At 42.9% G+C, this 144179-nt stretch overlaps 4 protein-coding genes across 4 annotated transcripts in view; all 4 read left to right on the top strand.

The window, feature by feature from the left end:
* The window catches only part of LOC311111367 (mucin-5B-like), a gene marked incomplete at both ends in the record, with an annotated part of 16134 nt that extends 9466 nt beyond the window's left edge, over nucleotides 1–6668 (top strand). Inside the window, 4 exons of the mRNA XM_084154084.1 lie at nucleotides 1–45; nucleotides 176–332; nucleotides 6192–6320; nucleotides 6511–6668. The exon at nucleotides 1–45 is cut by the window's left edge and continues 195 nt beyond it. Coding sequence (XP_084010210.1) covers nucleotides 1–45; nucleotides 176–332; nucleotides 6192–6320; nucleotides 6511–6668 — 489 coding nt within the window. The remainder of the gene's footprint in view (nucleotides 46–175; nucleotides 333–6191; nucleotides 6321–6510) is intronic.
* Nucleotides 6669–34795: 28127 nt separating this feature from the next.
* LOC311111459 (intestinal mucin-like protein) lies at nucleotides 34796–42229 on the top strand. Its single transcript, XM_084154193.1, has 18 exons — nucleotides 34796–36264; nucleotides 36381–36586; nucleotides 37029–37200; nucleotides 37301–37548; nucleotides 37755–37938; nucleotides 38098–38299; nucleotides 38516–38688; nucleotides 38833–38902; nucleotides 39166–39197; nucleotides 39567–39735; nucleotides 39903–40007; nucleotides 40160–40200; nucleotides 40411–40533; nucleotides 40662–40760; nucleotides 40856–40984; nucleotides 41197–41236; nucleotides 41443–41566; nucleotides 41769–42229. The coding sequence occupies exons 7-18, from the start codon at nucleotides 38578–38580 to the stop codon at nucleotides 41980–41982; spliced, it is 1257 nt and encodes a 418-aa protein (XP_084010319.1). The 5' UTR covers nucleotides 34796–36264; nucleotides 36381–36586; nucleotides 37029–37200; nucleotides 37301–37548; nucleotides 37755–37938; nucleotides 38098–38299; nucleotides 38516–38577; the 3' UTR covers nucleotides 41983–42229.
* An 8701-nt stretch (nucleotides 42230–50930) lies between these two features.
* On the top strand, nucleotides 50931–132228 carry LOC311111366 (mucin-5B-like; the record flags this gene model as incomplete). The annotated part of the gene is made up of 29 exons (XM_084154083.1): nucleotides 50931–51123; nucleotides 51272–51294; nucleotides 51438–51652; nucleotides 51781–51884; nucleotides 51967–52521; nucleotides 102663–102924; nucleotides 103209–103290; nucleotides 105397–105613; nucleotides 105715–105840; nucleotides 106266–106383; nucleotides 106482–106620; nucleotides 107170–107280; nucleotides 107424–107493; nucleotides 107711–107848; nucleotides 107952–108116; nucleotides 108233–108327; nucleotides 108558–108684; nucleotides 108795–109050; nucleotides 110538–110684; nucleotides 110763–110901; nucleotides 111247–111357; nucleotides 111593–111772; nucleotides 111905–112144; nucleotides 112225–112381; nucleotides 112498–112626; nucleotides 113469–113619; nucleotides 115359–115551; nucleotides 131684–131762; nucleotides 132071–132228. Coding segments are annotated over 29 exons (4680 nt in total), but the record flags the coding sequence as incomplete, so codon positions are not given.
* A 51-nt stretch (nucleotides 132229–132279) lies between these two features.
* On the top strand, nucleotides 132280–137640 carry LOC311111457 (intestinal mucin-like protein; the record flags this gene model as incomplete). The annotated part of the gene is made up of 16 exons (XM_084154191.1): nucleotides 132280–132318; nucleotides 132524–132707; nucleotides 132795–132987; nucleotides 133180–133358; nucleotides 133449–133518; nucleotides 133608–133738; nucleotides 134097–134131; nucleotides 134434–134602; nucleotides 134751–134849; nucleotides 134948–134988; nucleotides 135274–135396; nucleotides 135638–135736; nucleotides 135941–136069; nucleotides 136366–136405; nucleotides 136556–136679; nucleotides 137433–137640. 16 exons carry the CDS (start codon nucleotides 132280–132282, stop codon nucleotides 137638–137640), a joined length of 1863 nt encoding a protein of 620 aa, XP_084010317.1.
* Nucleotides 137641–144179: the final 6539 nt, after the last annotated feature.

Here is a 144179-nt window from a genome sequence, read left to right as displayed (position 1 = left end):
TGCAGCATCATTAACAGTGATGTCTTCGCAGCCTGCCAGAACCAGGTATGGATATATTCAATTAGGATATATTTCTAGTAAGATATGTGGATTTGTCTTTTGTGGACAAAGAAATGTACTTCACCATGTACCATGAACTACTGTATATCTTACAACACATTGCTGTGCTTTTAAGGTGGACCCCTCTCCTTACTACGATGCTTGTGTGAGAGACTCATGTGCTTGTGACAGTGGTGGAGACTGTGAGTGCTTCTGTACCGCAGTGGCAGCTTATGCAAAGGCCTGCAATGAAGCTGGAGCATGCATAGCCTGGAGAAGCCCCCGAATTTGCCGTAAGTTTCTTCACAATCAATCAATCAATCAATCAATTTTATTTTATATAGCCCTTCTTACATCAGCTAATATCTCGAAGTGCTGTACAGAAACCCAGCCTAAAACCCCAAACAGCTAGTAATGCAGGTGTAGAAGCACGGTGGCTAGGAAAAACTCCCTAGAAAGGCGAAAACCTAGGAAGAAACCTAGAGAGGAACCAGGCTATGAAGGGTGGCCAGTCCTCTTCTGGCTGTGCCGGGTGGAGATTATAACAGAACCATGCCAAGATGTTCAAAAATGTTCATAAGTGACAAGCATGGTCAAATAATAATCAGGAATAAATCTCAGTTGGCTTTTCATAGCCGATCATTAAGAGTTGAAAACAGCAGGTCTGGGACAGGTAGGGGTTCCATAACCGCAGGCAGAACAGTTGAAACTGGAATAGCAGCAAGGCCAGGCGGACTGGGGACAGCAAGGAGTCACCACGGCCGGTAGTCCTGACGTATGGTCCTAGGGCTCAGGTCTCTCAGTTGGCTTTTCATAGCCGATCATTAAGAGTTGAAAACAGCAGGTCTGGGACAGGTAGGGGTTTCGTAGCCGCAGGCAGAACAGTTGAAACTGGAATAGCAGCAAGGCCAGGCGGACTGGGGACAGCAAGGTGTCATCATGCCCGGTAGTCCTGACGTATGGTCCTAGGGCTCAGGTTCTCAGAGAGAAAGAGAGAACGAGAGAATTAGAGAGAGCATACTTAAATTCACACAGGGCACTGGATAAGACAGGAGAAGTACTCCAGGTATAACCAACTAACCCCAGCCCCCCGACACATAAACTACTGCAGCATAAATACTGGAGGCTGAGACAGGAGCGGTCCGGAGACACTGTGGCCCCATCCGAAGAAACCCCCGGACAGGGCCAAACAGGAAGGATATAACCCCACCCACTCCGCCAAAGCACAGCCCCCGCACCACTAGAGGGATATCCCCAACCACCAACTTACAATCCTGAGACAAGGCCGAGTATAGCCCACAGAGGTCTCCACCACAGCACAAACCAAGGGGGGGGCGCCAACCCAGACAGGAAGATCACGTCAGTAACTCAACCCACTCAAGTGACGCACCCCTCCCAGGGACGGCATGAAAGAGCACCAGCAAGCCAGTGACTCAGCCCCTGCAACAGGGTTAGAGGCAGAGAACCCCAGTGGAGAGGGGAACCGGCCTGGCAGAGACAGCAAGGGCTGTTCGTTGCTCCAGCCTTTCCGTTCACCTTCACACTCCTGGGCCAGACTACACTCAATCATATGACCTACTGAAGAGATAAGTCTTCAGTAAAGACTTAAAGGTTGAGACCGAGTCTGCGTCTCTCACATGGGTAGGCAGACTGTTCCATAAAAATGGAGATCTATAGGAGAAAGCCCTGCCTCCCGCTGTTTGCTTAGAAATTCTAGGGACAATTAGGAGGCCTGCGTCTTGTGACCGTAGCGTACGTATTGGTATGTACGGCAGGACCAACTCGGAAAGATAGGTAGGAGCAAGCCCATGTAACGCTTTATAGGTTAACAGTAAAACCTTGAAATCAGCCCTTGCCTTAACAGGAAGCCAGTGTAGGGAAGCTAGCACTGGAGTAATATGTTCTAGTCAGGATTCTAGCAGCCGTATTTAGCACTAACTGAAGTTTATTTAGTGCTTTATCCGGGTAGCCGGAAAATAGAGCATTGCAGTAGTCTAACCTAGAAGTAACAAATGCATGGATTAATTTTTCTGCATCATTTTTGGACAGAAAATTTCTGATTTTTGCAATGTTACGTAGATGGAAAAAAGCTGTCCTTGAAACAGTCTTGATATGTTCGTCAAAAGAGAGATCAGGGTCAAGAGTAACGCCGAGGTCCTTCACAGTTTTATTTGAGACGACTTTACAACCATCAAGATGAATTGTCAGATTTAACAGAAGATCTCTTTGTTTCTTGGGACCTAGAACAAGCATCTCTGTTTTGTCCGAGTTTAAAAGTAAAAAGTTTTCAGCCATCCACTTCCTTATGTCTGAAACACAGGCTTCTAGCGAGGGCAATTTTGGGGCTTCACCATGTTTCATTGAAATGTACAGCTGTGTGTCATCCGCATAGCAGTGAAAGTTAACATTATGTTTTCGAATAACATCCCCAAGAGGTAAAATATATAGTGAAAACAATAGTGGTCCTAAAACGGAACCTTGAGGAACACCGAAATGTACAGTTGATTTGTCGGAGGACAGACCATTCACAGAGACAAACTGATATCTTTCCGACAGGTAGGATCTAAACCAGGCCAGAACTTGTCCGTGTAGACCAATTTGGGTTTCCAGTCTCTCCAAAAGAATGTGGTGATCGATGGTGTCAAAGGCAGCACTAAGGTCTAGTAGCACGAGGACAGATGCAGAGCCTCGGTCTGACGCCATTAAAAGGTCATTTACCACCTTCACAAGTGCAGTCTCAGTGCTATGATGGGGTCTAAAACCAGACTGAAGCATTTCGTATACATTGTTTGTCTTCAGAAAGGCAGTGAGTTGCTGCGCAACAGCTTTTTCTAAAATTTTTGAGAGGAATGGAAGATTCGATATAGGCCGATAGTTTTTTATATTTTCCGGGTCAAGGTTTGGCTTTTTCAAGAGAGGCTTTATCACTGCCACTTTTAGTGAGTTTGGTACACATCCGGTGGATAGAGAGCTGTTTATTATGTTCAACATAGGAGGGCCAAGCACAGGAAGCAGCTCCTTCAGCAGTTTAGTAGGAATAGGATCCAGTATGCAGCTTGAAGGTTTAGAGGCCATGATTATTTTCATCATTGTGTCAAGAGATATAGTACTAAAACACTTAAGTGTCTCTCCCGATCCCAGGCCCTCGCAGAGCTGTGCAGATCCAGGACAGCTAAGCCCTGGAGGAATACGCAGATTCAAAGAGGAGTCCGTAATTTGCTTTCTAATGGTCATGATCTTTTCCTCAAAAAAGTTCATGAATTTATCACTGCTGAAGTGAAAGCCATCCTCTCTTGGGGAATGCTGCTTTTTAGTTAGCTTTGCAACAGTATCAAAAAGAAATTTTGGATTGTTCTTATTTTCCTCGATTAAGTTGGAAAAGTAGGATGATCGAGCAGCAGTGAGGGCTCTTCGGTACTGCACGGTACTGTCTTTCCAAGCTAGTCGGAAGACTTCCAGTTTGGTGTGGCGCCATTTCCGTTCCAATTTCCTGGAAGCTTGCTTCAAAGCTCGGGTATTTTCTGTATACCAGGGAGCTAGTTTCTTATGACAAATGTTTTTCGTTTTTAGGGGTGCAACTGCATCTAGGGTATTGCGCAAGGTTAAATTGAGTTCCTCAGTTAAGTGGTTAACTGATTTTTGTCCTCTGACGTCCTTGGGTAGGCAGAAGGAGTCTGGAAGGGCATCAATGAATTTTTGTGTTGTCTGAGAATTTATAGCACGACTTTTGATGCTCCTTGGTTGGGGTCTGAGCAGATTATTTGTTGCGATTGCAAACGTAATAAAATGGTGGTCCGATAGTCCAGGATTTTGTGGAAAAACATTAAGATCTACAACATTTATTCCATGGGACAAAACTAGGTCCAGAGTATGACTGTGGCAGTGAGTAGGTCCAGAGACATGTTGGACAAAACCCACTGAGTCGATAATGGCTCCGAAAGACTTTTGGAGTGGGTCTGTGGACTTCTCCATGTGAATATTAAAATCACCAAAAATTAGAATATGATCTGCTATGACTACAAGGTCTGATAGGAATTCAGGAAACTCAGAGAGGAACGCTGTATATGGCCCAGGAGGCCTGTAAACAGTAGCTATAAAAAGTGATTGAGTAGGCTGCATAGATTTCATGACTAGAAGCTCAAAAGATGAAAACGCCATTTTTTTTTTTGTAAATTGAAATTTGCTATCGTAAATGTTAGCAACACCTCCGCCTTTGCGGGATGCACGGGGAATATGGTCACTAGTGTAACCAGGAGGTGAGGCCTCATTTAACACAGCAAATTCATCAGGCTTAAGCCATGTTTCAGTCAGGCCAATCACATCAAGATTATGATCAGTGATTAGTTCATTGACTATGACTGCCTTTGAAGTGAGGGATCTAACATTAAGTAACCCTATTTTGAGATGTGAGGTATCACGATCTCTTTCAATAATGGCAGGAATGGAGGAGGTCTTTATCCTAATAAGATTGCTAGGGTGAACACCGCCATGTTTAGTTTTGCCCAACCTAGGTCGAGGCACAGACACAGTCTCAATGGGTATGGCTGAGCTGACTACACTGACTGTGCTATTGGCAGACTCCACTAAGCTGGCAGGTTGGCTAACAGCCTGCTGCCTGGCCTGCACCCTATTTCACTGTGGGGCTAGAGGAGTTAGAGCCCTATCTATGTTGGTAGATAAGAGGAGAGCACCCCTCCAGCTAGGATGGAGTCCGTCACTCCTCAGCAGGTCAGGCTTGGTCCTGTTTGTGGGTGAGTCCCAGAAAGAGGGCCAATTATCCACAAATGTTATCTTTTGGGAGGGGCAGAAAACAGTTTTCAACCAGCGATTAAGTGCTGAGACTCTGCTGTAGAGCTCGTCACTTCCCCTAACTGGGAGGGGGCCAGAGACAATTACTCGATGCCGACACATCTTTCTAGCTGATTTACACGCTGAAGCTATGTTGCACTTGGTGACCTCTGACTGTTTCATCCTAACATCGTTGGTGCCGACGTGGATAACAATATCTCTATACTCTCTACACTCGCCAGTTTTAGCTTTAGCCAGCACCATCTTTAGATTAGCCTTAACGTCGGTAGCCCTGCCCCCTGGTAAACAGTGTATGATCGCTGGGTGATTCGTTTTAAGTCTAATACTGCGGGTAATGGAGTCGCCAATGACTAGGGTTTTCAATTTGTCAGAGCTACTGGTGGGAGCCTTCGGCGTCTCAGACCCCGTAACGGGAGGAGTAGAGACAAGAGAAGACTCAGACTCAGACTCCGACTCGCTACATAATGGGGAAAACCGGTTGAAGGTTTCTGTCGGCTGAATGAGCGACACCGGTTGAGCATTCCAACAGTATTTCCCTCCAGAAGCCATGAGAAAGTTGTCCGGCTGCGGGGACTGTGCGGGGGGATTTATACTAACGTTACTGTCTGTACTTACTGGTGGCACAGACGCTGTTTCTTCCTTTCCTACACTGAAATTACCCTTGCCTAACGATTGCGTCTGAAGCTGGGCTTGTAGCACAGCTATTCTCGCCGTAAGGCGATCGTTCTCCTGTATATTATGAGTACAGCGACTGCAATTAGAAGACATCATGTTAATGTTACTACTTAGCTTCGGCTGTTGAAGATGTTGACGAACCATGTCCAGATAAAGCGTCCGGAGTGAAAAAGTTGAATAAGGGAAAAAAGTTGCGATGGAAAAAAGGAAAATAACGTAAAGTTGGCAGCTAAAACGCACAGGAAAATGACTCTTCTGTCTCGGGATAAACGTCCGGGGTGAAAAAGTTTAACGAAAAAAGATGAGTGAGGACAAAACTAAAAAGTTGGTAAATTTGTTGAACACAGAGATTGATTAAACGTTTATTAAAAGTAAAACGTGAATAGTTTGGCAGGTAGCCAAGTAGCAACAAACAGCACAGCAGCACGGAGACAATGCGGAAGCGAAATGATGTCAATCAACAGTGAAGTCTGAGCTGAGTAAAATCAAGAAGGTTGAACTGAATTTTTTTGGGTTCTGGTTCAACTACATTAAGGCGCTTGTCAATTCAGTACTGGACCAGGTTGACACATTATCATATAGGACAGTTGATCATGGAAAGGTATCATTATTCTAGTTCAAATAATGAAAACATTTTTTGTCCACCATATTTTGTCCTCCACATACAGCACTGTTCTGTGATTACTACAACCCCCCTGGAGAATGTGAGTGGCACTACAAGGCATGTGGAGCTCAGTGTATGAAGACCTGCAGAAACCCTTCCGGAAACTGTTCTAGTTTAATTCCAGCATTGGAAGGTAGGGATATGACTCATATTTTGTCTCATTTTGGGTATGATTTCTGAATAACAATTTAAATTGGATCTGACCCCGACAATGGTTATAAAACAACATGTCTGAACAGCCTCAGGATACATTTACAGTGACTCCTGTTATCCTTAACAAGACTTGACCTTTTGTAACCTCTTGGCTATTGTGCTTATTACAGGCTGCTATCCTAACTGTCCTGCGGCACAACCTTACTTCAATGAGGAGACAATGAAGTGTGTGGAGAGGGAACAATGTGGCTGCTATGACTATGAAGGAAACCAGTACACCAATGGACAGAATGTTCCGGCACAAAACTGTGAAACATGGTATGTTTAAATCATTCAATTCACAGTACCTGTGCTATTTCAGAGCATATTCTGAATGTTCCAACTGTGAAAGTACTATGTATTCCGTGTTATATTAATTCTGGGGAAGAGGGTAGGGGATTGGCAAAGACTGGAAGGGTCATGCTAGTTTTTCCATAGTGATGCCAATAATGGCTGTATGACAATCTGAAAACTTGCCCTGCTCCCCATGGATTTCACAACATACTTTATTACCAAGTCCTGACTAGTCTTAGCTCTTTACTAATATTTTGAACAAAATATTTATATCTATATAATTTGAACCTGTGAATAATTTCAATGTTTAAATTATTTAAATTTTTTAATTAAATTTAAATTGATTTTTCTTCTTTTAAAGCACCTGCACAATGACTGGAGTGAGCTGTAGTTATAATGTAAATGGTAAGGATGACATCCCCAAATTAAAGTAAAATATTTAGCAATGACCAAAGCAACATTGATTGAATCTAATTGTAAAATATTTTTTCCCCTGTAGATTGTACATGCTTGCATAATGGTAAACAACACCAATATGGAGAAACCATCTACAATACAACAGATGGGATTAGTAACTGCATAGTTGCTGTTTGTGCCGCGAATGGAACCATTACCAGGAACATTTACCCTTGTCAAGTGATCACAACTCCAGTACCAACCACAACATCCCCTCTGACCACAACAACTGTCCATGCAACTACAACACAGGCCTCTACAACAACACTAAAGCCCACAACTGTCTTCCATTTCTCAACACCTGGTAAGCAGAGAAACTCTAAAATGATTAAAGTACAATTTTTTTTTTGCTAAGTACCATACTGATAAATGGCAATCTTGATAACAATTAATAGCAATTTATATGTAAAAGTTGGACCCAAGAACGGACCCAAGAACAATTATACCCAAACCCGACGACAAGCAAACCTAGAACCATACCCTATAGGGTCCGGGTCTAGACCAGACCCGATAGGACCCGAGTGTCAGAAAAATAATGTTTATCAGCCAAGTTTCTTCACTGGTTAACATATAGGACTTTATATTTTGCCTTCTATAAGTCAGTATATTAACCTTATTTGCAAAAATTAAATATGCTATAGGCTATGCAGAGCTTTGATTGGGTCATTTCGGGTCCACTCGGGTTCATCAGCTGTACTTACATAGACCCAAGGGCTGATGACAATCAAACAGCAATCAACCCGAACCCGGGAAAAAGTTAGCCCTTTGGACCAAGACCCGCTCGGGTCACGGGTGGGTCTCGAGTATTTGGGTTTGGGTGGACCCGTGAAGACCTGTAGGTGTTAATGATACGTTTAATTCATATTAACGATATGTTAAAATGTAGTATTGTAAATACGAGCTATTTGGTAAATGAAAATGTTATTTTTCTGGCCTAGTTAACTGAAGATATATATTTTTCAAAAACAGAACCTACATCTACTTCAACTTGGTCATCCACAACAATGGAGACCACACCTGAAATCAATATTGGCACCACAACTACATCATTAAATCCTACAACTACAACATCAGGAGCAAGTACAGTCACAATTCCGAAACCGACAACTGTAACTACAACAACTATGGTACCCTCAACAAGTGGACAAGTAGCTACATCGACCACAGCTGAAATTTCAACAAAGGAAGAAACCACAACTGAGACCATTACATCTACAAAGCCATCTAAAGTAGTCACCACCGGCCCAACAACCACTTCCACCACTGTAATTGTTGAAACCTCTACCTCAACATCACAGCCCACAACAACAGGTGAAGAAACAACAGGGCCAGTTGTCATAACTTCCAAACCCACTACATTAACAACAACTACAATTGCACCCACAACAACTGCAGAGGTAACTACACCTACCACTGGTGGAACAACCACAATTGAAGAAACCACAACTGAGACAATTCCATCTACATCAACAAAGCCACCTAAAGTAGTCACCACCAGCCCAACAACCACTTCCACCACTGTAATAATTGGAACCTCTACCTCAACATCACAGCCTACAACAACAGGTGAAGAAACAACAGGACCAGTTGTCATAACTTCCAAACCCTCTACTTTAACAACAACTACAATTGCACCCATAACAACTGCAGAGGTAACTACACCTACCACTGGTGGAACAACCACAATTGAAGAAACCACAACTGAGACAATTCCATCTACATCCACAAAGCCACCTAAAGTAGTCACCACCGGCCCAACAACCACTTCCACCACTGTAATTGTTGAAACCTCTACCTCAACATCACAGCCCACAACAACAGGTGAAGAAACAACAGGGCCAGTTGTCATAACTTCCAAACCCACTACTTTAACAACAACTACAATTGCACCCACAACAACTGCAGAGGTAACTACACCTACCACTGGTGGAACAACCACAATTGAAGAAACCACAACTGAGATAATTCCATCTACATCAACAAAGCCACCTAAAGTAGTCACCACCGGCCCAACAACCACTTCCACCACTGTAATTGTTGAAACCTCTACCTCAACATCACAACCCACAACAACAGGTGAAGAAACAACAGGGCCAGTTGTCATAACATCCAAACCCACTACATTAACAACAACTACAATTGCACCCACAACAACTGCAGAGGTAACTACACCTACCACTGGTGGAACAACAACCATTGAAGAAACCACAACTGAGACAATTCCATCTACATCCACAAAGCCACCTAAAGTAGTCACCACCGGCCCAACAACCACTTCCACCACTGTAATAATTGGAACCTCTACCTCAACATCACAGCCTACAACAACAGGTGAAGAAACAACAGGGCCAGTTGTCATAACTTCCAAACCCACTACATTAACAACAACTACAATTGCACCCACAACAACTGCAGAGGTAACTACACCTACCACTGGTGGAACAACCACAATTGAAGAAACCACAACTGAGACAATTCCATCTACATCCACAAAGCCACCTAAAGTAGTCACCACCGGCCCAACAACCACTTCCACCACTGTAATTGTTGAAACCTCTACCTCAACTTCACAACCCACAACAACAGGTGAAGAAACAACAGGGCCAGTTGTCATAACTTCCAAACCCACTACATTAACAACAACTACAATTGCACCCACAACAACTGCAGAGGTAACTACACCTACCACTGGTGGAAATACAACAATTGAAGAAACCACAACTGAGACAATTCCATCTACATCCACAAAGCCACCTAAAGTAGTCACCACCGGCCCAACAACCACTTCCACCACTGTAATTGTTGAAACCTCTACCTCAACTTCACAACCCACAACAACAGGTGAAGAAACAACAGGGCCAGTTGTCATAACTTCCAAACCCACTACATTAACAACAACTACAATTGCACCCACAACAACTGCAGAGGTAACTACACCTACCACTGGTGGAACTACAACAATTGAAGAAACCACAACTGAGACAATTCCATCTACATCCACAAAGCCACCTAAAGTAGTCACCACCGGCCAAACAACCACTTCCACCACTGTAATTGTTGAAACCTCTACCTCAACATTCAAGCCCACAACAACAGGTGACGAAACAACAGGGCCAGTTGTCATAACATCCAAACCCACTAAATTAACAACAACTACAATTGCACCCACAACAACTGCAGAGGTAACTACACCTACCACTGGTGGAACAACCACAATTGAAGAAACCACAACTGAGACAATTCCATCTACATCCACAAAGCCACCTAAAGTAGTCACCACCGGCCCAACAACCACTTCCACCACTGTAATTGTTGAAACCTCTACCTCAACATCACAGCCCACAACAACAGGTGAAGAAACAACAGGGCCAGTTGTCATAACATCCAAACCCACTACTTTAACAACAACTACAATTGCACCCACAACAACTGCAGAGGTAACTACACCTACCACTGGTGGAACAACAACCATTGAAGAAACCACAACTGAGACAATTCCATCTACTTCAACAAAGCCACCTAAAGTAGTCACCACCGGCCCAACAACCACTTCCACCACTGTAATAATTGGAACCTCTACCTCAACATCACAGCCTACAACAACAGGTGAAGAAACAACAGGGCCAGTTGTCATAACTTCCAAACCCTCTACTTTAACAACAACTACAATTGCACCCATAACAACTGCAGAGGTAACTACACCTACCACTGGTGGAACAACCACAATTGAAGAAACCACAACTGAGACAATTCCATCTACATCAACAAAGCCACCTAAAGTAGTCACCACCGGCCCAACAACCACTTCCACCACTGTAATTGTTGAAACCTCTACCTCAACATCACAACCCACAACAACAGGTGAAGAAACAACAGGGCCAGTTGTCATAACTTCCAAACCCACTACATTAACAACAACTACAATTGCACCCACAACAACTGCAGAGGTAACTACACCTACCACTGGTGGAACAACCACAATTGAAGAAACCACAACTGAGACAATTCCATCTACATCAACAAAGCCACCTAAAGTAGTCACCACCGGCCCAACAACCACTTCCACCACTGTAATTGTTGAAACCTCTACCTCAACATCACAGCCCACAACAACAGGTGAAGAAACAACAGGGCCAGTTGTCATAACTTCCAAACCCACTACATTAACAACAACTACAATTGCACCCACAACAACTACAGAGGTAACTACACCTACCACTGGTGGAACTACAACAATTGAACAAACCACAACTGAGACAATTCCATCTACATCCACAAAGCCACCTAAAGTAGTCACCACTGGCCCAACCTTCACTTCCACCACTGTAATTGTTGAAACCTCTACCGCAACATCACAGCCCACAACAACAGGTGAAGAAACAACAGGGCCAGTTGTCATAACTTCCAAACCCAATACTTTAACAACAACTACAATTGCACCCACAACAACTGCAGAGGTAACTACACCTACCACTGTTGGAACAACAACCATTGAAGAAACCACAACTGAGACAATTCCATCTACATCCACAAACCCACCTAAAGTAGTCACCACCGGCCCAACAACCACTTCCACCACTGCAATTGTTGAAACCTCTACCTCAACATCACAGCCCACAACAACAGGTGAAGAAACAACAGGGCCAGTTGTCATAACTTCCAAACCAACTACTTTAACAACAACTACAATTGCACCCACAACAACTGCAGAGGTAACTACACCTACCACTGGTAGAACAACCACAATTGAAGAAACCACAACTGAGACAATTCCATCTACATCAACAAAGCCACCTAAAGTAGTCACCACCGGCCCAACAACCACTTCCACCACTGTAATTGTTGAAACCTCTACCTCAACATCACAGCCCACAACAATAGGTGAAGAAACAACAGGGCCAGTTGTCATAACATCCAAACCCACTACATTAACAACAACTACAATTGCACCCACAACAACTGCAGAGGTAACTACACCTACAACAGGTGGAACTACAACAATTGAACAAACCACAACTGAGACAATTCCATCTACATCCACAAAGCCACCTAAAGTAGTCACCACCGGACCAACAACCACTTCCACCACTGTAATTATTGAAACCTCTACATCAACATCACAACCCACAACAACAGGTGAAGAAACAACAGGGCCAGTTGTCATAACTTCCAAACCCATTACTTTAACAACAACTACAATTGCACCCACAACAACTGCAGAGGTAACTACACCTACCACTGTTGGATTAACCACAATTGAAGAAACCACAACTGAGACAATTCCATCTACATCCACAAAGCCACTTAAAGTAGTCACCACCGGCCCAACAACCACTTCCACCACTGTAATTGTTGAAACCTCTACCTCAATGTCACGGTTTCGGCCGAGGCTGCTCCTCTTCCTTGTTCGGGCGGACTTCGGCGGTCGTCGTCTCCGGAGTACTAGCTGCCACCGTTCGATGTTTTTTGTTCTTTTGGTTTTGTCTGTGCATAACACCTGTCCCTTATTTGTGTCTTGATTATTCTCCTTATTTAGTTGGTTTGTTTGGGGCAGGTGTTATGCGTGATTGTTATTGTCAGTTTGCCTCCGAGTAGTTCTCTCTCTCGTTTATTTAGTATTTTCGAGAGTTCGCACTGCGTGCGCCTTTTCTTGTTTTTCCGCACTGTGTGTTGTGCGTAATTGTTCGTGCCGCCCGGTTGGGTTGGCGACTCATTTCCCGTGTTGGGATACATATATATACTAAAGTCCGTTGAAGAACCTCCTTGTCCCTGCGCTTGATTCCTGCACTACATCCACACTCAACACTCTGACAGAATCACGCATCATCATGGAATCAGCAGGAGCGACCGCGCCGACCGCCGATCTGGACGAACGGCTTCGTGGTCAGGAGGACCGTATGAACCAGGTGTGTCACGCCCTGGATAGGGTGATGACCACCCTACACCGATGGGAGACCAGCGGGGTGCCCACACCTCCAACCACCGACCCAGCTCCAGCGGTCAGCCCTCAGGGTACATCTCCGGAACCCAGTGGGATTCGGCTCTCGCTCCCGAGGGCGTACGACGGCTCCACCGCCGGGTGTCAAGGGTTCCTGCTGCAGGTGGAGCTCTACCTCGCCACCGTCCACCCGGCGCCCTCGGGACACGAGAGCGTCTCAGCCCTCATCTCCTGTCTCACCGGCAAGGCGTTGGAGTGGGCCAACGCCGAGTGGAGGAGAATGGACGCCGCAACCACGAACTATGCGGAGTTCTCCCGCCGCTTCCGTGCTGTATTCGACCATCCACCAGAGGGGAGGGCGGCGGGGGAGCGTCTGTTCTACCTCCGACAGGGGATGAGGAGCGCACAGGACTTTGCCTTGGAGTTCCGGACCCTAGCGGCTGACGCAGGGTGGAATGAGCGGGCCCATATCGACCATTTCCGCTGCAGCCTCCGGGAGGACGTCCAGCGAGAGTTGGCGTGCAGGGACACGTCGTTGACGTTCGACCAGCTGGTCGACATGGCCATCCGGCTGGATACCCTGCTCGCCACCCGTGGGCGTCCCGGAGGGGGGGGTCTGCCCATTCCACTCTCCAGCACCTCCGAGCCTAGCCCTATGGAGCTCGGAGGTGCTGGCGCTAGGGAACGCAGGAGGAGGAGCCCGAGGGGGCCCGGCCCTTGCACCAACTGTGGTCGTGGAGGGCACACTGCGGCTAGGTGCTGGGGCGGGTCCTCCAGGGGAGGAGATGGCAGGTCTAGCATTGGGGGGTCCCCCCAGGTGAGTAGGCGCCCTGCTTACCCAGAGCTTTCTGTCGTGCACCTAACCTTGCCTGTTTGTTTCCCACAGGTTGCACCTCGTTCCCAGCATAAGGCGCTGGTAGATTCAGGCGCAGCTGGGAATTTTATAGATCGCCAGTTCTGTTTAGAGTTAGGGATTCCCCTCCTTCCTGTTGATAAGCCTTTCCCCGTCCATGCCCTAGATAGCCGTCCGTTAGGGTCTGGGTTGATTAGGGAGGTCACAGCACCACTTCAGATGATGGCGCAGGAGGGTCATGAGGAGAGAATTCAGCTTTATCTGATTGACTCTCCTGCGTATCCGGTGGTGCTGGGTCTTCCCTGGTTGATGACTCATGACCCTATTATTGGGTGGCGAGAGAAAGCTCTTAAAGGGTGGTCTGCTCGATGTGAGGGGCGGTGTCTGGGTGTTTCCATAGGGGCGACCTCGGTGGAGAGTCCGAATCTAATGCCAGCACTGCAGATTCCCCCCGAGTATGAGGATTTGGTACTGGCGTTCAGTAAGACTAGGGCTGCGCAGCTGCCGCCTCATAGACGGGGGGATTGTGCGATAGATCTCCAGTCAGGCGCAGCTCTCCCGCGGAGCCATGTGTATCCCTTGTCTCAAGAGGAGAAAAAATCGATGGAGACGTACATCTCTGAGTCTCTTAGACAGGGGTACATACGGCCCTCCGTTTCACCCGTTTCCTCAAGTTTCTTTTTTGTGAAGAAGAAGGATGGAGGTCTGCGGCCGTGTATTGATTACCGCGGTCTCAATCAGATCACAGTGAAGTACAGCTATCCACTTCCTCTGATTGCGACTATGACGGAGTCACTGCACGGCGCGCGGTTCTTTACAAAATTGGATCTTAGGAGCGCATATAACTTGGTGCGCATCCGTAAGGGCGATGAATGGAAGACAGCGTTTAGCACGACTTCCGGGCACTACGAGTATCTAGTCATGCCATATGGGTTGATGAATGCTCCCTCAGTCTTCCAATCCTTCGTTGATGAGATTTTCCGGGACATGCAGGGACAGGGAGTGGTTGTGTACATCGACGACATTCTGGTGTATAGTCCTACCCGTGCTGAGCATGTAGCCCTGGTGCGCCGAGTATTGCGGAGGCTGTTGGAGCATGACCTATATGTCAAGGCAGAGAAATGTCTGTTTTTTCAGAAGTCGGTCTCCTTTCTGGGTTACCAGTTATCTGCGTCAGGGGTGAAGATGGAGGTAGACCGGGTGTCAGCTGTGCGTAATTGGCAAACCCCAACCACTGTGAAGGAGGTGCAACGGTTCTTGGGTTTTGCGAATTACTACCGGAGGTTTATCCGGGGTTTTGGACAGGTGGCAGCTCCCATAACGTCTCTGTTAAAGGGGGGTCCGGTGCGCTTGCGGTGGTCAGCTGAGGCGGACAGGGCATTTGGGAGACTGAAGGACCTGTTTACCTCGGCGCCGGTGTTGGCGCATCCGGATCCCTCTTTACCGTTCCAAGTAGAGGTGGACGCGTCAGAGGCCGGAATAGGGGCCGTTCTTTCCCAGCGTTCTGGTACTCCACCTAAACTCCGTCCCTGTGCGTTCTACTCTAAGAAGCTCAGTCCGGCGGAGCGGAATTATGACGTAGGGGACAGGGAGCTGTTAGCCGTGGTACAGGCCCTAAAGGTGTGGCGGCATTGGCTCGAGGGGGCTCAACACCCTTTCCTCATTCAAACTGACCATCGTAACCTGGAGTACATCCGGGCAGCTAGGAGACTGAATCCTCGCCAGGCTCGTTGGACTATGTTCCTGGCCCGGTTTGTGTTTAAGATCACATACATCCCTGGGTCCCAGAACGGGAAGGCAGATGCTCTGTCCCGGCGGTATGACGCGGAGGAGAGGTCAGTTGAGTCCACGCCCATACTACCGGAGTCTTGTCTGGTTGCTCCGGTGGTGTGGGAGGTTGATGGTGAGATCGAGCGGGCGTTACGCACCGACCCGAGTCCTCCTCAGTGTCCTGTGGGTCGGACGTACGTTCCGCTCGAGATACGCGATCGCCTCATTTGTTGGGCTCACACGTCTCCCTCCTCTGGTCATCCGGGTATCGGCCGGACAGTGCACTGCCTTAGCACGAAGTACTGGTGGCCAACGTTAGCTAGGGATGTGAGGATTTATGTTTCCTCCTGTTCGGTGTGTGCCCAGTGTAAGGCGCCCAGACATTTGCCCAGGGGTAAGTTACAACCCCTGCCTATTCCACAACGACCCTGGTCCCACCTCTCGGTGGATTTTGTCACCGACCTTCCCCCCTCACAGGGAAACACTACCATCCTGGTCGTTGTGGATAGGTTCTCGAAGGCCTGTCGTCTCCTTCCCATGCCGGGTCTACCCACTGCCCTGCAGACCGCGGAGGCTCTGTTCACCCATGTCTTCCGGCATTACGGGGTACCCGAGGATATAGTGTCTGACCGAGGCCCCCAGTTCACCTCGAGAGTGTGGAGGGCATTTATGGAACGGTTGGGGGTGTCGGTAAGCCTTACCTCGGGTTACCACCCGGAAAGTAATGGGCAGGTTGAACGTGTCAACCAGGATGTGGGTAGGTTTCTGAGGTCATACTGTCAGGGCCGGCCGGAGGAGTGGGCGAGATATGTGCCCTGGGCGGAGATGGCACAGAACTCTCTTCGCCACTCCTCCACCCAACTAACCCCGTTTCAGTGTGTGTTGGGGTACCAGCCGGTGCTGGCACCATGGCATGAGAGCCAGATCGAGGCCCCCGCTGTGGATGAGTGGGTAAGGCGCTCGGAGGAGACGTGGGACGCTGCACACGTCCATCTGCAGCGTGCCATACGTCGACAGAAGACGAGCGCCGACCTACACCGCAGTGAGGGGCCAGTGTACGCACCTGGAGATCGAGTCTGGCTCTCAACCAGAAACCTGCCCCTCCGCCTGCCCTGCCGGAAGCTGGGTCGGCGGTTTGTGGGGCCGTTTAAAGTCCTGAGGAGATTGAACGAGGTGAGTTATAGGTTAGAACTACCTGTTGACTACAAAAATATTATCCCCTCGTTCCATGTGTCTCTCCTCAGGCCGGTGGTAGCTGGTCCACTCCAGGACTTTGAGATTGAGGAGACTCCTCCGCCCCCGTTGGACATCGAGGGGGCTCCGGCGTACACCGTGAGGTCCATTCTGGATTCTAGACGCCGGATGGGGGGTCTTCAATATCTCGTGGAGTGGGAGGGGTACGGTCCGGAGGAGCGGTGCTGGGTGCCAAGGAGGGACGTGCTAGACCAGTCCCTACTGACCGATTTCCATCGGGGTCATCCTGCGCGCCCTGCTCCGCGTCGTCCGGGTCGTCCTCGAGCTCCGGGTCGGCGCACGGCTGGAGCCGCGCGTCAAGGGGGGGGTACTGTCACGGTTTCGGCCGAGGCTGCTCCTCTTCCTTGTTCGGGCGGACTTCGGCGGTCGTCGTCTCCGGAGTACTAGCTGCCACCGTTCGATGTTTTTTGTTCTTTTGGTTTTGTCTGTGCATAACACCTGTCCCTTATTTGTGTCTTGATTATTCTCCTTATTTAGTTGGTTTGTTTGGGGCAGGTGTTATGCGTGATTGTTATTGTCAGTTTGCCTCCGAGTAGTTCTCTCTCTCGTTTATTTAGTATTTTCGAGAGTTCGCACTGCGTGCGCCTTTTCTTGTTTTTCCGCACTGTGTGTTGTGCGTAATTGTTCGTGCCGCCCGGTTGGGTTGGCGACTCATTTCCCGTGTTGGGATACATATATATACTAAAGTCCGTTGAAGAACCTCCTTGTCCCTGCGCTTGATTCCTGCACTACATCCACACTCAACACTCTGACACTCAACATCACAGCCCACAACAACAGGTGTAGAAACAACAGGGCCAGTTGTCATAACATCCAAACCCACTACTTTAACAACAACTACAATTGCACCCACAACAACTGCAGAGGTAACTACACCTACCACTGGTGGAACAACAACCATTGAAGAAACCACAACTGAGACAATTCCATCTACATCCACAAAGCCACCTAAAGTAGTCACCACCGGCCCAACAACCACTTCCACCACTGTAATTGTTGAAACCTCTACCTCAACATCACAGCCCACAACAACAGGTGAAGAAACAACAGGGCCAGTTGTCATAACTTCCAAACCCACTACCTTAACAACAACTACAATTGCACCCACAACAACTACAGAGGTAACTACACCTACCACTGGTGGAACTACAACAATTGAACAAACCACAACTGAGACAATTCCATCTACATCCACAAAGCCACCTAAAGTAGTCACCACTGGCCCAACCTTCACTTCCACCACTGTAATTGTTGAAACCTCTACCTCAACATCACAGCCCACAACAACAGGTGAAGAAACAACAGGGCAAGTTGTCATAACTTCCAAACCCACTACTTTAACAACAACTACAATTGCACCCACAACAACTGCAGAGGTAACTACACCTACCACTGGTGGAACAACCACAATTGAAGAAACCACAACTGAGACAATTCCATCTACATCAACAAAGCCACCTAAAGTAGTCACCACCGGCCCAACAACCAATTCCACCACTGTAATTGTTGAAACCTCTACCTCAACATCACAGCCCACAACAACAGGTGAAGAAACAACAGGGCCAGTTGTCATAACATCCAAACCCACTACTTTAACAACAACTACAATTGCACCCACAACAACTGCAGAGGTAACTACACCTACCACTGTTGGAACAACAACCATTGAAGAAACCACAACTGAGACAATTCCATCTACATCCACAAACCCACCTAAAGTAGTCACCACCGGCCCAACAACCACTTCCACCACTGCAATTGTTGAAACCTCTACCTCAACATCACAGCCCACAACAACAGGTGAAGAAACAACAGGGCCAGTTGTCATAATTTCCAAACCAACTACTTTAACAACAACTACAATTGCACCCACAACAATTTCAGAGGTAACTACACCCACCACTGGTAGAACAACCACAATTGAAGAAACCACAACTGAGACAATTCCATCTACATCAACAAAGCCACCTAAAGTAGTCACCACCGGCCCAACAACCACTTCCACCACTGTAATTGTTGAAACCTCTACCTCAACATCACAGCCCACAACAATAGGTGAAGAAACAACAGGGCCAGTTGTCATAACATCCAAACCCACTACATTAACAACAACTACAATTGCACCCACAACAACTGCAGAGGTAACTACACCTACAACAGGTGGAACTACAACAATTGAACAAACCACAACTGAGACAATTCCATCTACATCCACAAAGCCACCTAAAGTAGTCACCACCGGACCAACAACCACTTCCACCACTGTAATTATTGAAACCTCTACATCAACATCACAACCCACAACAACAGGTGTAGAAACAACAGGGCCAGTTGTCATAACTTCCAAACCCATTACTTTAACAACAACTACAATTGCACCCACAACAACTGCAGAGGTAACTACACCTACCACTGTTGGAACAACCACAATTGAAGAAACCACAACTGAGACAATTCCATCTACATCCACAAAGCCACCTAAAGTAGTCACCACCGGCCCAACAACCACTTCCACCACTGTAATTGTTGAAACCTCTACCTCAACATCACAGCCCACAACAACAGGTGAAGAAACAACAGGGCCAGTTGTCATAACTTCCAAACCCACTACCTTAACAACAACTACAATTGCACCCACAACAACTACAGAGGTAACTACACCTACCACTGGTGGAACTACAACAATTGAACAAACCACAACTGAGACAATTCCATCTACATCCACAAAGCCACCTAAAGTAGTCACCACTGGCCCAACCTTCACTTCCACCACTGTAATTGTTGAAACCTCTACCTCAACATCACAGCCCACAACAACAGGTGAAGAAACAACAGGGCAAGTTGTCATAACTTCCAAACCCACTACTTTAACAACAACTACAATTGCACCCACAACAACTGCAGAGGTAACTACACCTACCACTGGTGGAACAACCACAATTGAAGAAACCACAACTGAGACAATTCCATCTACATCAACAAAGCCACCTAAAGTAGTCACCACCGGCCCAACAACCAATTCCACCACTGTAATTGTTGAAACCTCTACCTCAACATCACAGCCCACAACAACAGGTGAAGAAACAACAGGGCCAGTTGTCATAACATCCAAACCCACTACTTTAACAACAACTACAATTGCACCCACAACAACTGCAGAGGTAACTACACCTACCACTGTTGGAACAACAACCATTGAAGAAACCACAACTGAGACAATTCCATCTACATCCACAAACCCACCTAAAGTAGTCACCACCGGCCCAACAACCACTTCCACCACTGCAATTGTTGAAACCTCTACCTCAACATCACAGCCCACAACAACAGGTGAAGAAACAACAGGGCCAGTTGTCATAATTTCCAAACCAACTACTTTAACAACAACTACAATTGCACCCACAACAATTTCAGAGGTAACTACACCCACCACTGGTAGAACAACCACAATTGAAGAAACCACAACTGAGACAATTCCATCTACATCAACAAAGCCACCTAAAGTAGTCACCACCGGCCCAACAACCACTTCCACCACTGTAATTGTTGAAACCTCTACCTCAACATCACAGCCCACAACAATAGGTGAAGAAACAACAGGGCCAGTTGTCATAACATCCAAACCCACTACATTAACAACAACTACAATTGCACCCACAACAACTGCAGAGGTAACTACACCTACAACAGGTGGAACTACAACAATTGAACAAACCACAACTGAGACAATTCCATCTACATCCACAAAGCCACCTAAAGTAGTCACCACCGGACCAACAACTACTTCCACCACTGTAATTATTGAAACCTCTACATCAACATCACAACCCACAACAACAGGTGTAGAAACAACAGGGCCAGTTGTCATAACTTCCAAACCCATTACTTTAACAACAACTACAATTGCACCCACAACAACTGCAGAGGTAACTACACCTACCACTGTTGGAACAACCACAATTGAAGAAACCACAACTGAGACAATTCCATCTACATCCACAAAGCCACCTAAAGTAGTCACCACCGGCCCAACAACCACTTCCACCACTGTAATTGTTGAAACCTCTACCTCAACATCACAGCCCACAACAACAGGTGTAGAAACAACAGGGCCAGTTGTCATAACATCCAAACCCACTACTTTAACAACAACTACAATTGCACCCACAACAACTGCAGAGGTAACTACACCTACCACTGGTGGAACAACAACCATTGAAGAAACCACAACTGAGACAATTCCATCTACATCCACAAAGCCACCTAAAGTAGTCACCACCGGCCCAACAACCACTTCCACCACTGTAATTGTTGAAACCTCTACCTCAACATCACAGCCCACAACAACAGGTGAAGAAACAACAGGGCCAGTTGTTATAACTTCCAAACCCTCTACTTTAACAACAACTACAATTGCACCCATAACAACTGCAGAGGTAACTACACCTACCACTGGTGGAACAACCACAATTGAAGAAACCACAACTGAGACTATTCCATCTACATCCACAAAGCCACCTAAAGTAGTCACCACAGGCCCAACAACCACTTCCACCACTGTAATAATTGAAACCTCTACCTCAACATCACAGCCCACAACAACAGGTGTAGAAACAACAGGGCCAGTTGTCATAACATCCAAACCCACTACATTAACAACAACTACAATTGCACCCACAACAACTGCAGAGGTAACTACACCTACCACTGGTGGAACAACCACAATTGAAGAAACCACAACTGAGACTATTCCATCTACATCCACAAAGCCACCTAAAGTAGTCACCACAGGCCCAACAACCACTTCCACCACTGTAATAATTGAAACCTCTACCTCAACATCACAGCCCACAACAACAGGTGAAGAAACAACAGGGCCAGTTGTCATAACTTCCAAACCCTCTACTTTAACAACAACTACAATTGCACCCATAACAACTGCAGAGGTAACTACACCTACCACTGGTGGAACAACCACCATTGAAGAAACCACAACTGAGACAATTCCATCTACATCCACAAAGCCACCTAAAGTAGTCACCACCGGCCCAACAACCACTTCCACCACTGTAATTGTTGAAACCTCTACCTCAACATCACAGCCCACAACAACAGGTGAAGAAACAACAGGGCCAGTTGTCATAACTTCCAAACCCTCTACTTTAACAACAACTACAATTGCACCCATAACAACTGCAGAGGTAACTACACCTACCACTGGTGGAACAACCACAATTGAAGAAACCACAACTGAGACTATTCCATCTACATCCACAAAGCCACCTAAAGTAGTCACCACAGGCCCAACAACCACTTCCACCACTGTAATAATTGAAACCTCTACCTCAACATCACAGCCCACAACAACAGGTGTAGAAACAACAGGGCCAGTTGTCATAACATCCAAACCCACTACATTAACAACAACTACAATTGCACCCACAACAACTGCAGAGGTAACTACACCTACCACTGGTGGAACAACCACAATTGAAGAAACCACAACTGAGACTATTCCATCTACATCCACAAAGCCACCTAAAGTAGTCACCACAGGCCCAACAACCACTTCCACCACTGTAATAATTGAAACCTCTACCTCAACATCACAGCCCACAACAACAGGTGTAGAAACAACAGGGCCAGTTGTCATAACATCCAAACCCACTACATTAACAACAACTACAATTGCACCCACAACAACTGCAGAGGTAACTACACCTACCACTGGTGGAACAACCAGCATTGAAGAAACCACAACTGAGACAATTCCATCTACATCCACAAAGCCACCTAAAGTAGTCACCACCGGCCCAACAACCACTTCCACCACTGTAATTGTTGAAACCTCTACCTCAACATCACAGCCCACAACAACAGGTGAAGAAACAACAGGGCCAGTTGTCATAACTTCCAAACCCACTACATTAACAACAACTACAATTGCACCGACAACAACTGGAGAGGTAACTACACCTACCACTGGTGGAACAACCACCATTGAAGAAACCACAACTGAGACAATTCCATCTACATCAACAAAGCCACCTAAAGTTGTCACCACCGGCCCAACAACCACTTCCACCACTGTAATTGTTGAAACCTCTACCTCAACATCACAGCCCACAACAACAGGTGAAGAAACAACAGGGCCAGTTGTCATAACTTCCAAACCCTCTACTTTAACAACAACTACAATTGCACCCATAACAACTGCAGAGGTAACTACACCTACCACTGGTGGAACAACCACCATTGAAGAAACCACAACTGAGACTATTCCATCTACATCCACAAAGCCACCTAAAGTAGTCACCACATGCCCAACAACCACTTCCACCATTGTAATAATTGAAACCTCTACCTCAACATCACAGCCCACAACAACAGGTGTAGAAACAACAGGGCCAGTTGTCATAACATCCAAACCCACTACATTAACAACAACTACAATTGCACCCACAACAACTGCAGAGGTAACTACACCTACCACTGGTGGAACAACCACCATTGAAGAAACCACAACTGAGACAATTCCATCTACATCCACAAAGCCACCTAAAGTAGTCACCACCGGCCCAACAACCACTTCCACCACTGTAATTGTTGAAACCTCTACCTCAACATCACAGCCCACAACAACAGGTGAAGAAACAACAGGGCCAGTTGTCATAACTTCCAAACCCACTACATTAACAACAACTACAATTGCACCCACAACAACTGCAGAGGTAACTACACCTACCACTGGTGGAACAACCACCATTGAAGAAACCACAACAGAGACAATTCCATCTACATCCACAAAGCCACCTAAAGTAGTCACCACTGGCCCAACCTTCACTTCCACCACTGTAATTGTTGAAACCTCTACCTCAACATCACAGCCCACAACAACAGGTGAAGAAACAACAGGGCAAGTTGTCATAACTTCCAAACCCACTACTTTAACAACAACTACAATTGCACCCACAACAACTGCAGAGGTAACTACACCTACCACTGGTGGAACAACCACAATTGAAGAAACCACAACTGAGACAATTCCATCTACATCAACAAAGCCACCTAAAGTAGTCACCACCGGCCCAACAACCAATTCCACCACTGTAATTGTTGAAACCTCTACCTCAACATCACAGCCCACAACAACAGGTGAAGAAACAACAGGGCCAGTTGTCATAACATCCAAACCCACTACTTTAACAACAACTACAATTGCACCCACAACAACTGCAGAGGTAACTACACCTACCACTGTTGGAACAACAACCATTGAAGAAACCACAACTGAGACAATTCCATCTACATCCACAAACCCACCTAAAGTAGTCACCACCGGCCCAACAACCACTTCCACCACTGTAATTGTTGAAACCTCTACCTCAACATCACAGCCCACAACAATAGGTGAAGAAACAACAGGGCCAGTTGTCATAACATCCAAACCCACTACATTAACAACAACTACAATTGCACCCACAACAACTGCAGAGGTAACTACACCTACAACAGGTGGAACTACAACAATTGAACAAACCACAACTGAGACAATTCCATCTACATCCACAAAGCCACCTAAAGTAGTCACCACCGGACCAACAACCACTTCCACCACTGTAATTATTGAAACCTCTACATCAACATCACAACCCACAACAACAGGTGTAGAAACAACAGGGCCAGTTGTCATAACTTCCAAACCCATTACTTTAACAACAACTACAATTGCACCCACAACAACTGCAGAGGTAACTACACCTACCACTGTTGGAACAACCACAATTGAAGAAACCACAACTGAGACAATTCCATCTACATCCACAAAGCCACCTAAAGTAGTCACCACCGGCCCAACAACCACTTCCACCACTGTAATTGTTGAAACCTCTACCTCAACATCACAGCCCACAACAACAGGTGTAGAAACAACAGGGCCAGTTGTCATAACATCCAAACCCAATACTTTAACAACAACTACAATTGCACCCACAACAACTGCAGAGGTAACTACACCTACCACTGGTGGAACAACAACCATTGAAGAAACCACAACTGAGACAATTCCATCTACATCCACAAAGCCACCTAAAGTAGTCACCACCGGCCCAACAACCACTTCCACCACTGTAATTGTTGAAACCTCTACCTCAACATCACAGCCCACAACAACAGGTGAAGAAACAACAGGGCCAGTTGTCATAACTTCCAAACCCTCTACTTTAACAACAACTACAATTGCACCCATAACAACTGCAGAGGTAACTACACCTACCACTGGTGGAACAACCACAATTGAAGAAACCACAACTGAGACTATTCCATCTACATCCACAAAGCCACCTAAAGTAGTCACCACAGGCCCAACAACCACTTCCACCACTGTAATAATTGAAACCTCTACCTCAACATCACAGCCCACAACAACAGGTGTAGAAACAACAGGGCCAGTTGTCATAACATCCAAACCCACTACATTAACAACAACTACAATTGCACCCACAACAACTGCAGAGGTAACTACACCTACCACTGGTGGAACAACCACAATTGAAGAAACCACAACTGAGACTATTCCATCTACATCCACAAAGCCACCTAAAGTAGTCACCACAGGCCCAACAACCACTTCCACCACTGTAATAATTGAAACCTCTACCTCAACATCACAGCCCACAACAACAGGTGAAGAAACAACAGGGCCAGTTGTCATAACTTCCAAACCCTCTACTTTAACAACAACTACAATTGCACCCATAACAACTGCAGAGGTAACTACACCTACCACTGGTGGAACAACCACCATTGAAGAAACCACAACTGAGACAATTCCATCTACATCCACAAAGCCACCTAAAGTAGTCACCACCGGCCCAACAACCACTTCCACCACTGTAATTGTTGAAACCTCTACCTCAACATCACAGCCCACAACAACAGGTGAAGAAACAACAGGGCCAGTTGTCATAACTTCCAAACCCTCTACTTTAACAACAACTACAATTGCACCCATAACAACTGCAGAGGTAACTACACCTACCACTGGTGGAACAACCACAATTGAAGAAACCACAACTGAGACTATTCCATCTACATCCACAAAGCCACCTAAAGTAGTCACCACAGGCCCAACAACCACTTCCACCACTGTAATAATTGAAACCTCTACCTCAACATCACAGCCCACAACAACAGGTGTAGAAACAACAGGGCCAGTTGTCATAACATCCAAACCCACTACATTAACAACAACTACAATTGCACCCACAACAACTGCAGAGGTAACTACACCTACCACTGGTGGAACAACCACAATTGAAGAAACCACAACTGAGACTATTCCATCTACATCCACAAAGCCACCTAAAGTAGTCACCACAGGCCCAACAACCACTTCCACCACTGTAATAATTGAAACCTCTACCTCAACATCACAGCCCACAACAACAGGTGTAGAAACAACAGGGCCAGTTGTCATAACATCCAAACCCACTACATTAACAACAACTACAATTGCACCCACAACAACTGCAGAGGTAACTACACCTACCACTGGTGGAACAACCAGCATTGAAGAAACCACAACTGAGACAATTCCATCTACATCCACAAAGCCACCTAAAGTAGTCACCACCGGCCCAACAACCACTTCCACCACTGTAATTGTTGAAACCTCTACCTCAACATCACAGCCCACAACAACAGGTGAAGAAACAACAGGGCCAGTTGTCATAACTTCCAAACCCACTACATTAACAACAACTACAATTGCACCGACAACAACTGGAGAGGTAACTACACCTACCACTGGTGGAACAACCACCATTGAAGAAACCACAACTGAGACAATTCCATCTACATCAACAAAGCCACCTAAAGTTGTCACCACCGGCCCAACAACCACTTCCACCACTGTAATTGTTGAAACGTCTACCTCAACATCACAGCCCACAACAACAGGTGAAGAAACAACAGGGCCAGTTGTCATAACTTCCAAACCCTCTACTTTAACAACAACTACAATTGCACCCATAACAACTGCAGAGGTAACTACACCTACCACTGGTGGAACAACCACCATTGAAGAAACCACAACTGAGACTATTCCATCTACATCCACAAAGCCACCTAAAGTAGTCACCACAGGCCCAACAACCACTTCCACCATTGTAATAATTGAAACCTCTACCTCAACATCACAGCCCACAACAACAGGTGTAGAAACAACAGGGCCAGTTGTCATAACATCCAAACCCACTACATTAACAACAACTACAATTGCACCCACAACAACTGCAGAGGTAACTACACCTACCACTGGTGGAACAACCACCATTGAAGAAACCACAACTGAGACAATTCCATCTACATCCACAAAGCCACCTAAAGTAGTCACCACCGGCCCAACAACCACTTCCACCACTGTAATTGTTGAAACCTCTACCTCAACATCACAGCCCACAACAACAGGTGAAGAAACAACAGGGCCAGTTGTCATAACTTCCAAACCCACTACATTAACAACAACTACAATTGCACCCACAACAACTGCAGAGGTAACTACACCTACCACTGGTGGAACAACCACCATTGAAGAAACCACAACAGAGACAATTCCATCTACATCCACAAAGCCACCTAAAGTAGTCACCACTGGCCCAACCTTCACTTCCACCACTGTAATTGTTGAAACCTCTACCTCAACATCACAGCCCACAACAACAGGTGAAGAAACAACAGGGCAAGTTGTCATAACTTCCAAACCCACTACTTTAACAACAACTACAATTGCACCCACAACAACTGCAGAGGTAACTACACCTACCACTGGTGGAACAACCACAATTGAAGAAACCACAACTGAGACAATTCCATCTACATCAACAAAGCCACCTAAAGTAGTCACCACCGGCCCAACAACCAATTCCACCACTGTAATTGTTGAAACCTCTACCTCAACATCACAGCCCACAACAACAGGTGAAGAAACAACAGGGCCAGTTGTCATAACATCCAAACCCACTACTTTAACAACAACTACAATTGCACCCACAACAACTGCAGAGGTAACTACACCTACCACTGTTGGAACAACAACCATTGAAGAAACCACAACTGAGACAATTCCATCTACATCCACAAACCCACCTAAAGTAGTCACCACCGGCCCAACAACCACTTCCACCACTGTAATTGTTGAAACCTCTACCTCAACATCACAGCCCACAACAATAGGTGAAGAAACAACAGGGCCAGTTGTCATAACATCCAAACCCACTACATTAACAACAACTACAATTGCACCCACAACAACTGCAGAGGTAACTACACCTACAACAGGTGGAACTACAACAATTGAACAAACCACAACTGAGACAATTCCATCTACATCCACAAAGCCACCTAAAGTAGTCACCACCGGACCAACAACCACTTCCACCACTGTAATTATTGAAACCTCTACATCAACATCACAACCCACAACAACAGGTGTAGAAACAACAGGGCCAGTTGTCATAACTTCCAAACCCATTACTTTAACAACAACTACAATTGCACCCACAACAACTGCAGAGGTAACTACACCTACCACTGTTGGAACAACCACAATTGAAGAAACCACAACTGAGACAATTCCATCTACATCCACAAAGCCACCTAAAGTAGTCACCACCGGCCCAACAACCACTTCCACCACTGTAATTGTTGAAACCTCTACCTCAACATCACAGCCCACAACAACAGGTGTAGAAACAACAGGGCCAGTTGTCATAACATCCAAACCCAATACTTTAACAACAACTACAATTGCACCCACAACAACTGCAGAGGTAACTACACCTACCACTGGTGGAACAACAACCATTGAAGAAACCACAACTGAGACAATTCCATCTACATCCACAAAGCCACCTAAAGTAGTCACCACCGGCCCAACAACCACTTCCACCACTGTAATTGTTGAAACCTCTACCTCAACATCACAGCCCACAACAACAGGTGAAGAAACAACAGGGCCAGTTGTCATAACTTCCAAACCCTCTACTTTAACAACAACTACAATTGCACCCATAACAACTGCAGAGGTAACTACACCTACCACTGGTGGAACAACCACAATTGAAGAAACCACAACTGAGACTATTCCATCTACATCCACAAAGCCACCTAAAGTAGTCACCACAGGCCCAACAACCACTTCCACCACTGTAATAATTGAAACCTCTACCTCAACATCACAGCCCACAACAACAGGTGTAGAAACAACAGGGCCAGTTGTCATAACATCCAAACCCACTACATTAACAACAACTACAATTGCACCCACAACAACTGCAGAGGTAACTACACCTACCACTGGTGGAACAACCACCATTGAAGAAACCACAACTGAGACTATTCCATCTACATCCACAAAGCCACCTAAAGTAGTCACCACAGGCCCAACAACCACTTCCACCACTGTAATAATTGAAACCTCTACCTCAACATCACAGCCCACAACAACAGGTGAAGAAACAACAGGGCCAGTTGTCATAACTTCCAAACCCTCTACTTTAACAACAACTACAATTGCACCCATAACAACTGCAGAGGTAACTACACCTACCACTGGTGGAACAACCACCATTGAAGAAACCACAACTGAGACAATTCCATCTACATCCACAAAGCCACCTAAAGTAGTCACCACCGGCCCAACAACCACTTCCACCACTGTAATTGTTGAAACCTCTACCTCAACATCACAGCCCACAACAACAGGTGAAGAAACAACAGGGCCAGTTGTCATAACTTCCAAACCCTCTACTTTAACAACAACTACAATTGCACCCATAACAACTGCAGAGGTAACTACACCTACCACTGGTGGAACAACCACAATTGAAGAAACCACAACTGAGACTATTCCATCTACATCCACAAAGCCACCTAAAGTAGTCACCACAGGCCCAACAACCACTTCCACCACTGTAATAATTGAAACCTCTACCTCAACATCACAGCCCACAACAACAGGTGAAGAAACAACAGGGCCAGTTGTCATAACTTCCAAACCCTCTACTTTAACAACAACTACAATTGCACCCATAACAACTGCAGAGGTAACTACACCTACCACTGGTGGAACAACCACAATTGAAGAAACCACAACTGAGACTATTCCATCTACATCCACAAAGCCACCTAAAGTAGTCACCACAGGCCCAACAACCACTTCCACCACTGTAATAATTGAAACCTCTACCTCAACATCACAGCCCACAACAACAGGTGTAGAAACAACAGGGCCAGTTGTCATAACATCCAAACCCACTACATTAACAACAACTACAATTGCACCCACAACAACTGCAGAGGTAACTACACCTACCACTGGTGGAACAACCAGCATTGAAGAAACCACAACTGAGACAATTCCATCTACATCCACAAAGCCACCTAAAGTAGTCACCACCGGCCCAACAACCACTTCCACCACTGTAATTGTTGAAACCTCTACCTCAACATCACAGCCCACAACAACAGGTGAAGAAACAACAGGGCCAGTTGTCAAAACTTCCAAACCCACTACATTAACAACAACTACAATTGCACCGACAACAACTGGAGAGGTAACTACACCTACCACTGGTGGAACAACCACCATTGAAGAAACCACAACTGAGACAATTCCATCTACATCAACAAAGCCACCTAAAGTTGTCACCACCGGCCCAACAACCACTTCCACCACTGTAATTGTTGAAACCTCTACCTCAACATCACAGCCCACAACAACAGGTGAAGAAACAACAGGGCCAGTTGTCATAACTTCCAAACCCTCTACTTTAACAACAACTACAATTGCACCCATAACAACTGCAGAGGTAACTACACCTACCACTGGTGGAACAACCACCATTGAAGAAACCACAACTGAGACTATTCCATCTACATCCACAAAGCCACCTAAAGTAGTCACCACAGGCCCAACAACCACTTCCACCATTGTAATAATTGAAACCTCTACCTCAACATCACAGCCCACAACAACAGGTGTAGAAACAACAGGGCCAGTTGTCATAACATCCAAACCCACTACATTAACAACAACTACAATTGCACCCACAACAACTGCAGAGGTAACTACACCTACCACTGGTGGAACAACCACAATTGAAGAAACCACAACTGAGACTATTCCATCTACATCCACAAAGCCACCTAAAGTAGTCACCACAGGCCCAACAACCACTTCCACCACTGTAATAATTGAAACCTCTACCTCAACATCACAGCCCACAACAACAGGTGAAGAAACAACAGGGCCAGTTGTCATAACTTCCAAACCCTCTACTTTAACAACAACTACAATTGCACCCATAACAACTGCAGAGGTAACTACACCTACCACTGGTGGAACAACCACAATTGAAGAAACCACAACTGAGACTATTCCATCTACATCCACAAAGCCACCTAAAGTAGTCACCACAGGCCCAACAACCACTTCCACCACTGTAATAATTGAAACCTCTACCTCAACATCACAGCCCACAACAACAGGTGTAGAAACAACAGGGCCAGTTGTCATAACATCCAAACCCACTACATTAACAACAACTACAATTGCACCCACAACAACTGCAGAGGTAACTACACCTACCACTGGTGGAACAACCACAATTGAAGAAACCACAACTGAGACTATTCCATCTACATCCACAAAGCCACCTAAAGTAGTCACCACAGGCCCAACAACCACTTCCACCACTGTAATAATTGAAACCTCTACCTCAACATCACAGCCCACAACAACAGGTGAAGAAACAACAGGGCCAGTTGTCATAACTTCCAAACCCTCTACTTTAACAACAACTACAATTGCACCCATAACAACTGCAGAGGTAACTACACCTACCACTGGTGGAACAACCACCATTGAAGAAACCACAACTGAGACAATTCCATCTACATCCACAAAGCCACCTAAAGTAGTCACCACCGGCCCAACAACCACTTCCACCACTGTAATTGTTGAAACCTCTACCTCAACATCACAGCCCACAACAACAGGTGAAGAAACAACAGGGCCAGTTGTCATAACTTCCAAACCCTCTACTTTAACAACAACTACAATTGCACCCATAACAACTGCAGAGGTAACTACACCTACCACTGGTGGAACAACCACAATTGAAGAAACCACAACTGAGACTATTCCATCTACATCCACAAAGCCACCTAAAGTAGTCACCACAGGCCCAACAACCACTTCCACCACTGTAATAATTGAAACCTCTACCTCAACATCACAGCCCACAACAAGAGGTGTAGAAACAACAGGGCCAGTTGTCATAACATCCAAACCCACTACATTAACAACAACTACAATTGCACCCACAACAACTGCAGAGGTAACTACACCTACCACTGGTGGAACAACCACAATTGAAGAAACCACAACTGAGACTATTCCATCTACATCCACAAAGCCACCTAAAGTAGTCACCACAGGCCCAACAACCACTTCCACCACTGTAATAATTGAAACCTCTACCTCAACATCACAGCCCACAACAACAGGTGTAGAAACAACAGGGCCAGTTGTCATAACATCCAAACCCACTACATTAACAACAACTACAATTGCACCCACAACAACTGCAGAGGTAACTACACCTACCACTGGTGGAACAACCAGCATTGAAGAAACCACAACTGAGACAATTCCATCTACATCCACAAAGCCACCTAAAGTAGTCACCACCGGCCCAACAACCACTTCCACCACTGTAATTGTTGAAACCTCTACCTCAACATCACAGCCCACAACAACAGGTGAAGAAACAACAGGGCCAGTTGTCATAACTTCCAAACCCACTACATTAACAACAACTACAATTGCACCGACAACAACTGGAGAGGTAACTACACCTACCACTGGTGGAACAACCACCATTGAAGAAACCACAACTGAGACAATTCCATCTACATCAACAAAGCCACCTAAAGTTGTCACCACCGGCCCAACAACCACTTCCACCACTGTAATTGTTGAAACCTCTACCTCAACATCACAGCCCACAACAACAGGTGAAGAAACAACAGGGCCAGTTGTCATAACTTCCAAACCCTCTACTTTAACAACAACTACAATTGCACCCATAACAACTGCAGAGGTAACTACACCTACCACTGGTGGAACAACCACCATTGAAGAAACCACAACTGAGACTATTCCATCTACATCCACAAAGCCACCTAAAGTAGTCACCACAGGCCCAACAACCACTTCCACCATTGTAATAATTGAAACCTCTACCTCAACATCACAGCCCACAACAACAGGTGTAGAAACAACAGGGCCAGTTGTCATAACATCCAAACCCACTACATTAACAACAACAACAACTACAATTGCACCCACAACAACTGCAGAGGTAACTACACCTACCACTGGTGGAACAACCACAATTGAAGAAACCACAACTGAGACTATTCCATCTACATCCACAAAGCCACCTAAAGTAGTCACCACAGGCCCAACAACCACTTCCACCACTGTAATAATTGAAACCTCTACCTCAACATCACAGCCCACAACAACAGGTGTAGAAACAACAGGGCCAGTTGTCATAACATCCAAACCCACTACATTAACAACAACTACAATTGCACCCACAACAACTGCAGAGGTAACTACACCTACCACTGGTGGAACAACCAGCATTGAAGAAACCACAACTGAGACAATTCCATCTACATCCACAAAGCCACCTAAAGTAGTCACCACCGGCCCAACAACCACTTCCACCACTGTAATTGTTGAAACCTCTACCTCAACATCACAGCCCACAACAACAGGTGAAGAAACAACAGGGCCAGTTGTCATAACTTCCAAACCCACTACATTAACAACAACTACAATTGCACCGACAACAACTGGAGAGGTAACTACACCTACCACTGGTGGAACAACCACCATTGAAGAAACCACAACTGAGACAATTCCATCTACATCAACAAAGCCACCTAAAGTTGTCACCACCGGCCCAACAACCACTTCCACCACTGTAATTGTTGAAACCTCTACCTCAACATCACAGCCCACAACAACAGGTGAAGAAACAACAGGGCCAGTTGTCATAACTTCCAAACCCTCTACTTTAACAACAACTACAATTGCACCCATAACAACTGCAGAGGTAACTACACCTACCACTGGTGGAACAACCACCATTGAAGAAACCACAACTGAGACTATTCCATCTACATCCACAAAGCCACCTAAAGTAGTCACCACAGGCCCAACAACCACTTCCACCATTGTAATAATTGAAACCTCTACCTCAACATCACAGCCCACAACAACAGGTGTAGAAACAACAGGGCCAGTTGTCATAACATCCAAACCCACTACATTAACAACAACTACAATTGCACCCACAACAACTGCAGAGGTAACTACACCTACCACTGGTGGAACAACCACCATTGAAGAAACCACAACTGAGACAATTCCATCTACATCCACAAAGCCACCTAAAGTAGTCACCACCGGCCCAACAACCACTTCCACCACTGTAATTGTTGAAACCTCTACCTCAACATCACAGCCCACAACAACAGGTGAAGAAACAACAGGGCCAGTTGTCATAACTTCCAAACCCACTACATTAACAACAACTACAATTGCACCCACAACAACTGCAGAGGTAACTACACCTACCACTGGTGGAACAACCACCATTGAAGAAACCACAACAGAGACAATTCCATCTACATCCACAAAGCCACCTAAAGTAGTCACCACCGGCCCAACAACCACTTCCACCACTGTAATTGTTGAAACCTCTACCTCAACATCACAGCCCACAACAACAGTTGAAGAAACAACAGGGCCAGTTGTCATAACATCCAAACCCACTACATTAACAACAACTACAATTGCACCCACAACAACTGCAGAGGTAACTACACCTACAACAGGTGGAACTACAACAATTGAACAAACCACAACTGAGACAATTCCATCTACATCCACAAAGCCACCTAAAGTAGTCACCACCGGCCCAACAACCACTTCCACCACTGTAATTGTTGAAACCTCTACCTCAACATCACAGCCCACAACAACAGGTGAAGAAACAACAGGGCCAGTTGTCATAACTTCCAAACCCTCTACTTTAATAACAACTACAATTGCACCCATAACAACTGCAGAGGTAACTACACCTACCACTGGTGGAACAACCACAATTGAAGAAACCACAACTGAGACAATTCCATCTACATCAACAAAGCCACCTAAAGTAGTCACCACCGGCCCAACAACCACTTCCACCACTGTAATTATTGAAACCTCTACCTCAACATCACAACCCACAACAACAGGTGTAGAAACAACAGGGCCAGTTGTCATAACTTCCAAACCCACTACTTTAACAACAACTAAAATTGCACCCACAACAACTGCAGAGGTAACTACACCTACCACTGGTGGAACAACCACAATTGAAGAAACCACAACTGAGACAATTCCATCTACATCCACAAAGCCACCTAAAGTAGTCACCACCGGCCCAACAACCACTTCCACCACTGTAATTGTTGAAACCTCTACCTCAACATCACAGCCCACAACAACAGGTGAAGAAACAACAGGGCCAGTTGTCATAACATCCAAACCTACTACTTTAACAACAACTACAATTTCACCCACAACAACTGCAGAGGTAACTACACCTACCACTGGTGGAACAACCACCATTGAAGAAACCACAACTGAGACAATTCCATCTACATCAACAAAGCCACCTAAAGTAGTCACCACCGGCCCAACAACCACTTCCACCACTGTAATTGTTGAAACCTCTACCTCAACATCACAGCCCACAACAACAGGTGAAGAAACAACAGGGCCAGTTGTCATAACATCCAAACACACTACTTTAACAACAACTACAATTGCACCCACAACAACTGCAGAGGTAACTACACCTACCACTGGTGGAACAACCACAATTGAAGAAACCACAACTGAGACTATTCCATCTACATCCACAAAGCCACCTAAAGTAGTCACCACTGGCTCAATTACATATTCTACAACAGCTATCATTGTGACTTCACCTTCAACATCACTGACTTCAACTTCAACATCACAGCCTTCAACAACAAGTACAGAAACAACAGAGCCAGTTGTCATCACAGGCATTTTAGAAACAACAAGAAATCCTTCAACTTCACCACAAGTGATTATTACACCTACATCAACAGTAGTCACCACCAGCCAGTGCATTTGCAATGTTAATGGGACACAGTATCTACCAGGTAATATGTTATAAATGTTATTCAGACAATCAAAATAAATGACATTTCACTAATCTTTTAATGAACTTTCATTTGCAAACTGAAATGTTCTAACGCTTGCCTTTCTCAACAATCAGGGAACCTAGTGTATAATGTGACCGATGGTTCAGGGTGGTGCTTCACCGCTTACTGCAAAGCAACGTGCCAAGTTGAAGTGGAATCAAATCCATGTCCTTCCTCTACACCCTCCACTGTATCCCCCACAACGTCAGAAGAGACCATGACCACACCACCAACAACTCAATCCACCCCAGACTGCACTAGCATTCAGCCACCAAGAAAGGTAATTTTTCCCTAAAAATCGATTTTTTTGTTGTTGGTAATAATACAATGGGTGAATGGGTATATAGCTCTTGTTGGTGTAAAGCTTGAGACATGGATTGTGTATGTGTACATTCAGAGGTTGAATGTCGCAAGACAAAAAATTGAAGTGCATTTGAACGGGGTATGGTAGTAGGTGCCAGGCACAACAGTTGGTGTCAAGAACTGCAACGCTGCTGGGTTTTTCACGCTAAACCGTTTCCTGTATGTATCAAGAATGGTCCACCACCCAAAGGACATCCAGCCAGCTTGACACAACTGTGGGTAGCACTGTAGTCAAAATGGGCCAGCATCCCTGTGGAAAGCGTTCCACACCTTGTAGAGTCCAAGCCCCGACGTAGAGTATGTTCTACCCTCTGTGTGCATGTTTAAGTAATTGCTTTCCCTTATCAAATCAATGGCAGAATGGAGAATCTTGGCAGCTGAATAGCTGTACCACAGCAATTTGCCAGGATGGCATTGTTGTCCAGCTACCAGTAAAATGCAAGCCAGTGGAGCCACTACAGTGTGAGAATGGCCGTCCACCTGTCAAGGTCTATGATTCAGCTGGATGCTGCTTCACATATGAATGTGAATGTAAGTGACAACATACAATCTAAAACCCCAACATTTGAGTTTTCAATGTCCTCTGTCAATAGCTTAGATTATTATCAACTCATATTTTATCATGTTGCAGGTGTATGCAGTGGATGGGGTGGATCTCACTACAAGACATTTGATGGAGTATATTACAATTTCCAGGAGAACTGCTCATACACCTTAATGAAAGAAATCAACTTAAAATACAACCTTACCATTATTGTTGATAACCACTACTGTGGAAACGCTGACAGTGGATTCTGTCCTCAGTCACTTATCATTCATTACAAATCCTATGAAGGGATTCTTACCCAGCAGAGATCTGGTGAAACAACAGAAAATGTGGTAACTATTTTAAAATATAATTCTCATTGCTTTTATTATTTAATATCCATAATTGTTTTATGTATGCTACTGCGTTATCATGCTTTATTGAAATCTCATGACTTTAAATTAAAACCAATAATGGTGTTAACATTGTCATGTTACTGCTTTCAAGATAACACATGACTCAACCATCTAAATGTGTATTCATTTCTACACAAATGCAGGTATATGTCAACAGTAAACGAATCTACCCAGCTTACAGAATGGGTGACATTGCTCTAACAAGTACAGGTGTGGAGGTCATGCTGGAGATCCCTGATCTTAAGGTTCAGGTGTCTTACAAGGGGTCATCATTTAGCATCAACCTTCCTTACTCCCTCTTCCAAAGCAGCACAGAGGGCCAGTGTGGTGAGTATTATTAAAGAGGGTCAATATACATTTCACAGTTTCAAACCTTCAGTAGATGCTCCTATCTAGACCACCCTATAGAAATTTCATACAACAAGGAATCTATGACCTGGCCTTGCTAACTAGGGTTTACCCTACTTAATGTCCATATTTTTCAAGGTACCTGTGATAATTCCCAGAAGAATGACTGCCAGTCACCTAATGGTCAGATACAGGGTTGCTCAGTCACAGCTAGCCAGTGGCTGGTTCGAAACCAGGACTGTCCAACTCCTCCAACAGCACCACCCTCTACCACCCCGGCAACCCCAAGCACGTCCCCTACCCCCTGCAAGACAGCCATTTGTGAAATCATGAACAGCATGTAAGGAACATATCAAACTAATTTTGAAAAAGGGAACAAGCACACAATAGGAATGCCTAAATGATAATTCACTTCCTAATGTGATTTATCAATTGTAATGTACATTATCTGTACTGTTAATTTGCTTGTATTTGCACCTGTTTTTATCATAATACAGGTACCGTATTATTAATTAGCATTTCTTTAAATCACTCTCTATGTTATTTTCTGTCAAAGGGTCTTTGAGGCATGCCATAAAGCGGTTTCTCCTGACGCCTTTGTTCAGGCCTGTAGATCAGATGTCTGCAACAATGCTAATTCTAGATGCTCTAGTCTGGAGGCGTATGCATCTGAATGTGCAAATAAAGGGATCTGCATTGACTGGAGGAAGTCCACCGATGGAGAATGTGGTGAGCTATGAATGCAAGCATAGATGTCATGCCACAAATTAATTGACTAATGTGTAACATCAGCAGATGTCATAAGCAGCTACTGTGTTGTTGTTGTTTTTCTGCTGTTGTTTAGCATAACTGTGACCTATTTTTGTCCTGCAGAGCAAACATGCCCAGACACTAAGGTGTACATGCCATGTGGTCCAGCAGTTGAACCAACATGTAATACCAGGTAATCTTTATTCTGATTGGATGTCATATGAATTTCCTTCATATGAGCCTTCTTTTAAATAAATGATCTCCTGCATAATCCCAAACTATTTTTGTATGCAGATATAATGAGAAGTATTTGAACAATCAAACCCAAATGACCAATAAGACGAAGGAGGGTTGCTTCTGTCCATCTGGAACCGTCTTGTTCAGCACCTACTCTGATACTTGTGTGGTCTCCTGTGGTAACAAAACTTTTAAACACACCCTCTATATATTTTTCAGGCTGCACCGGACCTGATGGCAACCCCAAAATGGTAAGAATTTCCTTCATCTAAATATTCTCCAGATATTAATTCTCACATAGACATATCATGAGATGCATATCACATGAGTCAAGGGAACTCACATACTTAGGATGAATACTTTTCATTGACATTGTAAAGGTCTTGGACTCTTTATTCCTTCCAGTGAACTGACTAGAAGAAAACTTTTAATATCTGAATAACCACCTCCAACCCATTTCGTATCACCTAATGATGGTGCATATGAACTGCCATGGTTAAATCCAGTTCATTGCAGAACAACAACATTTGAGTTACTCATCTGTCTGTTTTGAGTTTTCATAAAGATGGAGTCTTTTCTTTTCATGTGTTGACCTGACATGACCCTGTTTTTCCCTTAAGCCCGGTGATACATGGGAGAGTGTTTGCCAGCAGTGCACCTGTGACAAAGACTCTATGGTTGTCCAGTGCCAGCCTATCACTTGCCCCACACCAGCCATACCCATCTGCAATGAGACTGGATACAGACTGGTGAACAAGACAGAAGGCTGCTGCCAGAAATTTACATGTGGTGAGTGATGGATCAGTGACCCTTCAGTGAATCATTAGAAAGCCAACTCTTACTCACACAGTACTAGACCAATATTATCTGAAGTGTTCTGTAGGGTCATAGGGGGGTTATTTGACCCTCTATCAGCTTATCTTTTAATCACTTCTCATTGGTTACCTCTGTAACAGAGTGCGATGCACTGCTTTGCCCCAAAAACATGATGGACTGCCAGCCAGGGTGGGAGGCAATTATAAGCACGTCCATCTCAAGCTGCTGTCCAGAGTATACCTGTGGTAAGTCCCCTTGATTTGCTTCATCAGTGGTTTAGTTAGTTCATTGACTTTGTAATTCCCAGGTATCACTGGTTTTGAATTACGTTTGTATTAACTATGACATTAATCACTGGTATCACTGACTGATTTCTTCTCAATGTGTGTCTGTTTAGTTCCTAAGGGTGTATGTGTCTACAATAACATTGAGTACCAGGTAAGAATAAATCGTTTCAAAGAAATTAAATTCAACAAGCTTCTGAAAGATACACACACACAAATAGCTTGAGATAAGCTGTATTGTGTTTGCTGCCCTCATAATTGGTCACATTCTACTATAGAACTGCTCCCTTTGCACTCTGACCCTCCTCCATTCAAACAGTCTGTTATAGTGGATGATAACTTTTGTCTCTCTCCTTCACTCCAGCCTGGTGCTCAAGTTCCTAAAGGAACATGCGAGAATTGCACCTGCAGCTCGATTATGGATCCTAGTACCAAGCTCAACAACATTGTGTGCACAAATATCTCCTGCGACACTACATGTTCACAGGTAGTCATGTCTCTCTTAACAAAGATGAAAAATGCATTTACATATTTATAAAAATACTCTGGAGGCTACCGCATGTTTATAAAATAAGTGAACAATGATTCAATGATGGCTCTCCATCCTTGTCTTAGGGCTTCCAGTATCAGGCCATACCTGGTCAGTGTTGTGGGAAGTGTGTACAGACAAGCTGTGTGGTTAATATGCCAGATAACACCAAACACACTATTCAGGTGAGTATAACAAGAGTGTGTATGAGGATGTATAATCTGTCTGCATGATCTGAAACTCCATCATAATTCTTCATAATCTCTTCCTTGTGCGACAGGTGAACCAAACATGGTCACCACCTGGTGACAAATGTGTGAAGTACACATGTGAGAAAACTGATGGCCAATATATACCAAGGGAGGTGAAGACTGTGTGCCCTGCATTCAGCCCAGAGAACTGTGTCCCAGTGAGTTTATGTCTTATCTCACCTCCATCGTGGGGACAATCAATTTACACTGCAGTTACACTGTTTTCCATTCTCACTCAGAATGTTACTATCATTCCTAGCACTCTAGGGTCATAGCGATAGATGTTTCAGTAACATTTAGAATGGAAGGGAGCTCACATAATGTATACAATCTGCCACTTATAAATCATTTCTCCTATTTTTCACCCCAGGGCACAGAAAAGACAGATGCAAATGGATGCTGCAAGACCTGTAAGTAACACGTCCAGCCAAAGCATTCCTAATAACCACCTATCTACTGGTTAATAATAGCATGCTATGTCACCTAAACAATAAAATAAGACCAACAGGAAACATTGTGCCTACATGCTGGCCAAAAATGTATATATTGTCTGTTTCTGCTTAAGCTATGTCATAATGTATCAAACAATAACTCTTGATGCATCTTCCCTGACCAGGCACAGAACGCAGCAATGTCTGTGAGATGAAGTACACCACCACTAGCATCGTCATCAGTGGCTGTGCGACCGCTGAGCCTGTGGAGATCAATTCCTGCTCAGGAAACTGTGGAACCTCTTCCATGTAAGTACTACAGATGCTGAATGCAGCACTAGTCAATGTCATGCAGGCCCCAGTCAGTGATCACTTATTCACCACATATTGTGCCCTTTTTGAACTAGGAGCTTATTTGACTTATTTACTGCTCCTGTGCTCATCTTGTCAAGACAACCCAGGAAATTCAAGCCCTCTTTTCAACTTGTCTTGTATTTATGTGAATGTGCAGGTACTCAGCAGAGGCCAACACCATGATGCACTACTGCTCCTGCTGCCAAGAGGCGACCACTAGCCAGAAAGAGGTGGAGCTGATCTGCCCTGATGGGTCAAAGGTCAAGCACTCCTACATCCACGTTGAGTCGTGCGGATGTCACGTCACAGACTGTGATGCAGGCACGACCGCCGCCCCTGGGATGACCAGACAGCGCAGGAGAAGGCGCTAAACGTCTAGGGAGACAACATGCACACTGATATCAGAATTATCCTCATGACATCGAATGTTTTAGTCCAAATTTGTTTTCTTGTTAACTTTTATTTAAATCTGTCATGCCAGTGTATTTCTACAATCGGCAGCACTTAATATTATGTTCTTATACCTTCATTGTAGAATTAATGTATTTTCTATGATAAATGTAGTGGAGAATCTCTTTTCTTATTTGTAGTGATTAATAAACAACAGCAACATCATGTGCTTCTGCATGTTCCTTTTGCTTTTTGAGCAATTCTCACATTCCTTCAAGCTATTCACAGTGATCACTATAACAGTAACATTATGCTACTTGGAGGTTTAACTTCCAAAATAATGGAAAGTGTCTTAATATGGTGTTGGGCCACCACGAGCCGCCAGAAGAGCTTGAATGCACCTTGGCATAGATTCTCAAAGTGTCGGAAACTCTACTGGAGGGATGCGACACCATTCTTCCAAGTGAAATTCCATCATTTGGTGTTTTGTTGATGGTGGTGGAAAATGCTGTCTCAGGCGCTGCTCCAGAATCTCCCATAAGTGTTCAATTGGGTTGAGATCTGGTGACTGAGACGGACATGGCATATGGTTTTTATGCTCATCAAACCATTCAGGAAACACTTGTACCCTGTTGATGGGGGCATTGTCATCCACTCCCATCAGGATATACATTTTTCACAATACTTTAGGTTAGTATATTGATGCAACAAAACAAGCAGTAAGCCACAAATTAATAAGGTATAAGAAAATATGTAGCTAGAATATGGTAGTGACATTCCTGTGTCAATGACAACATGGTGGGGTTTAAAGGGTCAATCTGCAGTTCAAACAAAAACAAAGTGGACACCCTTCCTCTGGGGCTGGAGAAATGTAACCACTCTCAAATTCACAAACAGAGTTATTGATATAGGGGCCGACTATCCATGAGATCAAAATGATAGTTTAAGGATTCAGTCCGATCACGTTTTGCCCACTGTATGCACGTTTTAAAGGCAATGTTCCAGTGATTGCGGAGACCACATTAATGGTAAACGCTGCATATGTCAGCTCAATCGAAAATTGCCTTTATATGTCCATTGCGCTGTAACACAGATCTTCCATTGTATGTTGGCCTTAATCATGTTGAGTCTATACAGTGGTTGTTTACAATTACATTGTTTACAAACAAAGAAGTAAAACAAGCTTATATGTTGGGTTCTGATGGGGTACGACAGTTGAACTAAACTCATGAGTCATTTTTAAGTTACATTCTTCAAAAATCAAAGGGTATATTTAAATCATTTTAAAGTCCAAAAATGGCACGGCAAACAAACCAGTAGGTTGAGATATACACTACAAGACCAAACAAATGCAGATAGAACATTTATTTCCATAATGTGTCATGAGTAAAGGAAACATGTCAAATTGCAAACATAATTTAATGACCCTAAAAAGTTTTGTACATTCAAACCAGATAACCAATTAAACCCTGAAGAGGGTGGCCAGCAGAAATAGGTGGGACGTGCTTAGGGATGCTGAGGGTTGGGATGTGGAATTGGAGACAAGTGGGAGTGGAGTTGCTGGGCGGGGGACAGAATGACGGTCAACGATCAAAGTAAAAAAATAAAGTCAAAATAAAACATAACAAAAAAGTATGTTTGAATGACACTGAGGGGCAGTGTTGTTACAGCTAATGCCTGTTTGCCTGAGGCTGATGCCGTGCAGGTGTTTGTACACATGCATATACACACACTCTCATTCAAATGCACACACGTGCACATACACCGACACACACACACACATATGTAAATAGTGCCATACATGCACTCAAACATATTCAGTTGGCCTTGCTGTTATGATTTTTCTCGGATGGTTGAGGGGCAGCTCTTGGGGAACTGTGGGGGGGATCTTGGAGGGCTGGTGGCCTGGCGGTTAGGAGCTTTTAGATGGCTGTAATAATAAAGACCATAGACAGCTCTTGAGTTTTAAGTTTGGGGAAGCTTACAATTTATCCTACCATTTCAACTGATCTGCGTGAAAGTTATGATTATTTTTATATTCACATTTTGTTGAACAGTTTAATTTCAATAATAACGTTTTCGTTTCTCAAAATCATTGTCACGTGGTTAACCATAAATCTTAATAAAAATGATTAAAATCAAAAAGTTGAAATTCAACTAAGGCTAGAACACCAGCCTCTGCCATATGGACACCACAGGAGGTGGGTGGCAGCCTAATTGGGGAGAATGGGCTCATGGTAATGACTGGAGCGGAATTAGTGGAATGGTATTAAATACATCAATTACATGGTTTCCAGGTGTTTGATGCCATTCCATTTGGTCCGTTCCAGACATTATTATGAGCTGTTCTCCCCTCAGCAGCCTCCTGTGATGGACACATTGATACACTGTGGTCCATTGGTGGCTAAAGAAATGACCACATAGAACTCAGAGATAATCTATAGGCCAATGCAGCAGTAGGCCTATTTTCTATTTGTATTTGTATTTATTATGGATCCCCATTAGCTGCTACCAAGGCAGCAGCTACTCTTCCTGCGGTCCAGCAAAAATAAGGCAGTTATACATTTTTAAAAACATTAACAATACATCCATAACAGATTTCACAGCACACTAAGTGTGTGCGCTCAGGCCCCTACTCCACTACCACATATCTACAACACAAAATGTACGTGTGTGTATAGAGCGTATGTTATCATGTGTGTGTATGCATGTGTCTGTGCTTATGTTTGTGTTGCTTCACAGTCCCTGCTGTTCCATAAGGTGTATTTATATCTGTTTTTTAAATCTGATTCTACTGCTTACATCAGTTACCTGATGTGGAATAGAGTTCCATGTAGTCATGGCTCTATGTAGTACTGTGCGCCTCCCATAGTCTGTTCTGGACTTGGGGACTGTGAAAAGACTTCTGGTGGCATGTCTTGTGGGGTATGCATGAGTGTCTGAGCTGTGTGCCAGTCGTTCAAACAGACAGCTCGGTGCTTTCAACATGTCAACACCTCTCACAAACACAAGCAGTGATGAAGTCAATCTCTCCTCCACTTTGAGCCAGGAGAGATTGACCTGCATATTATTAATGTTTGCTCTCTGTGTACATCCAAGGGCCAGCCGTGCTGCCCTGTTTTGAGCCAATTGCAATTTTCCTAATTCCTGATTCTACCTGGATTATGTTGGAGAGGCTTCCATTAAAGAACACCCTCTGTGTTCTGTCAGACAGGTACAGTTGCTTGCAAAAGTACTCACCCCCTTGGCATTTTTCCTATTTTGTTGCCTTACAACCTGGAATTAAAATTTATTTTGGGGGGGTTTGTATCATTTGATTTACACAACATGCCTACCACTTTGAAGATGCAAAATAAATAAAAATGTGTGGAACAAACAAGAAATAAGACATAAAAATAGAAAACTTGAGCATGCAGAACTATTCACCCCCCCCCCCCCAAAGTCAATACTTTGTAGAGCCACCTTTTGCAGCAATTACAGCTGCAAGTCTCTTGGGGTATGTCTCTATAAGCTTGACACATCTAGCCACTGCCCATTCTTCAAGGCAAAACTGCTCCAGCTCCTTCAAGTTGGATGGGTTCCGCTGGTGTACAGCAATCTTTAAGTCATACCACAGATTCTCAATTGGATTGAGGTCTGGGCTTTGACTAGGCCATTCCAAGACATTTAAATGTTTCCCCTTAAACCACTCGAGTGTTGCGTGAATGTACACTATATATACAGAAGTATGTGGACACCCCTTCAAATTAGTGGATTCGGCTATTTCAGCCACACCCGTTGCTGACAGGTGTATAAAATCGAGCACAAAGCCATGGAATCTCCATAGACAAACATTGCCAGTAGAATGGCCTTACTGAAGAGCTCGATGACTTTCAATGTGGCACCATCATAGGATGCCACCTTTCCAACAAGTCAGTTTGTCAAATTTCTGCCCCGCTAGAGCTGCCCCGGTCAACTGTAAGTGCTGTTATTGTGAGGTGGAAATGTCTAGGAGCAATAACATCTCAACCGCAAACTGGTAGGCTACACAAGCTCACAGAACGGAACTGCGGAGTGCTGAGTGCTGAAGCACGTAAAAATCATCTGTCCTCGGTTGCAACACTCACTACTGAGTTCCAAACTGCCTCTGGAAGCAACTTCAGCACAAGAACTGTTCGTCGGGAGCTTCATGAAATGGGTTTCCATGGCCTAAGATTACGATGCGCAATGCCAAGTGTGCCACTATGTTACTTGCTTAGTTACTGATTCTTGAGTAGAAGACTGTTTGGTAAAAATATTTTGTTGGACTTGCAAATTTAGAGGCCTTGCTTGCCTTTTCCTGGGAGGACAGATTGCTAGCATAGTTAGCATGCTTGCTTAAAAAAATGATGACTGAGGTTGCATTCCTTTAAAACTGCAATATTTTCTTGGCATATCAGATATACCGCCTTCTGTCCCAATTTAGTGAAAAAGTAATTTGGTGTCCATTCTTTATTGAACACACAACATTCAGAGTCCACATTGAGTCTTTTTCGCCACACTCATTTTTCATATCAACATTGTCAAGCATAGACAGTGAACGTAGATTCGAATTGAGAGCGTGAGTGCCAAGTGACTGTAGGCCTAATACCAGCAGCTGCTAGGCTACAGCTCCATCTATCTGAGTTTGTTTGTATAGCATGGTAGAAGTCATTTTTAGGCCAAAAAATGCAACAAAAATATAATTACATCTTATACATTAAGAAAATGGCTTGTGGGCCAGATTGAAGTGCCCGGGACGTACTTTGCCCCACTCTGGATAAGATGCTTCAGGAGGGCTGTCACGTGTGCTAGCAAGGCATAGGTCCCGAGTTCGTGTCAGAGTTCGTGCCAGGTATGGGCCCAATCGGGAGGAAGTGGTACTTATGGGGGGTGATTCAGGCCAGAATTAAGCCTCGTAAAGCTACTGATACCTCTCATCAAGTCACCTAACGTCTTCCTAGCGCCATAAAATACCGTCATGAATTAACATGAACTGTCAATGGAGACACATTTTTTTCTAAGGTGTCAAACTGCCAACGCGTTCATGTCACGTACACGTCATGTAGACATAATGTTCACATCGTGTAACGTGGCACTGAAACGTCACGAGTCAGTTTGATTGTAAATTTATTATGAAAGATCTCACCATGAATGCCTTAAAAATGTCTACGTGACATCTACGTGTACATCATGCTTTCACGTCGTGTACACGTGATACTTACGCGTCACGTGTTAGTTTAAGTGTCTGTTTAGTTTATTGTTAAAGATCTCACCATGAACACTTTACAAACGTCTACATGATGTTTACATGTACAGTGGGGAAAAAAAGTATTTAGTCAGCCACCAATTGTGCAAGTTCTCCCACTTAAAAAGATGAGAGAGGCCTGTAATTTTCATCATAGGTACACGTCAACTATGACAGACAAAATGAGAAAAAAAAATCCAGAAAATCACATTGTAGGATTTTTTATGAATTTATTGGCATATGATGGTGGAAAATAAGTATTTGGTCAATAACAAAAGTTTCTCAATACTTTGTTATATACCCTTTGTTGGCAATGACACAGGTCAAACGTTTTCTGTAAGTCTTCACAAGGTTTTCACACATTGTTGCTGGTATTTTGGCCCATTCCTCCATGCAGATCTCCTCTAGAGCAGTGATGTTTTGGGGCTGTCGCTGGGCAACACAGACTTTCAACTCCCTCCAAAGATTTTCTATGGGGTTGAGATCTGGAGACTGGCTAGGCCACTCCAGGACCTTGAAATGCTTCTTACGAAGCCACTCCTTCGTTGCCCGGGCGGTGTGTTTGGGATCATTGTCATGCTGAAAGACCCAGCCACGTTTCATCTTCAATGCCCTTGCTGATGGAAGGAGGGTTTCACTCAAAATCTCACGATACATGGCCCCATTCATTCTTTCCTTTACACGGATCAGTCGTCCTGGTCCCTTTGCAGAAAAACAGCCCCAAAGCATGATGTTTCCAACCCCATGCTTCACAGTAGGTATGGTGTTCTTTGGATGCAACTCAGCATTCTTTGTCCTCCAAACATGACGAGTTGAGTTTTTACCAAAAAGTTATATTTTGGTTTCATCTGACCATATGACATTCTCCCAATCCTCTTCTGGATCATCCAAATGCACTTCAGACGGGCCTGGACATGTACTGGCTTAAGCAGGGGGACACGTCTCGCACTGCAGGATTTGAGTCCCTGGCGGCATAGTGTGTTACTGATGGTAGGCTTTGTTACTTTGGTCCCAGCTCTCTGCAGGTCATTCACTAGGTCCCCCCGTGTGGTTCTGGGATTTTTGCTCACCGTTCTTGTGATCATTTTGACCCCACAGGGTGAGATCTTGCGTGGAGCCCCAGATCGAGGGAGATTATCAGTGGTCTTGTATGTCTTCCATTTCCTAATAATTGCTCCCACAGTTGATTTCTTCAAACCAAGCTGCTTACCTATTGCATATTCAGTCTTCCCAGCCTGGTGCAGGTCTACAATTTTGTTTTTGGTGTCCTTTGACAGCTCTTTGGTCTTGGCCATTGTGGAGTTTGGAGTGTGACTGTTTTGAGGTTGTGGACAGGTGTCTTTTATACTGATAACAACTTCAAACAGGTGCCATTAATACAGGTAACGAGTGGAGGACCGAGGAGCCTCTTAAAGAAGAAGTTACAGGTCTGTGAGAGCCAGAAATCTTGCTTGTTTGTAGGTGACCAAATACTTATTTTCCACCATAATTTGCAAATAAATTCATTAAAAATCCTACAATGGGATTTTCTGGATTTTTTTTTCTCAATTTGTCTGTCATAGTTGACGTGTACCTATGATGATAATTACAGGCCTCTCTCATCTTTTTAAGTGGGAGAACTTGCACAATTGGTGGCTGACTAAATACTTTTTTTCCCCACTGTACATGATTTTGTGAAAAGTATTCTAATCAATTTCATTTGGCGATTTAGCTAAAATAGGCATGTCACCTCAATACAAAAATTATTAGGCTAGTTGATTTGCAGCCAGCCACCATTACTGTGTAGATATGCCTATTTCTCAAATCAATATGGATACAAGGGCTTCTTTGTTGGAGTTAGCCCTATTCAGAAATAAGACGTAGCCTAGGTCTCTAGTGCGCATTCAAAACAACTCAGAACTCGGCAATTTCTGACTTCCGACTTCAGTGCGTTCAAGACAACTGGGAACTCGGAGAATAAAAACGAGCTCAGACTGGGAAAAATAGTTTTGAACGGTTATCCGACTCAGTTTACCACCAGTTTATTGGTTTAACAGACACAATCACTGTCACCATGCAATCCTTAGGCAATACATTTCTGTGGAGATGGTTAAAAGCAGGGCTTGAATTGAGGGGGTGTGTGAGGATATAGGCCTAACCCTTGTTATAGAGACGGGAAAAAGCATATGCTACCCCTTGTTTGCTTAGCCGTAGAAGAAACAACGGTCCATATTATATAAAGTGATCTAGGCTATAACAATGATTTACTCCACGATTATTTCAGCATAGTCTACTAGCCTATCGAAGGTCTTGCTCAGCCTCCACATGGTTTCTTGGTAAACCTATAGGCTCATGAACACATTCACTTTTAAATGAAAAGCAAGTGTCACTATCACAGGAAAATATGGTTGTTTTATTAAATGCTCCGCAATTTAGAATATTAGTGGTAGGCTATGCTTAGAGCAAAAAAACAAAAAGATAGAATCGGTGTGGACCGATTAACAGATAAACACTTTATTCAGAAGAATATCATTGAAGCAGGCTATTCATTTCAGTGCAGTTGTGTTCTTATGCATAACCTTAGCCTAAATGGAACCGAAAACACCCCAGTCTGTCTTGATCACAGATCATGATGAAGCCTGAACATTTCAGCTATATTTGTAATTGATTTAGCCCACAATCGCCTAGAGATTTGATACACGTGAAAACCTATATTTAATCTGGATTTGACAAACAATAGCCTGACTAGGATCCTTTGACTTTTCCCCACGTTATATTTGTTCCCAATTAGGCTAAATGTAGTCCTATTAATAAGCTTTTAATGTTTTCCTATTAATTTGCATAGGCTAACCATTGCGATTAATGATATTTACTATCTTCTTCTTTATATGAATAAACAGGCATCAGGGGAAAACAAAAACAAATACAAAGAATTGTTTTGAGCACTTGGTCCCCTTCTTGATTCTCCTCCGGTGGCTCTCCTTCGGTTTCTCTTTCGCCTTGTCCATGTTCAGTCTCACCTTAATTGATCATATAAATAAATGCAATTATATTTCATATTATTACAAATGCATCTCTTACATATCTCGTGGAGGGCCAGAAACTAAATTAACAGAGGACAATAATGTTTATCTGGTCAAAAACCTCCACATCCTTCTCAGCCCATGCCTGAAGGTGGTCCTCGAGGCATCTTGATCTGGTTTGACAACTTCCACCACATCAGATGGAGTTTCAGTGATCTCAAAGTACGTTATACAAAAATAGCAATAGACAAACACTAAGTCAATCAGACATTTTTCATACTACAGTATATGCAAAAATGGTATATACAATTGCATTGTTTACCTCAGTAAACAGTTGCGGCTTAATTCCTTCTCTTACATGTAAACCATTAGTAACCTATCCAACCTCCATTACTGTCACGCCTACTCCTGCTCCCTCCCTCCGGCGCTCAACGTCGCCGGGCTACTAACCACCGGCCCTGGCTTCATTAATATGCACACCTGTTCCCCATTATTACGCACACCTGGTCGTCATTCCCTCCTTGATTACCCCCTTTATTTTGTCTTCAGTCACTAGGTGTTTTCTCTCATGTTCAGTACGCTCCTCATATTTGTTCATCTGCATCGGTTCTTTATTAAACTCACCTTCTGCACCTGTTTCCTGACTCCCGGCGCATACGTTACAGAATAACACCTCAACAATATGGAAGCAGCAGAAGATTCAACCCTCTTCCAGACGGTTAACGAACAAGGTCATCTACTCCATCAACACCACGACCTGCTGGCGAAACTGGGTATGGCCATAGAGGAGGTCCTCCGCGTTCTCCACCACCTCAACACCACCACAGAGGTTTTCTATTCCCCTATCAGAGGACCTCCTACCATGGGTCGTCACAGTGAGCCAGCCCCTCAGCCTACCTAGCCGTCCGCCCAGGTCAGCGATGCCCTCTCGGTGGTGGGGGCTCCCTTCCGGAGAAATATGACGGCACTCCATCGAAATGCCGTGGCTTCCTACTCCAGTGCTCCCTCTATTTCACCTATCAGACGGGAGCCCCCACCACCGAGAGGTCCAAGGTTGCCACAGTAATTTCCCTGCTGACCGGACGGGCGTTGGAGTGGGCTACGGCCGTCTGGGAGAGAGGAGAGGAGGAACTGGGTTCCTATGGGAGGTTCATGGCTCTGTTCAGGGTGGTCTTCAACCATCCTCTAGCTCCAGCAGGGTGCCCAGACCGCTGCGGAGTACGCCCTCACCTTTCGGACTGTGGCAGCTTCCAGCAGATGGAATGAGCCGGCGCTCCGCACTCTATTTAGCAGTGGACTGCGCAAGGAGGTCCAGACGGAGTTGGCATGTCAGGATGATAATAGTTCCTTGGACGCTCTCATCTTGATGGCCATCGGTCTGGATAACCTTCTACAGGAGCATCGGTGACCACCTCGCCTCCCTCCTTTGGCTGTCCTGAGGCAGAGCCTGAACCTGTGGAGGTAGGGGCCACACACCTCTCCGCGGCAGAGCAGCGTCACCGGTGACAGCTGGGGCTCTGTCCCTATTGCAGCCAGGAGGGGCACCAGCTTCAGGGGTGTCCGGTGCGTCCTAACCCCGGGTCCATTAGAGCAGAGGGGCAGCCCCGTGACCTTCCATCTCCCAGGGTAGGCATGCGTATCCTATTTTCATCGTTTCCCTCAGCCCTTTATGGTTCCTATTTCACTGGCTGGTTGTCCCTCAAGTGTTGTCTCTACAGCTCTAGTGGCCTCTGGAGCCGCTGGGAACTTCATCGACCAGGCCCTCGCCTCCTCCCTGAACTTAACCTCATACCAGCTCTCCTCTCGTTTTCCTATCCAAGCTCTGGACATACGACCATTGGGATCCGTCACAGATACGCACATCACCGCACCACTCACCCTCACCGTGGGACCCAAGCACCAGGAAAGCCTTCCCTTCTTCATCACCTCCGCACCTGTACACAAGGTAATCCTCGGCCTCCCGTGGCTCCAACGTCACAATCCCACCATCACATGTTCGAGTATGAAAACTACTGCCTGGGGACCAGGATGCCGGAGGACCTGCTTTCCCGTACCCTGTGGTTCCATGCCGGTTGAGGGCCCTGTTAGTGTCCACCAGCCCATCAATCGGTCCTGCCGTATCGTTGGCCCCATGTGTTGGGACGTAGATATGGACATCCGCCAGGCTCTGAAGCAGGAACCTGTTCCTACCACCTGCCCTCTGGAGCGCATCTACATTTCCACAGGGGTGAGAAATCGTCTGTTGACTTGGGCACACACATCCCTCACCACTGGTGAGTGAATTACTTACAATGGGGAAAATAACAACCAGTTTTTCACTCAGTTAAAACTCCCTTCAATTGTCTTCAAACATCACCAAACTCATGGACTATGTAGTTAACCATGTTACCTCAATATTTTGAGTCATATTGCACTTTTGCACATTACATACTTGAATTAATAGGGTAAAATGATGAGACGGAGAAACGTAGTTTCCAGTAGTAGACATTCTCCAAGATAGAAGAAGAAACCTCCCAGACCTCCCAGTCTCACTAACCCTCCACATTGACGTCACAGCTCCCCCTAGCGCCAGTAATCATATACATTAGCTAAAATTCTGGACCACTGTTATTCAAAATTCCGCGATGCTTACAAGGCCCTCCGCCGCCCTCCTTTAGGCAAATATGACCACGACTCCATTTTGCTTTTCTCTTCCTGTAGGCAGAAACTCAAACAGGAAGTACCCATGCTAAGGACCATTCAACGCTGGTCTGACCAATCGGAATCCACGCTTCAGGATTGTTTTGATCACACGGACTGGGATATGTTCCGAGTAGCTTCCGAAAATTATTTAGACGAATACACTGATATGGTAACTGAGTATATCAGGAAGTGATTAGGAGATGTCGTACCCACTGTGACTATTAAAACCTACCCAAACCAGAAACCATGGATAGATGGCAGCATTCGCGCAAAACTGAAAGTGCAAACCACCGCATTTAACCATGGCAAGGTGACTAGGAATATGGCAGAATACAAACAGTGTTGTTATTCACTCCGCAAGGCAATCAAACAAGCAAAACGTCAGTGTAGAGACAAAGTGGAGTCGCAATTTAATGGCTCAGACACGAGACGTATGTGGCAGGATCTACAGACAATCACAGACTACAAAAGGAAAACCAGCCTCGTCGCCGAGACCGACATCTTGCTTCCGGACAAGCTAAACAGCTTTTTCGCCCGCTTTGAGGATAACACAGTGCCACCAACGCAGCCCGCTACCAAGGACTGTGGGCTCTCCTTCTCCATGACCGACGTGAGTAAAACATTTCAACTTAACCCTTGCGAGGCTTCCGGCCCAGACGGCATCCCTAGCCGCGTCCTCAGAGCATGCACAGACCAGCTGGCTGGTGTGTTTACGGACATATTCAATCTCTCCCTATCCCAGTCTGCTGTCCCCACATGCTTCAAGATGGCCACCATTGTTCCTATACCCAAGAAAGCAAAGGTAACTGAACTAAACGACTATCACCCCGTAGCACTCACCTCTGTCATCATGAAGTGCTTTGAGAGTCTAGTCAAGGATCATATCACCTCTACCTTACCTGCCACCCTAGACCCACTTCAATTTGCTTACCGCCCCAACAGATCCACAGACGATACAATCGCCATCACTCTGCACACTGCCCTATCCCATCTGGACAAGAGGAATACCTATGTAAGAATGCTGTTCATTGACTATAGCTCAGCATTCAACACCATAGTACCCTCCAAGCTCATCATTAAGCTTGAGGCCCTGGGTCTGAACCCCGCCCTGTGCAACTGGGTCCTGGACCTCCTGACGGGCCACCCCCAGGTGGTGAAGGTAGGAAACAACACCTCCACTTCGCTGATCCTCAACACTGGGGCCCCACAAGGGTGCGAGCTCAGCCCACTTCTGTACTCCCTGTTCACCCATGGCTTGGTGGCCAAGCACGCCTCCAACTCAATCATCAAGTTTGCAGACGACACAACAGTAGTAGGCTTGATTACCAACAATAACGAGACAGAGTGTGGTGCCAGGAAAATAACCCCTCACTCAACGTCAACAAAACAAAGGAGATGATCGTGGACTTCAGGAAACAGCAGAGGGTGCACCCCCCTATCCACATCGACGGGACCGCAGTGGAGAAGGTGGAAAGCTTCAAGTTCCTTGGCGTACATATCATTGACAAACTGAAATGGACCACCCACACAGACAGTGTGGTGAAGAAGGTGCAACAGAGCCTCTTCAACCTCAGGAGGCTAAAGAAATTTGGCTTGGCACCTAAAACCCTCACAAACTTTTACAGATGCACAATTGAGAGCATCCTGTCGGGCTGTATCACCGCCTGGTACGGCAACTGCACCGCCCACAACTGCAAGGCTCTCCAGAGGGTTGTGCGGTCTGCACAACGCATTGCCGGGGGCAAACTACCCGCCCTCCAGGACACCTACAGCACCCGATGTCACAGGAAGGCCAAAAAGATCATCAAGGACATCAACCACCTGAGCCACTGCCTGTTCACCCCGCTATCATCCAGAAGGCAAGGTCAGTACAGGTGCATCAAAGCTGGGACCGAGAGACTGGAAAACAGCTTCTATCTCAAGGCCATTAGACTGTTAAACAGCCATCACTAGCACATTAGTGCCTGCTGCCTATAGACATAGACTAGAAATCACTGACCACTTTAAGAAATGGAACACTAGCCACTTTAATAATGTTTACATATCTTGCATTACTCATCTCATATGTATATACTGTATTCTATACTATTCTACGGTATCTTAATCACTTAATAATGTTTACATATCTTGCATTACTCATCTGATACAGTGCTATGAAAAAGTATTTGCCCCCTTTCTAATTTTCTCTACTTTTGCATATTTCTGATACTGAATGTTATCAGATCTTCAACCAAAACCTAATATTAGATAAAGGGAACATAAGTGAGCAAATAACACAACAATTACATTTTTATTTCATTTATTTCATAAACAAAGATATGCAACACCCAATTCCCCTGTGTGAAAAAGTAATTGCCCCCTTACACTCAATAACTGGTTGTGCCACCTTTAGCTGCAATGACTCCAACCAAATGCTTCCTGTAGTTGTTGATCAGTCTCTCACGTCGCTGTGGAGGAATTTTGGCCCACTCTTCCATGCAGAACTGCTTTACCTCAGTGACGTGTGGGTTTTCAAGCATGAACTGCTCGTTTCAAGTCCTGCCACAACATCTCAATTGGGATTAGGTCTGGACTTTGACTAGGCCATTCCAAAACTTCAAATTTGTTGCTTTTTAGCAATTTTCATGTAGACTTGATTGTGTGTTTTGGATCATTGTCTTGCTGCATGACCCAGCTGCGCTTCAGCTTCAGCTCACAGACGGATGGTCTGACATTCTCCTGTAGAATTCTCTGATACAGAGCAGAATTCATGGTTCCTTCTATTAAGGCAAGTCGTCCAGGTCCTGAGGCAGCAAAGCATCCCCAAACCATCACACTACCACCACCATGCTTGACCTTTGATATGATGTTCTTACTGTGGAATGCAGTGTTTGGTTTTCGCCAGGCATAATGGGACCCATCTCGTCCAAAAAGTTGACTCAAGTTTGCCAAAAAGCACCAGGATGATCATCAAGACTCTTGGAAGAACGTTCTATGGACAGATGATTCAAAAGTATAACTTTTTGGATGACATGGTTCCAGTAATGCCTGGCAAAAACCAAACTCTGCATTCCACAGTAAGCACATCATACCAAAGGTCAAGCATGGTGGTGGTGGTGTGATGGTTTGGGGATGCTTTGCTGCCTCAGGACCTGGACGACTTGCCTTAATAGAAGGAACCATGAATTCTGTAAGGGGGCAATTACTTTTTCACACAGGGGAATTGGGTGTTGCATAACTTTGTTTATGAAATAAATGAAATAAAAATGTAATTGTTGTGTTATTTGTTCACTTATGTTCTCTTTATCTAATATTAGGTTTTGGTTGAAGATCTGATAACATTCACTATCACAAATATGCAAAAGTAGAGAAAATTAGAAAGGGGGCAAATACTTTTTCATAGCACTGTATGTATATACTGTATCCTATACTATTCTACTGTATCTTAGTCCATGCCGCTCTGACATCGCTCGTCCATATATGTAAATATTCTTAATTCATTCCTTACTTAGATTTGTGTGTATTGGATATATGTTGTGAAATTGTTCGATATTACTGCATTGTCGGAGCTAGAAGCACAAGCATTTCGCTACACCTGCAATAACATCTGCTGAACACGTGTATGTGACCCATCAAATTTGATTTGATTTGACATTACTTTAAATGCAAATACCTGGGAGGCCTAGGGAATGATACAAGGGTTGGCGCCATAAAATAACAAACAAAATAAAACGTAAAAAATATGACCATACATAAATTTGTGTGTCACATATACACATGGCATATGCTTGGGTACATTTACCTTTTAGTCATTTAGCAGACGCTCTTATCCAGAGCGACTTACAGTTAGTGAGTGCATACATTATTTTATTTTTTCATACTGGCCCCCCGTGGGAATCGCATCCACAACCCTGGCGTTGCAAACGCCATGCTCTACCAACTGAGCTACACGGGTACCACCTTGACATCTCTGATCTGCTTGCCTCAATAAATTAATGCTAGAACATTGGTAGCCAGGGTTAGCTATTTGTATCTAGTCTCTAAATAATTGCATAACGGTGCAAGTTAGACACATGTTATCTTTTGTTTGCATGTGAGCATGTCTTTTTTTGTCGGTCCTGTCAATGTTGAGTGATCACACATGCCTCAGCACACATAGAAGGTTACTTTGCCTGCTTGCAAATGTGTGCTAAAAGTGGGGATGTTTCATAGAGTATCTGATTATCTTAACTCCCCACCACCAATGAACCACCACTGCAACATAGCACTTTTTTTCTGAGTGTAGGCCTATCTACAACCTAAAAATGATTATTCCGCTGTACCCATAGGAGAACCCTTTTTGGTTCCAGGTAGAAACCCTTCTGTGCCTAGGTAGAACCCTTTTGGGATCCATTCCACAGGAACCAAAAAGGGTTATCCTTTGGTGACCATCAAAGAACCCTGTTGGAACCCCTTTTTCAAAGAGTGTACTCAACAAGTTCAACCTGTTAAGTTTACACCATTTCATTCTGTACTCAAACATCTGCCTGGTATTCAAGATAACACGCAACAGAGCACCACCACCTTTGAAGGTTTTCATCAACCTCTGCTCAGATTTAAATAGCAGTGTTTCAAGAACCTCCACCAGGGGTGACTGTAGTATCCTCAAACAGACAAAAAGGAGACACAAGAGGGCACCCCACACTCATTTTGGATACCAAGGGGTCTTTTATTTTCATACTGTATGCTCTCACTCTCATCACTATCTCCTTTGCCATCTTTCATTTATGTCATTTCAACATTGACACAGAGGGGCACATCACACTCATGTATTTTCTCGGAACTCCATCCATACACACACACACACTACTGTAGCATCTTGTTTACATTTCTCACACTTTAGGCATCCAGCTGAGGCCTTGGATGGATCATGTTGCAATGAGATGGGCACAGGGGTATGTATGTACAGTCCATTTTAGTGTGGTGGCAAATTAGTTGAACAGGAGAAGAGGATGTGGTTGCTTGTGGAGGGAGAGCAGTGGGTAGAACAGCTGCAGTGACACTGATAGGTTGCTTTGGCTCATCACTTCTTGACTAAAATAAAGATAGATTTAGAAATTAGTTCTACATTGCCATAGTTCAACAGCTGAAAAGCCTTCATTAACATACTCCCAGAGACGGCAAGACATTCAGTATTCACTGAATGAAGTAGCCTACCCATCCCCATTTACAATTTCATTCATCATTTAAATAAATTATACTATAGCACATTCAATGACGTTATTATTGTAGACTATAGGCTACTCCTGTATCTACCTTGTACAATACCGTAATCATTGAATGAAGTAGCGTACCCATCAACATTTACAATTTCATTGATCAATTAGATAAATAATACTAGCACATACAGTTACATTATTGTAGAATAGGCTACTCCTGTATCCACACTATATTAGGATACCGTTATGATTTCATTGGTCTTGTCAGGCATGATTTCTTCGTTTGAAGTTATGTTGTACCTCATTTCCCTTCTTCAGTAAAAAGTAGTTATGCATCCCCCATTCAATTAAGTTTGAGTGTGAATGTGTAGGCCTAGTGACAGTGGAAAAATAAACCCATAGCTTCAGCACACAATGGCATGTAGGGGTAGTGTATTACAATGTTAAATATGTATACTGTATATCCAGGGAGTACGGTCACTGCTATCCAGATTCCTTGAACCATAAACTATAACCCTTACCTAACACTAAACTTAACCCTTACCTTAACCATTTTACATTTCTACTTGATTGAGGTAGGGACATGTTGACTTTGTCGTAACCCGGCACAGGGGAGGGACGGATATTTTATTTTGATTTTATTTCACCTTTATTTAACCAGGTAAACCAGTTGACAACAAGTTCTCATTTACAACTGCGACCTGGCCAAGATAAAGCAAAGCAGTGCGATAAAAAACAACAACACAGAGTTACATATGGGTTAAACAAAACATAAAGTCAAAAATACAACAGAAAATCTATACACAGTGTGTGCAAATGTAGCAAGTTATGGAGGTAAGGCAATAAATAGGCCATAGTGAAAAATAATTTCAATTTAGTATTAACACTGGAATGATAGAGATGATGTGCAAATAAAGATACTGGGGTGCAAATGAGCAAAATAAATAACAATATGGGGATGAGGTAGTTGGGTGGGCTAATTTCAGATGGGCTGTGTACAGGTGCAGTGATTGGTAAGATGCTCTGACAACTGATGCTTAAAGTTAGTGAGGGAGATAAGAGTCTCCAGCTTCAGAGATTTTTGCAGTTCGTTCCAGTCATTGGCAGCAGAGAACTGGAAGGAATGGCGGCCAAAGGAGGTGTTGGCTTTGGGGATGACCAGTGAGATATACAGTGCCCTCCACAATTATTGGCACCCCTGTTTAAGATGTGGTCGAGGACTTCCAAAAATTCTCCTTTTTTTTTTAACAACATAGAACCCAAATGCAAAAAAATAGAAAAATCCAACCTTTTATTTAAGTACATTACTTTGGTGTAAAAAAAAAATCACACATTTAGAAAAAAATAAACTTGAAATCATGTGTCCCACAATTATTGGCACCCCTGATGTTAATACTTTGTACAACCCCCTTTTGCCTACAAGACAGCACTTAATCTCCTCCTATAACATTTCACAAGATTGGAGAACACAGAGAGAGGGATCTTTGACCATTCTTCTTTGCACAATCTTTCTAGATCATCCAGTGTCCTGGGTCCTCTCTTATGCACTCTCCTCTTGAGCTCGCCCCACAGGTTTTCGATTGGGTTGAGGTCTGGGGACTGAGATGGCCATGGGAGGACCTTGAGTTTGTGACTGCTGAACCATTTTTGTGTAGATTTTGCCACATGTTTTGGATCATTATCCTGCTGAAAGACCCAATGACGACCCATCTTCAGCTTTCTGGCAGAGGCCATCCGGTTTTTATTTAAAATGTCCTGGTAGTTCAAAGCGTTCATAATGCCATGCACCCTAACAAGGTTCCCAGGGCCTTTGGAAGAGAAACAGGCCCACAGCATCACAGATCCTCCACCATACTTCACGGTGGGCATGAGGTGCTTTTCGGCATACTCATCTTTTGTTTTACGCCAGACCCACTTAGAGTGTTTGTTGCCAAAAAGCTAAATCTTAGTCTCATCTGACCAAAGCACACGATCCCAGTTGAAGTCCCAGTGCCGCTTAGCAAACTCCAGACGTTTACGTTTGTGAGTGTTAGTGAGAAAAGGCTTTTTCCTTGCATGCCTCCCAAACAGCTTGTTGGCATATAGAGAGCGTCTGATGGTTGTTTTGGAGACTTTGTGACCCCAAGATGCCACTCTTTGATGCAATTCTGTGACAGTGAGCTTAGGACTTTTTTTTACTTCTCTTACAATCCTCCTCACTGTGCGTTGTGGCAAGATAAACTTGGGACCTCTTCCAGCCTTGTTTGTCACTGTTCCAGTTGTTTTAAACTTCTTAATGATTCCTCTGACTGTAGATACGGGCAAGTTAAGGCAAGTGGCTATTTTCTTGTAGCCATTGCCTGACTTATGAAGGTCGACACAAATCTGCCTTACTTGAATGGTGTGTTCTCTTGTCTTTGCCATGTTGACAAATGGGTAAGAGAATTAGGCCTCTGTGTCACGTCATATTTATACCCCAGGGAAACAGGAAGTCACTAATTAAAAGTTCCTAGATACCCTGACCAACTTTAGCAACTACAGAAAAATATATTTAAAAAAAAATCAATTAAAATTTTCAGCGGAATTGTTAGGGGTGCCAATAATTGTGGGACACATGATTTCAAGTTTATTTTTTTCTAAATGGGTGATTTTTTTTTTTACCACCAAAGTAATGTACTTAAATAAAAGGTTGGATTTTTCTCTTTTTTTTGTATTTGGGTTCTATGTTGTTTTAAAAAAAAGGAGAATTTTTGGAAGTCCTCGACCACATCTTAAACAGGGGTGCCAATAATAGTGGAGGGCACTGTACCTGCTGGAGCGCATACTACATGTGGGTGTTGCTATGGTGACCAATGAGTTAAGATAAGGCGGGGATTTGCCTAGCAGTGATTTATAGATGACCTGGAGCCAGTGGGTTTGGCGACGAATATGTATTGAGGACCAGCCAACAAGAGCGTACAGGTCACAGTAGTGGGTAGTATTTGGGGCTTTGGTGACAAAACGGATATAGAAACATACAGAGTTTCTTATGCTGGTGTAATCACTTAACTTAATCATATTTAAGCATATTGAAAGTTCCAATCTGCATGAACATTTGTTTTCTCGCTGTGGGTACATACAGGCTTTTATTAGTATCCAGCTAAAGGTGTTCTCTGAGCTACACGTGAAACTACACTTCCACTTTATAACCAGTAGGTGGAGCTATGAGTCACTAGAAATCCAGAGGTCAGCATTTTTAAAAAATCGGTTCAAGTGATAAGTGCCTTTTCCTCTGGGGGTTGAGTAGAACCAGTGCAGCAAAAGTGTGTGTTTGTGTGTGTACTCTGCTTTAGAACAAGTGTGTGCATGCAATGCAGCAGGGATTCTCTTCAAGTGTGTGTTCAGTACAGCACAGGTAAACAAATCAATCCTGGGCAGGAAGCATGTGTGATTGTCCCCTACCTCCTCCAATCTCACTGTAGTCTCTGTAATCTGCACAGTTTCACAGTAAGGTCACTCCATCAGTGTTATGAGCATATTTAGGCTTATACAGCTCTATGATTAACTCTGTGAGTGAATGGTATATCTGTTATATTGAAAAGACACAAGGCAATGTGTCTATGCCTTTATACTGTGAGGGAATGATTATGTTGACATCTGCAGAGCCACCCCTCACCTTTCACAGACACGCCCAAAAACATACACACACACACACACAGACTAGCTGTCCTAGCGTTCACCCAGGGGGTAATTGACTGTCTGTGCTCAGCTGAAGAGATCTGCTGGCCCCTCCAAGGTGTCTTTCATCAGGCTGGGTAAATACAGGGGGAGGAGATGGAGAGAGGGAAGAGAGAGAGCGATGGAGGTAAAAGGCAAGGGATGGATGGATGGAAAGATGGAGTGAGTGTAATCAAAGAACCATAGGGAGAAGGTAAATGGAGGAAAGCCCACTCACTGCATCCCGATCTCTCCCTCACCTTCTCTCGTTCTGTCCCTTCGAGAGTCTTTGAATAACATAATTACTAGACCTAGAAATCATTCCTTTGCTCACAAGCCATTGTCCACATAATAACGTCTACCAGGGTAAACTATAAGATAATATATTTCTTCAGCACTTGGAGAAGGGTGGAAAAGGGTCACTGCAGAAGAAACGGAGGAAGAGGAACACAGAAAAGAGTGGGATAGGGAGAGGGACACACACACACACACAGAGCCAAGGGTTGCCCTGCCCTCGCTACTCTTACTGCAGTTCAGCTAGAATCAAACTGGGGAAAATCATAGCTAGAGAGAAAGAAAGAATAAGGTAGCCTTTTTACTGTAAATAGGATATTACCTTCTGAATGAAATCGTTAGAAAATTGGGCTAGAGATTGTGAGTGTATTCTAAAGGCAGAGTGGAGGGAAGAGAGAGATGAGTGATTTAGATCGGCAAGCCCATAAATTAGTGAAATATGGCAGAGAAACTGAGACTCGAAGGAAGCCACAAATTCTATCAGAATAAAGAAGGTGAATGGTTGTGAAAACGCAGGGAAGGTTGTGATTCACTGCTGTTTTAATGAGGCTGGTTTTTTGGGGGGGTTTTTTTGTGGGGGGGAGATCAGCTTAATATTGCAGATAGATTGTAACTTCCATCAATGTAATTGTCTGCATCACTTCCAATACCCCATGTTTATATATATATATATATATATATATATATATATATATATATATATATATATATATATATATATATATATATATATATATATATATATATATATATATATATATATATGCACTTCAACTGTGAGAGACGGAATCTAAAACAAAAATCCAGAAAATCACATTGTATGATTTTTAAGTAATTAATTTGCATTTTATTGCATGACATAAGTATTTGATACATCAGAAAAGCATAACTTAATATTTGGTACAGAAACCTTTGTTTGCAATTACAGAGATCATACGTTTCCTGTAGTTCTTGACCAGGTTTGCACACACTGCAGCAGGGATTTTGGCCCACTCCTCCATACAGACCTTCTCCAGATCCTTCAGGTTTCGGGGCTGTCGCTAGGCAATACGGACTTTCAGCTCCCTCCAAAGATTTTCTAATGGGTTCAGGTCTGGAGACTGGCTAGGCCACTCCAGGACCTTGAGTTGCTTCTTACGGAGCCACTCCTTAGTTGCCCTGGCTGTGTGTTTTGGGTCATTGTCATGCTGGAAGACCCAGCCACGACCCATCTTCAATGCTCTTACTGAGGGAAGGAGGTTGTTGGCCAAGATCTCGCGATACATGGCCCCATCCATCCTCCCCTCAATACGGTGCAGTCGTCCTGTCCCCTTTGCAGAAAAGCATCCCCAAAGAATGATGTTTCCACCTCCATGCTTCACGGTTGGGATGGTGTTCTTGGGGTTGTACTCATCCTTCTTCTTCCTCCAAACACGGCGAGTGGAGTTTAGACCAAAAAGTTATATTTTTGTCTCATCAGACCACATGACCTTCTCTCATTCCTCCTCTGGATCATCCAGATGGTCATTGGCAAACTTCAGACGGGCCTGGACATGCGCTGGATTGAGCAGGGGGACCTTGCATGCGCTGCAGGATTTTAATCCATGACGGCGTAGTGTGTTTCTAATGGTTTTCTTTGAGACTGTGGTCCCAGCTCTCTTCAGGTCATTGACCAGGTCCTGCCGTGTAGTTCTGGGCTGATCCCTCACCTTCCTCATGATCATTGATGCCCCACGAGGTGAGATCTTGCATGGAGCCCCAGACCGAGGGTGATTGACCGTCATCTTGAACTTCTTCCATTTTCTAATAATTGCGCCAACAGTTGTTGCCTTCTCACCAAGCTGCTTGCCTATTGTCCTGTAGCCCATCCCAGCCTTGTGCAGGTCTACAATTTTATCCCTGATGTCCTTACACAGCTCTCTGGTCTTGGCCATTGTGGAGAGGTTGGAGTCTGTTTGATTGAGTGTGTGGACAGGTGTCTTTTATACAGGTAACGAGTTCAAACAGGTGCAGTTAATACAGGTAATGAGTGGAGAACAGGAGGGCTTCTTAAAGAAAAACTAACAGGTCTGTGAGAGCCGGAATTCTTACTGGTTGGTAGGTGATCAAATACTTATGTCATGCAATAAAATGCAAATTAATTACTTAAAAATCATACAATGTGATTTTCTGGATTTTTGTTTTAGATTCCGCCTCTCACAGTTGAAGTGTACCTATGATAAAAATTACAGACCTCTACATGCTTTGTAAGTAGGAAAACCTGCAAAATCGGCAGTGTATCAAATACTTGTTCTCTCCACTGTACATATATACACATACACATACCCACATACAGTGGGGGAAAAAAGTATTTAGTCAGCCACCAATTGTGCAAGTTCTCCCACTTAAAAAGATGAGAGAGGCCTGTAATTTTCATCATAGGTACACGTCAACTATGACAGACAAATTGAGAATTTTTTTTCCAGAAAATCACATTGTAGGATTTTTAATGAATTTATTTGCAAATTATGGTGGAAAATAAGTATTTGGTCACCTACAAACAAGCAAGATTTCTGGCTCTCACAGACCTGTAACTTCTTCTTTAAGAGGCTCCTCTGTCCTCCACTTGTTACCTGTATTAATGGCACCTGTTTGAACTTGTTATAAGTATAAAAGACACCTGTCCACAACCTCAAACAGTCACACTCCAAACTCCACTATGGCCAAGACCAAAGAGATGTCAAAGGACACCAGAAACAAAATTGTAGACCTGCACCAGGCTGGGAAGACTGAATCTGCAATAGGTAAGCAGCTTGGTTTGAAGAAATCAACTGTGGGAGCAATTATTAGGAAATGGAAGACATACAAGACCACTGATAATCTCCCTCGATCTGGGGCTCCACGCAAGATCTCACCCCGTGGGGTCAAAATGATCACAAGAACGGTGAGCAAAAATCCCAGAACCACACGGGGGGACCTAGTGAATGACCTGCAGAGAGCTGGGACCAAAGTAACAAAGCCTACCATCAGTAACACACTATGCCGCCAGGGACTCAAATCCTGCAGTGCCAGACGTGTCCCCCTGCTTAAGCCAGTACATGTCCAGGCCCGTCTGAAGTTTGCTAGAGTGCATTTGGATGATCCAGAAGAGGATTGGGAGAATGTCATATGGTCAGATGAAACCAAAATATAACTTTTTGGTAAAAACTCAACTCGTCGTGTTTGGAGGACAAAGAATGCTGAGTTGCATCCAAAGAACACCATACCTACTGTGAAGCATGGGGGTGGAAACATCATGCTTTGGGGCTGTTTTTCTGCAAAGGGACCAGGACGACTGATCCATATAAAGGAAAGAATGAATGGGGCCATGTATCGTGAGATTTTGAGTGAAAATCTCCTTCCATCAGCAAGGGCATTGAAGATGAAACGTGGCTGGGTCTTTCAGCATGACAATGATGCCAAACACACCGCCCGGGCAATGAAGGAGTGGCTTCGTAAGAAGCATTTCAAGGTCCTGGAGTGGCCTAGCCAGTCTCCAGATCTCAACCCCATAGAAAATCTTTGGAGGGAGTTGAAAGTCTGTGTTGCCCAGCGACAGCCCCAAAACATCACTGCTCTAGAGGAGATCTGCATGGAGGAATGGGCCAAAATACCAGCAACAGTGTGTGAAAACCTTGTGAAGACTTACAGAAAATGTTTGACCTGTGTCATTGCCAACAAAGGGTATATAACAAAGTATTGAGAAACTTTTGTTATTGACCAAATACTTATTTTCCACCATAATTTGCAAATAAATTCATTAAAAATCCTACAATGTGATTTTCTGGAGTTTTTTTTCTCATTTTGTCTGTCATAGTTGATGTGTACTTATGATGAAAATTACAGGCCTCTCTCATCTTTTTAAGTGGGAGAACTTGCACAATTGGTGGCTGACTAAATACTTTTTTCCCCACTGTACATACCCATATACATATACATATACACATATCCTTTAAAAATATATATATATTCCCCTTTATTACTTTCCAACCCCGCCACCCTTTCCCCACTTGGAGTAAACTAGTGAACAACAACGCCTAGGCCTCTACTTCCAGCCCATACCCACTATCTACATTTTATGGACACAGTCAATTTTACAATAATTACATTTTGTTTGTTCTTTCTCCTGAACTTCTTCTACTCTCAACCTCTCCGATCATTTTCATGTTTTCCATCCGGTTTGCCATATCTTTCTAACTGTGCTCCTTCACAAAAGCTCCCAACCTACAACCCATACACTTATTATGGACACAGCATGCCTACATTATTAGTTATCTTGTTATTGTTTGTTGTTAGTTGTTATTAGTCCCATCCTTCAATTCCATTCAACACCTCCCATCTATCTTTTAACACCATCCATATAGGATTTCTATTTGCCATATATATTTCAACTGTACTGTGATGTCTTACAAAAGTTCTGAACCTTTCAATTCTCAATTTTGAATTGAAAATAAACATTTTTGCTAATAGTATTATTATGTTATTGATCGATTGACTATGACTTTTCAGATCACCCAGGCTGTTGTTAGAGACTGCTCAGAAAGATAGGGCTCCAGAAAGCTTACTTTCTCTCCTCTATCTAAAATGTATTATTTTCCTCCCTTATACTTCTCAACATCCCTTCCCAAGACATCCTTTCTCATTTAGTTTATTTTACTATTCTCTCTCTGTCCCTTCACTCTCTCTGTCCCTCTCTCTGTCCCCCCCCCTCTCTCTCTCTCTCTCTCTCTCTCTCTCTCTCTCTCTCTCTCTCTCTCTCTCTCTCTCTCTCTCTCCCTCTCTCTCTCCCTCTCCCCCTCTCTCCCTCTCTCTTGCTTTCTCTCTCTCTCTCTTCCTTCCTTCCTTCCTTCCTTCCTATGTTCCAATCTTTTTTAAACCAGGCCCAGGCTTCACCAGGCTGCCACCCAGCAGAATGTGGGAATCTGTCTTGCAGAGTGTATTTTAGGATGCGCTCCTGTATCTGCTGTACACTGAGCAGTAACAGGTTGCATTGAGGCATAAAGAGAGAGGAGAACTCAGCCTCATCCCACATCGTCAGACGGAGAGACACATTTATCATTCACTACATGGGTGCTTGGGAGTGAACATGTCCTATTTCTCTGCTAGGCTCTCAAAATACACTACATTACCAAAAGTATATGGACACCTGCTCGTCTAACAGTTCTTTCCAAAATCATGGGCAATAATATGGAGTTGGTCCCCCTTTTGCTGCTATAACAGCCTCCACTCTTCTGGGAAGGCTTTCCACTAGATGTTGGAACATTGCAGCGGGGATTTGCTTCCATTCAGCCACAAGAGCATTAGCGATGTCGGGCACTGATGTTGGACGATTAGACCTGGCTCGCAGTCAGCGTTCCAATTCATCCCAAAGGTGTTCAATGGGGTTGAGGTCAGGGCTCTATGCAGGCCATTCAAGTTCTTCCACACCGATCTCGACAAACATTTCTGTGTGGACCAGACTTTGCATGGGGGCATTGTCATGCTGAAACAGGAAAGTGCCTTCCCCAAATTGTTGCCACAACGTTGGAAGCACAGAATCATCTAGAATGTCATTGTATGCTGTAGCATTAAGATTTCCCTTCACTGGAACTAAGGGGCCTAGGCCGAACCATGAAAAACAGCCCCAGACCATTATTCCTCCTCCACCAAACTTTTCCGCCAAACCCATATTCGTCCATCGGACTACCAGATGGTAAAGCGTGATTCATCACTATAGAGAACGCGTTTCCACTGCTCCAGAGTCCACTGGCGGCAAGTTTTACACCACTCCAGCCGACGCTTGGCATTGCGCATGGTGATGTTAGGTTTGTGTGTGGCTGTTCAGCCATGGAAACCCATTTCATGAAGCTCCAGACAAACAGTTCTTGTGAGCTTGTGTGGCCTGCCACTTCGCTGCTGAGCTGTTGTTGCTACTAGACGTTTCCACTTCACAATAACAGCACTTACAGTTGACCGGGGCAGCTCTAGCAGGGCAGAAATTTGACAAACTGACTTATTGGAAAAGTGGCATCCTATGACGGTGCCACGTTGAAAGTCACTGAGCTCTTCAGTAAGGCCATTCTACTGTCAAAGTTTGTCTATGGAGATTGTATGGTTGTGTGCTTGATATTATACACCTGTCAGCAAACGTGGTGGCTGAAATAGCTGAATCCACTAATTTGAAGGGGTGTCCACATAGTTTTGTATTTATAGTGCAGTTTTAGATTCGAAATAAGAGAGAGCTGAGCTCTTTTGGCTCATTTGCCAAAATGGAATGGCTGTGTGTGTGTGCGTGTATGTGATTGTGTTTGTTGTAGTGCAAACAAGAGACAAGACAGTCTATCCATCAATATCTATCCATTCTCTGATTGTTCCATAAGTCAGGGTAGATTTTGTGTGTGTCTGTGTGTGTGTCTGTGTGTGTGTGTTTGTGTCTGTGTGTGTGTGTCACCCGGAGACTGAGCTTATCTTTGGTATTTGTTCCGTAGTGTTGTACCGATAAAGATCCAATCAGAAATTAATTAACATCCTGATAAGAACAAGGACAAGTACATCCGTTGTTTTTTTTCTCTTTTCTTTTTTTTCGGGTAGATCAGCTTTAATACTGCAGATAGATTGTAACTTCCATCAATGTAATTGTCTGCATCACTTCCAATCCCCCATATGTTTTTTTAAACGCAAATATACGGTATATAGACACTACCAGTCAAAGGTTTGGACACACCTACTCATTCAAGGTTTTTTCTTTATTTTTACTATTTTTTACATTGTAGAATAATAGTGAAGACATCAAAACTATGAACTAACACATATGGAATCATGTAGTAACCAAAAAAGTGTTAAAGAAATCAAAATAAGTGTTATATTTGAGATTCTTCAAATAGCCACCATTTGCCTTGATGACAGCTTTGCACACTCTTGGCATGTTCTCAACCAGCTTCATGAGATAGTCACCTGGAATGCATTTCAATTAACAGGTGTGCCTTCTTAAAAGTTCATTTGTGGAATTTCTTTCTTTCTTAATGCGTTTGAGCCTATCAGTTGTGTTGTGACAAGGTAGGGGGGATATACAGAAGATAGCCCTATTTGGTAAAAGATCAAGTCCATATTCTGGCAAGAACAGCTCAAATAAGCAAAGAGAAACGACAGTCCATCATTACTTTAAGACATGAGGATCAGTCAATACAGAACATTTCAAGAACTTTTAACGTTTCTTCAAGTGCAGTCACAAAAACCATCAAGCACTATGATGAAACTGGCTCTCATGAGGACCGCCACAGGAATGGAAGACCCAGAGTTACCTCTGCTGCAGAGGATAAGTTCACTAGAGTTACCAGCCTCAGAAATTGCAGTCAAAATAGATGCTTCACAGAGTGTAAGTCACAGACACATCGCAACACATCTCAACATCAACTGTTCAGAGAGGACTGTGTAAATCAGGCCTTAATGGTCGAATTGCTGCAAAGAAACCACTACTAAAGGACACCAATAAGAAGAAGAGACCTGCTTTGGTCAAGAAACACGAGCAATGGACATTAGACCGGTGGAAATGTGTCCTTTGGTCTGGAGTCCAAATTGGAGATTTTTGGTTCCAACCGCAATGTCTTTGTGAGACGCGGTGTGGGTGAACGGATGATCTCCGCATGTGTAGTTCCCACCGTAAAGCATGGAGGAGGGGGTGCTTTGCTGGTGACATTGTCTGTGATTTATTTGGAATTTAAATAACACTTAACCAGCATGGCTACCACAGCATTCTGCAACGATACGCCATCCCATCTGGTTTGGGCGTAGTGGGACTATCATTTGTTTTTCAACAGGATAATGACCCAACACACCTCCAGTCTGTGTAAGGGTTATTTTACCAAGAAGGAGAGTGATGGAGTGCTGCATCAGATTGAAATGGTTTGGGATGAGTCGGACGGCAGAGTGAAGGAAAAGCAGCCAACAAGTGCTCAGCATATGTGGGAACTCCTTCAAGACTGTTGGAGAAGCATTCCAGGTGAAGCTGGTTGAGAGAATGCCAAGAGTGTGCAAAGCTGTCATCAAGGCAAAGGGTGGCTATTTGAATTTGATTTGTTTAACACTTTTTTGTTTACTACATGATTCCATATGTGTTATTTCATAGTTTTGATGTCTTCACTATTATTCTGCAATGTAGAAAATAGTAAAAATAAGAAATACCCTTGAATGAGTAGGTGTGTCCAAACTTTTGACTGGTACTTATATATATATATATATATATATATATATATATATATATATATATACATACACATATATACATATCCTTTAAAAATATTTGTCCTTTATTACTTTCCAACCCCACCACCCCTCCCCTAATTGGAGTAAACTAGTGATCAACAACGCTTAGGCCTCTACTTCCAGCTTATACATACTATATACATTTTATGGACTCAGTCAATGTTACAATAATTACATTTTGTTTGTACATCAGTTGATGTTTGTCAGCAGAGCAGTGAGGATACAATCAGACAACTTCTGAGAACTTCCACCTGGAACACTGAGGAAGGAAGACATGATGACTTTTCAAGTGATTCAAGGCACATACTGTATTTGGAATGGCAACCATAACAAGCACATGGCTTCCAATCCTTCTTTATTAAATTAACAACTTTATATAGTAGTTCTTTAATCCTAGATAAATATAGTACAATTTAACCATTTGTGTGGATATAATTGAATGTCTACAAGTGCTCCCAGTGTTGTGTTAATCTATTCCCATAAATACTGTTTGTATTTGCACTAGGTCACTTCTCGTCACTCTTCTTATCTCTCATGTTGCTATGGTGGTAAATTGCCAACGTTCTCTTTAAGGACTATTTTTTTTGTCCCAGTGCTATTGCTTGGCAGCTGGACAGGTCTGTGATGGACTCACCAAGAGTCTTAATTCACTTCACTGGGTAATGGGCCCAATTGGCTGACAAACACTTGAGGAAGCATTCTGTCCAATCAGAGCAAAGCTGTCTTGATTGTCTGGAAATCAATTTATGTTCCCAGTAATTTAATCAAAGGACTGAGGAGAGTCTAATTTGCCATCATTGCAGTGCACTACACACACACACACATTCGGGCAAGCGCACACACACACAAACACAGTCCCTCCCCAAAATGTCAGTCCAAATAAATGTATATCAAAATCCAAAGTGTTTTCTGAGTAATGAGGTGTGTCAACCAACCTGATACAACGGGCCCAAAACCAGACTAGACAATCAGCCATACTGTCTGTGGGCTGACAGCCTCCTTTCTCTTCCATGGCTCAGTGTCCAACATGACAGCTCCCATGTTGGAGGTTTAAGACATATCACAGAACACCCACTGCTACAACTTCATGTAATGTAACACTTCCCTGTGCCAGACCTCTGATCTGTGTGCTGTGTCTGTCTATTGCCCTCTATCATAGAGGATCAGCCATCTGTGGGGATGGTCAAGTCAGAGCACAGCAGCAATCAGTCCCTCTCATCCTGGCTCCTGCCTTTGGTGTTCTCCTCTCTCTCTCTCCATCGTTCCTCCCCTCTGACCTTCCTCTGCTCTCTCTGGCTCTAATTGAGTCTGTTTGGCCTCTTCTGCTCTGCTGGATCTGTAGAGCATCAACCACTGGCTGGAGTAGTGGATAGAGAAGGAGAGAGCGAGCGAAACAGAGCGAGATAAAGCAGGGAGAGCGATAGAGCAGAGAGAGGGCAAGAGCAGAGAGGGAAGCTGGCAAAGCTCATCAGCCCCCTATCAGGATTCATTTCCTCCACACCTGGCTTTGGGAAATTAATGGGTGTTAAGTTCTCCCCTCTGTTTTCCCTCTCCTGCTCTGACTGGCGCTCTTCCTTCTTGTTCTCCTTCACTCTCCATCCCTCTCTTTCCCTCTCTTTCTCTTCCTCTCTCTCTCGCACTTTCTTTCTCTCTCTTCCTCTCATTCGCTCTCTCTCCGGATTTATTTCCCATTGTGTCTGTGCTGTTTAAATGGCCACTGTGAGGTTCCCCAACCAGCTGTTACAAAGTGTCAGCAGGATCTGGCCTGCCTCTCTCGATCCCCAGCTTCCGTGACTTCTCTCTCTTCTCTCCCTCCATCTCCTTCTCTTGTACTTTCCTCTTCTCCTCTTTCTTTTCCCTCCTTATTTCCCCCCACTGATAGATTGTACTGTTCTGAATGTCCCTTTTAAGAAGTGTTCTAGAGCATTTGGTCCTGCCTTTTGCCAGCACCATAGTCAAGCTTAGATGGAGCACTGAAAGCTCAGTTATCTGCCTTCCACCACCTTATGAATTGAAAAGATACCCTGCCTTTACACTCCATAGAGAAAGAACAATGGTGCTGTCAATCATTTCCTTAATGATTCAGTCTCAAGGATACTTGCAGTTTGTTTCCTACGTGTTCTTATTAAAAAGTTTCCCTAGGCCCGCTCCACACCTCCCACTTCTCCTCCTCCTCCTAATAAATGGTTTGTATTTAGAACCTTATGCCATTAAATTGGAAGTGAACACCTCGAAAAAGCTCAAAGCTGTCTTACTAGATCAAAACACTGTGTTGATACGCCACTTGAAGATAAACAGCTCATTGTTCTACAAGTTTTAACTTGTCAATTAAAATCTACCACTTTGCACCATCACCCTCCTCCAATTTCCGGAGGGGAAAGAGGGAGTGAAAGCCAGAGACCCTTATTGAATACATAAATCACTTCCTGGTTGCGAGCTGTGTTGTTTCACTGCTAATAGATCTCTTCCACAGCACTGTAAGTCAACGCATACACACCGAGACACAACACCCCTTCATTAATCCCTGACTGGTGACAAAGTCACGGAAAGTTCAAATACTTCCTCCTCACAGTACAGTAGTGTCCGGAGCACCTTGAACTTCAGATGACTTCCCAGACTTCTGTGATGGCTGCTACTGAATGAGACATTTTGAAATTATAATTATACATTTTTCTCAGCAATGCAGGCTAAAATGACTGTACTTCCCTACTGAAGCCAGATGACAGAGGACTTCACTTTCTACATAGAGTAAATTAACTGAGTTAAATTAATCCAGCACTAACTGTACCTGTACTCTGCACTTACAATTAATCTAGTGCAGCTGTGGTATCCTCACCACTCCTTCTTAACTTCTACATCTCCAGGTTTCCTCATTTAATTAACTGGCCTTTCACTGTCCATGGTGTAGAAGCTGAAGTAATGAGTCAGTGATAGTTAATCCCTGGTCTTTGTTAGGGGGGCTGGCCTGAGCCTGTTTCCATCTCTCTCCTCTTTTCGCAGGGTGACTCTCACACCTTGCTCCCTCCTCACCTGGCTCTCCATGCCTCACTAACCCCGGACGGAGCAGCAATTGCTGAAGCACCTCAGCCGGAAAAGGTTCATTACAAGGAGGAGCTAGTTAGTGAACTTTGACCTCTGTTCACTGCAGCCATCATCTCCATCAATGTAGTCTCCCTCTGCAGGCTGTGTATGGTTATTTATGGCAGGTACAAGTAGATCTCTCTCTCTCTCTCTCTCTCTCTCACACACACACTCTGTTTCTTTATCTCCCTCTTCACACTTGGACTCTCTCTCTTTCTCCCCCCTTCTCTCTTCACACAGAAGCTATTCAGCTCTGTAATTACCGTAGAGAGAGAGACAGGGAGAGAGGGGCGGGGTCAGAAGTGACATGAGCGTTGGTCCTCGTGGCAGAACATGCAGTCATTAAAGGCCCATTACAGTCAATAATGTGATTTTCCTGTGTTTTATATACACTACTGTTCAAAAGTTTGGGGTCACTTAGAAATGTCCTTGAAAAGCAATTTTTTTGTCCATTAAAATAACATCAAATTGATCAGAAATACAGTGTAGACATTGTTAATGTTGTAAATGGCTATTGTAGCTGGAAACAGGCTGATTTTTAATGGAATATCTCCATAGGCGTACAGAGGCCCATTATCAGCAACCATCAGTCCTGTGTTCCAATGGCACGTTGTGTTTGCTAATCCAAGTTTATCATTTTAAAAGGCTAATTGATCATTAGAAAACCTTTTTGCAACTATGTTAGCACAGCTGAAAACTGGCCTTCTTGAGACTAGTTGAGTATCTGGAGCATCAGCAATTGTGGGTTCGATTACAGAATCAAAATGGCCAGAAAAAAAATAACTTTCTTCTGAAACTCGTCAGTCTATTCTTATTCTGAGAAATGAAGGCTATTCCATGTGAGAAATTGCCAAGAAACTGAAGATCTCGTAGAACGCTGTGTACTACTCCCTTCACAGAACAGCACAAACTGTCTCTAACCAGAATAGAAAGAGGAGTGGGAGGCCCCAGTGCACAACTGAGCAAGAGGACAAATACATTAGAGTGTCTAGTTTGAGAAATAGACGCCTCACAGGTCCTCAACTGGCAGCTTCATTAAATAGTAACCGCAAAACAACAGTCACAACGTCAACAGTGAAGAGGCGACTCCGGGATGCTGACCTTCTAGGCAGAGTTGCAAAGAAAAAGCCATATCTCAGACTGGCCAATAAAAAGAAAAGATGGGCAAAAGAACACAGACACTGGACAGAGGAACATTGGAAAAAAAAGTGTTATGGACAGACAAATCGATGTTTGAGGTGTTCGGATCACAAAGAAGAACATTTGTTAGATGCAGACCAAATGAAAAGCTGCTAGAGGAGTGCTTGATGCCATCTGTCAAGCATGGTGGAGGCAATGTGGGGGTGCTTTGGTGGTGGTAAAGTGGGAGATTTGTACACGGTAAAAGGGATCTTGAAGAAGGAAGGCTATCACTCCATTTTGCAACGCCATGCCATACTCTGTGGACGGCGCTTGATTGGAGCCAATTTCCTCCTACAACAGGACAATGACCCAAAGCACAGCTCCAAACTATGCAATAACTATTTAGGGAAGAAGCAGTCAGCCGGTATTCTGTCTATAATGGAGTGGCCAGCACAGTCACCGGATCTCAACCGTATTGAGCTGTTGTGGGAGCAGCTTGACCGTATGGTATGTAAGAAGTGCCCATCAAGCCAATCCAACTTGTGGGTGGTGCTTCAGGAAGCATGGGGTGAAATCTCTTCAGATTACCTCAACAAATTGACAACTAGAATGTCAAAGGTCTGCAAGGCTGTAATTGCTGCAAATGGAGGATTCTTTGACGAAAGCAAAGTTTGAAGGACACAATTATTATTTATATTAAAAATCATTATTTCTAACCTTGTCAATGACTATATTTCCTATGCATTTTTCTATATTTCCTATTAAAACTCATTTCATGTATGTTTTCATGGAAAACAAGGACATTTCTAAGTGACCCCAAACTTTTGAATGGTAATGTATATATATACCATCAATGGTAATGTATATATATTTCCACATTATGAGGTTAGAATAATACTGTGAAATTATAAAAATTATGATAATGCCCTTTTAGTGTAAGAGCTGTTTGAAAAGACTGCTTGAAATTTCAGCCTGGTTTTGTGGGATGGAGTTTTGGCCTTCGATGGTGACATCAACATGCAGTACATTTGTTAATAGACCAATAAAAAGAGTTCCAAACCTCTCTGTCAATAAAATAAAGGTTTTCAGTTTTCCCCTCCCTACTCAGACCACTCCCAGACAGTCCTAGCAAAATTCTTGCTTGAGAAATTGCCCTTAGCTAAAAAGCTATTTTTGTTTACGACTGCATTGGACCTTTAAGGCCTACCTTTGTAACATTTTAATCTTAACTAAAGGGGTTTCTAATCAACCACATTGTCATACTGCAGGGTTAACAAGGAAGATTCACAATAAACTAGCTTTGAAATACAGTGTGCATAAGCAAATTAGTTTCATACTAAGTATAGTATGCCTGCCTGTTATGTCTGTGTGTTCGTATAGAAAAGTCATGTCAATATAGAAAAGTTACAATATGTTTGTAATATACAGTATACATACAGTATGTTTTCTAGCATGCAAATAATATTCCACTCGTCAATTCAAACAGCTCAGAAATAGTTAAAATGTAAACACAATGTTTTGTTCAATGTGCAATAAAGAAGTGATTATCATTTGAACTGGTATAATAGCAATAAAAAATGGTCTATACAGTACATAATGTCATTTATGGTACAATATAGGCTACATGAACACAGACAGACTACTACTGCACTTTCACTGTGAGGCAAAACAGGCCATTTATTTATTTGATTTATTTAACCTTTGTTTAACAAGGCAAGTCAGTTAAGAACAAATTCTTATTTACAATGACGGCCTCCCAAAAGGCAAAAGGCCTCCTGCGGGGATGGGGACTGGGATCAAAAAATATTTTCTAAATACATATATATATATATACTGTATATATACAGTAGGACAAAACACACATCACGACAAGAGAGACACCACAACACTACATAAAGAGAGACCATGACTAAATCTAATTAACATAGTTAAAAAATCCCCATCAAAATCCGTCTGTTTAAACTAGAGATTATATGTTTTTTTGCATGGGCTGCATCTCAATCCACTACATCCGCCGATATCGCCCATCCGCATCTGAGGTGAAAGTCGGCAGAGCTAGAGCGGTGTTTGTCAGACCATGAGACATCCCGAAAATCGGTCTTCTCACGAAAACAATGTCTGGAGCGTCCGAACGGTATGGCAAACAAATTATTATGACCACTCTATTGAAAAATGGGACTCTCACAAAAATTATGGTGTTCTCTGATTTACTATAGAACACCCACAAGCCCCACAAGACTCATCTGAAGATCCCCAGTACCAGTTTAAAACAATGAATGGAAGTACACTACATTACCAAAAGTATGTGGATACGTGCTCATCAGAACATCTCATTCCAAAATCATGGGCATTAATATGGAGTTGGTCCCCCCTTTGCTGCTATAACAGCCCACTCTTCTGGGAAGGTTTTCCACTAGATGTTGGAACATTGCTGCGGGGACTTGCTTACATTCAGCCATAAGAGCATTAGCGAGGTCAGGCACTGATGTTTGGTGATTAACAGCCCCAGATCATTATTCCTCCTCCACCAAACTTTACAGTCCAGCTCCGGTCAGCTTCTCCACTCCAGTGCCAGAGCAGTCCGCTCCACCGGTGCCAAGTCCAGCTCCGGTTATCTGCTCCCTACCAGAGCCGGGGCAGTCCGCTTCACCGGTGCCCAGTCCGGGTCCGGTCATCTACTCTTCCCCCATGCCGGAGCCATCCACTCCAACGGGGTCCGAGCTGGAGCCAGACGTCAACCCCTCTCCAGGGTCGAGGGCTCCCACACCAGGGTCCAGACAGGGCTTGGTGCATTGTGGGAGGACTGAGAGGTGGAGCATCGCGCCGGGGTCCAGACCAGACCGGGCGTGTAAAGGTGAGGCAGGATGGGAGAAGAGTTTACTGCCTACGTCACGTCCGAAGCCGGAGCCGCCACCGAGGCTGGTTTTTGCAGCCGGAGTCCGCACCTTTGGGGGGGTTCTGTCACGCCCTGACATTGCGATCTTTAGTTGGGTTGGTCAGGGTGTGAAATCTAATTTATAAATTTCTATGTTGGCCGGGTGTGGTTCCCAATCAGAGGCAGCTGTCGGTCGTTGTCTCTGATTGGGGATCATACTTAGTCAGCCATGTTGCCTACCTTAGTTGTGGGATCTTGTTTCTGTTTGGCTTGTTTGATGTTTAGCCTCTTGAACTTCACGTTCTGTTGGATTTTGTTATTTTGTCTGTTATTATTAAAATAAACGACTATGTACGCATACCACGCTGCACCTTGGTCCGATCCTTTATACAACGGACGTGACAGGTATAGGACAGACACTTCAGAACAAACTTCCTTTGGATTTTTTTGGGGACTACCTGTTGTTCCATTCAGTGAATCTGTTATTCAATGCATTACTATTGGCTAATAGCAGTAATGCCAAATTAAATGTTTCATCCAAAACTTTTTATATATATTTTTTTCATACCTTAAGGGGTCCTAAAATCCCAAATCAAATAGCTACAGTTGAAGTCGGAAGTTTACATACACCTTAGCCAAATACAGTTGAAGTCGGAAGTTTACATACACCTTAGCCAAATACATTTAAACTCAGTTTTTCACAATTCCTGACATTTAATCCTAGTAAAAATTCCCTGTTTTAGGTCAGTCAGGATCACCACTTTATTTTAAGAATGTGAAATGTCAGAATAATAGTAGAGAGAATTATTTATTTCAGCTTTTATTTCTTTCATCACATTCCCAGTGGGTCAGAAGTTTACATGCATTCAATTAGTATTTGGTAGCATTGCCTTTAAATTGTTTATCTTGGGTCAAACATTTCAGGTAGCCTTCCACAAGCTTCCCACAATAAGTTGGGTGAATTTTGGCCCATTCCTCCTGACAGAGCTGGTGTAACTGAATTAGGTTGGTAGGCCTCCTTGCTCGCACACGCTTTTTCAGTTCTGCCCACACATTTTCTACAGGATTGAGGTCAGGGCTTTGTGATGGCCACTCCAATACCTTGACTTTGTTGTCCTTAAGCCATTTTGCCACAACTTTGGAAGTATGCTTGGGGTCATTGTCCATTTGGAAGACCCATTTGCGACAAAGCTTTAACTTCCTGACTGATGTCTTGAGATGTTGCTTCAACATATCCACCTCATTTTCCTTCCTCATGATGCACCTCATTTTCCTTCCTCATGATGCCATCTATTTTGTGAAGTGTACCAGTCCCTCCTGCAGCAAAGCACCCCCACAGCATGATGCTGCCACCCCCGTGTGCAGTTGCAAACCGTAATCTGGCTTTTTTATGGCGGTTTTGGAGCAGTTGCTTCTTCCTTGCTGAGCGGCCTTTCAGATTATGTCGATATAGGACTTGTTTTACTGTTGATATAGATACTTTTGTACCTGTTTCCTCCAGCATCTTCACAAGGTCCTTTGCTGATGTTCTGGGATTGATTATCACTTTTCGCACCAAAGTACGCTCATCTCTAGGAGACAGAACCCGTCTCCTTCCTGAGTGGTATGATGGCTGTGTGGTCCCATGGTGTTTATACTTGCATACTATTGTTTGTACAGATGAACGTGGTACCTTCAGGCGTTTGGAAATTGCTCCCAAGGATGAACCAGACTTATGGAAGTCTACAATTTTTTTCTGAGGTCTTGGCTGATTTCTTTTAATTTTCCCATGATGTCAAGCAAAGAGGCAATGTGTTTGAAGGTAGGCCTTGAAATACATCCACAGGTACACCTCCAATTGACTCAAATGATGTCAATTAGCCTATCAGAAGCTTCTAAAGCCATGACATTATTTTCTGGAATTTTCCAAGCTGTTTAAGGGCACAGTCAATTTAGTGTATGTAAACTTCTGACCCACTGGAATTGTGATACAGTGAATTATAAGTGAAATAATCTGTCTGTAAACAATTGTTGGAAAAATTACTTGTGTCATGCACAAAGTAGATGTCCTAACCGACTTGCCAAAACTATAGTTTGTTAACAAGAAATTTGTGGAGTGGTTGAAAAACAAGTTTTACTGACTCCAACCTAAGTGTATGTAAACTTCCGACTTCAACTGTACATCTAAACGCAGTTTTTCACAATTCCTGACATTTAATCCTAGTAAAGATTCCCTGTCTTAGGTCAGTCAGGATCACCACTTTATTTTAAGAATGTGAAATATCAGAATAATAGTAGAGAGAATTGTTTATTTCAGCTTTTATTTCTTTCATCACATTCCCAGTGGGTCAGAAGTTTACATACATTCAATTAGTATTTGGTAGCATTGCCTTTAAATTGTTTAACGTGGGTCAAACATTTCGGGTAGCCTTCCACAAGCTTCCTACAATACGTTGGGTGAATTTTGGCCCATTCCTCCTGACAGAGCTGATGTAACTGAGTCAGGTTTGTAGACCTCCTTGCTCGCACACGCTTTTTCAGTTCTGCCCACAAATTTTCTATAGGTTTGAGGTCAGGGCTTTGTGATGGCCACTCCAATACCTTGACTTTGTTGTCCTTAAGCCATTTTGCCACAACTTTGGAAGTATGCTTGGGGTCACTGTCCATTTGGAAGACCCACATGTCTTGAGATGTTGCTTCAATATATCCACATAATTTTCCTTCCTCATGATGCCATCTATTTTGTGAAGTGCACCAGTCCCTCCTGCAGCAAAGCACCCTCACAGCATGATGCTGCCACCCCCGTGCTTCACGGTTGGGATGGTGTTCTTCGACTTGCAAGAACCCCCTTTTTCCTACAAACATAACGATGGTCATTATGGGCAAACAGTTCTATTTTTGTTTTATCAGACCAGAGGACATTTCTCCAAAAACTACGATCTTTGTCCCCATGTGCAGTTGCAAACCGTAGTCTGGCTTTTTTATGGCGGTATTGGAGCAGTGGCTTCTTCCTTGCTGAGCGGCCTTTCAGGTTACGTGGATATGGATACTTTTGTACCTGTTTCCTCCGGCATCTTCACAAGGTCCTTTGCTGTTGTTCTGGGATTGATTTGCACTTTTCGCACCAAAGTACGTTCATCTCTAGGAGACAGAATGTGTCTCCTTCCTGAGCGGTATGACGGCTCCGTGGTCCCATGGTGTTTATACTTGCATACTATTGTTTGTACAGATGAACGTGGTACCTTCAGGTATTTGGAAATTGCTCCCAAGGATGAACAAGACTTGTGGAGGTCTAAAAAAATTTTTCTGAGGTCTTGGCTGATTTCTTTTATTTCCCCATGATGTCAAGCAAAGAGGCACTGCGTTTGAAGATAGGCCTTGAAATACATCCACAGGTACACCTCCAATTGACTTAAATGATGTCAATTAGCCTATCAGAAGCTTCTAAAGCCATGACATCATTTTCTGGAATTTTCCAAGCTGTTTAAAGGCACAGTCAACCTAGTGTATGTAAACTTCTGAAACTTGTGATACATTGAATTATAAGTGAAATAATCTGTCTGTAAACAATTGTTGGAAAAATGACTTGTGTCATGCACAAAGTATATGTCCTAACCGACTTGGCAAAACTATAGTTTGCTAAGAAGAAATTTGACTCCAACCTAAGTGTATGTAAACTACCGACTTCAACTGTAAATGATCCTTGGTAAGAACATCTTAAAACAATTCCATATGTGAGCTTAGACATTGGGATGAATCCTTAGAAATGAAAGACACGGGAGCAGGTCACTGGAAACTATCAGTGACCTCTCGGTGCTGACTTCGTCGGGAGAGGTTGTGTTTTTCTCTAGCAGGAGGTAAGCTTGGCTTCTCATATGGTGTTGAGTAAAGCTTAAACCATGTATTTATATCGTAGGTAGGTAGTTTATTTAGCTAGTTATTGTAGGTTTCCGTAGGCAATTATTGTAGGTAAGTATTGTTTACGTATTGTTTAAGTATTGTTACGGCGGAGCACGAGGCTAGCTAGCCAACGTTTAATTTTTTGCTGCGTTATGAAAGGAACTTGACACGGACATGAATGATCTGTTTTGTGTGTTAACACACTCTTGGTATGCTAGCTAGCTAGCGGGTAGCTACTGGTAACGTTTATTGGTAATTATCTGTTTAGTGCAACGGTGGAGAGTTGTTTCCAATGTTAATGTGCTAGCTAACCAACGCTTAATTTTTTGCTGCGTTACGAAAGAAACTAGACACGGACATGAATTATCTGTTTAGTGTGTTAACACACTCTTGGTGGTTTGTTGTAACCAAGTATTGGTGCTAAACTGTGTGTTATTGGATGCTAGCATGCTAGTTAGCTATGGCGTCATAGCTAGGCATCGTGGGCTGTTGTGGTTAGTTACTGTGGGTTGGCATTGTTGTTCGGCGGTGCCGGGGGTAGCACGAAGCTAGCTAGCTAGCCGTTCTTCAAACAAGGTCAACACAGTGGCCATTGCTAGCTAGCCAACAGACACGGACACGAATTATCTGCTTAGTGTGTTAACACACTATTGGTGGTTTGTTGTGACCAAGTGTTGGCGCTAAACTGTGTGTTTTTGGATGCTAGCATGCTAGTTAGCTATGGTGTCTTAGTTAGCTAGCTGAATAAAGTGGGTTGAGTCTATTCCTTTAAACATTGAACCGCTGTGGTTCACAACAATTCTGATTTCTAAAGGTGGAAGTTGGTAGAGTTTTTGTTCGGGTGGTTCAGTGAAACAATTATAGTTGAGGGAGGTGAGGGAGGGAGGTGAGGGAGGCCCTGCTCTCTACTGTCCCAGATGTTTAGTTCATTTCATTCCGATCTCCTCTGCATTATTGTAGCCATTTGCTACAGCCTGTCAACTATGCCTCTGCCTATCCCTGTTCTCTCCTCTCTGCACAGGCAACACAAACGCCCCACACCGCGTGGCTGCTGCCTCTCTAACCTGGTGGTCCCTGCACGCACCCCACACCTGGAGTTCCAGGTCTCAGGCAGCCTCTGGAACTGCCGTTCTGCTGCCAACAAAGCTGACTTCATCCCAGCCTATGCTAATCTCCAGTCCCTCGACTTCCTGGCGCTGACGGAAACATGGATTACCACTGAAAACACTGCTACTCCTACTGCTCTCTCCTCGTCTGACCATGTGTTCTCGCATACCCCGAGAGCATCTGGTCAGAGGGGTGGTGGCACAGGAATCCTCATCTCTCCCAAGTGGACATTCTCAATTTTTCCCCTAACCCATCTGTCTATCTCCTCATTTGAATTCCATGCTGTCACAGTCACTAGCCCATTTAAGCTTAATATCCTTGTCATCTATCGCCCTCCAGGTTCCCTTGGAGAGTTCATCAATGAGCTTGACGCCTTGATAAGTTCCTTTCCTGAGGATGGCTCACCCCTCACAGTTTTGGGGGATTTCAACCTCCCTATGTCCACATTTGACTCATTTCTCTCTGCCTCCTTCTTTCCACTTCTCTCCTCTTTTGACCTCACCCTCTCACCGTCCCCCCCTACTCACAAGGCAGGCAATACGCTTGACCTCATCTTTACTAGATGCTGCTCCTCTACTAATCTCACTGCAACTCCCCTCCATGTCTCCGACCACTACTTTGTTTCCTTTTCTCTCTCGCTCTCCTCCCACACTACTCACTCTGCCCCTACACAGATGGTAATGCGCCGCCGCAACCTTCGCTCTCTCTCTCCCACTACTCTCTCCTCTTCCATCCTATCATCTCTTCCCTCTGCTCAATCCTTCTCCCTCCAATCTCCTGATTCTGCCTCCTCAACCCTCCTCTCCTCCCTTTCTGCATCCTTTGACTCTCTGTGTCCCCTATCCTCCCGGCCGGCTCGGTCCTCCCCTCCAGCTCCGTGGCTTGATGACTCATTGCGAGCTCACAGAACAGAGCTCCGGGCAGCGGAGCGGAAATGGAAGAAAACTAAACTCCCTGCCGACCTGGCATCTTTTCACTCCCTCCTCTCTACATTTTCTTCATCTGTTTCTGCTGCTAAGGCCACTTTCTACCACTCTAAATTCCAAGCATCTGCCTCTAACCCTAGGAAGCTCTTTGCCACATTTTCCTCCCTCCTGAATCCTCCCCCCCCCGCCCCCCCCCTCCTCTCTCTCTGTGGATGACTTCGTCAACCACTTTGAAAAGAAGGTTGACGACATTCGATCCTCGTTTGTTAAGTCTAATGACACTGCTGGTCCTACTCACACTGCCCTACCCTATGCTTTGACTTCTTTCTCCCCTCTCTCTCCAGATAAAATCCTGCGACTTGTGACTGCAGGCCGCCCAACAACCTGCCCGCTTGACCCCATCCCCTCCTCTCTTCTCCAGACCATCTCCGGTGACCTTCTCCCCTACCTCACCTCGCTGATCAACTCATCCTTGACCGCTGGCCATGTCCCTTCCGTCTTCAAGAGAGCGAGATTTGCTCCCCTTCTCAAGAAACCAACACTCGATCCCACTGATGTCAACAACTACAGACCAGTATCCCTTCTTTCTTTTCTTTCCAAAACTATTGAGCGTGCCGTCTTTAGCCAACTCTCTTGCTATCTCTCTCAGAATGACCTTCTTGATCCAAACCAGTCAGGTTTCAGGACTGGTCATTCAACTGAGACTGCTCTTCTCTGTGTCACGGAGGCTCTCCGCACTGCTAAAGCTAACTCTCTCTCCTCTGCTCTTGTCCTTCTAGACCTGTCTGCTGCCTTTGATACTGTGAACCATCAGATCCTCCTCTCCACCCTCTCCGAGCTGGGCATCTCCGGCGCGGCTCACTCCTGGATTGCGTCCTACCTGACCGGTCGCTCCTACCAAGTGGCGTGGCGAGAAGCTGTCTCCGCACCACGTGCTCTCACCACTGGTGTCCCCCAGGGCTCAGTTCTAGGCCCTCTCCTTTTCTCCCTATACACCAAGTCACTTGGCTCTGTCATATCCTCACATGGCCTCTCCTATCATTGCTACGCTGACGATACACAACTAATCTTCTCCTTTCCCCCTTCTGATAACCAGGTGGCGAATCGCATCTCTGCATATCTGGCAGACATATCAGTATGGATGACGGATCACCACCTCAAGCTGAACCCTGGCAAGACGGAGCTGCTCTTCCTCCCGGGGAAGGACTGCCCGTTCCATGATCTCGCCATCACGGTTGACAACTCCGCTGTGTCCTCCTCCCAGAGTGCGAAGAGCCTAGGCGTGACCCTGGACAACACCCTGTCGTTCTCCGCCAACATCAAGGCAGTGACCCGCTCCTGCAGGTTCATGCTCTACAACATTCGGAGAGTACGACCCTGCCTTACACAGGAAGCGGCACAGGTCCTAATCCAGGCACTTGTCATCTCCCGTCTGGACTACTGCAACTCGCTGTTGGCTGGCCTCCCTGCCTGTGCCATTAAACCCCTACAACTCATCCAGAATGCCGCAGCCCGTCTGGTGTTCAACCTTCCCAAGTTCTCTCACGTCACCCCCCTCCTCCGCACACTCCACTGGCTTCCAGTTGAAGCTCGCATCCGCTACAAGACCATGGTGCTTGCCTATGGAGCAGTGAGGGGAACGGCACCTCTGTACCTTCGGGCTCTGATCAGTCCCTACACCCAAACGAGGGCATTGCGTTCATCCACCTCTGGCCTGCTGGCTCCCCTTCCTCTGCGGAAGCATAGTTCCCGCTCAGCCCAGTCAAAACTGTTCGCTGCTCTGGCACCCCAATGGTGGAACAAGCTCCCTCACGATGCCAGGACAGCGGAGTCACTCACCACCTTCCGGAGACATTTGAAACCCCACCTCTTTAAGGAATACCTGGGATAGGATAAAGTAATCCTTCTACCCCCCCCCCCAAAATTGTAAAGTGGTTATCCCACTGGCTATAGGGTGAACGCACCAATTGGTGAGTCGCTCTGGATAAGAGCGTCTGCTAAATGACGTAAATGTGCCCTTGAGCAAGGCACTTAACCCTAATTGCTCCTGTAAGTCGCTCTGGATAAGAGCGTCTGCTAAATGACTAAAATGTAAAATGTAAATGTAAATGTAAAGGAATGTTTTACTGTACATAACACAAAAGCATTGCAACAGTGGTTCTTCAATTAATAGTTTCGAGTTTATTACGCAGCGCATTCAGGTAGATTGTGGTATAGTACAGTACATTTCGTCACAGCAAGGGGGAGTTACAACACTGATTATGCTTTTGGGTTCGGTGTAAGCGTTGGTACCCAGGCGCTAATGGTTTTCTCTCCTCACTGAAGGAATGACGTATATTGATGAATGAGTGATAGAAACCAGATAGAAACTGACAATTGTGCACTTGACTTCACGATTGAATTTGAATAAACAGAATGATGAGGATGAAAAAGAGGGTAATTGAAATTAGAACAATAGCGGAAGAATTGATTTTCCTCTGTCCCGTGTGCACACCCGGAAAATACAGCTCTTTTTTTTGTTTCTACTTTGTCAGAAGAAGCTGTATCTGTAATGTACACTGTAATGTTTTAATTATAAGAGAAATTAAGATGTTCTGTTATATTCCATTATATTCTTAAAATATATGTGTTGACTGAATATACGCAAATTATGTCTGCTAAATTAACAAGTTGATGGCACAGCCAAATAGCCTCGGCTACTGAGCACAGATAAATAAAACTCAAAAAAAGGTTTCACATATTTTCAAGACCTGAACTATTTAATTGATTTGTTTTATTTATTACATTTACTTGTGGAATGTCACCAAATAGATAACAACAATAGAAATAAGCATCTGGTGGCATTGGTAGAGAGGCAGGTGGAGAACGGAGTGAATGTGCACTGTAAGTACGCTAAAAAGCTGTGGGCCAGGTGCAAATGGTTTGGCAGCCTTTCCAATAAATTGGAATACAAAATAAGGCATCCACCCTTGATGGGCTATTAGCAGGACAATAGACTCTTGCCGTGTTTAGGGACTTTAAACGTATTAATGGATGTTTTAGGTTGGCTATGCATAGGCTACTGTAAAAATGCATGATCTTAGGCCTACAGCTCAGTGGTGGTTATACAAGGCTACTAGGCATGCTAATGATGTACAGTGACTTCAGAAAGTATTCACACCCCTTGACTTTTTACACATTTTGTTGTGTCACAGCCTGAATTTAAAATAGATTAAATTGAGATGTTTTGTCATTGGCATACACACAATACCCCATAACGTCAAAGCGGAATTGTGTTTTTATAAATGTTTACAAATTAATAAAAAACGAAAAGCTGAAATCTCTTGAGTCAATAAGTATTGAACCCCTTTGTTATGGCAAGCCTAAATAAGTTAAGGAGTAAAAATGTGCTTAACAAGTCACATAATAAGTTGGATGCAATAATAGTGTTTAACATGATTTTAGAATCAATACCTCATCTCTCTATCTCACACAAACATTATAGTATTATCCCAGTTTGCCTATTTGCTTATGGTCTTGCCTACGCCTAGCGAACAGTTTTTTAAATTATATGAGAAAATAATATTCCATTTTATTTGGAACGGCAAGCCAGACAAAATTAAACAGGCCTATTTATATATTGAATATGAATTCGGAGGACAGAAATTATTAAATATTAAAGCATTAGACCTATCACTAAAAGCTTCAGTCATACAAAAGTTATACTTAAATCCGAACTGGTTCTCTAGCAAATTAGTAAGATTGTCTCGCCCAATGTTCAAGAATGGCCTTTTTCCCTTTATTCAGATTACAAACTCTCACTTTAACTTATTTGAAAAGGAAATAATCTCCCGAATATCACTATTTCTAAAACAAGCCATAGAAAGTTGGTTGCAATTTCAATTTAATCCTCCAGAAATGACATAACAAATAATGCAACAAATATTGTGGTTAAACTCAAATATACTAATTGATAAAAAACTTAAATTTTTTGACAAAATGTTTAAAAGAGGTATAATCTTCGTAAATGATATTATCGGTAGGACTGGTGGAGTTATGCAGCTAAGAAAAACATATGGAAATGTCTGCTCTACCAAAAATTACAACCAAATAATTGCAGCATTACCGCAAAAATGGAAAAGAAAAGTGGAAGGGGGAAAAAGTAAGGAACTTGTCTGTTGGCCTTGCATTAAAGAATATAATTGGTTTAAGAAAATTGAGATAAATACAAAATTATACCAGTTTAATTTAAGGACCAAAGGATTGACAGCCGTCCCATATAGATTGCAAAAGTTGGGAAGAGATTTTTGACGTAACGATTCCATGGCATAGTGTTTATGAATTGATACGCAAAACGACGCCAGATTCAAAACTTAGAATTTTCCAATTTAAATTATTATATAAAATTCTTGCAACCAATAGAATGCTATTTATATGAGGGATACAATCTTCCCAGCTCTGCAGATTTTGCTGCGAAGAGACAGAATCATTAGATAATTTGTTTTGGTACTGTCCATTTGTAGCTTGTTTTTGGACACAGGTCCAGGAATGGCTAAAGGATTGCAATATTTACCTGGAGCTAACCCTGCAGATAGCACTACTGGGTGATCTGAAAAGTCATAGTCAATCGATCAATAATATAATAATACTTTTAGCAAAACATTTTATTTTCAATTTACGATCTGTAGAAACAATGAGAATAGAAAGGTTCAGAACTTTTGTAAAACATCACAGTACAGTTGAAAATATATGGCAAATAGAAATCCAATATGGATGGTGCTAAGAGATAGATGGGAGGTGTTGAATGGAGCTGAAGGATGGGACTAATAACAACAACTAATAACAACAAGATAACTAATGTAAAGCATACTGTGTCCATAATAAGTATATAGGTTATAGATTGAGAGTTTTTGTGAAAGAGCACAGTTAGAAAAATATGGCATATAGAAGAAAACCAGATGGACATCATGAAAATGATCAGAGGAAGTTCAGGAGTAAAAACAAACAAAATATAATTAATGTAGAATTTGACTGTGTCCATAAAATCTATATAGTATGTATGGGCTGGAAGTAGAGGCCTAAGCGTTGTTGTTCACTAGTTTACTGCAATTGGGGAAGGGGTGGTAGGGTTGGAAAGTAATGAAGGGAAATATAATTTTAAAAAGGATATGTGTGTATGTATGGATGTATGTATATATGTATGTATGTATATATGTGTGTGTGTATGTATGTGTATATGTATATATGTATGTATATATATATAAATATATATATGTATGTATATATGTATATACAGTGGGGAGAACAAGTATTTGATACACTGCCGATTTTGCAGGTTTTCCTACTTACAAAGCATGTAGAGGTCTGTAATTTTTATCAGCATACGACCCGAAACACACAGCCAGGGAAACTAAGGAGTGGCTCCGTAATAAGCATCTCAAGGTCCTGGAGTGGCCTAGCCAGTCTCCAGACCTGAACCCAATAGAAAATCTTTGGAGGGAGCTGAAAGTCCGTATTGCCTAGCGACAGCCCCGAAACCTGAAGGATCTGGAGAAGGTCTGTATGGAGGAGTGGGCCAAAATCCCTGCTGCAGTGTGTGCAAACCTGGTCAAGACCTACAGGAAACGTATGATCTCTATAATTGCAAACAAAGGTTTCTGTACCAAAGTTATGCTTTTCTGATGTATCAAATACTTATGTCATGCAATACAATGCAAATGAATTACTTAAAAATCATACAATGTGATTTTCTGGATTTTTGTTTTAGATTCCGTCTCTCACAGTTGAAGTGTACCTATGATACAAATTACAGACCTCTACATGCTTTGTAAGTAGGAAAACCTGCAAAATCGGCAGTGTATCAAATACTTGTTCTCCCCACTGTATATATATATATATATATATATATATGTGTATGTATGTATCTATGTATGTATATATCTATATATGTATATACAGTGGGGGAAAAAGTATTTAGTCAGCCACCAATTGTGCAAGTTCTCCCACTTAAAAAGATGAGAGAGGCCTGTAATAAAATAAAAATCCAGAAAATCACATTGTAGGATTTTTTATGAATTTATTTGCAAATTATGGTGGAAAATAAGTATTTTGTCAATAGCAAAAGTTTCTCAATACTTTGTTATATACCCTTTGTTGGCAATGACACAGGTCAAACGTTTTCTGTAAGTCTTCACAAGGTTTTCACACACTGTTGCTGGTATTTTTGCCCATTGCTCCATGCAGATCTCCTCTAAAGCAGTTATGTTTTGGGGCTGTCGCTGGGCAATACGGACTTTCAGCTCCCCCCAAAGATTTTCTATTGGGTTCAGATCTGGAGACTGGCTAGGCCACTCCAGGACCTTGAGATGCTTCTTACGGAGCCACTCCTTAGTTGCCCTGGCTGTGTGTTTCGGGTCGTTGTCATGCTGGAAGACCCAGCCACGACCCATCTTCAATGCTCTTACTGAGGGAAGGAGGTTGTTGGCCAAGATCTCGCGATACATGGCCCCATCCATCCTCCCCTCAATACGGTGAAGTCGTCCTGTCCCCTTTGCAGAAAAGCATCCCCAAAGAATGATGTTTCCACCTCCATGCTTCACGGTTGGGATGGTGTTCTTGGGGTTGTACTCATCCTTCTTCTTCCTCCAAACACGGCGAGTGGAGTTTAGACCAAAAAGTTATATTTTTGTCTAATCAGACCACATGACCTTCTCCCATTCCTCCTCTGGATCATCCAGATGGTCATTGGCAAACTTCAGACGGGCCTGGACATGCGCTGGCTTGAGCAGGGGGACCTTGCGTGCGCTGCAGGATTTTAATCCATGACGGCGTAGTGTGTTACTAATGGTTTTCTTTGAGACTGTGGTCCCAGCTCTCTTCAGGTCATTGACCAGGTCCTGCCGTGTAGTTCTGGGCTGATCCCTCACCTTCCTCATGATCATTGATGCCCCACGAGGTGAGATCTTGCATGGAGCCCCAGACCGAGGGTGATTGACCGTCATCTTGAACTTCTTCCATTTTCTAATAATTGCGCCAACAGTTGTTGCCTTCTCACCAAGCTGCTTGCCTATTGTCCTGTAGCCCATCCCAGCCTTGTGCAGGTCTACAATGTTATCCCTGATGTCCTTACACAGCTCTCTGGTCTTGGCCATTGTGGAGAGGTTGGAGTCTGTTTGATTGAGTGTGTGGACAGGTGTCTTTTATACAGGTAATGAGCTCAAACAGGTGCAGTTAATACAGGTAATCAGTGGAGAACAGGAGGGCTTCTTAAAGAAAAACTAACAGGTCTGTGAGAGCCGGAATTCGTACTGGTTGGTAGGTGATCAAATACTTATGTCATGCAATAAAATGCAAATGAATTACTTAAAAATCATACAATGTGATTTTCTGGATTTTTGTTTTAGATTCCGTCTCTCACAGTTGAAGTGTACCTATGATAAAAATTACAGACCTCTACATGATTTGTAAGTAGGAAAACCTGCAAAATCGGCAGTGTATCAAATACTTGTTCTCCCCACTGTATATATATATATATATATATATATATATATATATATATATATATATATATATATATACATACAGTATTTGCGGGAAAAAATGAAATACAAATAACAAAAATATTTTAAAAAATTGATTAAACCACAAAGACCAGGGAGGTTTTCCAATGCCACGCAAAGAAGGGCACCTATTGGTAGATGGGTAAAAAACTAAACAAGCAGACAATGAAAATTTACATTTTTGTCATTTAGCAGACGCTCTTATCCAGAGCGACTTACAGTTAGTGAGTGCATACAATTTTCATACTGCCCCCCCCATGGGAATCAAACCCACAACCCTGGCGTTGCAAGCACCATGCTCTAACAACTGAGCTACAGGAGGCCCCAAATAGCCCTTTGATCATGGTGAAGTTATTAATTACACTTTGGATGGTGTATCAATACACCCAGTCACTACAAAGATACAGGCGTTATTCCTAACTCAGTTGCCGGAGAGGAAGGAAACTGCTGAGGGATTTCACCATGAGGCCAATTGTGACTTTAAAACAGTTACAACGTTTAATAGGTGTGATAGGGAAAAAATGAGGATCAATCAACAACATTGTAGTTACTCCACAATACTAACCTAATTGACAGAGTGAAAGGAAGGTAGCCTGTACAGAATAAAAATATTCCAAAACATGCATCCTGTTTGCAACAAGGCACTAAAGTAATACAGCTAAAAAAATGGCTAAGCAATGCACTTTCTGTCCTGAATACAAAGTGCAATGTTTGGGGCAAATCCAATACAACACGTTACTGAGTAGCATAGCGGTGGCTGAACCATATTATGGGTATGCTTGTAATTGTCAAGGACTGAGGAGTTTTTCAGGATAAAAAATAAACGGGATGGAGCTAAGCACAGTCAAAATCCTAGAGGAAAACCTGGTTCAGTCTGCTGGGAGATGAATTCACCTTTCAGCAGGACAATAACCTAAAACACAAGGCCAAATCTATGCTGGAGTTGCTTACCAAGAAGATAGTGAATGTTCCTGAGTGGCCAAGTTACAGTTTTGACTTAAATCTACTTGAATATCTATGGCAATACCTGAAAATGGTTTTCTAGCAATGATAAACAACCAGTTTGATAGAGGTGGAAGAATTTTGAAAAGAAAAATGAGCAAATGTTGCACAATCCAGGTGTGGAAAGCTCTTAGAGACTTACCCAAAAAGACTCACAGCTGTAATCGCTGCCAAATGTGATTCTAACATGTATTGACTCAGGGGGTTGAATTGACACTGTGTTAACAAACCTCCAAACGAGCTTCAACACCATACAACACTCCTTCTGTAGCCTCCAACTGCTCTTAAACACTAGTAAAACTAAATGCATGCTCTTCAACCGAACACTGCTTGCACCCGCCCACCCGACTAGAATCACTACTCTCGGCGGATCTGACCTAGAGTATGTGGACAACTACAAATACCTAGGTGTCTGGTTAGACTGTAAACTCTCCTTCCAGACTCACATTAAGCATCTCCAATAAAAAGTTAGATCTAGAATCGGCTTCCTATTTCGCAACAAAGCCTCCTTCACTCATGCTGCCAAACATGCCCTCGTAAAACTGACTATCCTACCGATCCTTGACTTCGGAGATGTCATTTACAAAATAGCCTCCAACACTCTACTCAGCAAATTGGATGTAGTCTATCACAGTGCCATCCGTTTTGTCACCAAAGCCCCATATACTACCCACCATAGTGACCTGTACGCTCTCGTTGGCTGGCCCTCACTACATATTCGTCGCCAAACCCACTGGCTCCAGGTCATCTATAAGTCACTGCTAGGCAAATCCCCGTCTTATCTTAGCTCACTGGTCACCATAGCAACACCCACCTGTAGTATGCGCTCCAGCAGGTATATCTCACTGGTCATCCCCAAAGCCAACACCTCCTTTGGCCGCCATTCCTTCCAGTTCTCTGCTGCCAATGACTGGAACGAACTGCAAAAATCTCTGAAGCTGGAGACTCTTATCTCCCTCACTAACTTTATGCATCAGTTGTCAGAGCAGCTTACCGATCACTGCACCTGTACACAGCCATTCTGAAATTAGCCCACCCAACTACCTCATCCCCATATTGTTATTTATTTTGCTAATTTGCACCCCAGTATCTCTATTTGCACTTCATATTTTGCACATCTATCATTCCAGTGTTAATACGAAACTGTAACTATTGCCTTACCTCTGTAACTTACTACATTCGCACACACTGTATATATATTTTCTGTTGTATTTTTGACTTTATGTTTTGTTTACCCCATATGTAACTCTGTGTTGTTGTTTTTATCGCACTGCTTTGCTTTATCTTGGCCAGGTCGCAGTTGTAAATGAGAACTGGCTTACCTGGTTAAATATAGGTAAAAAATAAATAAAAAAAGTCAAGATATATTAGTGTTTTATTTGTAATGTTTCTAAATTGCACACATTTCAAACCACAATAATTTGTTTTCCGTGTTCAACACAAACTACAATGTCCTATGTCAAACATCACTTGGTTGAAGGAGTTTATCATTGTTTGCTAATACTGTAACCTGATGTTGTCCCATTTGAGCTTGAGAGAGAAAATCCCAGCATGATGCAAATTCAACATATCAAGATAGAAATGGGTTCATATTTGACGCTCTATTTACAACATTAGACTGTTGTTGTACCGTACGTACGTAAATGCAGCCACATACACTTGAGGCAAAGAGGTTTCGACCCTCGTTACCTGAGGTCTCAGCCACATGACCATTGCCCTGACTTCTAGATTGCTCCAGGGGTGGGGGGTGAGATCTGTCTGTTGGTCGGTCTATCTGTCTGTCCATTTGTTACAACCTAGGTACATGTTATACTTTTAAAGCTAATGCTAGACTGTAGTTTTGGGTAAAGTGGTTGTATGCTAATATTAGCGTGAGAAAGACTAGCAGGTTTTTTTGAGGGCTTACCAATGTGTAACTTGGATGGCACCAATGAGTTGCAAATATTTGCAGAAGGGCTGACAAATATTGAGGTATGGATACCCAGCAGGGACTGTGTAATTGCATACGCAAGCAGAAGTATATGTTAAGTTCCTGTGTTTCACCACATAAGGTCTTTCCGTCCAGAACTTTATCCACAAATCTGAGTCACTGCTTCCTGACACTCCCTGCGGGCAGCCAAAATAAACACTTATTTTGGAAGCATCATAACATCACACCAAATGTACAGTATGTAGTTACCACACTTTGTTTAGTTATGGTTACATATTGTTTTGTCTGCTTGGTTACAATAAAGACATAGACTAACGCCCAGGTTTGTCTGGCTCTCAGTGACACGCAATGTACGCTGACAATCTCCTCCCAGAAAGAGATCCCCACTCCCCCCATGTAGTTCTAACCACAGACCTATGGGTTCTAACTGTAAAATGAAAAGTTCTGTGTGCAAAATATCAAAATATGTGGAGAGAGGGGCACATTGCTGATCAGGGTTTTCACTTAGAAAATGTTGTATTAGGCTGAATTTATACTCCCCTAGACATACTCAGTAGAGGCTTTGTGACATCACCATGCACCACACAGAGGGCTAGGTACAGAGATTTGGTGCATGCCGTAGGTTAAAGCTTTAAGTACTGGTGTCTTGCTACGGTGAACGTTTGTTGGAGTATAAACCCAGCCTTAGCTAGACATCATCTTCACTGGTATGGGCTTTGCATTTCCCCCTTGGACTAAATAGCCTTGTCACATATATGGACTGAGACATTTACAAATCAGGAAGGAGGAAGTGATGGTAATTTTTGGTAGGTATTGTTTGATGCATATATATTTCCTTCTTTTAAATGGAGTTGGGGATTATAAATCATTCACAAACCTATAGTTTATGGTTTAAAGAAATAAATACTTATCGCTCTGACGTTGCACCTTTACTTTTTCTGGGATTTTGCATCTTTGGGACCTTGTCTAAGTTACCAATGTTGTTTTTGACTTGAATAAGTCTAAAATAACATATACAGAGACATAAAAAACATTGAATCCCATGCAGTTATGTATGTACAGTCATGGTCAAAAGTTTTGAGAGTAATACAAATACTAATTTTCACAAAGTCTGCTGCCTCAGTTTTGATGATGGCAATTTGCATATAATCCAGAATTTCATGAAGAGTGATCAGATGAATTGCAATTAATTGCAAAGTCCCTCTTTGCCATGAAAATGAACTTAATTCCCAAAAAACATTTCCACTGCATTTCAGCCCTGCCACAAAAGGACCAGCTGTCATCATGTCAGTGATTCTCTCGTTAACACAGGTGAGAGCGTTGACGAGGACAAGGCTGGAGATCACTCTGTCATTCTGATTGAGTTAGAATAACAGACTGGAAGCTTTAAAAGGAGGGTGGTGCTTGAAATCATTGTTCTTCCTCTGTTAACCATGGTTACCTGCAAGGAAACACGTGCCGTCATCATTGCTTTGCACAAAAAGGGCTTCACAGGCAAGGATATTGCTGCTAGTAAGATTGCACCTAAATCAACAATTTATTGGATCATCAAGAACTTCAAGGAGAGAGGTTCAATTGTTGTGAAGAAGGTGTCAGGCCACCCAAGAAAGTCCAGCAAGCGCCAGGACCGTCTCCTAAAGTTGATTCAGCTGCGGGATCAGGGCACCACCAGTGCAGAGCTTGCTCAGGAATAGCAGCAGGCAGGTGTGAGTGCATCTGCACGCACAGTGAGGCGAATACTTTTGGAGGACGGCCTGGTGTCAAGAAGGGCAGCAAAGAAGCCACTTCTCTCCAGGAAAAACATCAGGGACAGACTGATATTTTGCAAAAGGTACAGGGATTGGACTGCTGAGGACTGGGGTAAAGTCATCCCCTTTCCGATTGTTTGGGGCATACGGAAAACACCTTGTCCGGAGAAGACAAGGTGAGCGCTACCATCAGTCCTGTGTCATGCCAACAGTAAAGCATCCTGAGACCATTCATGTGTGGGGTTGCTTCTCAGCCGAGGGAGTGGGCTCACTCACAATTTTTCCTAAGAACACAGCCATGAATAAAGAATGGTACCAACACATCCTCCGAGAACAGTTTGGTGATGACCAATGCCTTTTCCAGCATGATGAAGCACCTTGCCATTAGGCAAAAGTGATAACTAAGTGGCTCAGGGAACAAAACATCGACATTTTGGGTCCATGGCGAGGAAACTCCCCAGACCTTAATCCCATTGAGAACTTGTGGTCGATCCTCAAGAGGGGGGTGGACAAACAAAAACCCACAAATTCTGACAAACTCCAAGCATTGAGTATGCAAGAATGGGCTGCCGTCAGTCAGGATGTGGCCCAGAAGTTAATTGACAGCATGCCAGGGCGGATTGCAGAGGTCTTGAAAAAGAAGGGTCAACACTGCAAATATTGACTCTTTGCATAAACTTAATGTAATTGTCAATAAAAGCCTTTGACACTTATGGAATGCTTGTAATTATACTTCAGACAAAAATATCTCATAACACTGAAGCAGCGAACTTTGTGAAGACCAATACTTGTTGTCATTCTCAAAACTTTTGACCACGACTGTACACTCCCCATATTTATTTGGACAGTGAAGCTAAAAGGTTTAGCCGTATACTCCAGCATTTTGGATTTGAGATCAAATGTTTTATATGAGGCGACAGTACAGAATGTCACCATTTATCACCACTATAAATGAATTTATCAAAATTCTTACAACACCTTCTAATGGGGGGACTAGATACATAAAGTGCTTTCATTTCTAAACGGTAAAACAGATACAATATGTATGAAAATACCCTCAAATAAAAGGTGACATTCTACTGTCGCCTCATTTAAAACATTTCATCTCAGGTCCAAAATGCTGGAGTCTAGAGGCAAACTAAACACTTTAGCTTCACTGTCCAAATAAATACGAACAAAGTGGGGTGTATGTACAGCAGGATTGATTTCAGGTTTGATTTAATAGCTAAGTCCCTGTGAGACTGCCAAAGTGATACTCCTTTGCGCTGCACTTGATCAATTGTTGTTCTGATATCACTCATGCCTAAATGTAAGGCCTGCTGACCTCTCAGGGAGGTCCCTCATCTAATGATTAGTTTCAAATCATTCTATCAAATCAATGACATCAAATACAGCTTTATTACTTTTTAAATGGGCGTATATTCATGAGTGCCGGGATCCAGATCCTGTTCTTGAAAGCGTAATGCTGACTTATTTTGGCAGTGCAACCATTATTATGACCAGCCTACATATAAGTATAAGGAGTGGCAGTGAATGAAGTGGGAATGACCAATCAATGGCACATTTTTCAGGTGATTAATGAACTGTGGGATGATTAGATTGCCACACCTTTAATCCTTAGCCTACAATTTCCGCTTGCCCACAGAAATTGAATTAACATAATAAAAAAATACCCATCAAAATCCTTTTAAGTGAAGAGCTTAGGGCGTCAGTGCAGAGTCCCAATTTCTCTTGTCTTATATGGCTAGATGGGCTGACATTTCTTCCTGTTGGTTAAATTGATTTTTTTATATAATTTTAAGATGAATTGAAAGCTACAATACAGTACATACAGCAAGACATAAAGCAAGATAGGCTTTATTAAAGGGTAAATTCAGGATTTTACAACTTGTTGATAGATGATTCCTCATCCTAAAAGTAGTCTGTGGGCCAGGAGAAACTGTAATTCGTTCTCTAGACAGCCATTATAAATGTCAGCTAACTTTAGCCACTGGTAGCTAAACGTCTATGGAAGTTATGGGGGCATGTGCGCAGTTGTCAAAATGTCAAGTTAAACTGAAATAAACTTCATATTTGGTTTGATGTTACTAAAAGGTGAATAATTCATTTTTTAAAACATGCACATGTCAAGGACATCACGCTGCTTGATTAGCGAGTGCCACTTCCTCCTAATTTGGCTCACACCGAGGCTCAAACCCAGGACCTCTGCCTTGCTAGCACGCGTGACTGCCCTCCTATTTGACCGAGGTCTGGTATTTTTGTTGCTTCCTCTGACCCAACTACCTTTGATGTATGGTATATGTACAGTACTGGATATCTGTACCAATGACCCAACATTATTATTAAGTTCATTATTGACCATAGGGATATACGGCATAGAGCTCTCTGGTTGCTGTGTCCAGGTGTGAATGGCCCTTTGGTGTCTATTCTAGTGTGTAGTCTCCATAGCATAGCTCTGTGGGCAAATTACTAAAACCAATTATTTTGCAACATGTTATGGGAAATTATTCATTATTCTTATTGTGGCGTTAAACATGAATACTGGTATAATATACAAACTGATTTATTTGGTAACACTTTACTTTAAGGTAGGCTACACATATAAGCCACTTATTTGTAATTTATACAGTGGGGAGAACAAGTATTTGATACACTGCCGATTTTGCAGGTTTTCCTACTTACAAAGCATGTAGTCTGTAATTTTTATCATAGGTACACTTCAACTGTGAGAGACGGAATCTAAAACAAAAATCCAGAAAATCACATTGTATGATTTTTAAGTAATTAATTTGCATTTTATTGCATGACATAAGTATTTGATCACCTACCAACCAGTAAGAATTCCGGCTCTCACAGACCTGTTAGTTTTTCTTTAAGAAGCCCTCCTGTTCTCCACTCATTACCTGTATTAACTGCACCTGTTTGAACTCGTTACCTGTATAAAAGACACCCGTCCACACACTCAATCAAACAGACTCCAACCTCTCCACAATGGCCAAGACCAGAGAGCTGTGTAAGGACATCAGGGATAACATTGTAGACCTGCACAAGGCTGGGATGGGCTACAGGACAATAGGCAAGCAGCTTGGTGAGAAGGGAACAACTGTTGGTGCAATTATTAGAAAATTGAAGAAATTCAAGATGACGGTCAATCACCCTCGGTCTGGGGCTCCATGCAAGATCTCACCTCGTGGGGCATCAATGATCATGAGGAATGTGAGGGATCAGCCCAGAACTACACGGCAGGACCTGGTCAATGACCTGAAGAGAGCTGGGACCACAGTCTCAAAGAAAACCATTAGTAATACACTACGCCGTCATGGATTAAAATCCTGCAGCGCACGCAAGGTGCCCCTGCTCAAGCCAGCGCATGTCCAGGCCCGTCTGAAGTTTGCCAATGACCATCTGGATGATCCAAAGGAGGAATGGGAGAAGGTCATGTGGTCTGATGAGACAAAAATAGAGCTTTTTGGTCTAAACTCCACTCGCCGTGTTTGGAGGAAGAAGAAGGATGAGTACAACCCCAAGAACACCATCCCAACCGTGAAGCATGGAGGTGGAAACATCATTCTTTGTGGATGCTTTTCTGCAAAGGGGACAGGACGACTGCACCGTATTGAGGGGAGGATGGATGGGGCCATGTATCGCGAGATCTTGGCCAACAACCTCCTTCCCTCAGTAAGAGCATTGAAGATGGGTCGTGGCTGGGTCTTCCAGCATGACAACGACCCGAAACACACAGCCAGGGCAACTAAGGAGTGGCTCTGTAAGAAGCATCTCAAGGTCCTGGAGTGGCCTAGCCAGTCTCCAGACCTGAACCCAATAGAAAATCTTTGGAGGGAGCTGGAAGTCCGTATTGCCCAGCAACAGCCCCGAAACCTGAAGGATCTGGAGAAGGTCTGTATGGAGGAGTGGGCCAAAATCCCTGCTGCAATGTGTGCAAACCTGGTCAAGACCTACAGGAAACGTATGATCTCTGTAATTGCAAACAAAGGTTTCTGTACCAAATATTAAGTTCTGCTTTTCTGATGTATCAAATACTTATGTCACGCAAATGCAAATGAATTACTTAAAAATCATACAATGTGATTTTCTGGATTTTTGTTTTAGATTCCGTCTCTTACAGTTGAAGTGTACCTATGATAAAAATGACAGACCTCTACATGCTTTGTAAGTACGAAAACCTGCAAAATCGGCAGTGTATCAAATACTTGTTCTCCCCACTGTAAGTGTGTATATAAGTTGCTAAAAGGTCTTTATTGTGTCTTATTAGCCATATATTAGGGCTTGTTTAAGTGTTTTCCTATTCAAACATTATAAGTCATCTGTTAGCCATAATAAAGACATTATTATTTAATAAAGAGCAAGTTACACAAGAAACATACTCTTAGTAGCTGTCTCAATATGGAACTAATAAAGACAGTGTGTTATTTGCAGAAATAGCAGCAAGTGCTAATACATAGTTGCCTTTCATTTTTAAAGATACTTGCAGAGATATTGTCCAGAAATGACCTCATTGGCGACATCAAATACATATGGAGAGCATCACTATCCAAATTCACATGGAGAACTCAGTTGGTAGAGCATGGCGCTTGCAACGCCAGGGTTGTGGGTTCGATTCCCACGGGGGGCCAGTATGAAAAATGTATGCACTCACTGAAACTGTAAGTCGCTCTGGATAAGAGCGTCTGCTAAATGACTCAAATGTAAATGTAAAATGTACTAGTAGCAAGTGATAATACATGGTGGTCATTCTAATTTAAAGATACTATGGAAAGAAGTTTGGTTGCTAATTGTTATAAGCTACTTATGTACTGTACATGCTTATGAACTACACATTAGTGGCTAATATGTGTACCTAAATATAAAATGTTAACATTTATTTACTTTCAAGGATATAACTGTATGTTTAAATCACAAGATGGTATCAATATCCTTAATAGCCTTGTCAAAGACTATTAATCTTTCTAACCCTTGTGTGAAATTAATGAATAGCTCAGTGACAATTGCATTTTCTAATCTCAAGTCAAGTGATGCTTTTCAACAGGAACACAGCTTTCAACAATACATTATATAATTCACAGTTTTAATTATACAATAGTTTGACTACCCTGTTTGCAAGCTTTTAAATTATATCAAACTCAACCGGTTGTCTTTTCCAGTGACGAAGACATGGATGTCTCATTGTAGGGTGGGGTATGCAAAATGGGTCAACTGTGAGCACCTATATCTCCTAAATATTTTGGCATTCAGGTCCAAAAAGTTTGTTTCTGACTACTTCTATGATGGGCAAACATGTATAGACATTTTTGTTCAAGTTAGAAGGGGTGCAGTCAAAAAGTTATTGACATCAAATGGAACGACCCTTCTAGAAGAATATTGATATAAGGACATGAGATTGTGGAGCAACATTCCACAGCACCACAGAATCACATTGTGCATTACAACAATACTAATGGCATTTTGAAAACGTTTTGTGTTAATAAATCAATTCATTAGTAATGTAACCAAGGGTTTTCCTTCATATCGAGTCATGAGCAATATTTCCATTGTGTGTAAAAACTTTTTGTGATAAGAGAAACAATACGGAATTGTAGCCTCAGTGTAAGGACAAATAGAGTGAATCAGTAATCACTCTTGTCATAGGAACACACCTGCAGCGTGTTATGTTGGTCTATTGAATGAGTCATAAGAAGATAAACAAAACAAATAAACAGAAACACTTTATGACCTGTTTTGGTGTTTGTTCAGTCCATATACAGTATTTTTTATAAATAAATAAAATAAATCCAATAGATAATTAATGTAATAATAATGGTTATGGTCATTGTCAATGACAGTGTCTCCTGAATGAATGGTCAGGGCTATATCCTCCTGGGTTGTGGCTCATCTTAAGACTAGGTTGACACATATATTTGGTTTATTTTGATGGTCACGATAAATATTGGAACTTGGTCACAAGGTAAACAAATCTAGGAACCACTTGTTCATTACAACTTTTTCTGTGCAATGAGAAAATGGGGTTTAAACCTCTCATACTGGTATGAGAGGGCCATGAAATCCTTGGGACGGAGCCAACCCTTCTGCCACACCTTCACGTCCAGAAGAACCTAAGACCTTCCCTTCACTCAGGTGGTATAAAGCCAAGATCCAAGCTGAGTACCTTTCTCATACCACCTGTGTTCACTACCCAGAGGATCACCATGGGGACAACACAGACACCCACATGGGTATTAATATGGATGGCACTGGCGATTGGTTTGACTGCCTCTCAAAGTGGTAGGTAGAATCCATGATTTTGTTTTACATGAAACCTTGTATTTAGTGTTGACAGGGCTAAACTGTATGTTATTGTATGTCATAGCGCTCTCACAATAGCTCCAATGTTTATCTAATTGGACAGCCTAACAATGAGGGAAAATTTGCTCAAAGCTCAGTCCTGCCTTTATGTGCCTTTAAGCATGAGTTATGGTTGATGAATAGGTAAATGTAGGATTGGCAAGAGAACTACATAACAGAGCCTGAAATACACAGGATTCCACAATGATTTACAGCAAACGCTTCATGTAACTTATTAATATACACTTTGATTTCAGAGGATACATTAAAGGCCACAGTTAACATCATCCCCTCAATGTCAAGGATACCTGAGATTGCAGGTAAGCTTCATAATACATGTGCTATACAGATGTGTAAGCCCTGAGGATGATGACAGTGATTAACACTGCAGCCATACATATCCACAGACAATGGTGAAAGGACAATAACCATGATGGAGACAGTCATAGCAAGTAGTGCAACAGGTTTTGTGGATTAGCTGTTGTTGCAAAGCAAGAAGTAGCCTAGCTAATTCATTTATTGTTCAAGTTCATAAACTTGATAGAGATTAGAAGTACTTTGAAAGTCTTGGTTTTTTAGTTCATAAGTACTCGTTACACAATTTAAACATGGTGAGTGAGTGAAGACAATCTAGCAATCAACCAATGGACTCCTAGTTAAAAGCAAATCTAGATCCTACGAGGGACAAAAATGGGAAATATATCTGCTCCCTGTAGTCTTCTCATTTCTTTCTCTGTATCTAAAGATAAAACCTGCTGAATTTTATTCTATCATAGCTGAATTGGTTGTCGTTTTCCCCAGGAGTGAGTCCTATACATAATGGCCAGGTCTGCAGTACGTGGGGTAACTACCACTTCAAGACCTTTGACGGAGACATCTTTCAGCTCCCCTCCACCTGCAACCATGTTGTGACCTCACTGTGTAAAAGCAGTTATGAGGATTTCAACATCCAGATGAGGAGGCAGGTGGTGGACAACCAGCCCACCATTAGCAAGATCACCATGAAGCTGGATGGCACAGTGGTGGAGCTATCCAAGGGTTCTGTTGTTGTTAATGGGAATAAGTAAGTTCCTCCAGAATGTGTCATGTAGCTGTATTTCTCAATCAGTGCTCAGTGCTCAAGTAGTTGGATGTCATATTGGTCTCCCAGTGGCTTTGACTTAAAAGATGAGACCCCACCTTGTACTGTGTAACTATGCTCAAGCACACATTTACAGTGATAGAGATGAGAACGTTGTTTTAAAACTACCAATTAAAATGTCATAAAATGATGTCAATTGAGCTAATTGAAAATGGGTTGATCTAAGTTCTAGTTGAATCTAATGCTTTGTCTTCCTCTTCCTCCAGTGCCACCTTACCATTCAGCCAGTCTGGTGTTCTCATTGAAGAGACTCCCTCCTACATCAAGATCAAAGCAAAACTGGGATTGGTAGCCATATGGAACCAGGAGGATTCCTTCTTGGTAGTACAACAATTATGCATTTATGAATATTTCTGTTGTGGATGTCAGAGCTAGGTTTTTGCAGTGTGGTCAATGTCTGCATTTGATGGCCTGTGCTGTGGTGGGCACTTGGATGGACTGTGGGCACTTGGAATGACTGTGGGCACTTGGAATGATTGTGTTAACAGCAGTTTACATCATCTTAACAACTGTTAAGGTAGTCCTAATCTGTAGTTATTTTAAGGAATAGGTTGTCTCTGCTGTTAATGTTAGTTTTGTTAGAGTCTTTAGCCATTTTTGTCGAGTGTTGTGCGGTTATGGAGGTAATCTGTCGCCCTAAAACTTCTAATGATCTGCTATTTCAGGTGGAGATGGACATCAAATTCAGAAACAAGACCTGTGGTCTATGTGGAGATTTTAATGGAGTTCAGCAATTTGATGAGTTCTATAGACATGGTACATTTCACTGACGCTATCAACAAATCAACCTTAGCCTATTATTTGGAATACTGTTGGCATTCAACAATAACTGGGTTTATTTTTATGCCAAAGGAATGAAATTGTCCCCTGTCGACTTCGGAAACATCTGGAAATTGGATGGTCCAACTGAAAGCTGTACTGAAAACACACTGCCTTCAAATCAGAAATGCCCCAATGTGGTAGGTTAATCTTCATGGATTATGATAAAAATAGGGTTATTGGTAAGGCTGCTGTGTACTTAACAACATGTACAGTGGGGTCCAAAACTATTGACTCCCTTGATAAAGATGAGCAAAAATCACTGTATACTGCTACAGTATATTGTATGCTACAGTATACAATTGCTCAGAATTTTTTTTTTCTCTCCAAAAGGCAGGGTTTAAAATTCTTGATAGCCCTGTTTTCAATACCTTTCAATTCCTCACCTTGCGAGGATAACAGCACTGAGCTTTTTTCTAAAATGTTTTGTGAGTTGGAGAACACATTGTGAGGGATTTTCGACCATTCCTCCATACAGAATCCTTCCAAATCCTTGATATCCTTTGTCTGTGCTTATGTACTGCCCTCTTCAATTAAAACCACATATTTTCAATAGGTGTCAAGTTCAGGGACTGAGATGGCCAATGCAAAATGTTGATTTTGAGGTCAATTAAGTATTTATTTGTGGCTTTTGATGTGTGCATAGGGTTATTGTCTTGGTGGAAGATCAAAATATCCCCATAACATTAATAATCCACCCCCCAATCCAAGTGCCAATGTCGTTTAGCAAACTCAAGACGTTAACATTTGTTGGATGAAATTAAAATGGAATTCACTGGCCATTCACACCAATGGTGGGTTTGGCGTCGAAATGAGAATGCATGAGCAGAAAAGAACCCCATACTTACTGTAAAATATGATGGTGTATCTTTGATGTTATGGAGTTATTTTGCTTCCACTGGTACTTTTTTGTGAAGGTCAACGGCATCATGAACTTTACCCAGTACCAGGACCTTTTAGCCAAAAACCTGGTTGCCTCTTCCAGGAAGCTGAAACTTGGCCACAAGTGGGTCATCCAGCAAGACACTAACCCCAAGCACATATCAAAATCCACAAATACATTATTTATTGGCCACAAAATCAACATTTTGCAATGGCCATCTCAGTCTCGGGATTTGAAACCCATTGAAATCCTGTGGTTTGAATTAAAGAGTACAGTCCATAAGCGCAGACGAAGGATATCAAGGATCTGGATGGATTCTGATGGAGGAATGGTCTAAGATCCCTCCTATTGTGTTCTCCAACTCATAAAACATTTTAGAAAAAGGCTTGTTGCCGTTATCCTCGCAAGGTGAGGTATTGAAATATATTGAAAACAGGGGACTCAATTATTTTGACCGCTACCTTTTTGAGATTGTTTTTTATTACTTGTTAAACAAAATCTCTTTCTCTGAGCAATTGTATTAGTATAAAATAATATATTTTCCCAACTTTTTCTTTGTATACAATATAGCTCAGTATTTGAATAATTTATTTTATACATTCATTTCTGCTCATCTTTATCAAGGGTGTCAATCATTTCAGACTCCATTGTATTTGACCTAATTATAACATCTCTCTGTTTTTGTTTGATAGAAACCAGTTTGTGAGCAGTTGCTCTCCGGTCCTGCCTTCAGCAGCTGTAAGGACTTGTTGGCCATCGACTCATTTGTTGAGGCCTGTGTTTCTGACCTGTGCAACTGTGATAACAGCACCAAGTCCTTCTGCCTGTGCAACACCATCTCAGAGTATTCCCGCCAGTGTGTTCATGCAGGCGGGAAACCCAAACAATGGAGGACTGAACAGTTCTGCTGTAAGCATGCCGTTACTCTATCAACATTCAAACCGCACATTGGTCAGTTGGTTGATAAAAATGTAACATACTAATATTTTGAAATAACCTTATCTTTGCAGATAAGACATGCCCCTTCAACATGGAGCACCAGGAGTGTGGAAACCCCTGTGTTGACACCTGCTCCAACCCTGAGAGAGGCCAGCTGTGTGAGGAACACTGCTCAGATGGCTGCTTTTGTCCTCCAGGTAGGCAGACATATTTAAACGTTTTCTGCACATCCTCTTCTTCAAAGAGATGTAATAAAAAATGCATTGGGATGTAGCAGACTATATACTGATAGAATGCAAAACAACTGATCCCATATTGTTGACTGGACTATGTTGCCCTACAAAGGCAACTACAAATGTAGTCAAAACTCTTTGATATGTTGTAATGGCCAGATACTGTATATTATCTGATTAATGTGTCATTTCGTTTCCTGACACAAGAACAATCCCGGTGATCAGAATATATCATGGAGTTTCAGAAATTGCTCTCTGTCTAGACAGAAAAATACTTCAAAGTCAGATTTTGCAGTAAAAAGAAAAACGTAGTTACTGCGTTTTGCGTTTGTAGGGAGGTATGTTGGGAGGGAGACACATAATAAACACATGTATGCTCTCACCCAAAGGCACCGTTTTTGATGATGTCAACAAGAATGGTTGTATTGCCTTGAGTCAATGCTCCTGCCTCCACAATGGAAAAACCTACACACCAGGAGAGTCTTTTTCAAGCACTTGTAAAGATTGGTAAGAAACCCAGGCTAAGAATTCTGACTTGAGTCTAAAAGTTGTTCCAGGGGTGACAATTTGTAAGTTCCATTGAATAATTGATATTTTGCCCTTAGCTCCTGTGGTGGTGGTCAGTGGAAGTGTGCGGACAAGGACTGTCCTGGCACCTGCGCTGTGGAGGGAGGATCCCACATCAACACCTATGATGGAAAAGCCTACACCTTCCATGGGGACTGCTCTTATGTTCTGACCAAGGTCAATATGCAGTTTCCTCACCAAAGACCTGTGTGCATCAATCTCATTCACATAAGAAACATGTTAAAACTTGCTAACTTCTTTTGTAGTTAATATGTCTGTATTACAGATTTTTCTCCAGCTTCTTTACTTTTATTCTGACAAATCCAGTTTTTATTATGACAATTAAAATCTAACTATATAGAACATGGCTCTCCAACTTTATTCCTGGAGTGCTACTGTCCTGTAGGTTTTCACTCAAACCCTAATTTAGCGCACCTCATTCTAATAATTAGCTGGTTGATGAGCTGAATCAGGTTAGTTACAACTGGGGATGGAGCAAAAACCTACAGGAGAGTAGCTCTCCAGGAACATAGTTGGAGAGCCCTGATATAGAACAACACTATTCATCTTGCATCCATATATTTATTTATGAAGAAATATGGGTTCTTCATGTTTACTCTGTCTCTTGTTTTACACTGAGATATTCATTTTTCAGAAAGATTCACAAGGATATTTCCTTTTATTGAGGCAAGTATTTTGTGACAACTTATTCATGTTTTTTTTCAGGACTGTGATGGGATGCAATTCACTGTACTGGGTGATGTGGTGCAGTGTGGGCTTTCTGACAGTGAGACTTGTCTAAAGGTTGTTACCCTGTCCCTCTCAGAAGGAGCCACTGTAAGTATTAATTGACTGACATGCTCTCAGCCTTTGACTGCAGTGGAAGTTTCTTTTCTCCAAATGTTGTTAAGTTTTAGGTTTGAATGTATTCTTTTAATATACTGAATAAACATATGGATACACAATGCCCCTCTATGCAGGTGATCAACATACAACCCAATGGAAAAGCCTTTGTAAATGGAATCTATTCTCAGCTGCCCTTTTCTGCTGGTAAGTTACAGTTGCACAATAAACATACAGTACTATCAATGTAGTCATGACTAGGCATACATGAAACTTGTGTCCTACAGTTAAAGCACATAATTGTATGGGGAATACATAAGGATAATTGGGAATGTCGTAATGGTGATGTAGCTATATCATTCAACACTGACACATATTTTACTTAACGTCATAATGCTCCATCTTCCCACTTTGTTCCTTATAGCTGGAGTAACCATTTTCAGAGCCTCCTCATTTTTCATCATTGTCCAGACCACCTTTGGCCTCCAGTTGGAAATCCAACTCTCACCAATCATGCAGGTCTATATTGCTGCAAGCACCGTTTGGAAGCAGAGAACTTGTGGTATGTCTCATCATCTGTTGACCAACCACCACATTCCACTGAGGTGTTCATGTTCTGGGAATTATTTATTTTCCCTGTATATAAATGCATGTTCATCCTACAGGTCTTTGTGGAAACTTTAACAACAACCAAGGAGATGATTTCAAGGTCCTGAGTGGAGTGACTGAGGGCACAGCCATTAGTTTTGCAAACACCTGGAAAACACGAGCCAGCTGCCCAGACATCAAGAGTAGCTTTGAAAGCCCCTGCAGTTTAAGTCTTGACAATGGTAGCTGCATGTTTTATTACCTTTCCATGTCAGTTTTAAATGTTATGGAGAATGGTGCAAGTGTTTCTTAAAGTCAGCCTAACTATTTCCTGTGGTTTATTTTTTCTTTATTTCAGAGAAATATGCCCAGCACTGGTGCTCTCAGCTGGCTGATCCTAAAGGGTTGTTTGCTCCGTGCCACGCAGCGATAAGCCCAGACATGTACAAAGAAGTGAGACCCTTTCACCATACTATTCATTTCTGACAATTTCCTTAGCATAGCTAATACACAAATGCATGTAACATGTAATGCCAGCTATTATGGGGCAATTGAGAATTACATTGCTTGCTGTTAAATATTGTTTATTTGCAAAGTATTTGTGCATATTATGCACACACAATTAACACAAACTATTGTACAGTATAGTATGGATGCTGTTCTGACTGTGGTTCTCTATTCAGAACTGCATGTACGACAGCTGTAACTGTGAGAAGAGTGAGGACTGCATGTGTGCTGCCGTGTCCTCTTATGTCCACGCTTGTGCTGCCGAGGGCATCCAGCTCAGCGGCTGGAGAGACACTATCTGCAGTAAGTGACAATACCACACCATAATACCAAAGAAGATGTGCAAATTGTGGGAGAATAAGATACAAATATTATAAATATTTACAACTAACACTAATTGTTGCCATCCCCAGCCAAATACTCCACCTCATGCCCTAGCACCATGGTCTACGCCTACAGCATAAAAAGCAGTGATCGCTCCTGCCGCTGCTACAGGGACTCTGACTTTACCTGTTCAATCACCTTCGAGTCTGTGGATGGGTGTGTCTGTTCTGAGGGAACCTACCTGGATGATGAGGGCAAGTGTGTTCCACCAGCCAGCTGCCCTTGTTATTACAAGGGCTCAGTGGTGTCCCCTGGAGAGGTCATCAGCAAGGATGGAACCATGTGGTATGGACCGAGATATTTACCTACCTATACTCAAACTGTATATCAATGTATTTCACTACACAATGTAAAAAAACACTGAACTGTTGCTCGGTTGCTTGCTTTTCTGCTAATATTTAGTGAACACCTTTTATTGTAAAGGCATATTTTTTCAAACTTTATGAACCAAGAGCTTTAGGCCTTGCTTTCCTGTAGTGTATAAGGTGTAGGGACATTCAAGTACCATTAACATTATTTTATTTCAGCACCTGCAAGGAGGGCAATCTCCACTGTATTGGAGATTCACCTGATCAGCCATGTAAGTTCATGTATATAAATTGTCAAAACAACTCACAATTTTCAGCTATTGTACTGTGACAGGCAACACTGCATTTGAATATAAGTCTGTTATTTTAATGGCACTGTGCCAAATCCTATATACTTATATGGTGTGTGGTAATAGTATGCTATTGGCAACAGAACCAGGCTATGTGCAGGTTGAAATATTATATCTCCATCCTAGTACACACTTTACACAGCATATTGATTTTATGAAAGACACAACAGAGTCATGATACATGAATTAACTTTATTTTCACAGCATGTGTTGCACCAATGGTTTTCTTCAACTGCTCCAATGCAAGCCCAGGAATAAGAGGGTTAGAGTGTCAGAAGAGCTGCAATATTCTGGATATGGCCTGTGTGAGTCCCCTATTCACCTTGTCTCCAGGCTATTCCGCACATATAAACCTGTGTACAAAACATTAAGAACACCTTCCTAACATTGATATTAATACACAATCTGTCTCAAGGCTTAAAAATCCTTCTTTAACCTGTATCCTCCTCTTCATCTACACTGATTGAAGTGGATTTAACAAGTGACATCAATAAGGGATCAATGCTTGCACCTGGATTCACCTGGTCAGTCCATGTCATGGAAAGAGCATGTTCTTAATGTTTTGTACTCCCAGTCATCTAATTCCCATAGGATTGTGAATTAAAATCTATTGTAAAATATAAACAATACGTTATTATTTTATTGTTACAGTTAACATATAGTTAACCTCGTCTCCAGGCTATTGCGCACAGCACATTTTAGCCTGGTACATCAAAGATTCAATTTTGGCCTTAATGGGAGTGACCATATAATTCTATGGGAGTGACCTTATTGAGTAAAGTATTTGTCATCATTTAATTTGAGTGAATCACACGACTGCAAGGCGTGGCTCTGTGCTTGTGGTGTGCTAGTGTATGGGGGAGGGCTAGGGGGAAGTTGTTGTGGGAGATGATTGGTTGGTTGATTAAGCCAATTACGCCAACGCCTATATGCTTGGAGTTTCTCCCAGTCTTTCTTTATTGGATAATGGCTAACGAAGGCCAAGTTTGACCTTTCGGTCCACCAGACTCCTCACACATTTGGGCGGAACTTTCTGGAAACCAGATTAACATATAGTTAACACCATTTGTACACAGTAGATTTTCAAATCAATAATTTTTACTTTACAGATCAGCACAGAGTGCATATCAGGCTGTATGTGTCCCTCTGGACTGGTAGCCGATGGAAAAGGAGGCTGCATCAAGCCAGACCTTTGTCCTTGTTCTCACAATGGAGCCACTTACCAACCAGGAGACAGCATCAAGGTCGACTGCAATACCTGGTAAGCTCATCTTGCCTCAGTTGGGGTTTTAAACCAACTAAGACTTCAGTCTGATATATCTGTTTTTGCCACTTTCAGCACTTGTAAAGACAGAAAATGGCAGTGCACAACAAACCTGTGTCATGGAACCTGTGCCATTTATGGAGATGGACACTACATTACTTTTGATGGGAAACGATTCACTTTCGAAGGAGACTGTGAATACACTCTTACAAAGGTATGCTTGCAGGGTAACTTGATAGTCTAACTGATCAACACCAATATTATAATACTTTTTTTATTGGTCAAGTATTAATACATGCTGACCAATAAGGGTTTGTGTTAACTTTTTTAAGGTATGTACTGTAGGCGTTTCTGGGGAGTTTGAAAAGCAACATTTGAAACTGGACATTATCTACTGTTGCTTTGTGGAAGCTGCTATAGCATTCCCAACAAGCTGAACCTTTTCACTATTCCAATGATTGACTTACTGCATGTGTGGTTGGAGATAATGTACCATCCACCAAAATACTGTGTTGGCTGTTGTTCAATTTATGACTGAAATTGAGTCTACCTTAAACAGGACTACTGTGGTAACAACAATGCCAACGGCAGCTTCAGAGTCATCACTGAGAACGTCCCTTGTGGAACAACAGGCACCACCTGCTCCAAGGCCATCAAGCTCTTCCTGGGGGTAACTAGATTCCTGCTTCCTGCCTGGCACATACCATTACTGAAGCCAAGACTAGTACTATTCATTCATTCATACATACAGTACCCACAGACATACTATAAAGCATACTAAACAGAATACATAAATCAAAGCTTCATGAGGCAAAGATATAGCATAAATTATAACATAAGGAGTAATTAGATGAATTAATATCTTAATAACTATACACTCAAACTATTTTTTAAATCTCTTTCAGAACAATGAATTAATCCTGACAGAAGGAAACTACCAAGTTGTTGAGAGAAATTCAGGGGAGGCGGTTCCCTACCAGATTCGCACAATGGGCATCTACCTTGTGATTGAAGCAAATAATGGTTTGATTCTCATGTGGGACAGGAAAACAAGCATGTTCATCAAACTTAACCCACAGTTCAAGGTACATTTGAACTTTGATTGAATTACATATTAGATTTGTAAATATGTTTCTAGTATTCCATCAAATGATATTCACAAGTCTGTTATGACTCCTTTTATCACTCAACTGAATCTAATGCTATGTCCTATTCAGGGACATGTCTGTGGTCTGTGTGGAAACTATGATGGCAACGCAAACAATGACTTCACCACCAGGAGCCAGGCAGTTGTTGTCAAGCCTCTAGACTTTGGAAACAGCTGGAAAGTCTCTGCAAGCTGCCCTGATGCAAAGACCAAAAGGAGCCCCTGTATTGCCAACCCTTATAGGCAGTCTTGGTCACAGAAACAGTGCAGCATCATACAGAGCAAAGTTTTCACAGACTGCCATTCTAAAGTAAGTTAAGACTTTAGTTGTTCACTGAATGTTTTGGAATTTGATATGATCATGTCGACTAAATTCTGTTTTCCAATTAGGTGGACCCCTCTCCTTTCTACGATGCTTGTGTGACAGACTCATGTGCTTGTGACAGTGGTGGAGACTGTGAGTGTTTCTGTACCGCTGTGGCAGCTTATGCAGAGGCCTGTAATGAGGCTGGAGCCTGCATAGCCTGGAGAAGCCCACAAATCTGCCGTGAGTCTCTAAATGTTCAACTCATTTAAGTGCTGACATAAAAATAGACTTAATCCAGTCAGTTTAAACCGAATTGAAGATAATACTTACAGAGAGCTTTTGTCCACCACATACAGCACTGTTCTGTGATTACTACAACCCCCCTGGAGAATGTGAGTGGCACTACAAGGCATGTGGAGCTCAGTGTATGAAGACCTGCAGGAATCCCTCCGGGAGCTGCTCCACTCAGATACCACCTCTTGAAGGTACAGTAGACATTCATTTAGGATCTATTTTGAGAACAACAATTTTCTATAACAGGCACTTAGTATTTGTTTAATGTTAACGCTAGAGTCCTTAATTGAAACAATAAAAAAGTGTGACACCCCGCCTCTGTTTTTGTAAAAAGCTGAGGGATGGGCCTGGAGAAATGTAACCACTCTCAAATTCATAGACGCAAGGGCTGACCATTCATGATATGAAAATGATCGTTTTAACCATGTTTTGAGGTTATGCAGTGTTTGATTACATTTCTATTGTTTACAGACAATGGATTAAAACAAGAGTATATTTTGGGATCTTATGGGGTACGACAGTTGAACTAAGCTCAGGAGGCATTTATAAGTTACTTTCTTCAAGAATCAATGGGTATATATTATTCATTTATATGTCAAAAAAATGGCTGTAGCAACAAAGGATTCTAGCTTTAAATTGCTATCAATTTTATCAGGCTGGAATTGGTAGTGTGAAACAAATGCAGGCTACATTTTTTACCAAACCATGCTAAATGAAAAGTGATCCAGTAAGTATATGGCTTGGCTCAGCTTGATGGTAAAGTGTTTGTGTACCTGGTGTTGTAATTATACCGTACATACATGGTGTAACTATAGTATGAACTTGATCTCTAATCTATTCATTTATTTTGTCTTTCTGTTGGACTATTCCAGTTTTACAATCATCAAATATTTAGAAGAATAACTGTCTGAAGTCATTTGAGATATTCTTTATTTTTCACTCAGTTTCTATTCTCTGTGTTTCTTCACCATATCCCTTTATCAATCAATTGCTTTTTCATCATTAATATTCAAACATTTTCCTTCTTCTTTAGGTTGCTATCCAAAATGTCCTCCTGCTCAACCCTTCTTTGATGAAGATACAATGCAATGTGTGGAGAAGGAGCAGTGTGGCTGCTATGGCACAGATGGAAAACACTACAATAATGGAGAAAAAGTACCGACCACAGAAAACTGCCAGACATGGTATGCCTTTAGTAATACAGAGAATATTGGACTTTGCAAAAATTGTGAACACCGTAACTGTGTTTGAATGTCAAGAATGAAACTAAGTAGAATTATAAATGTTTCTTTTTCCAAAGCTATTGTAATTCCGTGACAGTGGACTGCAAATACGATGAACAAGGTATAAATGGATCCCTAAACAAAAAAAACAAAAAAACACATTAATAATGTTTTCAATATTCCAGTACCCTAAAATATATCTTATCATTTCAGCTTGCACTTGCACCTACAATGGGAACAAATACCCCTATGGGCATGTCATATACGATACAACGGATGGACATAGCAGCTGTATCACAGCAGTTTGTGGGAAGAATGGAACCATACAAAGGGACATGTACCTATGTTCAACTACAAATCCAACAACTTCTATTACATCTCATCCAACACCATCTACAAATGTTCCTACCTCTACATCATCCTCTACAGTGACAACAAATGTTTTCACTTTCTCAACACCAACACCAACTGGTGGGTACCTGAGACTGAGGCTTGAGTGACTAGTGACTAGTATGACTTGGTTATATATCAGAGGAGGCTGATGAAGGGAGGACGACTCATAATAATGAGTGGAAAAGAGTGAATGGAATGGTATCAAACACATGGAAACCAGATGTCTCTGTTTGAGACCATTCCATTGATTCCATTCCAGCCTTTACTATGACCCCGTCCTCTCTGTTTAAAGTGCCACCAGCCAACATTGTTGCATATGAAGTTTAAAAACTACAGCAAGTATCTCTTGTGATCAAAATGGCTGAGGACACTGCTAATTATGCACCTTCAGAAGAAAATATATTTTATTTTTAACTGACTAACTGTAATGTAATCCCTGTATCTATAGAACCAGCCACAACTTCAACAGAGACAACACCGTATCCAACATCCTTTACCACAACATGTGGCTATCCATGTGTATGGTCACAATGGTTTGATACCACATTCCCTACACTTGGAACTCCAGGAGGAGACTCTGAAACCTACAACAACATAAGAGCAGAGGGACACGATATATGTGAGAAGCCAAGCAAGATTCAATGCAGAGCCGAGAAGTACCCAAATGTTAGCATAAGCCAAGTGGGCCAAGTGGTTCTGTGTAATGTTGCAGAAGGTTTGACTTGCAGAAATGAAGACCAGTCAGGCCCATTCCCACTGTGCTTTAACTACCAAGTTCGAGTCCTCTGCTGTGATGAAAATCTTTGCACATCTAAGCCTACAACCATTGCACCAACAACTACAAGGCCACCTTTTTCAACAACAACAACTACAACAGAAACCACCTCCACTATATCAACAACCACGTTGACTACAAAAACCCCTAACTGCACAGTTTGTGAGTGGTCACCTTGGTATAATGTGGACTATCCTCAATTTGGTCCTGGGGGTGGCGACAATGAATCAATTAAAAAGATTATACAATCTGGAAAAGATATTTGTGAAAAACCAGTGGATGTCATGTGCCAAGCAGTGCGATATCCAGGGGTCCCATTGTCTGAATTAGGACAGAAGGTAGAATGTAATACGGAGGTTGGACTAATATGCCAGAACAAAGATCAAGGCATTCCTCCAATATGCCTTGACTATGAAATTAAGGTGAAGTGTTGTAAGACTGTGAAATGTCACACTGCAACAACAGTATCTATAAAAACACCTACTGTCACAACTACAACAATGTCAACATCCACATTACCTACAACAACAAGTAAACCAATGACAATCACTACTCCTCCAACCTCAACTCAACCTCTAACCACAACTACAACTCCTACCACTACTCCAACACCCACAACTACAATCTTAACATCGACTGCTCCACCAACCACATCAACAACAATTCCTCCCACCACTACTCCAACACCCACTACAAAGACCTCAACATCGACAGCTCCACCTACAACAACAACAACTCAGCCTCCCACCTCTACTACAACTCCAACCACTACTCCTATATTTACCTACTCTACCCCCTGCAGTGGTGAAGAAAGTTGTGTGTGGTCAGATTGGATCAACCTTGGTCAGCCAACCTCTGGATCTGAAGGTGGAGATAATGAATCCATTAAGAACATCATTGCTGCTGGTTATCACATTTGCTCAGTTCCAGAGGCAGTTGAATGTAGAGCAAAACAATACCCTGGACTTCAGATCTCTCAGCTTGGCCAAGACGTGACTTGCAATCCATCCGTTGGACTGATTTGTAACAACAATAAGCAAGGTCTTCAGCAAAAGTGCTTTGATTACGAGATTCGAGTGAAATGTTGTCAATGTGGACCCACAACATCCATCCCAACCACAACAACAACATCAACAGTTCCTCCAACCTCAACTCAACCTCTAACCACAACTACAACTCCTACCACTACTCCAACACCCACAACTACAATCTTAACATCGACTGCTCCACCAACCACATCAACAACAATTCCTCCCACCACTACTCCAACACCCACTACAAAGACCTCAACATCGACAGCTCCACCTACAACAACAACAACTCAGCCTCCCACCTCTACTACAACTCCAACCACTACTCCTATATTTACCTACTCTACCCCCTGCAGTGGTGAAGAAAGTTGTGTGTGGTCAGATTGGATCAACCTTGGTCAGCCAACCTCTGGATCTGAAGGTGGAGATAATGAATCCATTAAGAACATCATTGCTGCTGGTTATCACATTTGCTCAGTTCCAGAGGCAGTTGAATGTAGAGCAAAACAATACCCTGGACTTCAGATCTCTCAGCTTGGCCAAGACGTGACTTGCAATCCATCCGTTGGACTGATTTGTAACAACAATAAGCAAGGTCTTCAGCAAAAGTGCTTTGATTACGAGATTCGAGTGAAATGTTGTCAATGTGGACCCACAACATCCATCCCAACCACAACAACAACATCAACAGTTCCTCCAACCACAACTCCTACACCCACTACTAAAACCTTAACATCGACAGTTCCATCTACAACAACAAGTCGGCCTCCCACCTCTACTACAACTCCAACCACTACTCCTACATACACCACAACAGGAGTATCAACTACTCCCTGCAGTGGTGAAGAAACATGTGTGTGGTCAGACTGGATCAACCTTGGTCAGCCAACTTCTGGATCTGAAGGTGGAGATAATGAATCCATTAAGAACATCATTGCTGCTGGTTATCACATTTGCTCAGTTCCAGAGGCAGTTGAATGTAGAGCAAAACAATACCCTGGACTTCAGATCTCTCAGCTTGGCCAAGACGTGACTTGCAATCCATCCGTTGGACTGATTTGTAACAACAATAAGCAAGGTCTTCAGCAAAAGTGCTTTGATTACGAGATTCGAGTGAAATGTTGTCAATGTGGACCCACAACATCCATCCCAACAACAACAACAACATCAACAGTTCCTCCAACCACAACTCCTACACCCACTACTAAAACCTTAACGTCGACAGTTTCATCTACAACAACAAGTCGGCCTCCCACCTCTACTACAACTCCAACCACTACTCCTACATACACCACAACAGGAGTATCAACTACTCCCTGCAGTGGTGAAGAAACATGTGTGTGGTCAGACTGGATCAACCTTGGTCAGCCAACCTCTGGATCTGAAGGTGGAGATAATGAATCCATTAAGAACATCATTGCTGCTGGTTATCACATTTGCTCAGCTCCAGAGGCAGTTGAGTGCAGAGCAAAACAATACCCTGGACTTCAGATCTCTCAGCTTGGCCAAGATGTGACTTGCAATCCATCCGTTGGACTGATTTGTAACAACAATAAGCAAGGTCTTCAGCAAAAGTGCTTTGATTACGAGATTCGAGTGAAATGTTGTCAATGTGAACCCACAACACACATCCCAACCACAACAACAACATCAACAGTTCCTCCAACCACAACTCCTACACCCACTACTAAAACCTTAACATCGACAGTTCCATCTACAACAACAAGTCGGCCTCCCACCTCTACTACAACACCAACCACTACTCCTACATACACAACAACAGGAGTATCAACTACTCCCTGCAGTGGTGAAGAAACATGTGTGTGGTCAGACTGGATCAACCTTGGTCAGCCAACCTCTGGATCTGAAGGTGGAGATAATGAATCCATTAAGAACATCATTGCTGCTGGTTATCACATTTGCTCAGTTCCAGATGCAGTTGAATGTAGAGCAAAACAATACCCTGGACTTCAGATCTCTCAGCTTGGCCAAGACGTGACTTGCAATCCATCCATTGGACTGATTTGTAACAACAATAAGCAAGGTCTTCAGCAAAAGTGCTTTGATTACGAGATTCGAGTGAAATGTTGTCAATGTGGACCCACAACATCCATCCCAACCACAACAACAACATCAACAGTTCCTCCAACCACAACTCCTACACCCACTACTAAAACCTTAACATCGACAGTTCCATCTAAAACAACAAGTCGGCCTCCCACCTCTACTACAACTCCAACCACTACTCCTACATACACCACAACAGGAGTATCAACTACTCCCTGCAGTGGTGAAGAAACATGTGTGTGGTCAGACTGGATCAACCTTGGTCAGCCAACCTCTGGATCTGAAGGTGGAGATAATGAATCCATTAAGAACATCATTGCTGCTGGTTATCACATTTGCTCAGTTCCAGAGGCAGTTGAATGTAGAGCAAAACAATACCCTGGACTTCAGATCTCTCAGCTTGGCCAAGACGTGACTTGCAATCCATCCGTTGGACTGATTTGTAACAACAATAAGCAAGGTCTTCAGCAAAAGTGCTTTGATTACGAGATTCGAGTGAAATGTTGTCAATGTGGACCCACAACATCCATCCCAACCACAACAACAACATCAACAGTTCCTCCAACCACAACTCCTACACCCACTACTAAAACCTTAACATCGACAGTTCCATCTACAACAACAAGTCGGCCTCCCACCTCTACTACAACTCCAACCACTACTCCTACATACACCACAACAGGAGTATCAACTACTCCCTGCAGTGGTGAAGAAACATGTGTGTGGTCAGACTGGATCAACCTTGGTCAGCCAACCTCTGGATCTGAAGGTGGAGATAACGAATCCATTAAGAACATCATTGCTGCTGGTTATCACATTTGCTCAGTTCCAGAGGCAGTTGAATGTAGAGCAAAACAATACCCTGGACTTCAGATCTCTCAGCTTGGCCAAGACGTGACTTGCAATCCATCCATTGGACTGATTTGTAACAACAATAAGCAAGGTCTTCAGCAAAAGTGCTTTGATTACGAGATTCGAGTGACATGTTGTCAATGTGAACCCACAACACACATCCCAACCACAACAACAACATCAACAGTTCCTCCAACCACAACTCCTACACCCACTACTAAAACCTTAACATCGACAGTTCCATCTACAACAACAAGTCGGCCTCTCACCTCTACTACAACTCCAACCACTACTCCTACATACACCACAACAGGAGTATCAACTACTCCCTGCAGTGGTGAAGAAACATGTGTGTGGTCAGACTGGATCAACCTTGGTCAGCCAACCTCTGGATCTGAAGGTGGAGATAATGAATCCATTAAGAACATCATTGCTGCTGGTTATCACATTTGCTCAGTTCCAGATGCAGTTGAATGTAGAGCAAAACAATACCCTGGACTTCAGATCTCTCAGCTTGGCCAAGACGTGACTTGCAATCCATCCATTGGACTGATTTGTAACAACAATAAGCAAGGTCTTCAGCAAAAGTGCTTTGATTACGAGATTCGAGTGAAATGTTGTCAATGTGGACCCACAACATCCATCCCAACCACAACAACAACATCAACAGTTCCTCCAACCACAACTCCTACACCCACTACTAAAACCTTAACATCGACAGTTCCATCTAAAACAACAAGTCGGCCTCCCACCTCTACTACAACTCCAACCACTACTCCTACATACACCACAACAGGAGTATCAACTACTCCCTGCAGTGGTGAAGAAACATGTGTGTGGTCAGACTGGATCAACCTTGGTCAGCCAACCTCTGGATCTGAAGGTGGAGATGATGAATCCATTAAGAACATCATTGCTGCTGGTTATCACATTTGCTCAGTTCCAGAGGCAGTTGAATGTAGAGCAAAACAATACCCTGGACTTCAGATCTCTCAGCTTGGCCAAGACGTGACTTGCAATCCATCCGTTGGACTGATTTGTAACAACAATAAGCAAGGTCTTCAGCAAAAGTGCTTTGATTACGAGATTCGAGTGAAATGTTGTCAATGTGGACCCACAACATCCATCCCAACCACAACAACAACATCAACAGTTCCTCCAACCACAACTCCTACACCCACTACTAAAACCTTAACATCGACAGTTCCATCTACAACAACAAGTCGGCCTCCCACCTCTACTACAACTCCAACCACTACTCCTACATACACCACAACAGGAGTATCAACTACTCCCTGCAGTGGTGAAGAAACATGTGTGTGGTCAGACTGGATCAACCTTGGTCAGCCAACCTCTGGATCTGAAGGTGGAGATAACGAATCCATTAAGAACATCATTGCTGCTGGTTATCACATTTGCTCAGCTCCAGAGGCAGTTGACTGCAGAGCAAAACAATACCCTGGACTTCAGATCTCTCAGCTTGGCCAAGACGTGACTTGCAATCCATCCGTTGGACTGATTTGTAACAACAATAAGCAAGGTCTTCAGCAAAAGTGCTTTGATTACGAGATTCGAGTGAAATGTTGTCAATGTGGACCCACAACATCCATCCCAACCACAACAACAAATTCAACAGTTCCTCCAACCACAACTCCTACACCCACTACTAAAACCTTAACATCGACAGTTCCATCTACAACAACAAGTCGGCCTCCCACCTCTACTACAACTCAAACCACTACTCCTACATACACCACAACAGGAGTATCAACTACTCCCTGCAGTGGTGAAGAAACATGTGTGTGGTCAGACTGGATCAACCTTGGTCAGCCAACCTCTGGATCTGAAGGTGGAGATAATGAATCCATTAAGAACATCATTGCTGCTGGTTATCACATTTGCTCAGTTCCAGAGGCAGTTGAATGTAGAGCAAAACAATACCCTGGACTTCAGATCTCTCAGCTTGGCCAAGACGTGACTTGCAATCCATCCGTTGGACTGATTTGTAACAACAATAAGCAAGGTCTTCAGCAAAAGTGCTTTGATTACGAGATTCGAGTGAAATGTTGTCAATGTGGACCCACAACATCCATCCCAACCACAACAACAACATCAACAGTTCCTCCAACCACAACTCCTACACCCACTACTAAAACTTTAACATCGACAGTTCCATCTACAACAACAAGTCGGCCTCCCACCTCTACTACAACTCCAACTACTACTCCTACATACACCACAACAGGAGTATCAACTACTCCCTGCAGTGGTGAAGAAACATGTGTGTGGTCAGACTGGATCAACCTTGGTCAGCCAACCTCTGGATCTGAAGGTGGAGATAATGAATCCATTAAGAACATCATTGCTGCTGGTTATCACATTTGCTCAGTTCCAGAGGCAGTTGAATGTAGAGCAAAACAATACCCTGGACTTCAGATCTCTCAGCTTGGCCAAGATGTGACTTGCAATCCATCCGTTGGACTGATTTGTAACAACAATAAGCAAGGTCTTCAGCAAAAGTGCTTTGATTACGAGATTCGAGTGAAATGTTGTCAATGTGAACCCACAACACACATCCCAACCACAACAACATCAACAGTTCCTCCAACCACAACTCCTACACCCACTACTAAAACCTTAACATCGACAGTTCCATCTACAACAACAAGTCGGCCTCCCACCTCTACTACAACTCCAACCACTACTCCTACATACACCACAACAGGAGTATCAACTACTCCCTGCAGTGGTGAAGAAACATGTGTGTGGTCAGACTGGATCAACCTTGGTCAGCCAACCTCTGGATCTGAAGGTGGAGATAATGAATCCATTAAGAAGATCATTGCTGCTGGTTATCACATTTGCTCAGTTCCAAAGGCAGTTGAATGTAGAGCAAAACAATACCCTGGACTTCAGATCTCTCAGCTTGGCCAAGACGTGACTTGCAATCCATCTGTTGGACTGATTTGTAACAACAATAAGCAAGGTCTTCAGCAAAAGTGCTTTGATTACGAGATTCGAGTGAAATGTTGTCAATGTGAACCCACAACACACATCCCAACCACAACAACAACATCAACAGTTCCTCCAACCACAACTCCTACACCCACTACTAAAACCTTAACATCGACAGTTCCATCTACAACAACAAGTCGGCCTCCCACCTCTACTACAACTCCAACCACTACTCCTACATACACCACAACAGGAGTATCAACTACTCCCTGCAGTGGTGAAGAAAAATGTGTGTGGTCAGACTGGATCAACCTTGGTCAGCCAACCTCTGGATCTGAAGGTGGAGATAATGAATCCATTAAGAACATCATTGCTGCTGGTTATCACATTTGCTCAGTTCCAGAGGCAGTTGAATGTAGAGCAAAACAATACCCTGGACTTCAGATCTCTCAGCTTGGCCAAGACGTGACTTGCAATCCATCCGTTGGACTGATTTGTAACAACAATAAGCAAGGTCTTCAGCAAAAGTGCTTTGATTACGAGATTCGAGTGAAATGTTGTCAATGTGGACCCACAACATCCGTCCCAACCACAACAACAACATCAACAGTTCCTCCAACCACAACTCCTACACCCACTACTAAAACCTTAACATCGACAGTTCCATCTACAACAACAAGTCGGCCTCCCACCTCTACTACAACTCCAACCACTACTCCTACATACACCACAACAGGAGTATCAACTACTCCCTGCAGTGGTGAAGAAACATGTGTGTGGTCAGACTGGATCAACCTTGGTCAGCCAACCTCTGGATCTGAAGGTGGAGATAACGAATCCATTAAGAACATCATTGCTGCTGGTTATCACATTTGCTCAGCTCCAGAGGCAGTTGACTGCAGAGCAAAACAATACCCTGGACTTCAGATCTCTCAGCTTGGCCAAGACGTGACTTGCAATCCATCCGTTGGACTGATTTGTAACAACAATAAGCAAGGTCTTCAGCAAAAGTGCTTTGATTACGAGATTCGAGTGAAATGTTGTCAATGTGGACCCACAACATCCATCCCAACCACAACAACAAATTCAACAGTTCCTCCAACCACAACTCCTACACCCACTACTAAAACCTTAACATCGACAGTTCCATCTACAACAACAAGTCGGCCTCCCACCTCTACTACAACTCAAACCACTACTCCTACATACACCACAACAGGAGTATCAACTACTCCCTGCAGTGGTGAAGAAACATGTGTGTGGTCAGACTGGATCAACCTTGGTCAGCCAACCTCTGGATCTGAAGGTGGAGATAATGAATCCATTAAGAACATCATTGCTGCTGGTTATCACATTTGCTCAGTTCCAGAGGCAGTTGAATGTAGAGCAAAACAATACCCTGGACTTCAGATCTCTCAGCTTGGCCAAGACGTGACTTGCAATCCATCCGTTGGACTGATTTGTAACAACAATAAGCAAGGTCTTCAGCAAAAGTGCTTTGATTACGAGATTCGAGTGAAATGTTGTCAATGTGGACCCACAACATCCATCCCAACCACAACAACAACATCAACAGTTCCTCCAACCACAACTCCTACACCCACTACTAAAACTTTAACATCGACAGTTCCATCTACAACAACAAGTCGGCCTCCCACCTCTACTACAACTCCAACTACTACTCCTACATACACCACAACAGGAGTATCAACTACTCCCTGCAGTGGTGAAGAAACATGTGTGTGGTCAGACTGGATCAACCTTGGTCAGCCAACCTCTGGATCTGAAGGTGGAGATAATGAATCCATTAAGAACATCATTGCTGCTGGTTATCACATTTGCTCAGTTCCAGAGGCAGTTGAATGTAGAGCAAAACAATACCCTGGACTTCAGATCTCTCAGCTTGGCCAAGATGTGACTTGCAATCCATCCGTTGGACTGATTTGTAACAACAATAAGCAAGGTCTTCAGCAAAAGTGCTTTGATTACGAGATTCGAGTGAAATGTTGTCAATGTGAACCCACAACACACATCCCAACCACAACAACATCAACAGTTCCTCCAACCACAACTCCTACACCCACTACTAAAACCTTAACATCGACAGTTCCATCTACAACAACAAGTCGGCCTCTCACCTCTACTACAACTCCAACCACTACTCCTACATACACCACAACAGGAGTATCAACTACTCCCTGCAGTGGTGAAGAAACATGTGTGTGGTCAGACTGGATCAACCTTGGTCAGCCAACCTCTGGATCTGAAGGTGGAGATAATGAATCCATTAAGAAGATCATTGCTGCTGGTTATCACATTTGCTCAGTTCCAAAGGCAGTTGAATGTAGAGCAAAACAATACCCTGGACTTCAGATCTCTCAGCTTGGCCAAGACGTGACTTGCAATCCATCTGTTGGACTGATTTGTAACAACAATAAGCAAGGTCTTCAGCAAAAGTGCTTTGATTACGAGATTCGAGTGAAATGTTGTCAATGTGAACCCACAACACACATCCCAACCACAACAACAACATCAACAGTTCCTCCAACCACAACTCCTACACCCACTACTAAAACCTTAACATCGACAGTTCCATCTACAACAACAAGTCGGCCTCCCACCTCTACTACAACTCCAACCACTACTCCTACATACACCACAACAGGAGTATCAACTACTCCCTGCAGTGGTGAAGAAAAATGTGTGTGGTCAGACTGGATCAACCTTGGTCAGCCAACCTCTGGATCTGAAGGTGGAGATAATGAATCCATTAAGAACATCATTGCTGCTGGTTATCACATTTGCTCAGTTCCAGAGGCAGTTGAATGTAGAGCAAAACAATACCCTGGACTTCAGATCTCTCAGCTTGGCCAAGACGTGACTTGCAATCCATCCGTTGGACTGATTTGTAACAACAATAAGCAAGGTCTTCAGCAAAAGTGCTTTGATTACGAGATTCGAGTGAAATGTTGTCAATGTGGACCCACAACATCCGTCCCAACCACAACAACAACATCAACAGTTCCTCCAACCACAACTCCTACACCCACTACTAAAACCTTAACGTCGACAGTTCCATCTACAACAACAAGTCGGCCTCCCACCTCTACTACAACTCCAACCACTACTCCTACATACACCACAACAGGAGTATCAACTACTCCCTGCAGTGGTGAAGAAACATGTGTGTGGTCAGACTGGATCAACCTTGGTCAGCCAACCTCTGGATCTGAAGGTGGAGATAATGAATCCATTAAGAACATAATTGCTGCTGGTTATCACATTTGTTCAGCTCCAGAGGCAGTTGAGTGCAGAGCAAAACAATACCCTGGACTTCAGATCTCTCAGCTTGGCCAAGATGTGACTTGCAGTCCATCCGTTGGACTGATTTGTAACAACAATAAGCAAGGTCTTAAGCAAAAGTGCTTTGATTACGAGATTCGAGTGAAATGTTGTCAATGTGAACCCACAACACAAATCCCAACCACAACATCAACAGTTCCTCCAACCACAACTCCTACACCCACTACTAAAACCTTAACATCGACAGTTCCATCTACAACAACAAGTCGGCCTCCCACCTCTACTACAACTCCAACCACTACTCCTACATACACCACAACAGGAGTATCAACTACTCCCTGCAGTGGTGAAGAAACATGTGTGTGGTCAGACTGGATCAACCTTGGTCAGCCAACCTCTGGATCTGAAGGTGGAGATAATGAATCCATTAAGAACATCATTGCTGCTGGTTATCACATTTGCTCAGCTCCAGAGGCAGTTGAGTGCAGAGCAAAACAATACCCTGGACTTCAGATCTCTCAGCTTGGCCAAGATGTGACTTGCAATCCATCCGTTGGACTGATTTGTAACAACAATAAGCAAGGTCTTCAGCAAAAGTGCTTTGATTACGAGATTCGCGTGAAATGTTGTCAATGTGGACCCACAACATCCATCCCAACCACAACAACAACATCAACAGTTCCTCCAACCACAACTCCTACACCCACTACTAAAACCTTAACATCGACAGTTCCATCTACAACAACAAGTCGGCCTCCCACCTCTACTACAACTCCAACCACTGCTCCTACATACACCACAACAGGAGTATCAACTACTCCCTGCAGTGGTGAAGAAACATGTGTGTGGTCAGACTGGATCAACCTTGGTCAGCCAACCTCTGGATCTGAAGGTGGAGATAATGAATCCATTAAGAACATCATTGCTGCTGGTTATCACATTTGCTCAGTTCCAGAGGCAGTTGAATGTAGAGCAAAACAATACCCTGGACTTCAGATCTCTCAGCTTGGCCAAGACGTGACTTGCAATCCATCCGTTGGACTGATTTGTAACAACAATAAGCAAGGTCTTCAGCAAAAGTGCTTTGATTACGAGATTCGAGTGAAATGTTGTCAATGTGGACCCACAACATCCGTCCCAACCACAACAACAACATCAACAGTTCCTCCAACCACAACTCCTACACCCACTACCAAAATCTTAACATCGACAGTTCCATCTACAACAACAAGTCGGCCTCCCACCTCTACTACAACTCCAACCACTACTCCTACATACACCACAACAGGAGTATCAACTACTCCCTGCAGTGGTGAAGAAACATGTGTGTGGTCAGACTGGATCAACCTTGGTCAGCCAACCTCTGGATCTGAAGGTGGAGATAATGAATCCATTAAGAACATCATTGCTGCTGGTTATCACATTTGCTCAGCTCCAGAGGCAGTTGAGTGCAGAGCAAAACAATACCCTGGACTTCAGATCTCTCAGCTTGGCCAAGATGTGACTTGCAGTCCATCCGTTGGACTGATTTGTAACAACAATAAGCAAGGTCTTAAGCAAAAGTGCTTTGATTACGAGATTCGAGTGAAATGTTGTCAATGTGAACCCACAACACACATCCCAACCACAACAACAACATCAACAGTTCCTCCAACCACAACTCCTACACCCACTACTAAAACCTTAACATCGACAGTTCCATCTACAACAACAAGTCGGCCTCCCACCTCTACTACAACTCCAACCACTACTCCTACATACACCACAACAGGAGTATCAACTACTCCCTGCAGTGGTGAAGAAACATGTGTGTGGTCAGACTGGATCAACCTTGGTCAGCCAACCTCTGGATCTGAAGGTGGAGATAATGAATCCATTAAGAACATCATTGCTGCTGGTTATCACATTTGCTCAGCTCCAGAGGCAGTTGAGTGCAGAGCAAAACAATACCCTGGACTTCAGATCTCTCAGCTTGGCCAAGATGTGACTTGCAATCCATCCGTTGGACTGATTTGTAACAACAATAAGCAAGGTCTTCAGCAAAAGTGCTTTGATTACGAGATTCGAGTGAAATGTTGTCAATGTGAACCCACAACACACATCCCAACCACAACAACAACATCAACAGTTCCTCCAACCACAACTCCTACACCCACTAATAAAACCTTAACATCGACAGTTCCATCTACAACAACAAGTCGGCCTCCCACCTCTACTACAACTCCAACCACTACTCCTACATACACCACAACAGGAGTATCAACTACTCCCTGCAGTGGTGAAGAATCATGTGTGTGGTCAGACTGGATCAACCTTGGTCAGCCAACCTCTGGATCTGAAGGTGGAGATAATGAATCCATTAAGAACATCATTGCTGCTGGTTATCACATTTGCTCAGTTCCAGAGGGAGTTGAATGTAGAGCAAAACAATACCCTGGACTTCAGATCTCTCAGCTTGGCCAAGACGTGACTTGCAATCCATCCGTTGGACTGATTTGTAACAACAATAAGCAAGGTCTTCAGCAAAAGTGCTTTGATTACGAGATTCGAGTGAAATGTTGTCAATGTGGACCCACAACATCCGTCCCAACCACAACAACAACATCAACAGTTCCTCCAACCACAACTCCTACACCCACTACTAAAACCTTAACATCGACAGTTCCATCTACAACAACAAGTCGGCCTCCCACCTCTACTACAACTCCAACCACTACTCCTACATACACCACAACAGGAGTATCAACTACTCCCTGCAGTGGTGAAGAAACATGTGTGTGGTCAGACTGGATCAACCTTGGTCAGCCAACCTCTGGATCTGAAGGTGGAGATAATGAATCCATTAAGAACATCATTGCTGCTGGTTATCACATTTGCTCAGTTCCAGAGGCAGTTGAATGTAGAGCAAAACAATACCCTGGACTTCAGATCTCTCAGCTTGGCCAAGACGTGACTTGCAATCCATCCGTTGGACTGATTTGTAACAACAATAAGCAAGGTCTTCAGCAAAAGTGCTTTGATTACGAGATTCGAGTGAAATGTTGTCAATGTGGACCCACAACATCCGTCCCAACCACAACAACAACATCAACAGTTCCTCCAACCACAACTCCTACACCCACTACTAAAACCTTAACATCGACAGTTCCATCTACAACAACAAGTCGGCCTCCCACCTCTACTACAACTCCAACCACTACTCCTACATACACCACAACAGGAGTATCAACTACTCCCTGCAGTGGTGAAGAAACATGTGTGTGGTCAGACTGGATCAACCTTGGTCAGCCAACCTCTGGATCTGAAGGTGGAGATAATGAATCCATTAAGAACATCATTGCTGCTGGTTATCACATTTGCTCAGCTCCAGAGGCAGTTGAGTGCAGAGCAAAACAATACCCTGGACTTCAGATCTCTCAGCTTGGCCAAGATGTGACTTGCAATCCATCCGTTGGACTGATTTGTAACAACAATAAGCAAGGTCTTCAGCAAAAGTGCTTTGATTATGAGATTCGAGTGAAATGTTGTCAATGTGAACCCACAACACACATCCCAACCACAACAACAACATCAACAGTTCCTCCAACCACAACTCCTACACCCACTACTAAAACCTTAACATCGACAGTTCCATCTACAACAACAAGTCGGCCTCCCACCTCTACTACAACTCCAACCACTACTCCTACATACACCACAACAGGAGTATCAACTACTCCCTGCAGTGGTGAAGAAACATGTGTGTGGTCAGACTGGATCAACCTTGGTCAGCCAACCTCTGGATCTGAAGGTGGAGATAATGAATCCATTAAGAACATCATTGCTGCTGGTTATCACATTTGCTCAGTTCCAGAGGGAGTTGAATGTAGAGCAAAACAATACCCTGGACTTCAGATCTCTCAGCTTGGCCAAGACGTGACTTGCAATCCATCCGTTGGACTGATTTGTAAAAACAATAAGCAAGGTCTTCAGCAAAAGTGCTTTGATTACGAGATTCGAGTGAAATGTTGTCAATGTGAACCCACAACACACATCCCAACCACAACAACAACATCAACAGTTCCTCCAACCACAACTCCTACACCCACTACTAAAACCTTAACATCGACAGTTCCATCTACAACAACAAGTCGGCCTCCCACCTCTACTACAACTCCAACCACTACTCCTACATACACCACAACAGGAGTATCAACTACTCCCTGCAGTGGTGAAGAAACATGTGTGTGGTCAGACTGGATCAACCTTGGTCAGCCAACCTCTGGATCTGAAGGTGGAGATAATGAATCCATTAAGAACATCATTGCTGCTGGTTATCACATTTGCTCAGTTCCAGAGGCAGTTGAATGTAGAGCAAAACAATACCCTGGACTTCAGATCTCTCAGCTTGGCCAAGACGTGACTTGCAATCCATCCGTTGGACTGATTTGTAACAACAATAAGCAAGGTCTTCAGCAAAAGTGCTTTGATTACGAGATTCGAGTGAAATGTTGTCAATGTGGACCCACAACATCCATCCCAACCACAACAACAACATCAACAGTTCCTCCAACCACAACTCCTACACCCACTACTAAAACCTTAACATCGACAGTTCCATCTACAACAACAAGTCGGCCTCCCACCTCTACTACAACTCCAACCACTACTCCTACATACACCACAACAGGAGTATCAACTACTCCCTGCAGTGGTGAAGAAACATGTGTGTGGTCAGACTGGATCAACCTTGGTCAGCCAACCTCTGGATCTGAAGGTGGAGATAATGAATCCATTAAGAACATCATTGCTGCTGGTTATCACATTTGCTCAGTTCCAAAGGCAGTTGAATGTAGAGCAAAACAATACCCTGGACTTCAGATCTCTCAGCTTGGCCAAGACGTGACTTGCAATCCATCCGTTGGACTGATTTGTAACAACAATAAGCAAGGTCTTCAGCAAAAGTGCTTTGATTATGAGATTCGAGTGAAATGTTGTCAATGTGGACCCACAACATCCATCCCAACCACAACAACAACATCAACAGTTCCTCCAACCACAACTCCTACACCCACTACTAAAACCTTAACATCGACAGTTCCATCTACAACAACAAGTCGGCCTCCCACCTCTACTACAACTCCAACCACTACTCCTACATACACCACAACAGGAGTATCAACTACTCCCTGCAGTGGTGAAGAAACATGTGTGTGGTCAGACTGGATCAACCTTGGTCAGCCAACCTCTGGATCTGAAGGTGGAGATAATGAATCCATTAAGAACATCATTGCTGCTGGTTATCACATTTGCTCAGCTCCAGAGGCAGTTGAATGTAGAGCAAAACTATACCCTGGACTTCAGATCTCTCAGCTTGGCCAAGACGTGACTTGCAATCCATCCGTTGGACTGATTTGTAACAACAATAAGCAAGGTCTTCAGCAAAAGTGCTTTGATTACGAGATTCGAGTGAAATGTTGCCAATGTGGACCCACAACATCCATCCCAACCACTACAACAACATCAACAGTTCCTCCAACCACAACTCCTACTCCCACTACTAAAACCTTAACATCGACAGTTCCATCTACAACAACAAGTCGGCCTCCCACCTCTACTACAACTCCAACCGCTACTCCTACATACACCACAACAGGAGTATCAACTACTCCCTGCAGTGGTGAAGAAACATGTGTGTGGTCAGACTGGATCAACCTTGGTCAGCCAACCTCTGGATCTGAAGGTGGAGATAATGAATCTATTAAGAACATCATTGCTGCTGGTTATCACATTTGCTCAGCTCCAGAGGCAGTTGAGTGCAGAGCTAAACAGTACCCTGGACTTCAGATCTCTCAGCTTGGCCAAGATTTGACTTGCAATCCATCCGTTGGACTGATTTGTAACAACAATAAGCAAGGTCTCCAGCAAAAGTGCTTCGATTATGAGATTCGAGTGAAATGTTGTCAATGTGGACCCACAACTCACATCCCAACGACCACAACATTGGCTCCCACAACAACAATGACAACAACTCAGCCACCCTTCACTAGTGTTATTCCTACAACCTCATTAGTTGTAATAACTGGTGGAACAACCAAACCAACGATTCCATCCACTGAACACATTAATTGTTCTTGCTACTTCAATCATACTGATTTCCCCATTGGTAAGTTTTAATATTCCCCCTTTCCAAGTTTGAAACCTTTTGTACGTTACCATTAATTTACCCATTATTAATGTTCAATTTGTATGGCATTATACACGTTAAATTTGAAATCTTTTAATGCTCCTAAAATACTTTCAGGCTCAAATGTCTACAATGTCTCTGACCATGATGGATGGTGCTACTATGCTTTCTGCAACAATACTTGTGAAGTAGAAACACATTCTACCAGATGTAATACATCAACTACTCCAGTTCCTCCTACTACACCAACCACTACACACCTTTCAACAACAACAGAAAGACCAACCACCACCCCAAAACAACCACCTCCTAACTGTGACCATGACCATCCTCCAAGACTGGTATTTACTCTGCTATAGATAATAACTTTTGTGGAATCATTCCATAGGAATTATTATTTACAAAATGATGATTTTATTACAAAAATAATTGTTTTATTTCATAGATATTTCCTGTAAGCCTAATATTTTTCTGTGTTTGTAGAACGGTGAAAGCTGGATCCATAACCAGTGCACCAATGGAACATGCGCCAACGGGAAAGTTATTTATGAGCATGTACAATGTGAGACTCCGAAGCCTATAGCATGTGAAAATAACTATCCTCCAATCCAAGTGTATGACGAATCTGGATGCTGTTTCCACTATGAGTGTCAATGTAAGTTCACAAAATCCACTTTAGCTATTGATTTTAGTTCAAAATCTGAAAAATTATACTTACTATTGACTGGTTTCGAGTTATCTAATAGTTACCAGCAGTAAATGTATATGAATGTCTAACAAGGGAAACATATCATCACAGCACTATTAATTCAGCATAAAACATTCCACATCCGTGTGCTTTTAAATGATAATTGTTCTCTTCTTACAAAGGTATCTGCTATGGTTGGGGAGACCCTCACTATGTCACCTTTGATGGAACATACTATGGCTTCCAAGGAAATTGTTCTTACGTCTTGGTCAAAGAAATCCTGCCAAAGTACAACTTCAGTGTTGTAATCGACAATTACTATTGTGATGCCCCAGATGGGCTTTCCTGTCCTCAGTCTCTGACAATTTATTATCAATCTTACGAGATATTCATGACCAAGAAGGACGTTGATGGAGTTTTCACAAGTCTGGTAATTAAAATATCTAAAATACTGAATGTTCAAGACATTTTCATTCATTTTTCATTTAAGAGGAATTAGCTTTTTGATTAGCTTAGATATAAATTAGCTTTCATTTAAGATGGATATACTTCCTCTATGTATTAGATAAAGGAGACAGTTCTAGAATAGTATTGGGTATACAAATATTGAATTATTGTAACCATTTTTGTCTTAGATTGATGTAAACCAGCAACGCATCATCCCAGCATATGAGACCAAGGACTTCCGCATCACAGACAACGGAATTGACACCCTTTTAGTCATACCAGCAATTAATGCCAAGGTGTCTTTCACTGGTCTTATGTTTAGCATATACCTGCCCTGGGACAAGTTCAGTGGCAACACTGAGGGACAGTGTGGTGAGTACAGGTGTTTTACGGTCACTCTGTTACCATGATTACCCCATGATGTCTCATTGTCTAACAATGGTATTCAATATTATTCAGGGACATGTGACAACAACCGGACAGATGACTGTCGCTTGCCAAATGGGACTATCGATTCATCTTGTCCTGACATGGCACACCAATGGCATGTTGCAGACCACAATAACAGTCATTGCACGCCACCACCACCAGAGCCGACACCACCACAACCAACATGCAGCGATCCACCTATTTGTCATCTCATTCAAAGCGAGTAAGTAGCAATTCGTATTTACAAGAAACCTATCTTCTCTGTAGGATCGATAACCTTTCAATCAGAATCATCTCAGTGCCAGCAACTTGACATACTAAAACACGGCAATCATTTGAAAAAGCCTGAAGACAGTACGAAGTGAATTATCATGTTTAAGTATCTACTCTAACTGAAGCGTGGCATCTTTTTAAGGGTCTTTGAGAGTTGCCATAAGGTAATCCCCTACGAGCCATTCCTTGTGGCATGCATCTTTGATGTGTGTCATATGAGAGATGTCAAAATTGGCTGCACCAGCATGCAGACCTATGCTGATGCATGTGCACAAGCAGGAGTCTGTATTGAGTGGAGAAATTATACAAATGGACAATGTGGTAAGTAGATCACTCCTCAAGACCATAAAACTCAGACAGATGTATGATGTAGCTTATTAGTTATTAACCTTTTTCTCTCACCCTCTACAGACTTCACATGCGAGAAACCCAAGGTTTATAATGCCTGCGGTCCACAAGTTGAACCAACCTGTAATGCCTGGTATGTATAATGCTGTTGTTGTTCAGTGGATGGGCATAATGATGGGGAAAAGTCTCTCAGGTATTGACACTTTTTAAATATCTCTGCAGGTACAATTTTAAATTCATCCAGACTCAAAATGAGTTCAGTGTCATGGGAGATATAGAATTGGAGGGATGTTATTGCCCCAATGGTACCATTCTGATGAGTTCCACTTCAAACTACTGTATCCCCAGCTGTGGTAAGGATGGTTCAATAACAGCATTGTATGATGACGGTGTGGTGACTTACAGTATGGTGCTGTGATAGTAGCTACATCCTGCTGACCTTCACTTTGGGAATCACAAAGTGTTAATTGTTCATTGCTACTGTAATTGTCTTTTGAAAGCTGGTTCAGCTTTTTGTAAAAAAACAACAACAAAGAAAACTGTTTAACCACAGCATTTTTCACAGATACTTCAATGGTGTTGGTTTTGGTTTATATTGATTTATATTGATTTTATCAAGTGCTTCCGGTACATACAGTACATTATCAAAACTAAGTAGTGGAATGTACTGTATTTCAATTACAATGTATTATTTTCTCTTTGGTTCGTCAGATATTTGCCCGTTGCCAAATGGAGAATGGAAAGAGGTAAAATTGTAGTTGAATTTCTCTCACAGGTTTTAGCAGAGAACAGAAACAATTTGTTTCTGATATACACATTAACATCATGTGGGTAGTTCACTTTTGACAATCATGTATAATAATGTATGCAATAGTAATAATAATAATAATAATAACAATAATAATAATAATTTATTACATTTCTATAGTGCTTTTCTTAGAACCTCAAAGTGCTTCAGTAATGCATGATTCCACACACAGAATGATTGAACTTTGTGCTGGTCGTGTCAATGCAAACCTTGATGAGCTTAAATTGTTCCTCATTGCAGGCTAATGAGACCTGGGTGAGCAACTGCCAGGATTGTGTTTGTGACCCGTACAGTCTGGAAATCCAATGCCAGCCTGTGGCATGCCAACATCAGCCTCCTCTCACCTGTGATCAGGAGGGCCAAGTTAAGGTCGTAGAAACTGTTGACTGTTGTCAAAAGGACAAATGCGGTGAGTGACTTGTTAGGATAATGTGCTCTATATGTGGGCTTTCTAACATCTCCATTTAAACATTAACATTTTTGGTGACTTACTAATATATCCAACCAATGTGGCCATTTTCATCGTTTTTAAAACAATAGTTGTTTCTTTCTAACAGAGTGTGATGTCAAACGATGCTCTACTTCCAAGATAACTTGTCCAGTCGGATTCGAGATAGAGGCAACTATGGGAGTCTGTTGCCCAACTTATCAATGCTGTGAGTATGCGTCTGCATGTGCTTGAGTGTGCATACCATAGATATCCCAACATGTTAGTTGCTGTATTGAGTGGTTATCCATGTTCTTTGCCCCACAGTGCCAATGGATGTCTGCGTATTTAACAACACTGAATATCAGGTGAGAATGCTATCTATGCAATGTTCATTTTGGCCAGTCCCACCACTTCTACACTATCAACAATTTTGAATTTAACTTATTAAAAGAGGACAAAGTTATTTTACTTGCATACATTAATAACAAATGAAGTTAAACTAAACAAATTAAAACCCTCCATAAAGCAATTAGAGGCCTCTATTAGGGTCAATCCTTTCATGAGATTAGACAAACATTAGATTAGATAGAACACAAAAAGTGTCTCAATTCATACATTTTCCATTGAAATGTTGCATTTTCTCATTCCAGCCTGGTGCCAATGTTCCCGAGGACAAGTGTAAGAATTGTGTGTGTGGTGACAGGGTGGATCCCCAAACCCATCTACATATCATTGAGTGTCAACCTACTGAATGTGACACTCACTGCCAGCAGGTAAGTGATCTCCATTAACACATTTACACCCTTTGGCCTCATATGTAATTCAACCAATATTTGCCAAGTTCTTATCCATGTCAAAATATTATAATAACCCTGATTCATCTGTGTCCACAATTGGGCTACTACTGAATAAGTGTAATTACTAGTGAATTACCTGGATCACACATTGGTATGAGAGAGATCATGTGCACATCATAAAGGTTTTCTCCTCTCTGGGCTGACTTCTTCCTTACAGGGCTATGATCATCAAGCCGTTCCTGGGCAGTGTTGTGGGAAGTGTGTACAGACAAGCTGTGTGGTTATGCTGCCAGATAACACCACACACACTATTCAGGTAAAATAGCATCAGGCAGCATTACTATTTACAATTCGTAAAACATATCAGTCCTATTTCGCTTGATTATTTAAAAACACCAACATGTAATTGTACTGTAGCACTAAAGTGTTATGCAAAATAACTATCTTACCAATGATACAGTATATCTTAAATCATTTGAAGAATCTCCTGTTGATATCTTTCACATTCTCACCTCTACAGCCTGGTTCCATCTGGATACCATCTGGAGACAAGTGTCTCAAGTTTGAGTGCGTAAAGATTATGGACCAACTCATCACAATGGAGGCTAAGACTGTGTGCCCTGACTTCTACCCAGAAGACTGCATACCCGTGAGTTACAATAAATTATCTGTAGTCCGGGAAACTGGCCCATTTTAAAAACAACTGGACAATGTGCAAAATAATACTTGTGAAATTCAGTTTAAACATGCCCAGTCGCTCAGACCAAGTCCTGTTGCTTAATATGGTAAACCTACTGTGTATTTATGTGAGGTTACAGACACCTGCTGCTTAAAGTGAACCATGCAAGAGCACTGCACTGAAAAACATGTGGAGCCGGTTTGGTAAACGCTACGTCAGTGACTTAAAAATGTCCTTGTTTTTTCTTCCATGTTCTTGTTTTTAAGGGAACTGAAGTCATTGCTCCAGATGGTTGCTGCCATGTCTGTGAGTGTCTTTTTAACACCATCCTTTTTGATGGACATTTGTAAATCATTCTTCCCCTTTATCATGCATTGAAAAAATAATTTTAGCTATTGCCATGGTCCTCAGGATGATTAACATTAATTCATTTGAAAATGTCACTTTTGTGTCCAGGTATTCCAAAATATAAGCCATGCAACGTGACAAAGGGCAAAGTGTACCTGGACAGCAATGGCTGCAAGTCTGCAAATGAGGTGGAAGTGACAACATGCGGTGGATCCTGTGGCACCTATGCCATGTGAGTATTTTGATCATTCCTGAAATATTTCAGGAACACTAACACATTAATCCTCCCAATAAAGCAGAATTGGGCTGCCTGTCTAAATGCAAACTGCAAATTATATTTGCAGTAATATGTTATGTTACAATGGCTGTGTTTGCATATCAAATCAAATCAAATCACATTTTATTGGCCACATGCGCCGAATACAACAGGTGCAGACATTACAGTGAAATGCTTACTTACAGCCCTTAACCAACAGTGCATTTATTTTTAACAAAAAAGTAAAAATAAAACAACAACAAAAAAAGTGTTGAGAAAAAAAGAGCAGAATTAAAATAAAATAACTGTAGGGAGGCTATATATACAGGGGGGTACCGGTGCAGAGTCAATGTGCGGGGGCACCGGCTAGTTGAGGTAGTTGAAGTAATATGTACATGTGGGTAGAGTTAAAGTGACTATGCATAAATAATTAACAGAGTAGCAGCAGCGTAAAAGGATGGTGTGGGGGGGGGCAGTGCAAATAGTCCGGGTAGCCATGATTAGCTGTTCAGGAGTCTTATGGCTTGGGGGTAGAAGCTGTTGAGAAGTCTGAGTTTACACAGGCAGCCCAATTCTGATATTTTGCCCAATTATTGGCAAAAGAGCTCATCTGATTGGTCAAAACATCAGAATTAGTCTGCCTGTGTAAACTCAGTCAGTGTTATATAATTACAACTGCTACCATCACTACTTCCACATAATGACATGGCCTCTCGTTTCTGTTTTCAGGTATTCTCTTGAGGCCAACATGATGGAGCGCTCTTGTAGCTGCTGTCGGGAAGTATCCACCACCAAGAAGGAAGTGGAGATGATCTGCCCAGACGGGTCAAAGTACAACCACTCCTACATCCACATCAATAAATGTGGCTGCCAGAGGACAGAGTGCGTGACCCCGGAGGAGACCCAGGTCACAAGGTCACGACGCAGGAGAAGATGAATGACTCGCCACTACCATCCCTTTACTGCTTAGATTAGTTCTCTATTTATGTTCAACTTGTTCACTTTCCTGCAAAGTACTCTGCTAAAAGTAGGATAAATAGTTTCAGCTTTTTTGTCTAATTTTGTTTTGTTTTAGCCATTCAAAACACATAAATAAATTTGGCAACAGGCTATGCATATATACCACGTTCTTGTTTTCATTCGTTTTGAAATTCTGTTGAGAAATATTTGATTGCAGACATCCAGTTCAACAGTGACTTATCCTCTTCCAGACAAACAACCACAATTCAAAGTGTCAAAACAAATTTGAGATGGTGTTAGGTTAGAGAAACTGATCAGTAATCAGAAAGTTGCTGGTTTCAGATCCCTGGCACCACTTCCTACAGTTGTCCTTGAGCAACGCACTTAGCTAACCTCTACATAGCTCCAGGGGCAGCACTGTGGCTGACCCTGTGCTCCTCCCTATACAGTACTAAAGACACATTTTCGCCTTTGATGGACTAATCATTTAATAAAGTACTTATCCTAACTCATCTCTCATATTAAATAAAGTATACATGATATAAAATTATAAACATAAAAACCAAGAAGGAGCAGATCACTTCATTTTAACTGTACAAAGTGTACAAAGTATAAAATGTACAAAATGCAAAGGGAAGTACATGGGGCATGTGTGATTATATATAACAAACTGGGTATTGTGCATTATGCACTTAAACAATTTCTTTCAAATGTTTTTGATACTGTTTGTCAAACTGTGGGAATGTTCCCACCTTAGTTGGAGGGAATTATACAACTATTTTGCTATTTGTTTGCTATTATAACCAGTCCTCTGTTACAGATGACTTACCTTACTGATGTTGTAGCCTCACAACAATCAGACAAAATGTGGATCAATAGACATTCAAATGAAAACTAATATTGCAGAAAAGAGCACTCTGCCTGCTTTATAACATGATCATGTTATACTGACTTGTTTACACCTGGCACAACAAGTGTTGGTGTCCAAAGGAACATTTTGCTAACATCTTTTGGTTAGTTGAGGCTTCAATGGCTCTTTAAAATTTGAAATACTCTCTACAGATTCTTGAAACACCTTACCTGAAACAGAATGATGGATAATGGTATAATGGGCCACGTTCTTGTTTTCATTCCTTTTGAAATTCTGCTGAGAACTATTTGATTGAAGACGTAGCGGTATTTATATGTACCACAGTAGCGGTATTTATATGTACCACAGAAGAACCAAGAAATTAGAGTGACACCACGGCTGTCTTTTTTAGTTTTTCTGTAGATCTGCAATACTATTATGAAAAGACAGGACAGGAATACATCAGTCTCCAATGCTCCATCTGACAAGTTGTTCTATAGAGGAGCATGAAGAAAAGTAAAACATATATCCTGTTAGGTGCTTTCAGTGTTGACAGTATTAAAATACAACAACTCATGTACAAAAACACTGTAATAAAAACAAGCTAATCATCACCTAATTTGCATAATTGGCCATGTGCATGTAATTGTGATGGACGCTGTAGGAGTGAGGAATAACGTAGTGGGAGAGACAAAAAGTGAGTACAAAACACCCTAAATATATTTAGAACTACAAATGAACTTTCTTCTGTCGATTCTTGTTTTTTTTTATGTCACAATTCCAACCCTCCTCCTTTATCCAGGCTTGGAACCGGCAAAAGTGACCCAAAAGAGACACTCTGGCGGAGTTACTTAGTTTTTTATTTTATTTTATGTTTTTAGTTTAGTTTTCTTAAGTTTGGTTTGGTTTTTAACCTTATGGTCCACTTAGGAGCCAACAACAAGTCACAGTAAAACATGAACATTTTTAACCATAACATTTTAAACCTTTTTTTGTATACAATCTACGTTAACAATCTAAATGGACCAAAAAGAGACAATAGAAAAAGCAGCTGATGTGCCAAAAAGCTGCAAAACATTATCAGGCAGCTGGTGCTCATAGCAAGCCTCACCAGACAGCTTCAGTCCATATCGAATGAAGGGTCTGCAAGGACATCCGATTTCTAATAATATGCCATTTAGCAGACGCTTTTATCCAAAGCGACTTACAGTCATGCGTGCATACATTTTTTTTGTGTATGGGTGGTCCCGGGGATCGAACCCACTACCTTGGCGTTACAAGCTCCGTGCTCTACCAGCTGAGCTACAGAGGACCACAAGTTCTAAGTTTGCTTTTTACCACATTCATCTGGCTGAAAACTCTCTCGACTTCAGCATTCGAGTGTGGCAAGGACAACACAGACACAGCAGCCATGGCAAGTTCTTGAAACGGGTTGATATCAGCTGCATCCCTGAACTTCCAAATCTCACTCCAGAAGCCCAGTGTGTTTTTTGTCTCATTCCATTTACTAAGATGGATGGCACGCCATTGCTAGACAATCTTGTCTATCTCTGCAGGGGAGTAGCCAAGGAGCTTGACTATTTTTTATATTTCTCCAGGGCTCTTATTGTGCTTTAGACTTTCCTCCACATTGAAAACTGACATGTACTGCAATGCTTCGATGTTGTCCGGCAGTCTCACCATCAACTCATTAGTGAGGGAGATGGTGAAGGCTACACACCACTTTCGGACATTGTTTTCATCCTCAGGCGCAAGGTGGAGCTCAGCTGCCTTTGACTCAAAAAGGTAACCAAGGTACGGTTTGGGACTGATGTATCCATCAATTGGCCCTTTGAGTACATCAACATTTGCCAGTGGATTCAGCACCCTGCTGCTCACAGACTTGATCAAGCTAACCAAGCTGTCAAGTAGCTTAAGAGGATCTACTTGCTCTCCCTCAAAAGCCTTGATGGCCAACTGTACCTCACCCAGCACTGACTTCAAAAAAGTCAGATACAATATGTTTTGAGGATCACTGTACATGGAGTACAAAACCTCAACCATGTAGCAGTGTTCACTGGACTTGGTGACTGCAAAATGCAGCCTAAGCTCCTCCCACTGGTCCCAAAAACAAAACTCCCACTTAGAAGACACTAGATAATAACACGTTTTATTAAGTAAACTACACCTTCCACTATAAACCTATAACCCTTTTTAGTAATTTAAACATCGCAAACTGTTGCATTGATGTTATTTAAAATATAAATATATTGTTTCATAATCCAAAACCCATAAAAAGGTGTCTACTTAATCCATCAGGCCAACAGCAACAACTACCTCCCATCGTTCAACGTACTATAAACATATTATCGTTATCTGAAGTAATGAACCATCGTCATAACTCACCGCTGTTTAACCAAACGATATAATGTCATAATAAAATGATCAATTATCAAATATCGTTCCTTATTCAACTATCGAGACATGTTCTTCATTAGTAAATCGTCTCCACAAAGCAATACTACCTAATAACATATTCTCATTCTCCTAAAAATAAATAATTGCTTCTATTAAACAATCCCATTTAACATCAAGTCAACCTGTCTCATCATCCAATTAACGTACTTATTTTTTAAACCCTCTACAATATCTATCATACTCTACCGCTAATTTTCCTCATAACGGTACCTCAACAGATGATAAATTAATTTAAAGCTATAGTCAAAACTAATAAAACATCCATTCACCGATATGCAATTTTAATCTTTCCTATAATGTTATCAATGAAACCAGTAATTCACGTCAATAGCATCAATGTAAAAAATGTGCTTTCTGTTCCTTACTAGATTCGAACCAGGGACCCTCTGCACACATCGACAACACTCACCATTGAAGCACCGTTACCCGTCGCTCCACAAAAGCCGCTGCCCCTGCAAAGCAACTACTTCCAGTTCATAGAGCAAGTGACGTCACCCAACGAAAAACAGCACTAGCTCTCACCGCTAACTAGCTAGCAATTTCCTGCCGATAATATTCAACCTCCTACGACTTCCTACACCTAACGTAACCCATAATGTGCCTTATAGCGCTCTCACGTTTCAGCAAGCCCCAATGGTTAACACCCGCAGACAAAAATGGAAATTCTTCCATTTTTACTAGCAGACCTAATAAAACACACTTTCAAACAGCATTCTGCATTTACCTCTATCATAGGGTTTAAAAACGAACTTAACAACATTAACCATCCTAAATTGCCATAGTAACGTCATGTTTGGTTCAGTTTATCTATTACCATGTAAGACATTCACTTCTCCATGCGTCGTAAACTATATCCTATTTCTCTTGTAATCAACTAAAATCATAGCCACGCAATTAAACCATCACTCCGCCATTATCAGAATGAATGAGATCTATTCAACTATCCTTTCTAAGTAAGCTACAAGTAACACCAAACACTTGCTGTAGTTTACCATCATATATTGAAATCCTCCATTTATCACGATCCAATTTATTTATAGACATATTCCACCATTGTCACTTGTTTAATCTAGCAAAACCTTATTCAATGTCCAAAAAATTACTACCACACACTCTTCTCTCCATACCCATTAAGATTTTTACATGTTAGTCATTTAGCTGATGCTCTTATTCCAAGCAACCCACAATTAGTGAGCTCATACATTTCTATACTTATTCTAGCCCCCCTTGGGAATCGAACACACAACCCTGGCGTTGCAAGCACCGTGCTCTACCAACTGAGCTACAGAGGACCACAGATGAGTGTATAGTGCCTTTTTCTGATAATGTTATAATTATAGCCTATTGCATTACTTTAGTTTAAAATATAAGTTTGTTTATTCAACAAATCTAGAACCCACTATAAATTGGTGCTATTCACTCAGCATAATAGCCAAAGCTCCTTGCATCCCCTGGTTCACGTAACGAAAATACATTATCATTCTAGAATTCACCAACTATTCGCATACATCACTGGTGTCACGCAAACTATAGAATAACGTAATAACAATTAGAATGTGTCAAATTTTTTAATTTTTTTATTTCACCTTTATTTAACCAGGTAAGCCAGTTGAGAACAGGTTCTCATTTACAACTGCGACCTGGGCAAGATAAAGCAAAGTAGTGCAATAAAAACAACAGAGTTACATATGGGGTAAAAAACAACAACATAAAGTCAGAAATACAACAGAAAATATATATACAGTGTGTGCAAATGTAGCAAGTTATGGAGGTAAGGCAATAAATAGGCTATAGTGCAGAATAATTACAATAGTATTAACACTGGAATGCTAGATGTGCAAGAGATTATGTGCAAATAGAGATACTGGGGTGCAAAAGAGCAAAATAAATAACAATATAGGGATGAGGTAGTTGGGTGGGCTAATTTCGGATGGGCTGTGTACAGGTGCAGTGATCGGTAAGGTGCTCTGACAACTGATGCTTAAAGTTATTGAGGGAGATAAGAGTCTCCAGCTTCAGAGATTTTTGCAATTCGTTCCAGTCATTGGCAGCAGAGAACTGGAAGGAATGGCGGCCAAAGGAGGTGTTGGCTTTGGGAATGACCAGTGAGATATACCTGCTGGAGCGCAGACTACGGGTGGGTGCTGCTATGGTGACCAATGAGCTAAGATAAGGCGGGGATTTGCCTAGCAGTGATTTATAGATGGCCTGGAGCCAGTGGGTTTGACGACGAACATGTAGTGAGGACCAGCCAACAAGAGCGTACAGGTCACAGTGGTGGGTAGTGTATGGGGCTTTGGAGACAAAACGGATGGCACTGTGATAGACTACATCCAATTTGCTGAGTAGAGTGTTGGAGGCTATTTTGTAAATTACATCGCCGAAGTCAAGGATCGGTAGGATAGTCAGTTTTACGAGGGCATGTTTGGCAGCATGAGTGAAGGAGGCTTTATTGCGAAATAGGAAGCCAATTCTAGATTTAACTTTGGATTGGAGATTCTTTATGTGAGTCTGGAAGTTGAGTTTACAGTCTAACCAGACACCTAGATATTTGTAGTTGTCCACATACTCTAGGTCAGACCCGTCGAGAGTGGTGATTCTAGTCGGGTGGGCGGGTGCCAGCAGCGTTCGATTGAAAAGCATGCATTTAGTTTTACTAGTGTTTAAGAGCAGTTGAAGGCTACTGAAGGATTGTTGTATGGCATTGAAGCTCGTTTGGAGGTTTGTTAACACAGTGTCCAATGAAGGGCCAGATGTATACAAAATGGTGTCGTCTGCGTAGAGGTGGATCTGAGAGTCACCAGCAGCAAGAGCGACATCATTGATATACACGGAGAAAAGTGTCGGCCCAAGAATTGAACCCTGTGGCACCCCCATAGAGACTGCCATAGTTCCAGACAACAGGCCCTCCGATTTGACACACTGAACTCTATCTGAGAAGTAGTTGGTGAACCAGGCGAGGCAGTCATTTGAGAAACCAAGGCTATTTAGTCTGCCAATAAGAATGCGGTGGTTGACAGAGTCGAAAGCCTTGGCCAGGTCGATGAAGACGGCTGCACAGTACTGTCTATTATCAATCGCGGTTATAATATCGTTTAGGACCTTGAGCGTGGCTGAAGTGCACCCGTGACCAGCTCGGAAACCGGATTGCATAGCGGAGAAGGTACGGTGGTATTCGAAATGGTCGATGATCTGTTTGTTAACTTGGC

Source organism: Coregonus lavaretus (genome assembly GCF_964263955.1).
Source record: "Coregonus lavaretus genome assembly, chromosome: 37".
NCBI lineage: Eukaryota > Metazoa > Chordata > Actinopteri > Salmoniformes > Salmonidae > Coregonus > Coregonus lavaretus.
The sequence above is the reverse complement of the archived record's forward strand: the minus strand, read 5'-3'. Positions and strand labels throughout refer to the sequence as shown.

Excerpts from the sequence above, each read along its gene's own strand:
- LOC311111459 (XM_084154193.1), top strand. The coding sequence starts at position 38,578 with ATGTCTGCAACAATGCTAATTCTAGATGCTCTAGTCTGGAGGCGTATG. Across the intron at positions 38,689-38,832 it reads GTCCACCGATGGAGAATGTG|AGCAAACATGCCCAGACACT; the intron begins GTGAGCTATGAA and ends TTTGTCCTGCAG. Across the intron at positions 40,761-40,855 it reads ACACCAAACACACTATTCAG|GTGAACCAAACATGGTCACC; the intron begins GTGAGTATAACA and ends CTTGTGCGACAG.